This window comes from Etheostoma spectabile, chromosome 15, assembly GCF_008692095.1.
Source record: "Etheostoma spectabile isolate EspeVRDwgs_2016 chromosome 15, UIUC_Espe_1.0, whole genome shotgun sequence".
Classification (NCBI taxonomy): Eukaryota; Metazoa; Chordata; class Actinopteri; order Perciformes; family Percidae; genus Etheostoma; species Etheostoma spectabile.
Genome location: NC_045747.1, coordinates 24,672,301 through 24,816,479, shown reverse-complemented (window position 1 = coordinate 24,816,479; position 144,179 = coordinate 24,672,301). Strand labels below are relative to the sequence as shown.

At 41.3% G+C, this 144,179-nt stretch overlaps 5 protein-coding genes, 1 long non-coding RNA gene and 2 other non-coding genes across 9 annotated transcripts; 2 read left to right on the top strand and 6 right to left on the bottom strand.

The window, feature by feature from the left end:
• The first annotated feature begins 57,461 nt into the window (after positions 1–57,461).
• s1pr5a (sphingosine-1-phosphate receptor 5a) lies at positions 57,462–81,278 on the top strand. Of its 2 annotated transcripts, XM_032536571.1 has the most exons (3): positions 57,462–57,692; positions 58,669–60,152; positions 81,254–81,278. In XM_032536571.1, exon 2 carries the CDS (start codon positions 58,932–58,934, stop codon positions 60,135–60,137), a length of 1,206 nt encoding a protein of 401 aa, XP_032392462.1. In that variant the 5' UTR covers positions 57,462–57,692; positions 58,669–58,931; the 3' UTR covers positions 60,138–60,152; positions 81,254–81,278. The 2 variants fall into 2 exon arrangements, with proteins under 2 accessions (XP_032392462.1, XP_032392461.1); XM_032536570.1 differs by lacking the exon at positions 81,254–81,278 and having other exon boundaries at positions 58,669–60,743.
• Positions 68,536–84,583, bottom strand: LOC116702419 (uncharacterized). Its single transcript, XR_004335163.1, has 3 exons — positions 84,298–84,583; positions 82,515–82,519; positions 68,536–68,547 (listed from the first exon to the last, which is right to left on the bottom strand). It is a non-coding gene; the product is annotated as an uncharacterized LOC116702419 (long non-coding RNA).
• On the bottom strand, positions 69,745–77,807 carry spc24 (SPC24 component of NDC80 kinetochore complex). Its single transcript, XM_032536585.1, has 6 exons — positions 77,710–77,807; positions 75,424–75,606; positions 74,101–74,245; positions 73,147–73,251; positions 71,884–71,960; positions 69,745–71,782 (listed from the first exon to the last, which is right to left on the bottom strand). Exons 2-6 carry the CDS (start codon positions 75,587–75,589, stop codon positions 71,676–71,678), a joined length of 600 nt encoding a protein of 199 aa, XP_032392476.1. The 5' UTR covers positions 75,590–75,606; positions 77,710–77,807; the 3' UTR covers positions 69,745–71,675.
• Positions 84,537–86,540, top strand: LOC116702401 (low-density lipoprotein receptor). The gene is made up of 4 exons (XM_032536588.1): positions 84,537–84,772; positions 84,876–84,998; positions 85,141–85,260; positions 86,515–86,540. Exons 1-4 carry the CDS (start codon positions 84,745–84,747, stop codon positions 86,523–86,525), a joined length of 282 nt encoding a protein of 93 aa, XP_032392479.1. The 5' UTR covers positions 84,537–84,744; the 3' UTR covers positions 86,526–86,540.
• Positions 86,541–88,601: 2,061 nt separating this feature from the next.
• On the bottom strand, positions 88,602–105,834 carry kri1 (KRI1 homolog). The gene is made up of 18 exons (XM_032536546.1): positions 105,571–105,834; positions 103,014–103,090; positions 101,725–101,827; positions 100,857–100,956; positions 100,631–100,685; positions 100,492–100,541; positions 99,799–99,919; positions 99,636–99,713; positions 97,932–98,038; positions 97,602–97,830; positions 96,369–96,539; positions 94,466–94,541; positions 93,476–93,585; positions 93,187–93,349; positions 91,634–91,764; positions 90,609–90,673; positions 90,411–90,506; positions 88,602–89,390 (listed from the first exon to the last, which is right to left on the bottom strand). Exons 1-18 carry the CDS (start codon positions 105,653–105,655, stop codon positions 88,874–88,876), a joined length of 2,334 nt encoding a protein of 777 aa, XP_032392437.1. The 5' UTR covers positions 105,656–105,834; the 3' UTR covers positions 88,602–88,873.
• Positions 90,794–90,894, bottom strand: LOC116703809 (Z30 small nucleolar RNA). The gene has a single exon (XR_004335512.1). It is a non-coding gene; the product is annotated as a Z30 small nucleolar RNA (small nucleolar RNA).
• LOC116703810 (Z30 small nucleolar RNA) lies at positions 92,543–92,643 on the bottom strand. Its single transcript, XR_004335513.1, has one exon. It is a non-coding gene; the product is annotated as a Z30 small nucleolar RNA (small nucleolar RNA).
• Positions 105,835–115,456: 9,622 nt separating the features above from the next.
• ldlra (low density lipoprotein receptor a) lies at positions 115,457–132,010 on the bottom strand. Its single transcript, XM_032536423.1, has 18 exons — positions 131,917–132,010; positions 130,572–130,697; positions 130,313–130,435; positions 128,990–129,370; positions 128,224–128,346; positions 127,998–128,120; positions 127,736–127,855; positions 126,348–126,473; positions 125,075–125,246; positions 124,757–124,984; positions 120,538–120,656; positions 120,296–120,435; positions 119,572–119,713; positions 118,419–118,556; positions 117,875–118,264; positions 116,864–116,944; positions 116,586–116,749; positions 115,457–115,853 (listed from the first exon to the last, which is right to left on the bottom strand). The coding sequence occupies exons 1-18, from the start codon at positions 132,008–132,010 to the stop codon at positions 115,797–115,799; spliced, it is 2,847 nt and encodes a 948-aa protein (XP_032392314.1). The 3' UTR covers positions 115,457–115,796.
• Positions 132,011–144,179: the final 12,169 nt, after the last annotated feature.

The window sequence follows — 144,179 nt, the reverse complement described above, 5'->3', positions numbered from 1 at the left end:
TAGTTGCGCACACACACACGCCACCACCACACACACACACACCAACACACACACACACACACGCACACACACCACACACACAGACAGACACACAGACACACACACACAGAACGGTGCGCGCGCACGCACACGCACACACACACACACACACACCACCAGACACACACACACACACACACACCACACACACAGAGAGAGACAGCACACAGACACAACATAAAGACAGGTGCCCGCGTGCACACACACACACAACACACACACACACAGAGAGACAGACACACAGGACACACACATACAGACAGGTGCCCGCGTGCACACACACACACACACACACAGACAGACAGACAGACACAGACAGACACACACACACACACACACAGACAGGTGCGCGCACACACACACCACACACACACACAACACACACACACAGACTGACAGACAGACAGATACACACACAGGCACACACAGGTGCCCCCCCCCCCCCACAAAACAACACACACAGGTGCACACACCACACCACACACACACACACACACCACAGACTGACAGACTACAGATACACCCCACAGGCACACACAGGTCCCGCCCCCCCCCCCCCACACACACACACAACAGGTGCACACACACACACACACACACAAAACACACACACACACACACCCCACACACACACATTCCCTGATACGGAGGTGTAACATTTGTCAGAGCTGTTGCTGTGACATGAAAAACCTCACGGTAAATTATTCCTGACGTCTGAAGCAAGTGGTTCGGTCACATGCTTGACCCCCCAACCCCCCAAACACCCCCAACCCCCCCGCTCTCTGCGAGTAGAAAGGGCCCACGCAGCAACTGGTCCCAGGACACCCCGGGGCCGCGACCCTGGGTGCTCTCCGGTGTGTATTTAGAGATCAGACTGCTACATTGAGAGCCTGAAGTTCTCCTGACGTGGGCCCCTCCACAGTCCACCTCCACCCTCCTGACAGAGGGACACACATGGGGACGTAAAGAAGCACGAGCGTTACATTTTATAAAATAAAGACACATTTTATTTTGAAATATCTAATAGGGTGGCTGGATTATGGGGGAAAAAAAGTCATAATCACTATTACTTTGGTCCATTCTGAAATCCTAATTATTTAACACAATTACTCGTTGAGTTTTGGAGAGATTGTTGTTATGGAACTAATCCCTCTGAGGTCTGTGGTCTATTTTTAGATATCTTCTTAAATTCTCCTTTTTCGGGTATTCACATAAAACCTGATCCCCGTGTGCTTCATATCAAAATGTTCCGAACAAACTCAGCTTTCTTTTTCAGGCCCAAAGCAATGTATAAAGAGATAATTTGGCCCTAAAGTGGAAAAAATTCTCAAATCTCTTGTGAAAACAAACCTACACTCAGCTTTTTTACTGCTTGTAATAAATTAAAGCATTGGGTTCACAAAGGTAGCGTAATACATGACTCAAACAGTAAATAAATGTCTAAAATGAAATTTTGTAGTATTGCTTGTTGAGTAGGAGTGTTGTCAAACATCGCTTGGACTCGCTGGTGCCTTTTTTTGTCCTCAGAGGGTTAAAAAACTTAAACTTTAAAAAATTTAACAAATCATAGGTGGAAAAAACAGCTTGAATTGTCAAATTTCCCTTAACACTTTTCCCGTTTTAACGTTTTTTCTCTCAGAACCCGACAAAATGTGAGTGTACTTGCTAAATGTAATGTGCAAAGTAATAGTGTTTCTCGATTGTGATCGTTAGGAGTCAAATAGACTTTAAAGTTGATTTGAAGATTGAAGTTGAAAGATTGTTGATTTGAAGAAGGCCTGAGGGCCAATACGTTGTCCGAATAAATAGAGAAATCCATATGTAGTGTTGCAGGAATTTTCAGGGACACAACCACCCAGTGTCAGAGGGGCATGCAGCAACAATTTTCTTCTTGTCATTGTACATGCTACCTCATATTTTCCAGTTTTCAGCTCAGTAACCTCGGTTTTGCATATTCTAAGCTAGCCATAAACCCCCATTTGGCTTCCACAGTCCCAGTGTTAGTTAGCTAGTCTGTTAACATGAATATTTGCAAGCCTCCTGACAGACGTCACACTTTATCACCTACCTGTTGCCTTTCACCATCAACTTATTTAACCCTCATGTTGTCCTTGGGTCATATTGACCCGTTTTCCTATATCAATGTTCTTACTAATTTCCCAAAATTCCACACAACGCTTTTTGCCAAGTACAAATCTCTACTTTGGGGCGTCTTATTCAATTTTATAGCATTTGAAAAACAATTTGAAGTGGTTTTGAAATAGTATTGAGTAAAAGTTGACATATTCCAGTCTGCGATTATCATCAACATCCATTCCTTTAATTTTAGTCTAAATAATTCCTAATTTCTGCTTTTCTAACTCAAACATTAGGTACAATTTTCTATAAATGAGGTTTATTGACCATAAATTCCAAAAATAACTGTAAAACTAAACTTACATAGTGTTACATAGTTACATAGTGTTGAAAATGCCAAAAAAAGTGACAAACATTGAAAAAAAGCGTCAAAAGTGTGACAAAAACATTAAAAATAATTTAATAAATCAATAAAAGGCCTCAACAAAAGTGTTGATTTTCAATTTTGACGGGAAGACAACACGAGGGTTAACTGCTGTCCCATCCCTGGACATGCCATCTCCATCTCCTTTTCCCTCTTTCTTTTTCTATTTCCAGCCCCCGACAGCATTTTTGCTTCATCCATCTTTTTCCATAGATGACAACTCACTACAGCCCCCCCCACGCCCGCTCCCTTTTTTATGTCAAAATTCAATGATGGATATGAGATAGGGCGCCTGCTCCAGCCTGTTAGTCCTCTAAAAGGTTATATAACACTGAGGAAATGCAGAAGTTATTTAGAAACAGACAACAGCAGCAACATACAGGAAATACCCAAATGATTATGTTTAATATAATTTTTTTTTTTTTTTTTTACCATATAATATAGCGCACACCCACTTTTTGCACCAATGGGTATCTTTTGCCATCTAGTGGTTCTTCTTTTTCTCTTAAAACAGCAATTTTGTTTAATTTAAAAATGTTAAATACATTATTAAAATGTTACCATGTGGCCTTTGCAATATACAAGCTGTTCTTTAACGTCTGCAACTGTTTTGTGCTCTTCTTTTATCGGTTAAGGCATCGTTTAGGCAATAGCAGCGTTTAAAATGATCGATTTTGCACCGGCATTGACAACAACAACAAAAAACAGTATCCAACCCTAATAATATGAAAAATAATGGAGTCTTTAAGCTATGTTTTATGTGGACCAATTTACTCTATATTATGTTCATCAAAACCAACCCCCACTATCTCTCTCTCTCTCACACACACACACACACACACACACACACACACACACACACACACACACACACACACACACACACACACACACCAGGAGTGATTCCCACTGGACAAGTTCAACGCTGACAGATGCATTCCTCTGCTGGCATGCCATCAGGAAACCCACCTGGTTTCTCCGTTTCCACGTTCTGGAGGCCTGTTGTTCCAAACATGGCTGCCGTCCCGTGACCTTTCTGACACCCTCGGGTGGCAGCGGCACAGCCTGGGAACACACATGTGGGACGGGGATGATTTTACACACAGAATAGTTTCATATGGTTGAAATTGTGCACACTCTTCTGGTTTCCACAACTAAAACAAATGTCTGGAAGGATGTATTTTTGTTGGACTGGGACTGTTGGCTCTGGAAATGCGTAGGCAGGATGATAGATGATGGTGGGTTCCAGTTTTTCATTCTGCTCTCTGGTGAATTCATGAAAACCCATACGTAGCCTATATGCTACACAGTCTGTTCCATAGTAGAAGACACACACTGCATGGACAATGTAAGATGGAACTCATGCAGACACGTTGAGCCGGATCTTGTTGAAAGACTGATGTAAGTGTACAGTGTTCACACCGATGGGAAGCAGATTTCCTCACTCTGGTTGAAAAGCGAATGATTTAATTAAAGTTACTTTGGTTTATAATAATAATAATACTACATGTATTTACTTTTGGTTTCCGGAGCGGAGGTTACGCCAGGAGCTTTGTGGTGTAAACATTCACACACAAAGCTAAACTGTATATATGGAAGATATATAGCGATTGACTGTACATTGACCCATGTCCCCTTTTTGTTACTGTTTACGCCTGTTTTGTCGTTTTATGTAATGATGTGTGAATAAACTAAACTAAGAATCCATTTGCAACACTGTTGTTTATGTATCTTTGGCCCACCATGTCTACTTATGATTGTTCAACTACAATTGGACGATTACTTGGCAGATAATATGCTAGTTTATATCAACAACAATTCATTTTTTGGATTGTTGAGGTGCGGTCGATGTCCCTCTTTTCACCCGAATGTCCAATACCTTCTCTCTCCCCTTTCATGTCTTCAGCTGTCCTGTCAATAAAGGCCTATAAATGCCCAAAAAAGAAATGCCAATAAACCAGAGCATGTTTTCCTCCCATCCCGGAAAGCTGATGCAACGTTTACCGAGACTAGTAATGTGCTGACATGACAGTGTCATTGTTTTTTTTAATCTGTTTGAGCATGTGATTTCTGGGACATTTCTGACAGAGGGTAAGCCATGCCCTGCAAATAGCACGTGAACTTTCACCACAGGTGCTCGGAGCAGTGTGTTTGCCAACAAATCCCTTGACGTGTGTGTTACCAGTTGCCGTTTGTCACAGCACTGACGATCAGTGATGATGCGTATCCAAGCGGCCTCGCTCACAGCAGCTTCCCTTTCTCTTTCCTGGAGATAAGTGCCCTAACATGGGATATCCAGGTCACCTGCCCACTCTGCCCCCAGCACAAACCTGAAAGTAAGCATGTATCTGGATCACGTAGCCACACATGAACATGCACAGTTGGCAAATGTTATGAGAAGTAGAAGATGGTATTAGTAGCAGTAGGCACACTTGGCCTTATAAACTTGAAACCAGTAGGCGTTTTCTGACACTGACACATCTTAATGTTTTTATCGAAACAAAGGCAGACAGGTTGTGACTACTCCTACATGTCGCACAATACATAACATAATGTAGAATCGGCTGAGGGAAACAGCCCGGGGGACAGCGTGGTCTAGCTTAGATGACGCCTTTCAAGTGTGTGTGTGTGTGTGTGTTTTTGTGTGTGGTTTGTGTGTGTTGTGGTGTGTTTGTGGTTGTTTTGGGGGTGTGTGTGGGGGAAAAATGTGACTTACAAATTTTGTGACCAAAGATAGCCGTTATTAAGAACGCAAATCCTAAAGGCCCCAGTGTCCAAATTATTGTTCCTGTCCACTCCAGACCAAAAACGGAAATGAAAGAGAAGAACCTTATCTTTTTTTGTCTTTGCCTTCCAACCTTAAAACCTTTAAAAACCCATTTTAAAGAAAAAAATTTGTATTGTTTCTGGCCTGCTGACTTTTCATACAAAAGCTCAGAAAATTTTGGGGAGAGCTCGGGGGCACGAAATGAGGACAAGTCAATTAAGTGGGAAAATGGAAGTGTCCTATTCAAAAGGAAAGAAACACAAAAAAATGTGCTTCTTTACAAAACTAGGGGGTTTGAAATTTTCTCTTCCAACGATACAAATAAATTTACCTGTCTTCGCTCTTTTTTATTTTCACGGTCAGTTTCCCCGTGGGGGAATACTACACTTTCCCAAAATGTAAAAATTCCAAGCTTAAAAACCCCGTTTCCCCTTTTGTAATTGCTTTTTTTCAAAACTTTTTTCATGGCTGTTTAATTTTATGAAGTGAAGAAATGCATAAACCCCACAGGCAAAAAAAAAACCGGGTTTCACTCATTTTGATTGGATTGATGCACCCGTTTCATCAACAACAGTTCACTTTGATGCATAACATCTTTTTCACAAAGCTATTTATTGGGACGCAGTTATCACATTCAACAGGAGCGCAACATTATTGATGATTTAAAGCGTAGCCACAAGGGCACAAAAATGATTACCTTAAAACAAGAGGCGATTCTAGGACCAGAGCTTTATGGGTGCCTGGCACCCTTTTAACGGTATTATTTTTAAAGATTATTCCTTTGGGGCATTTTCCCCCTTTATTGGATAGTGACAGTGGATGGACCGGAAAGGTGGGAGAGAGATGGGGGGTGACACGCAGCAAAGCCCCGCAGGTCGGACTCAAACCCCGGGCCGCTGCAAAGGCCTCAGCCCCCATAGGGTGCAGGCTCCCACTGGGTGAGCTAGAGGTCACCCCACATTATTATTTTTTAAACGTTATTCTACTGTGTTTACTGTGCATTTTAACATCATTTTGGACCATAATGGTAGGGGAAACACTGAATTATGTATCTAGAAAGACACGCCAACATTTCTAAGAAAGATTACATAAATGCTAAATCATAGGGCCGCTAATACAAAGGTGAGGTGGTATTACAAATGAAATATTCCCCATGGAAATGCAGACATTTCCAAAATACAATTATAAATACATTTTGAAAATGAGAGATTTATGTGGATTTGACTAGCTTGCTGACAAGCACTTTTTTAGGAAAATATAACAGACTTTTTTTTTTAGCAATTATGCTTTAGGGTTATTTTATTATTGTTATTATATTATATTTAGCTTTTTTAAACTTTTACACCTTTATTTTGACAGGACAGCTGAAGACATGAAAGGGAAGAGAGAGGGGGGATCACATGCAGCAAAGGGCCGCAGGTCGGAGTCCAACCCAGGTTAGGGTTAGGAGTAACCCTCTATACATGGGCACCCGCTCCACCAGTTGAGCTGCCCGGGCGCCCAGAAGCTTTTCATTGGGACGTGTGAAGGTATTTTATTGTGTTTGTGTGTTGTGCGTGCTCGCCAGGCTTACGTGTGCATGTGTCTGGTTTGTCTTTTAATCCTTTTAGAGAAGGGGATTGTGTATCGCCTCGTATACCTCCTTTCAGCCAGTGCCATGGCGCACATGTTCACAGCACAATGAAGACATTGAGAGGAGCGATCCCCCCCCCCCCCCACCCTTGGGAACCATAAATCTTCCCCCGTGGTTCAGAGGAGAATTCCTCTAGACAGTTTGGACTTCACTCTGGTTTCATCTGATCATGATGGGCTTGAAAAAAATGGCACCCAAACTACAAACGGAAGTTATTTCACCACTGACCTAATGATGAGGTCTTTGAGCCTTGAGGAAAAAAATAAAAAAAATGTTCACGTTAACAGTCAGAGCAACTGTTGACAGTAAAGATGTCAGACGGGACCTGGGCTGAAATAAATCATCTTAAAAGGAGCTGATGATGCACACAATGTGTGAAGCTGTCCAGCCTGTTCATGTGGTCACGGATTCTAATGGATTGTACCAAGCGTCTCCCAGCTGTGAACGGGGGGGGGGGGGGGGGGAGTCACAAATCAATCCAAGCTATGCTGTTCATATACCTCTACTCTTTTTCTATCTTTCAATGTCTTTTGTAATATGACGTTGCAGGCTAGCAAAGGGCAGAACAGCTGAGTTACAACAGATTACACCGAAACAAAAACAAAAACACCGACACAGCAGATTAAATACAAATACATGGATAAAAACAAAAAGAAATACAAAATCTAAAAACCAAACTTGATGGAAATAGATTGTTGGAGTGTGCCTTCATGATACTCAGTTACGCAGTTGCACAAATAGTAGAAATATAAATATGGAAATATAAGGAGTGTGGATATGCATGGTATTTACATAGTTAAAGGAATATTATGATACAGTATTTACATAATCAACATAATTTAGGAGTTGCAATGGTGAACAGTAATAATAATAATAATAATAATAATTATTATTATTATTATTATTATTATAATTATAGTAGCAGTTGAGTGTTGCACACATTTCAGGCCAGTGTTATTGCACAAAACAGATAATATTGTCCAGTTTTAACCGGAGGAGTTATAAAGTTTGAGAAATGCACCACAGAGCGCCACAGGAAGTCATTCCTGCCTGTGGCGCTCTGTGGTGCATTTTGGGAGAATGAGTCCATCACTTATTGACAGTTATTGACCAGGAATTCCAAAATGTAGTGTAAAACTAGTGGTAGCAAGGTGGTGGTATTGAAGAAAAAAACCAAAAAAAATGAAAAAGGGACAAAAATGCCAAATCTTTTGTCCGTTTTTGACCCGGGAGGACAACACGAGGGTTTAGAACACACATTTGTACTAATGATTCAGAAAAACAGCGTCAAATCAACTTTTTTTTTCTGAATAAACAAGAACCACTTTCTCTACCATGCTTCTACGGTTCGGTCTTACAGTGTAAGTGGTTTTAGCAACTTTCTAAAAAACAACTCTGTTTCATCTGTCCTAAAGATACACTCTTCTAAACATACCAAGCACATGAAGCAGCCACACACACACACACACACACACACACACACACACCACACACACACTTAACCAAAGAAAACCAGAGCTTTTCTCCTCCTGCCCCCCTCTGTGCTTGGCAGCAAAGCCTCAATCACACGATACCAAAATCCTTCACATGCTGCAGCGGCTACATGGGATCTGCATCTTTTCAACTGAATTCTTTCTTTTGTGCAACTCAAGCTTTGAGGAAAGCCAGCAAGTCTTTTTTCCTGTCTTTTTAAGCCCCTGACTTGTTGAGAAGAGTCATGTGAAATAAAAAAAGACTACTAGTTCAAATAAACCCAAAGTGTTTGAAGTCTTGAGTGGCTATATATCAGTTTGTCAATGCAAAATATTTTCTCTGACCACAGTTCAGTGACATGTGAGTGATGTTTCAATCCCAGCGGTCTATTTAAAGGGCCGCGCTCTGTACAGAAGGATGAAGTGGTACAAAGTAGACCAGTTGAGGTTTGCAGGAATGTGTGTGTGTGTGTGTGTGTGTGTGTGTGTGTGTGTGTGTGTGTGTGTGTGTGTGTGTTGTTTGTGTGTGCACATGGACACCACTTAAGACTAGTCCAACAAAGTGGCATCTTTGCATCAAATATTTGGCGCTAGAGGCGCTTTTGGGAGCAGGGCTCAGCAGTTGCTATTGGGTAGTCTTGCATTGCCAGACCCTCCTCCACAGCGCCGCGGATGAGGGTCTGGCTAGTCCACACAGCATTCTGGGATGGGAGAAAAACATGCTCTGGTTTATTGCCACTTATTTAAAGCAGTGATTCCCAAAGTGGGGGTCGGGACCCACAGGGGGGTCGCGAGCCAGTGAGGGGGGTCGCGAGTTGATTTCCCAGAAAATAAAAAAAAATTTAAAAATTATTGAAATAGCATGTTAGCCATGATTTTAACACAAGATAAAAACTAGTGGCTAAATTTAAAATAAAACCAAGCAACTAAATAAAAAGGGAACAGCTGTTTTGATTTTCTTTCTTTCCGAGTAGCGGTCCCCCAACATTACACTCAACTGCCGGGATTCCAAAAGTACTGGAACCGCAAGATTCTAAACTCTATAATCTGTCATGATAAACCACCTAATTGCAATTTTAATGCAGGTATTGTGTTAGGATATCTTTAGAAAAACGAAATAACACCAAATGTACATTTAACGTGTTTAATTATACACTTGAGTTTCCCAGGTGCTTCAATAACTCATATCATGCGTAGTAGTAAAACGTAATTATTCCATTCACATCTGAAAAATATGGTATGTAAACATGTAAATAACACCTAAAAGTATTTTCTTTGAACATTTATAACCTAACCTAACCTGTCACTGCCTCCGTGTTGGTGTCTGCTGTGGTGCGCATTGCTCCTCGGACCGCGCCCCCCCGCTGCTCGGACCGCGCCCCGCTCCCTTTCCTCCTCTAAACTCGTGTCTCAGCTCCTCTGCCAGTTGTTGCCTGAACTTCCTCCAGACAATGTCCCTGCTGGTGCCCTCCTTGGAGAGGATGTGTGTGATTCCAGGCAGTTTGAGGATGTATAAAGTTGTATAAACACGTAGGCAGCCACCGGCCATCTAGCTCCGTGTACCGCTCCTTCCACAGAGCGAGCGCCCGGCGCTGCCTTCTGGTCCAGAACGGAGTCCATCCACGCCGTACTCATGGTGGTAGCAGCGTTACCAACCCGGGCTTTACCTTCGCCCCATTGCTGATGCCCACAGTTGTTACTCCAGACCGATTAAAACCAACACCACGAAATGCCGAATACTGTAAGGCCGAAATAGGTAAAAGGGATTTTATTTTTTTTTGGCCTAGTGTGTAATGTATATAAAAACTATTTTAAATTAAAATATAGAGCTTTTTAACTTGCTGTGCTCCAAACATATTACACATCCACCTCATTAGGTGAGATTAAGTTCAAATTAAAGTAATGAGTAAATTACTGTAGAATAATGTCATGGCTGTTGTGTTATTTTGTGTCGTCAATATGCTCATGTTTGGATACGCCTGTAGTGCGTGCGCGATTGCGCGCAATGTTTATAGTGGGGGGGGGGGGGGGGGTCGCGAGTCACTTGCACCGTTACTTTGGGGGTCGCGGGCTGAAAGTTTTGGGAACCCCTGATTTAAAGCAATCACAATTGTTTTGGGCGGGGCTAAGCGCCGGACGGAGCCACGATGCCGCTGCATAATAGTCTCGGGAAGGAAGTTGTTTTGGTGGAACACGTGTACGTTCAAAAGTAGTTTTAGTCGTACAACAGAAAACTCTGATTGGACAGATAGTCTAGCTAGCGGTCTGGATTTACCCTGCAGAGATCTGAGGACGGGTATGGCTGCAGCCTGGAGCGTCCCATGACATCCGCCCCGTCTCATGCCGAGGTGTGTCCAACGGTAAACTCAGATATAAATAATAAATCCATTTTAAGTGTTTTATTCATCAACATGATAGTCTGCATTTATCTTGTAGACTTTTTGTTGAAAGTATTTTAATCATTTGTATGATTGCCGTTACTGTGTAGTTAAAAAAAAACACCAAATATTAAAAGTATTTTACACATCAGCATGATAGTTGACGCAGGTTTATTTTATTCCAGACGACAGTCTGCATTTATCTTGTCAACACAACCATAACATTCAGAAATGAGCAAACTATATGTATGGCAAAACTGATGCTTTAACAGTTTTTAACGTTTTTCAATTGATTGCAACAAACGTGGTCACGAATTGACCCGTGACAACATCTGGAAAATTATTTGCGATTTCGTATTTTTGACCCTCTGAATTTACCGTTGGACACACCTCGGCATGAGACGAGACGGCATGAGACGGGACGGATGACATGAGACGCTCCAGGCTGCAGCCTTATACTCTTGGAGATCTGAGGAAAACATGTATTAATTAATAATTGAAGAAAGGTAACGAACATCCGCCTATAATGAAAGCGGCACCGGCGGCACCTGAACAATCCCGGAAGTGGAACGTCGTGGATTTAGGAGGTATGTAATCTGTAACTATTCTTTACGGTACAATCATATGTTTCCAGGGTGTACTGTACATGCTGCTGTGTTTCATCGAGTGCGCGTGTGCGTATATACTTTCCCGTCCATATGTGAGTGAGGTGACAGTGATTAGAGGGTGGCGCTGCAGTGTTCCCCTCGGGGCCGCAGCACCCTGTTATTTTCCCCTCGTCAGCCCGTGCTTTCAATAGGAGAGGGTGGGTCCGTGACCTCCCCTCCCAGCTCAAAAACCCGGGGAGGGGGGAAGGGGACCCGTTTCACCAGCCCTCCTTGGCAGAAATCCAATTTTTTGGGAAAATTTTGAAAGGGAAATTAAAGGCTGGGGCCCCAGGGGAGTCCTTCCCCCCTCACAGACAGGAGACCTGATTGGGGTAGAGATCTGGGGCCAGGGAGGTCCTCTAACCCCCAAAAAAAGGGCGCCCTTCCACGGGGCCCAACCGTCTCCCACTATTGGAGTTGCTACACTTTAAAAATTTGGGGTGAAAAATTTTTTTATTTTTTTTAGAATTTACAGTAAAACCCTGTATATGTCTTTTTCCGTAGAATGGGGTAAAAATTACATTACAAAAATTTTCAACCCTGACATGGGAAAAGTGTAATGGGAAAATTTTTAAAAATAGGGTATTCCTTTACAGGGGTAAAAGTAAATTTTAAAAATACCGTGAGAAACTGAAATGAAAAGGGTTAACGTAAATGATCCCCGTTTCCCAAAAAAAGGAAAAAATGGTTTTTTTTTGTGTAGTAAAACAACCAAACACTGTTAAAACTTGAATTGTTAAAATTAAAATTAATTTTTTTCCCACAAGTAAAACAAGTTTTAATGGGAAAAATTCCCCAATCAAATTTGGGTTTAATTTTTTGGGTATTTTCAGTGAATTTTAATTTTAAAAAAAAATCCCAAAAAAGGGGAAATCCGGGTGTCTTTACTGTAAAAAAAATCCCAGGAAAATTCCCAATTTTCTGCCCGTAAATTTCCCGTAAAAATTAAAATTTTTTGTTTGGGGGGGGTTTTTTAAGGGGGCCCTTTCAACAAAATCCCGGGCCGAGTGGGGTTTGTTTCTGAAAAAAATCAAAACGTTTTTGTAAACCCTAATTTTAAGGCCCCGGGAGTGGGGGGAAATCACGCGAAACCAAAAATTTTCCCCCCCACCCAAAGGGGTTGCCCCCCTCCAGATCAAAAAATGGAGCCACCAGGGGTTTTCTTATGGAGCCTTCGACGAAATTTCCCAAAATTTCCCTTTTCAACCCCTTTTTGAAGAAGCAACCAATGGAGTTTTAAAAGGGGAAACTTCCCCTCAATTTCCAAACTAAATCTGGAAAAAAAGACTGCTTAAATGTTTAGGGTGGTGTCAGACTTGAGTTTTTTCCGGGGTCTTTTGTGTGGGGGTTAAACCCCCCCACAACCCCGTGACCCCCCTTGCGCCCCCCCCCCCCCAAGGGGTTAAGGCAAACTCTTAGGGAAAATTTTTAAAGGGGTTTGGGCTCATTTTTCCCCTTTTTCTTTTTTTTCCCCGGTGCCCGCAGAAAGTTTAAAGGGGTTTAAAACATGCTTTTCTTTAATGGACCAAGGCCACCCTAACGCCCTTTATTAAAAAGTCTTTTCCCCAAAAAAACTTTTGTTGGCTTTATTAAAAAACATGCGCTCCCAAGGAAACCCCATTTAAAAACCAAAGGGTTTTTGGGGCTTTTATGTGGGCGATGGGAAATTCCTTCTCTCATTTAACCCGAGGGAAAAACCCCCACAAAACTGGGGGGGAAAAAAACACAAAATCCACCCAGACAAGGGGCCCGAAAGACCTGGGGTTTGGACCAAAAAGGGCCCTTTTGCTAGGGGGGCCCAAAAATACCCCAAACCCCCGGGTTCAGAATTTGGTTTTTTAAGTTACCAAAATTTTGGAACCCGCCCAAGAAAACCCGAAGGTTGGGGGCAGCCTTTGCTCTTTTTTAATCAAAAAGGTAGAAGACTTTTTTAAAAAAAATTTGCCCAAAATTTCCCCATATAGTTCCCCCCCTGGGGTCGTTTTTGAAAAGGGAAGAAAATTTTTTAGGGTGGCAAAGGGTTTTTTTTTCAAAAAGCAGCTGAGAGGTTTTTGTTTCCCCTAACAACAGCTACTGGAACCCGTATCCCGGTTTAGGGGCGAAAAATTTAAAAAGTGGGAACCGGGGGGGGGCTAAAGTTAGATTAAAAAAAAAACGGGGGGGAGGGGTAGAAAAGAAAAAAAGCAGAGAGAGAAAAAGAGATGTAACCTTAGATAAAAAAAAAGGGGGGGGTGGGGCGAAAACTTAAAAAGAAAAAAACCCGAAAAAGAAGAGGAAAAGGGGGGCAACGGGTTGAAAACAAAGTGGTGGAGGGGGGAGCGGGTTGAGAAAAAACAAAAGAAGGAAAACCGGGGGGAGAAAAAGTTCCCGAGAAGAGAGCCGGGCAAAAAGAAAAAAGAGAAAAAGGTAATGTTTGAAAACAAAGGGGTTTGGGGCGAGCTGAGAAAAGAACAGAGGAAGGGGAGAGAGTGGGGATGGGGGGAGGGGGAGAGGACCCCGAGAGAAAAAGAAGTGTAATGTTAGAAAAAAAACAAAGCCCGGGGGATGGAGGAAGAGAGGAAAGAACAAAATTGAGAGAGGGAAAAAAGAGAGGAGCTGTTTCACAGGGCCAATAACTCGCTGTGATTTCCCAAATCCAAATTTTTTCCCCTTTTTTTGTTATGGAAACGACATGTCCCGGGTTCTCGGCTTTTCATTGGTTTTGGCGGGCATAAAAAAGTGCTTTCCCCTTTGGGGGGCCCTTTTTTTTTTCAGAGAAGTTTTTTTAAAAAATTTTTTTAAAAAATCAAAAAGGGCGCTAAAGTTTTAAGGAAAAAAAAAGTTTGGGGGTGGGGCCCCAAAGGGCTTTGAGAAAAGGCCCGGGTTTTCTCGGGAAAGGGTTGTAAAGTACAAAAAGACGCTGGCAGCTTAAAAAAGGTGAACCGGGGCCCCCTTTCCCCCTTTCCCCTGGTTTCTTTTTTCCCCTTGTATTTAATTACCCGTCTTTTTCTTTTTTTTCTGTTTTTTTTTATTCCCGTTTGGGTGGAGGGTTTTTAAAATGCCCCTTCTGGGGGTTTTTTGGAAATCCCTGTGAAATGCCTCGCTGCTGAAATGTGCTAAACAAGAAAAGCTGCCTTGCCTCTCTAAAGAAAAAGAGGCCAAGTGGCGACTCAAGCAATATGTCTTTTGAAACTCTCTTTGGCACCATCTCTTCCTCTTGCTTCCACTTCTTTGTGCTATCTTTTCTTCTCTTCCTGTGGCTCTCTCCCCCCGCTGTCTCTCCCTCCCTGTTTCCCAGCATTCAGAGACCCTGAAAGGAAAGCACGGCCGTAAAACAAAGAGCCCAGAGCCCCGTTCAGCCGGGGCTCCATGTGAACTCAGGCAACCGTCTGATGGAAGGAGAAGGGGAAAGAAAACGATAATGAAATCGCTGTTGGGATGAACACAGTGGACTACGTTGTGCTGGAACTTTAGGCGTTTGGGTTCGTTAAGCTCGTGTCAAACTCAAGGATCTGGTCCTCAAATACATTTAGGTTCATTAAACATTTTGGCACGCCTAGTTTTTGTCACTTTTTCTGAAGTTTTTGTTACTTTTTACAGCTCTTTGACGCTTTTTCCCCCCAATGTTTTTGTCGCTTTTTCTTTGATGGCTAAGTTACTTTTGGGGGGCTTTATGTGGACCAAGCTGTAAGTGAGAAGACTACATGAGACATGTGATAGAATAAAAGATGTTTGACTTTTTGATGAAATAAAAGCATGTCAATAAACTTTACATGTCTGGCACTTGATGGGATTCTTATTTTTCAGTGTGGCCCTTAGTGAAGTTGAGTTTGACACCCATGCTTCATGTTGTCCTTGGGTCAAATTTGACCCATTTCCATTTTTTCCATCCCAAGAAATGGGCCTTTGAAATAAGCTGAAAATGTCAACATTAGAAATATCAAGTAACTTTAAAAAAAAAAAACGTCAAAAAAAGCACCCACAGCATTGAAAAAGTGACAAAAATGTCACAAGATGCAATGTCTTTTTTTCATGGTTGACGGGAAGACAACACAAGGGTTAAGAAAGTTGTCCAGTCTTGTATTGGACAGCAGAGAGACTGTGCTCAATGACTGGCAAACAACTCTGTGGTCCCGCTGTCTGCACTTGGTGGTCTGATGCTCCCGGCACAACAAAAGCTTCCGACAACCAAAGTCTTACTGGATCTTGGTAGGCGATTTAGAAACTGGAGAAACTGTAGAGTCAGGACCGGCCGTGGACCATGACGGCGTCAGGCAGATCAAAACGCTGCATGTGGCATTGGGGAGGGTTAGGGATCATGTATTTAAAAAAGAGACATAATCCTCGAAATAGTTGATCAGTTTGTAAAAGAAGAAGACATACAGGATACTGTCATGTAAACAGCTTTTTGATGGTTGTAATATGGGTAAAAACTCAAAGAAGCGACTAAAAGCTAGAAAAACAAAAAATTATCAGAAAGAAATGACCAAAAACATCGGAAAACAATGATGAAAAAAATGACGACAATCGATAATGTTTTTTGAAAAAAGCATCGAAAATGTCCAAAAAAAGCAACAAAACCATTGCAACAACCCCCCATTGATTATGGGGGGGGGGGGGGATTGTAACCCCCCTATGTCAGGACATGTCAGGACATGTCTTCAGGTCACCATTTTGGTTTTATGGCCTACAATTGTCAAAGTTTGCTCTCATCAACCTCATTTCTAGCAGAAGAAAGCTGTTTTGGTGAAAAAGCTCAAATAAGCAGTTCCCTGACTGCTCAACAGAACTGGAAAACACTGTAGGAAACACTAAATTACTAAAATACTCTCCAAGCTCAACACCAAAAACGTTTTACTCTCCTCCCACTTGCCGCCTACTTAGCTCTCTGTGAACGACACTGAACAAGCTGACGGGGGGAAATGGGAGGATGAGACATAACCTAATTATCTTCTTTTGATAAGATGACTTTGATCATTTTAAAGAGCTAGCCCATGCAAATACGCACACATGCATGCAAACACACAGCAGGTGCCCACAAAGAGAAACTAACAACTGTAGGAAGAAAAAAAAAAAGGAAAGTGTATGAACAAGATTAGGGCGTCAGTCTCGCCACCTTCAGACACAGACCACAAAGATAAAATGGCTTCTGACTATGAGAATTGTGGCTGAAAGTCGATATGATATATGTGACTGGAGCTGAAAGTGTAATCTGGGTCAAACCTCAACTCGTGCTGCTCGTGCCCCATGCTGTCTGCAAACTAGCTCGAAATACAAGCGAGCTTCAAGCCAGTGTACACTTTTATTGTGTGTCATCATCAAGTTTATTTCCACAGCACAATTCACACACAAGGCAACGCAAAGTGCTTTACGGACGCATTGAAACACTTTGTTACAATAGAGACAAAGCACAATCAAAACGAGATAACGAATAGCCTTACTGCTCTTAAATAGATCAAAAATGGGTTTTGTAATGTATAAGAAGTAGAAATTACTGCTATTTCATTTAGTCAACCGATCACCCATGCCTTGCGTCATGTGGATGCGCAGACAGTGTTGTTATTAATTAGAATTCCTCATAAGGGCAACAGAAACTACGCACTGTAGCTTTAAATTTAGCCATCAAAGCAACACTAGAGAACTTTTCCCGCTTCGATCCCAATACAGGTTGGAAGCGGAGTTGTCTAAGTTATGTCGTTATATGTCTCAGTCGAACTACCCGCAAACCTGCACATGTGCAGTTATAACCAATAGAGGGCCGCAAAGCGAAGGCAGAAGTGCCGTTCCCCCTGTTACAAGTTGACTACTGAAAGGAAACATTATTTAAAGTTACAAAAAGTTCTCCAGTGTTGCTTTACGAGTACATTTGAGGACAAGAATGAACATTTAAGACTTAAAATGATGTCTCATATTCATGAGAAACCTGGTTTTCAGCCCTGATTTTAAGGAGCTAACAGTTAGCAGAGCTCAGGTCTTCAGGGAGTTTGTTCCACAGGTGAGGGGCAAAATAACTAAATGTTGCTTTACTGTGTTTGGTCCCAGTTCTGGGAAAGTATTTGAGTATTTCTACTCAGTTTTAGGAGGCAGATCTGGGTGCTTGTAGTTGTCCCAGCTCACTGCAGTCCTTCCTGTCTCCTCTTTATCAGTTAGCAGTTATCAATTAGCTCTGGACCTTGGAACCATGAGTTGTCTTTCTGTCATACCATATAGTTGTTTTTATTGCCTTTTTTGTGTTGTGTTTGTGTTTTTTTCAACGTACTGATCACTATTTTCAACATTTGTTTAACTTTTTCTGACATTGTGTAATGTTTTTCCAATGTTTTTGTCCCCTCTTTAATGTTTTCTGGCCGTTTTTTTGATGTTTTAGGTGCTTTTTCTGAATGTTTTTACTTTTTCTTCTAGTTTTTTTTGACTTTTTTTCATTGTTTGTTGCTTTTCAGCATCACATATTTTCTGAGGTTTTTGCTAACAAAGCTTCCAACATCATGCTGCAATTAACCCCCCCCCCCCTCAGATATCAGCTCCTAATGCAGTTTGTTAGGTTGACTTGGAGACATTTATGGGGAGCTTTTAAGGAGGAAATAAGGGGCTTGCTAACATCCTAGCAGAGGTGATGGGAATCCAAACACAGAGTGTTACATCACTGCAGACTAATGTTCTGTTTCTTGTTCTCAGTGTGCCCGATGTCTCATTGTTTGCCTACAGGCCTCAGGCTTTGACTGAGCATTAATCAAACTACAGTTTATTGTATATCCTGTCATGTTATACGACTTGTGAATAACGATGACATAGGACAGAAGAAGTGATAGTGAAGAGGCCTAGGCCCTGTTCCTGAGGAGAAACATGACTTGTTTGCAGTAGACTGACTTATCTTATCAGGAATCACATGTTCTGTTTAGTATCTCCAGTGAGAAATGCAGAAAACAGGTTTACAGTATATTGGGACAACCCTAAATACCTGCATGCTCAAACATGCCAGCTGCAATGTGATCATACAGTAATATACAACCACAGAGATTCCCAATCAGGGGTATTTGTGCCCCAGGGGGTAACTTCTGCCTTTGCCAGGGCTAGATTGTTGAGTAACTCAGCTGTTTGAAAAAAATTACAAATGACGTCACATACTGAGTCAGTTCTTACACCTTCACACAACATGTTGTGACTGAGTGTGCAAGAACCAGTATGCAAATAAGCAGAGAAGTTTGATTTTCTGTACTGACGTACAGATGACTCGCTTCAGCTGGTTGAAAATCAGCTGCACCCTCGTTAGCATGTGGCTAAGCACTGGGCCATTGCAACCATGAACAACGGCTGGCTTAAGTGTGATTCATGCTTCTGTATATACGTGGAGATAACGACCCTATGTCGTAAGCTATGTTTCCATCCACACGTTTTTATCCAAATTAAGTGACATTGAATGAAAAATGCCTTTTGGAAACAGTAAAATTCGATGGAATTTCATGAATATTGGCTCAAAGGAAATACGTCCGATCTTATCGGCTTTTATCTTGAACGATATACGGCTTATGCGATAAACGCTGATGGAAACGTCATTTGCTGAATAAATAATGAATTGGAATTTAAGTTTTAAATCCTTTTATGGTTAATTGCCGCCCAGTATTTCCGCTGTTTGCACACACAGCGGGTGTCAACGAAGACAGATGGAAGTGGACGGACGAGAAGACGAGAGACTTTTTGATTATTTAATTTATCAGAACTCGTGAAGGAAATGTCCGACCAAGGTTAGGACAAGACGTGGGACGTCCTCATGAGTATGTGGAAGGCGCTCACACAGCGAGACATGTCTCAAAAAAAGAGTCTCACAGCGGTGCCGGGGGGACAATAAAAGGCAAGTTGCTTCTGCATCGTCATAGCGATGCGATAGCGTTTTAGCGTTTTTGTTTTCTTATTATAGCTCGATATGTCGCTATCAGCTGACTCATAAGCTCTATTACAACTTGTGTAATATTGATCATGTGTTGGTAGACGGCGTGATCTATTTTGTCTAGGTAACGTCTCATTTCCCATGACTCAGTTCCTGGTTCTTCTTCTCCAGAAACAACATGAAATCAAGGAGCAGGTTAACTTTTCCTGCTCCATTTCTCAAAGCACAGGGGAGACACTTTGTTCTTCTCGCTATGTCTAGCTAATCGTTGTCACTCTCTCACTCGCTCTACCACACACACACCTGTTATACACCAACGCACATAAACTTCAGGCCTCTTACGGAGGGTATGGAGCCTCGGCAGGACCGTGAATCCCGCTTGAGTTGCGCCATCCTTCCCATTCCCAGCCTTTTGTCAAAAATAATCACGACTGGTTTCAACAAAACGAATGCTGACCTTACACCAAACAACTTTTCAAACGATTCCACTGTCGCACACAAATTTCCAATATCTGAATGAAATCATGAGAGTCTTGCTAGAGTCGTTTTATGTAAGGCGGTCATAAAACTCAGTCCCAGCTTTCTGAAGTTGGTCTTTATGATCAAAAAGTAAAAAAATGTGAACTGCAGTATATCCAATATACAGAACACAAGTTTACACAGTACAATAAATACAGCTTGAAAGAGCAACAGCCAATGGGGAAACTCTAACTCAACTGACCAATGGGTATCTCACCTGGTTAAGTGTGCATGTACAGAGGCTACGTCCTTGCTGCGGGTTCAATTTCCGACATGCGGACCATTGCTGTATGCCAGTCCCTTCTCTCTCTAACTTTCGTGTCTTCAGCTGTTCTCTGTAATAAAAGTCCCGAAAAATAACCTTGATGTAATTTCACTATACTCAGGGATAGACGTTCAGTGAGGGATGATGATATCTTTTTGGCAGCAGAATGCACAAGTGGTCAATAATGAGACGTCAATAAGAGCAGTGATGAGGGATTCCTCAGGGCTCAGACTCCAGAGGTGAACAAGGACACACGTTTCAAGGAGAAGGAGCAGCCAGAGACACTGACGGGGCAACAGAAAGACAGACAGACTGACTTGGTGAAAGTAAACAGTTAGTGAAAGACAGAAAAGAGTCTCTTGTTCCATCTCCATGGTGCTGAAGACAGTTTTTTCCCCCCATGCAGACCTGGCTGTGTGCCTGTCCAAACACCCCCGTCCATGTCTTCTAGTGACCCCGCAGCCCTTCCGTTAACTCCGCAGACGTCACACAAGGCCACAGCTGCTTCCCAGATCTGAGGAATATGAGTGTGCAGAGGCTAAGACGGGCTGAGAAGGGATTTTTTTTAGATACCTAGGAGGATCTTCAAGTCCAGTTTTCACAGGCTGAGAAATGAGTTTTTAGTTTAATGAGTGCAGAGTTTCTGCCCTGTGACCCTCGTGGTGCTTTTCTTCTCAGAGCGAGGAGGAGAACATGAGGGTTGGATCGAGTTTATATCTACAGCTTTCCTCTGGGACAATGTGAGGATATGAGTGTTCGATGACAAGTTGTGATAAGGGATAACTGTGTGTGTGTCTGTGTGTGTGTGTGTGTGTGTGTCTGTGTGTGTGGGGCTGAAGGGTGGGGGAGGTACAAGGGCAGCCAAGCTTTTCTTTTTTCACTCCTACTTTCTGAAGACTGTTGCAGACTTTCCGTTTCATTTAAGTTGTGAAAGCGTGGAGCAGATCGCTTTCTTCAGCCATAACTATTCATCGCTCAGCTGAGAATGGTATGCACGAGAAAGGGAAAAATAGACGATTGTGTTACTGTTTTAGTCCGTGTCGCTCACTCAACGAAGAAAACGTTTGACACAACCGTCACAATTTTTTCCTTTATCTACTGTGAACATGCTGGTGTGACAGTCCTCGCCTTCACACCCCTGAACACTTTGCAATTCTCTCGCAAACAGTTAAACAGAAACAGAACAAAAAGATGACACACACACACACAGCTGGCGTCTGTGTCTGATACATCCAGGCCTAAGTACATGTTGATATCAAAACAGTCAAAGTGAAAGTACAAGTCCCCCTGACATGCTGGAATTAATCTCTCTTTGTAGAGGACAGCTATGAAAACCATGAAAATGCACAAATACTTAAACCTGACATCTGCATGATGTGGAGACTAAATACAATGAAACCGTGAGTTGAGGGTTTTCTGACATGTCTAAGGTCTGACTCCTCTGTTTGTTGCCCCCCTGGACCTTTTTTTTTTGCCATGTTGCAATGTTTTATGTTTGGTGAGTAGAGTCTAACCATAGCCTGGTCTTGCATTGTCAGATCTATCTCCACAGTGCTGTGGAGGAAGGTCTGGCTACACCACAGATGCATTCTGGGTTAGGAGGGAAGAAAAAAAAAATGCTCCGGGTTGTTTTGCATTTCTTTAAACCAATCAAAATTGTCTTGGGGCGGCGCTAAGCTCCCGGACGCAGCGACGGGGACTCTGCAAAATAGTCGGGTCATATTTGGCCCGTTTCGAAAGATACACATGGGTTTCTTGCAACCAAATTTCCCCCCAAAAAAATTGATGCATGGATGTTCTTTGCAGGTGAAATTACTAATTAGTTTCATTGAACTTTTGGTGTTTTATCCAATTTCTTTTTTTTTCTTCTTTTTTTCTTTTGAACCCGAAGGACACGTTTATGGACGACGAGAAGACAACACAAGGGTTAAATTAAGTTATCTGGGGCGCCCGGGATAGGACAGTTGGTAGAGTGGGCACCCACACACACACATATACATACCTATATATATATATATATATGTTTACTCCCCAATGTAACATGCCCTGGTTCAACTCTGACCAGCGGTCTTTTTGCTACATGTCATTCCACCTCTCTCTACCCATTCATGTCCTGTCAAAAAAAGGCCAAAAATGGCACAAAAAAGATGTAAATTGACTGTCATCAGACAATTAGAGACAGAACTTTCATCGGGGGGCAGTGTCTTGCCCAAGGACACTTCAACACTGAGGCTGCAGAGCCAGGGAACCACCAACCGTCCAACTGGCAGGCTATCGCTATACCACTGAGCCACAGCTGCCCCATCTGCTCTCACCAGTGTACTGTATCTCTGTGTGTACTTCGTCCACAGCAATCCCACCAACCGGTCCCAAAACATCCCAGTTAGAGAGGAAACGCCGTAATCATATTCCTTGTAAATCTTTACATTCATTCCCCGACAGAACCAAGCAGGTCTGCCTCGTTGCACCGTCCAAATCTTCTTCAAAACTTGACATTTTCAGCTTGCTAGCTCGAAGGTGGTTGTTGCTTCCAGAAACGAGACAGTTTGAGAGAGGAAGGTGAGGCTTCATCGTGGAAATGTACTTCGGTTGATCCAGACGAGTGCTAATGAAATGTATATGCTCAATAAACAAATTAAAGTAATAGGACAAATTCAAATGTTTCTCCTGATGATGGTGCTCGAGGAAACGTAAGGGGATCACCAGAGGCATTAGGATTCATCCTCTGGGGATCATGAATATAGCACGCACCAAATTTCAAGCAACAGTTGTTGAGATATTTCAGTCTGGACCAAACTGTTGGTCCCGATTGACGTCATGGAGACCGGTTGTCTAGTGGACTCGCAGAAACTGTCATCAGGAGCAGCTCGGGCTGGGTAATTGTCGGCCACGTTGACCTTTAGGGGCCGAGACAATGAGCAGCAACAGAAATAATAAAGACCACACAGCTGAAAGGTGAAGGAATGAACCGTTCCTCCTTTCCTCATATTATAAATACTGTCTTCTCTCTGCGAGATGACGAGGACAGAGCCTGTCCAACTGTCCCAGAAGTGATCGCCGTCATACGGATGACCATGACAAACAAAGCCAGTTTCCCACTCGCACTCATCTGGAGTTTCCACGTAAATAAGCTGGTATCCTGACTGTTTATGGGTGTTTTTAAGGACTCCGCCGGCTCCTGGTTGACCTCAGGCCACAGTTTACACTCACTGTGGCTTCCACGTTTACCCAAAACATGGTGAATCAAATCACAGAAGGATTCTCATGATTTTTGAAGTTGTGTGCTGTAAATATCCTTCATTAAACATTGCAAAGCAACAAGAAAAATACACATGAATTCATGTAGGGGAGGGGGAATCACCAGACGCCTCCAGATACAATATCATCACGATACTTATGCCACAAGACAATGTTATTGCGATTTTCAACATATTGCAATATTCTGCAATATATTGCAATTTATAACCTTTTTTTCCAACTTCAAATTTTTACCAATTTCAAATGACGTCCCCAAAAGGAAACTTTGTCAACATCTGTTTCTCTGTTTGTTCATAACGCTTCAGTTTTATTGCTGCAAAATGGGACAAACTGACCAACATATACAGTACATAATAAAAGATCCATACTGGGCGTCTGTGTATCGATACAGTATTGCCACTAGAAATATCTATGCTGTATCAATTTTTTCCCCACCCCTAATTTCATGTAAGCTACAAACTGTATTTGAATTCATGGAAAATGACTGTAGATTTGCGAGAAAGGTATTATCCAGGATTGTTTTGGACCGCAGCTGCTGCGATATTACCGTTTCTACACCTCTTTAAAGCGTGCCATCGGAGGAAATGAACAGAGGGCTCATCAGTGGCCGGTGAAGCAATGTGTTTCCTGAACTGCATTCAGTAATGAGCAAACACACATCCTTCAGTTGGTATTTTATCTGCTCCCAGAGCTCACATCAAGGCCACTGACTGTCCTCCGAAAACAATGGGTTTGGGAATCCCGCTCTGTGCTCCACAAGAAACCAGGCAGTCATTTAGATAGCTGTATCTCTCTGTCTAGACACACACAAGGCATGTCGGCGCTATCACCCGGTGAAACAATGCAGTGTTAATTGCTATTCGAGTGGCTCAGGGCAAGGCAACAAACACTGAGCAGAGATGGGAATTTAAACATTGTTTGAGAGGGAATCAGAGGTTAAACCGCTGATTGCTGCTGTTTGCTCGCAACTCAGATCTGAAACCAGTTGTCTTTGTACAAGGTTAAACATTGATGTCTCCTAATGAAAAGAACAGGATGTTCGGGCCGGGGGGAGGGGGGCATAGGAAATCTGCTTAGAAATATTGCAAATATTGGAACAACACAATGTAATTCTGCACCAGCAGGGAGGGTCAATCATATTACAAAGGGGTTTGGGTTAAGCCCCGCCCCTGCATAGGACAGACACAGAGAGAGAGAGAGAGAGAGAGAGAGAGAAACAGAAAGAAGCAAACTATTCTGGCTCATGTCAAGAGGGGATTTTTTTTTTGGGGGGGGGGGGGAATATCAGCACTAAAAAATCTACCAGGTCAAGAGACACCCACGACATTCCAGCCCCTCGCAGACAGAACCAAAGTAGTAAATAATGACTTCCTGTGAAAATGCAGTGTTGCCACTTCCTTTTATTTTCCTTCTCAACTTTCATCTTGGTTTTTTAAGAATCCCACTGGACGGCGTTCCAAAATCCCAAGCCGAGCGTTTTGCTCATAATTACTCGAAGGAGAAGTTGAAGTAGAGGCGGAGGGAGTGTGGGTGGCAGAAGTTAAAACTGGGCCCTCTCTGTGGGTAAAAGGGGCTATTTTTGAGTGGTGTTGTGCAGGGTGGGAGATCCTAAGGTCTGCTGCTTCACTGTAATCTCTTGCAGAGTGAGAACCCGTACAGTATGTGTTTACCCCCCCCCCCCCCCCCCCCATTAGGCTGCTGCTGCTGACACAAGCCAGTCGACAGAACAGAAAAGTGGAACTGATAATAATGTATACTTTATTAATCCTGCAAGGGGAAGTTACAATTTACACTGTTATTACACACAGGCCTCAATTACACACACATGCTCAGTACCTATACATGCACTAAATGGAGAGATGTCAAAGTGTGTGTGTGTGTGTGGGGGGGGGGCTGCCCAAGGAAAGGCGCCCCAAGTCTCCTGTTCCCCACCCAACCCCCTACTGACTGAGCTACTGCCACCCGCCATTGTTCTTCTGGTAAGAGTTTACATTGCTGTCTTAAATTTGACGTTCTTATAACATAAAGTAAAACGTCTAATGTAATAGAATGAATTGCATGCTTAAATAGGAAGTAAATGATTTTTACAAATAAATTCACAATAAAGCCAAAAGCGTGAGATTCTGCAAAGTTGCAAGAGTAAACTGGTGTAAACCAAAGCTTACATGCCACAATAACATCTGCATAGAGAAGCAGGCGGTGACAGCCCCTTTAACAACGTCACAGGACCTAGTAGCCATACTCTTCATTTGGTTTGGTGCACGCATAGTCATTCTTTTACCCGGAAAAGTGGTGCTGCTTTTGTGCCCAAGCTGAGGCGTCAAGCTTTCCATTTTGTTTTATTGTTCCTTCGTCTTCTAATTTCCGGAAATGCACAACTTTTGTTGGTAAATGCCTTAAAAGTTGATACGGTTGTCTGTCACAACGCTTTTTTTTTGCGTGTACATCACAAGGATAAAAATGTAATGGATTCCATCTAGATCTGGGAGATAGCAAGGAGCTGATACAGACTTTAATTGCGGTAAAAATGTATTTGAAGCCCTTTAGTCGGAGTGACTCATGTCAGGATAACCTTTGAGTTGCAAAGTTGCCTTCGGTGTCTGAATCTTATTTAACCAGGTAGGCCGTTGAGAACAGGTTCTCATTTGCAACAGCGACCTGGCCAAGAAAGCATACAGTATGCGTGCAAATGAGTCAAAGACAATAATATACCAACAATTAATTCCATTTGCTTGTTTGCAACAGTAGAAGGAGTTCCAGTTGTCATGTTACTCTGACACTAGTCTAGTAATCTCGCCGCCCAAGGCGATTGGGATTGGTTTAAAGAAATTACAATGTAAGGGGCACTTATTACAATGTGGAGTAAAGTGCTGCCTTTCTAAGGAACTTTTCAAAAGAGGAGAGAAAAATAGAAAAAATACCAAAATAGTTTACTTATAACATATAGCCGGCATTTATTACACATCAATTATCCAACACAACAGTACTATCTTGTTTTTTTCCGTATTGTCCTGTTAGTTGTGAAAATCAGTCTTTGTTTCAAACTTCTTCCATAAAATTTGAGAAAAGAACAGAAAATAAAAATGACCTCAGAGCTCTGATAAAATAACCCCAAAATAATAAATCCAAGTCCATCTACCCGGGTAGTATGTTTTTTTATGCAAGGCAAGGAGAGGCAAGGCAGCTTTATCTGTAGAGCTCATTTCAGTAACAGGGCAATTCAAAGTGCTTTACACAAAATCAGTTAAACAGATAAAACACAAGTACAAACAGTTAAAAATCATAAGCATTAAAAACCGGTAAAACACATGAATAGACAGTTAAAAACAAATTAGAAACATTAGGACACATAAAACACAAGAATAAAAGTTACAGTGCAGCATAAGAAATTTAAAGAAATGAGCATTCATTTAAAGAAAGGCCGCATCAAAAAGAAAGGTCTTCAGCCTTGATTTAAAAGAACTGAGAGTAGCAGCGGATCTGCAGGTTTCTGGGAGTTTATTCCAGATATGAGGAGCATAGAAACTGAAAGCTGCTTCACCCTGTTTAGTTCTGACTCCGGGGACAGAAAGTAGACCACACATGTAGTGTGGTGAGATCTGCTCCTCTGCCTCACGTGTCCAAAGGGGAAGTTGTCCAATGGGACTCACTCGCTAACCATGCAACAAAAAAAAAAAACAATATTTTATTACTCTCTCAATTACTCAATCTTACCAGATCTGGGAATACAAGTCTTATTCATGAACCATAGTAGCTGAAATTCTTATTTTAAATCTTTGCATTCACTACGTATGACAATCCAGCACTAGCTTACCACATAGTAACTTAGCTGATCTCTCAACATGGAATAGCATTTCAAATCCCTAAACTCATGTTCAACACCGATTGTTTTTTTTTTAATGCAATACACATAATACATTTTCACACAATGCATTAAACAGAATTAATAGCAGAATAGAAAAATTAGAGAACTTTACGTATTTAACTCAGTAAACACATCTATCACGCTATGTCTGCTAGTAACACAAATGTCGAACACGTGTAAAACACTCACCGGAGAAAAGGAATACAAGTGAACTACTAAAACCGTGAAATTGTTGTAAAAAAACTGTGATTCAGGTAGCAGAGCGTAGCGTCGTCTACGTCCTCCGACAAGACACTGAACCCTGAATCGGTGGATGAAATCACGTTAATGTTTATCTCATCGGAAGCTGCTGTGGATGAATTGAAATGTAATGTCGGCCTAATGTAAACGATACAATCAGATCAGCCATTGATCATCCACGTGCTATATATAGTCTTGGAGTATACCGCCAGATTTCCTGCACTGATGTAACTTGTTGTCCGGATGTGGACAGCCCTTCAAAATAGCACAACAACGACCGAAAACAGTGAAGTCATGGGGAGGGAAAAAAAAAAAACCAGACACACCCAGCTCAGAGTGAAGGAGCAGAGGGAGGGCAGAGTGATGCTGGACACACGTCTCTTCCTCCAGGAGACAGGCATGCACTCGAAGAACGAAAGCAGACACGGAGGCCTAGACCTTGTGACAAGAAGCAGAGTTTTCTATTTTTTTTTAAAGCTTTTTTCAATTTTATACTTATCCTTTGTTACAAAAATAAAGCAAAATTTGGGAGCGAGAGAGAGAAAGAGATGAAAAAGGTTCGAGCACTGTGCATGTCTAGCCGTCTCTATTAAATGTCACCGTACGCTATGGAAAAGGTTGCCACATCCGCCATTTTCTGTTACACTGCTTGGACTGAAAGGTCATGACCTATCCTTGGGGAGGAAAAAGAAAGAAGAAAAGAGCGTTTGTGTTGGTGTTCATTGTACAGTGTGTGGGAGCGGGCAGAGTTCTGTCATCGTGTTTCTGCCTGTTATGACTGATGTTTGGTGATTTTTACATGTTAAAGATGAATTACAGACGTGAAAAAGAAAATCTGTCTACCGCTCACTAATCCCCGCGTCTCGTTCTTGAGAAGTCGCCAGACAACCTGGGGTTAACTGCTTAACTGTTGACTTTTTCCAGTCAATAAACAGTCCGGTATGTAATGTCCATGGATCATCGCTCTGTCGTGAACGGGTTCGTATGACACCGTACAAAAACCTATGCACAACAATGCGTATGATATCTATGAAATTACAGCGATTGGATTGTACTTTTAAACTCCGGTGGATTAATAGGACTATGGTTACCTGGTCCTCAGATCTCTGCAGGGTAAATCCAGACAGCTAGCTGGACTATCTGTCCAATCTGAGTTTTCTGTTGCACTACTAAAACTACTTTATAACGTACACATGTTCCACCAAAACAAGTATTTTGCAGCAACGTCGTTGCTCCGTCCGGCGCTTAGCCCCACCTAAGAGGATCGTGATTGGTTTAAAGAAATACCAATAAACCAGAGCATGTTTTTCTCCCATCCCAGAATGCTGTGTGGACTAGCCAGACCTTCCTCCGCAGCGCTGTGGAGGAAGGTCGGGCAACACGAGACTAAAAGCCACTTAACTGCCTAACTAACTATGTTAGCTTCTTGCTATATTCTGCTGTTTGCCCTCATCCCCACCAAAAAAGTAGTTTTTTTTTTGTTTTGTTTTTCTCTCTCTCTCTCTGCACATTTAGTCTGCCTAAGTAACTAGCCATGTTAGCTTCTTGCTATATATTCTGTTATTAACCCTTGTAGTGTCTTCACTGTTGGGACCCTCTCGTATCAAATTGACCCGTGACTTATTTGGGGTTTTTACTTCATAATCTATTAACAAATATTGTCTTTATCTCCATTTCCAACAGCTGAGATAACATCTATGTTTAGGGAATGCATCAGTCTCTACTAGCACACTATTAAACATGGAAGTGGGGTTGGTTTTTTGTCATAAGGTTATAATTCATGTTAAAAATCCACTATGGAAAAAAACAAAAGTTTCATATCCAGAATAATGTTATGAGTCAGGAATACATGTTTATCACAGGAAATAAGGAAAGGCCGTTGATTTTCAGGTAGAAAACCATTTTTCTTCTTGTGAAAATTTGAAACGGGTCAATTTGACCCAAATACCATGCAAGGGTTAAAAGAAATCACATTCAATTGAAAATCCAAATTTCGGTTAGTTCTCATTTGTGTCTTAGTATGACAACTATCTTCCCGTCTAACTTCCATCCATCTGCAGTATATGGACTACCCTTGTTCAGTGATTTTATGACAATTTATGTATGTTTGAAGTCAAAATAGCTCAATAAGAACATGCAGTGCAGTGCGTTCACTGTTGTCAGGAAATTAGTTTTCATGGGAAAAATCTCAAACATGATGGGCATACAGGAAATACATCAAATGGGAGAAATAACAGGAAACTTTGACTAAAGCTGAGTGTTTGGTGACCCTCACACACATACATTCTGCTCATACAACCTGCTGATATCGGCTTATCTAAGAAATACAGAAGCCCTGAGGGAAAGATGGTTCTCACAGCTCGTAGTCATTTCGCTTTACCCGCATGCAAACTCATGACAACTCACCGTTTAAAAAAACAAAAGGGTATATTTAGTAAAACTTTAACAGTATTCACCAGTATCTCAGACATGTAAAGAACATCTTATCTGGAAACACGTCTTGTGTTTCTTTCTCTCATGGTCTATATGGCTGTAAAATGCGTTCACACATTTTCACGAGGCCGAGCGAGGAACACAAGTGCCGGCTAAAGTGTGATGTATGTGTGTTTTGTGGTGTGAAAACACCTGCTCCACCCAGAAAAACATCAAAACACTCTGTCGAGTTGAATTTATTATTATTGAGCCAGTGGCTACAACTTGCAGACTCTTATCCGCTTCTATCAGTTCTTACATGCAGGACACACACACACATGCACTACTTAAAGCTTTATTGCAAAACCTTTTGGTATTAATGTACGGCCGTTACATTCAAGCCGTTGCCAAATGAGTAGCTACAAAGATAATTGAGACTCTCAGCTCCACTAAACTCTCTCTGGATTTCTCAGTATGACTGATCAGAAGATCCACGGGGACATTTCTTGCGCAGAAACTGGTGTGAAGATAATGACCTCTTCTCAAGAGTCCATCTTGTTTTTTTTTTGTTTTTTTTTTTTAAATCCTTCGTGTCCTCCTTGGCTACTAGCAACTACGTGGAGGGGTGGGGGTGGTGGGCGATGACGGAAGGCTTGTATCATGTGTAAGCGCAGACAGTGTTGTTGTCATTACGTAGAATACCTCATGGGGGCGTCACAAACTACTCGCTACAGCTTTAAAGGGTTTTGGAAAAGACAGAGAATGCAATCTATTGCAACGTAATTTATTTCCTAATTTTTGTTTCCAGACATGTTATTAGCTTTAAAGTAGTCTTGTCTTGTCTATATCTGTCAGGCTACATCCCTCACCTTCCGCTTTCGCTTCTCAAAATCCCTTCGCTACTGAAAAACAACATCAAACTTTGAGCTAGCAGGCGACACGCTGAATATGTCAAGTTTTTGAAGAAAATTTGGATCGTGCCACAAGGCCGGCCTGCTCGGTTCTTTTGGGGAACGACTGTAAAGATTTACAAAGAATATGTTCACAGCATTTACTCTCTAACTGGGACGTTTTGGGACCGGTTGGTGGGCTAATTTAAACAGCTCCCGTTACTGTATTGTGTGAACAGTTAACTTCATTTAAAATTATATGTGGTGTTTTCTTTTACGGCAAATGTCCCTCCAAAACATGTTCCTTCCTGAGACTATTACTATTATGACCTTATACCTAATTTCAAATTAAATTAATTAGTCTGAGTTCAAAACAAGCAGAAATTATACAATATTTGGACTGATAGTCAAGATCAGAGGGTGTTGAGTGGATCCCAGACATGTCAAAGTTTAGTTTTGAAACTATTTTTAACATTTTTTTAAATGGATAAAACACCCAAAGTTCAATGAAACTAATTATTAATTTCACCTGCAAAGAACATCCATGCATCAATGTTATTTGTGGGCAATTTGGTTGAAAGATTCCCATGTATATCTTTTGAAACGGGCCAAATATGACCCGAGGACAACACAAGGGTTAATATCTTATGTGACCTTTCCTTTTACAGGGTGCAAATGTTCCAAAACATGTTCCTTCCTGAGACTATTCTGCAGAGCCGCCGTCGCTGCGTCCGGGAGCTTAGCCCCGCCCAAGGCGACTGTGATTGGTTTAAAGAAATGCAAAAACAACCCAGGGTGTTTTTTCTCCCCCCCTCCAGAATGCATCTGTGATGTAGCCAGACCTTACTCCACAACGCTGTGGAGACATGTCTGCAATCCGAGACACTATAGCTTTAAAGCTTCGGAGCTAATTCATAGAATAAAGCCTGACTCATTTGCTGAGAGAACTCTGCCGGCCTGCATCACTGTTTTAGCGAAACTACTTTCTACTGGTTCTTTTTTTTTTTTTGCTCTGCGGCCCACCAAGTGAAAGCATAGTTTAGTGCTACACAACGTGTACCTTGACCAGGATTCCCACAGGGGCCACATGCTGACAGTGATCAGTGGTTAAAAAGGAAACCAGAGCTTTACTTAAGTAAGAAGGTCTGCACACGGCTGCTGCACAGTTTAAATATTCCACCCTTCATCCAAATACTCTCCCTTTTCATTGGCACGAAGAGGAATTGGAAGTCTGAAAAACAAAACAAATCCTCTCTTTGTTTTGTGTCAGAGGCCTGGTTCACATCGTTCTCTGCCTTTTCATTTCACAGGCGTGCCCTGCCATTGGACATCTCAGCTCCACATTTGTCACAGGGCTTTTGTCTTTGCTCACCGCTCCGGCAGTGACACAGGTTTGTGACTCAGTGGCAATTAACGGGGTCTGTCTGGGACAACAAAGTATGTGCATGCAAGCAAGTCTGCATGTGTGTGTGTGTGTGTGTGTGTGTGTGTGTGTGTGTGTGTGTGTGTGTGTGTGTGGTGTGTGTGTGTGTGTGTGTGTGTGTGTGTTTGGTCATTAAAATTCCCAGTGAGTCAGAAGCATTCTGAAGGTCTTCCTCCCCTCTCTTTGAGAGCCTTGCCTCAATGGATTTTAAATGTGTGAAATTATGTAACACAAAAAAAAGAGGCACTTTTTCTTCTGCTAAAATTTGGCAAACCTGTGGTGTGTAGGTGTGTGTTTTTTGTGTGTTTCCTTCCATTTACAGAAATACACAGAAAAGCAATGTGTGAAACCTCAAACAACAGAACCGGGCCACCCTCACCCTCACCCTCACCCTCACCCTCACCGCCGCAGTTGCCTGAGGAAACAGTTGTCACAGCTTGCAAACCTCCCGAAATGTTTTACAGGTCTGAGAGCAGAGGCTTCGCTGCTTCCTCACAACACTCCCTCGCCAGACGAGTTCATGGCTTTTCTCTGTCATCACATGAGGGCCCTGGGTACCCAGTCCCCCTTTCCCCCCCCCCCCAGTCCGACCAACTCGATCATATCACACAAAAATCCATCTTGTCAGGTTTCTATTGAATGTGTTTTTGGACAACAGGCATCAAAACAACTAGTTATAGGTTTGTGGAATAGATTGTGGTTTGGATTAAGATAGATAGATAGATAGTAGATAGATAGATAGATAGATAGATAGATAGATAGATAGATAGATAGATAGATAGATAGATAGATAGATAGATAGAGATCCAATAAAATGGGAAATGATTGTGTTACAGCAACAAAATCAGTCACACAGCACAGAATATAAATACAAATTAAATACTAGGATTCAATATACATACATATAACATACATTAAATAGTAAAAGGATAAAATACAAAAACACATTTTTGAATATATACAACTTAGGAATCCAAAAATGTGCACCTGCTTAAATAGTATGATACATATGTAAATAAACCTACTGTGCAGGGACATGATCACCAGCAGTGGTGCAGTCTATTGTTTTTGTAGTGAGTATACTGGGATTTTCCCCTCCCAGCATCATACTCGCATGTCCCAGAGCGACACCTCATACACTAAGAAGTGAGACGTTTCCATACAGTACAAACTGTACACGGACAACTGGCGTTTCAGTATTGATGGCGTTTATTTAAAGCCGTGGGAAAAACAACACTTCAAGTTGAACAGATGAGAGAGATTTAACTTTTTTTGAGAAACGCAGCTTTTTTCAGCAATTTGGCTATTTGAACGCGGCCTTGGGTCTGTTTATGTTTCATATCTCGTTACTTTAAGACTTTTTTGACTCACGTAGTTGTAAGGAAGGAAAGGCCGCGCAAAGAATGACCGCCAACAACTTGTGGTTGCTTAGTAACGTCACAAAGTGCTTACAGTAAAACAAATAAAAACAACAAATACTAAGCCATGTTGCTAGTTAAAGGCTCATAATTAATAATTTCATAATTTATACTGTTTATTGATCCCCAGTGGGGAAATTACAATTTACACTCTGTTTTTTTGTTAGTAATCACTACACACAGGCCTGAAATACACACACACACGCTCAGGACCTGTTCATGCACAAATGGAGAGATGTCAGAGTGGGGGGCTGCCAGTGTTGGACCAGTGCCCTGAGCGGTTGGGGGGGGGGGGTTCGGTACCTTGCTCATGATTACCTTGCGGTGCCCAGGAGGTGAAGTAGCATCTCTCCAGCTACAAATCCACACTCTGTACTTTGGTCCGTACGGGGACTTGAACCAGCGACCCTCCAGTTAAAGTTTCCACAGAATCCAAGGCTCTCAAGGCTAAAGGGAGCGAGTTCCAGATCCTTGGAGCCACCACAGAAACGGCTCAATCACCTCTGGTTTTAAAACTTGTTCTGGGGACAGTTAGAAGATCTTGGGCTGAAGACGTCAGAGAGGGACCAGAAGTGTGTGCATGCAATAGATCCTGGATGTAAGAGGGAGCAAGGTAAGCCCCAAAGATCCAAATGCCAGTGCTTCACAACACAGACGGGGTGAATTCATGAATGAAAGTGAGTACAATCACACTTTTGTAAGTGGGTATATGGAAATCCTTGACTTTTCCCAGTGGGTATACGGCGTATACCTGCATATCACGTAGACTTCACCACTGATCACCAGATCCCGCGAGAATTGTATTTGGATCCAAACTTGTAGTTTTCTTACAACTTGTAACACTGTAATTTCCCATATTTTTGGGATCAATAAATATCTATCTATCTATCTATCTATCTATCTATCTATCTATCTATCTATCTATCTAAACTTAAGCTTTAAACAAGCAGAACTGAATACATTCACAACAGAGAAGCAGAGAAAGATCCCGTTAAACACTCTCATACCTACAGTATCATCAGTCACTGCGTCACACTGATTTACAGATTTAATGACTCCTTAGACAAGCCGCAGTGCAAGACATTAATCACCAGGCTGCTCATTTCCTACCACAGATACCGAGTCCTATGACAGGTTAACATATATTCATATAAAGTTAGTGGTTTGAATATTTATAGAGATGGATGTAGAGGATGAGCTCACTGGGGAACAACGTGTGTGTGGGACACAGTCTTGGGAGACTGATGACCGATGACCTGTCTACTTCGAAGACAACATTTGGGCCTCAACATTTGGGGCCGAGTTCTCTCCGAGAGACGCTCCATGTGCCGTCCAGGCGCTTTCTGTTCTCGACCACAATATTTAAATTTTAACAACACACATGAGTGAGATGGCCGGAGGCAGGATCATCTCATTAAAACGGCGGTTATCCAAACAGAGCCGGCTCCCATCCCCCCCCCCCATCCTTCCTGCTCTGCTCAATCATCTCCCTCGTAATCTTCCCAACGAAACCTCCAACTCCAACGCAGCAGTGATCTGTTTATAGCAATTAAGCGAGTGAGGCATCGGCCTAAAACTGGCGAGAGAGTCATGCATAAACATGTGTCTCACGGCGAGGATAGTGGGAAAGGGATTTGGGGGTGGGGGGTGGGGGGGATAATTGGCTTGAATTGATACAAGACAAGAACACTTGAGGCATTTCCAAAGATCAGACTAAAGAATGTGGACTCTCACAAGGATAATCGTGACATTAGTAACAGCAACCATGTGTTCAAATAGATTACATTCTCCAGAAGTGACACAGCTCGTCATAATAAACAATACGAGGATGAGACTAATCAGAGGGAGAATATCAACAAAACAATGTAAGGCAATCTGGGTGCTCGGAGCAGTGATTCTTCCCTGTGAAAGTGTCCAGATGAGGTGGTTTGTTTGGAGAGTTTCGGCTCTCTGGGAACCGAGAGCGGAGGCCGAGGTGCGTAGCTGCAAGCGTTCTCATGCAGGGCTACGGTTACTCAGCCTCGAGGGTAAAAAAAAGTCTGGAAAGAATATACTCCTTGTCTCCTGGTGAGGTTTTACAGTGGAATTCCTCACATAACTTCACAGCCAACAGTAACAGCCAGAACTCATGACCGCAGGGTGCTGGGGTCCCCAGGTCGCCATGTGCTGGGTCCTGTCACCGTTATGTACCGCCCAGAGTAAAAAAAAAACATGCTGTCATTCATAGCAACTGGAGTCCCACAACTGTTTCATACCTACTGCTGGGAGTGACACATCATCAGAGAGTGACAGGCCAGCCGTCAGATGACAAGAGCTGCGTTTGAAGCCGTTCACTCCCTCACTATTCCCCACTGTATATAGGGTTTAGTAACCCCCATGTTGTCAAATTGACCCGTTTCCCTATATCAATGTTCTTTTTAATTCCCCAAAATAACATGATTGATTCCAAACAACGCTCTTTGGCAAGTACACATCTCTACTTTCATTAATTTTGGGGCGTCTTATTCAATTTTATAGCATTTGTAAACAAATGGAAGTGTTTTGAAATAGTATTGAGTAAAAGTTGACATATTCCAGTCTGTGATTATCATCAACATCCATTCCTTTAATTTTAGTCTCAATAATTCTAAGCCTTCTGTGGAAGATCCCTAGAACAGAACCGAAGAAATCCAGTTGAAAACCTACATGCTTAAATATTCCACCTATCAACTAAAACCTCCCAATGTTTGTTTGCCGCAAAACTCAGTGTGTGAATGTCGTTAACTGTTGCAAAAGTTAAGGAAGCAGTTCATGTTCAAGTTCATAAGTTCCAACCTGAATCAAAAACCTTTGATTATTGATATACTTCTAGTGCGATCATGCTCGACAGTTGTTCTTTTTGCTCAACGAAAGGACAATGAGTTAGTCCGTCTCTTCAATACTTTACAATCCCTTACCCTGTCTGCCCGAGTCGGTTCATTTCTACTACTCTTCAGAAATGGTTCACAAATGGTTTCATTTTTATGAAAAGCCTCAGTATTTCCCTCTAACATCAGGGCGCTGTAGCTTGTCGCTTTCTGCAGATGCACGCCTGTTGCTACACCTAAATCACCCACGAGTGTGACGCGAGCGTGGAGCCCGCGGACAAGTTCAATAACTCAGCTTTCACATGGTGACACATGCTGTGTTTTGGTATGTGTATACAATATGTGCAATCGTGTGAGCATTCACACTTTATGATTGTGTGTGTGTGTGTGTGTGTGTGTGTGTGTGTGTGTGTGTGTGTGTGTGTGTGTGTGACGCTGAGCTGGTTTTAATAGGTTCCAGAGGTTGGCCATGTGTCAGCCAATAAAAACACGAGAACCTTCAAAACGTTGAGCAATTCCCTTCCTGTAGCAATGGGTTTATCAGCGCTACGAGCACCAAAGACAAATGACCTGTTCTGCTGGTTATGTGCACCAGGTTATTGTATTGCCTTCACACACATTACTTGCTCTAGGCACAGGAAATGACATATGACGGCGAGAGTCTATGTAAGAAAACACACAAAATGGTCTAAAACCCTAAGAGAGATGTAAAGTTAAGTGTATGTATATAGCACTTATCACAGACACAGTCAAAAAGAGATCCACAGGCCAAATAAATTGATAAATGAAATCCCATTGATTCCCACTAAAAATCACAATAAACCCCAAAAAAGTCTCAAAGGCGGTGAACATAAACATTCATAGTGTCACGGCACCACAAGATGACAAGAAGACCTACCTTTGTGGTAGCGGGGGCCGTTCCGGTCTTCTCTTTAGACCAGCTTGGTATCCGTTCTGGTGTCAGACAGCGTCCACACTCAAAGACTTAACATTAACACAACTTGGTGGGGAAAATGTCACAACAAATCAGAAACCCAATCCTCTTCCACTGACTCTCCCTGAGTCCGTAGGTCAGTCTCTCACGGCGACATGTGACTCTCCAATCTGCTTCACTTTTCACTTTGTAACTCTAAAAAGATGCCTCATTAAAAAGATGCGTCTTTAGCTGCTTTTTATAAAAAATATTAGCAGAGACCGCCACTCTCAAATCCTGAGGCAAAGCATTCCACAATCTGGTGCCATCTTTTGTACGGGGGATGGCCAATTCAATTCAATTTTTATTTATAGTATCAATTCATAACCAGAGTTATCTCGAGACCCTTTACAGATAGAGTAGATCTAGACCACACTCCACAATTTACAAGGACCCAACAGGTCTAGTAGTTTCCTCCAGAGCAAGCAACAGGGCCACAGTGGCGAGGAAAAACTCCCTTTTAAGCTGAAACCTGGGACAGACCCAGACCCAGATCCAGACCCAGACCCAGACTCTTGGTAGGCGGTGTCTGACGAGCGGTTGGGGTTAGAATGAAGAGTGGCAATAACAGTCACAATCAATAGTAGTTTGTAGTAATTCTTTGTAGTAGTTCATGGTTTAGCAGGGCACTTTGTGGCATTACAAGGCCCAGCAGGACATAGCAGGACGTAGCAGGACATAGCAGGATGTAGCAGGACACAGGACGTAGCAGGACGTGGCAGGATGTAACAGGACGTAGCAGGACGTAGCAGGATGTAACAGGACACAGGACGTAGCAGGACGTAGCAGGATGTAACAGGACACAGGACGTAGCAGGACGTAGCAGGATGTAACAGGACACAGGACGTAGCAGGACGTAGCAGGATGTAACAGGACACAGGACGTAGCAGGATGTAACAGGACATAGCAGGACATAGCAGGACGTAGCACGACGTAGCACGACGTAGCAGGACGTAGCAGGATGTAACAGGGCATCGCAAAACGTGTAGCGGGACCATGGCAACAGCTGCAAACATGATTTTGGAGCCTCCCTGATCCCAGGAAATCCAATAATGCCCAATTTATGTTTCTTTGTTAAATCTACGCCGTAGATACGAGCGTAGGTACGTGTAGATACAGACCCTGTGTGTCGTAGCCTGGTGTGAATGCAGCTTCGCGACGCAGACCACAACAACTGATTGGTAAGCTCGACCATGGCTTGGTAGTGTCACGTTTCCCTCCTACTCCTTTCCTGGTTTTCCTTCTCCATAAACAACATGAAATCGAAGAGAGGGTAAACTTGTCGAGCTACCGCTCTCCTGAAAAGCACAGGGGAGACATTTTGTTTTTGTTTCTCCTTCACCACCGCCAGGTTCGGTACTTACTCCGTAGCTAATCCCTGTCACTCTCTCTACAAAACATTGCACACACACACACACACACACACACGTTGTCCTCGGGTCAAATTGACCCGTTTCAAAGTGTTCTTTATCAGAAATATGGATTTCTTTCAACCAAATTGCCCAAAAATAACATGGATGATTCTATACAACATTACTTTCATTGAATTTTTGGGGTGTTTTATTTAGTCTTATAGCATTTGAATTATTATGTTTGATGGTTTCAAAAAAGTATCCGGACTAAACTCTGACATCTACCCATCTGAGATCCACTCAACGTCATCTGATCTTAACTACTAGTCAAAATAATTCATAAAAACGCATGTATAATTTGATATAAATGAGGTTTGTTGACCATGATTTCCAAGAATAAGTGTAAAATCTTTTATTAAACCAGCTCAGTTTTTAAAAAAACTGGAAAAAGTGACAAATAAATCAGAAAAAGCTACAAAAACCTCGGAAAAGCCCCCAAAAAAACAGTCATTTTCAATTTTGACCTGGAAGGACAAGTTCACTTACATAGGCCCTGCGTAGATCCTACGTGCAACTAGAATCAATCAGAATGATCCATGAACTCAAAGATCTGGTGAAAACATGAGGAGAAATAACCCCAACTGCAACCCCGTAATTAAAAAAGCATAATTATCTTTTCCTTATTAGAGTGATTGGACTAGTTAAACACACTTCCCAGGCTTCAAAGTGACGCTTGGAAGGACATTTTAAATCCATCCAAGAGAGAGAGAGCCTGCCACTAGGCCAGCTTTGCCTCTCTTTCTCCTCTTTTATGGCAGAAACACATGAAACCAGAGAGGGACTAACAATACTTTTGGTTTCAGTTAAGTACAGGATGAGTGAAACGTACCCAGCCGGGCCTCTGTGATGGTCTGGCTGAGCCAAACAGCCTGTTGGTTTCCCCCCCCGCCTGGGCCCACACCACACTCACAGAGCACGCTCATAATGAAGGGTTTCTGCTCAGCTTTTTTTGGAACCGCTACGTAACAATGTACACATTATATTTCCTTCACAAAATGTGACTGGAGTACAAGCAGAGAGACTTTATGGTGTCTGCAATGAATTGGTGCCATTTTTTTTTTTTTTGCTCGTTTTGTTACGCAACGTCGTCTCGGGAGGTCTTTTTGGTGTTTGGCAGGTCAAAATGTGCTTCATTACACCAAAAGGATTTCCATGTAGCAGTGCAAATGTTGTTTATCTGTCTGCTCTGTAATCAAAGACATGTGCAAAGAGGCTCATAACACTCCCATCATATATGATAAATCGCTTTCATTCAGCAAACAATCCCAAAGAAACAAATATAATGTAAAGCAATTACCAAGAATACTGAAGTGGTCAAATGCAACTTGCATTATCTGTGTTTTTCTGTGTTTATCGGAGTATCTAAGTAACTCCAAAATGCGGCACAAAGGCCCACGGGAACAGATTTCACCATCAGTGTCAGGACAATAGAGCCAAATAATAAGTATCACTGTGTAAGATAAACTTTTTCATACTTTTCATGCCACGCCTGTCCAACTTGGTGTTCATGCACAGCACATAAAACAGTTTACAATGATAATAAATGACAGATTTACATTAGGCTCCTTGATTTCAGACAATGTTAGACGAAAGCAGGCTTCTTATTTTAAACCAACGATCATCTATTTACTTGCTGAAACTATAACCAGCACTGTTGAATTTGATCACCTGCATCTAGCATGCTTATTAACCACCGCCTTCATTTACTTAAATGTGACAGGCAATTTATCTTTGGTGTTTCAATTCATTATAATTCAAGCAGTCTTAGAGAAAACTAGACTTCTTCACCTCTTTTTGACTCGGTTTTCAGGGTTTAGATAATCTAGCTGCTGACAGGAGACTTTGGCCAATCACAGATTATTACAGAGAGAGAGAGCGTTCCTATTGGCTGTGCATGCAATGCTGCACAAGAGGGGAGAGGGAGAGTTGCAGGAAGAGTAACTAACACATTTTGTATATTTTCATTATTATTGAAATGTAACAAACTTTTTCTAATGTAAAGCTTTTTTTAAAAGTTCAGTCAATGCTAGAATGGATGGTCCAGACGGACAGGCTCTACTCTGCCTCTGATTGGCTTACTCTGATCTTCTTACCCTAACCGTTAACCAATAAACACGTTAAACCTAACGTGCCGATCAACCAATCAGCCGCGAGTCATGCCTTCTCCCTTCCCTCCGAACTGTCCATTCTAGCATCAGTCCTTAGACAATCGCCACTGGGGAGCCACCGGTTACGCATATTTTCAATTTTTCTTTTATATTTAATCTTCAAAAACAACATCTTGAAGGAAGTTATTGTGTCCTACAATGGACTACACAAGGCAAAATGGGTTGTTTTAAGTGGTGACAAGCCAAACAGGATTAGGAAAAAGAACAACGATTATATGTAATCTACCCAACATGGCAGGGCCTTTTAATCTTATCAGCCTATGTGCATTATCCAGCATTTGTCATAAAAAGCCTTCCTCATAGTCTGGTCTGTGAAATATATACAACTTTATTTTCATTGGAGGTGAAATGCTTAAACAATCATTGTATTCAATAGGAGTGTGTGTGTGTGTGTGTGTGTGTGTGTGTGTGTGTGTGTGTGTGTGTGTGTGTGTGTGTGTGTGTGTGTGTGTGTGTGTCGATTGGCCGGTGTATGCTGAAAGGTACAGCTATTGAACTGAGACAATGGAGTGATGTAAGGGGGTATTTTTAGCCGCCATGCTAAGTACACTAAAATCACTATTACCTCATTTGCTATGGCAGTGATAGACTCAATTCATAATCCTTCTGTCTGGCTGATATCTGCGACATTTCCTGAATACATATTAGATTGGCTATTGTATTACTAATCTGCCCCTACCTGTTTGCCGCCTGGCTTCCTTTAAATACAGCCATAGACTAACACCCTGGTGGAAGTCATTTATGACTTTGTCCTGGGAAAAGCTGCAGATAAAGTCCAACAAATGTGGTTTTGGTGTTTTAATACAATACTTCCCAGCCAGGGGTACTTGTACTTTAGCCGGGGGGTACGTGGAAAGATTGTGGAGAAGCTCAACTAATTTGAAGAATAAATAAATAAATAATGGTTTAATCAAAAGAACATATCAGCTGTGACAGTCCTTGTTACAGTCACGTAAGAGTGTATGAAAACTAGTTAGCAAGCAAGTACAGAAGTTTACACAGGGAGTTAGCTAAAATTAATGAATACATTGCAAGAATAGCTAAAAAGCTAAAAGTTTTGATTAAACGATAGATATAGTTAGCTAAAACAGTTCAAATGATTTGCTAAAAGTAATGAATATATGGTTGAAATAGTTAGCTTAAAGTAACGGATAAACAGTTGAAATAGATAGCTAAAAGCAACAGATAAACAGTTGAAATAGTTAGCTAAAAGTAACGGATAAACAGTTGAAATAGTTAGCTAAAAGTAACGGATAAACAGTTGAAATAGTTAGCTAAAAACTGGATAAACAGTTGAAATAGTTAGCTAAAAGTAAAGGGTAAACAGTTGAAATAGTTAGCTAAAACTAAGATAAACAGTTAAAATAGTTAGCTAAAAGCAATGGAAAAATTGTTGAAATAATTAGTTAAAAGTAACGGATAAACAACAGTTGAAATAGTTAGCTAAAAACTGGATAAACGAGCGAAATAGTTAGCTAAAAGCAACGGCTAAACAGTTGAAATAGTTAAGTTAGCTAAAAACTGGATAAACGTTGAAACTACAGTTTTATGCTACGAATGTTGACCAAACCTAAGGAAATATTGTCAGTCCAACGATCACGAAATACATTACATTTGGAATATGTCCTGTATATTCCAAATGTAATGTATTTGATGAATGTATACATTGGGAATTGATAAAGGGGCCATGCTACGTGAGTTCATCTGACAGGGCAGTGGCGGCACCTCGGACCAAACAGGTTGGGAACCACAGTTTTTTTGTTTTTTTAAAACAACACAAGACATACAGGGCATCTTCAACATCGCACATCCCATGTTTAATCATCTCTGACTTGCATAATGAGGTACCTGAAACCCAGATAAAGACCAAGGATCAGTCACAGAAAGACATGGGGAACTTCGCCCAACATCATCATAACAGAAAATAAGCTGTTAATGATTTCATTCCCCCTTTGACAAATGTGTAAGTGAGGAGAGTTCCTCCGAGAATCTGAGCCTTGACCGAAAGAGCTGGTGGGTTGTTGGCGTTTCGGTAATTGAAGAAGTTTGAATAAATCTCACAGAGGCCGGTTAATAATTCTCGTGACTCACTCCCCATTACACATCCCGCCCACGCCCCCACCCTCCTCTCCCCCGTTCCCTTCCCCGATGTGGGAATGCTCTTTTGCTCTTTCTTCCATTCTGTCCTCCAAGATGAACTCATCCCCAAACCGCTGCTGTATGAACAAAACAAGCTTTTCATAAAACTGCCCATTCACATCTCACCCCCCTAACAGTCAATGTGGAAAAAGTATTAAAGCTGGCCTGTCAGTGACCACTGCATGGCAGCCAGCGGATTGTAAATGACATGTCTGTGTGGAGGATTTTGTCACTGTGGAAACATCTCAATGTCTTAGGAACAAGGAAAAGATTGACCATAATGCATTTTTGACATGCAGTTTTGGTTTTGGTGACCAACACGGATGACATCATGATGCTGTTATCTTTTAAAACATGAAAATCACCACAAATGGAGTTTTTAACTCTCACAGAGGAAGCCTATTAGGAAAGAATGCCTCTTTATCGAGGTTGACCTGGTGCTTTTTTTCCGGGGTTTATCAGCGAACGTAGGACGGGGAGAGGATCAGGGGTGGAAGGTGAAATGTTAAAACGTAGGAATGTGGATACAGTGAGAACAAAACGTCTAAAAAACTCAACCAAACGCAGAGCTGAACAAAGCCTCCGTGGTTTGTAGAAGAAAAGAGGACCGTAGCTCTCATCACTGACGCATTGCTTTAAAGTTAGTTTTTTAAGCGTATACAGTATATTCAAAGATATGCATGACAAAACACAAAAGCATGAATATACCTAGAATTTAAAGTAATAGCTTGACATTTAAAACAAATGCTTATTTGCTTCCTGTGGGGGAGTTAGATGAGAAGATTAATACCATTCCAATGTCTGTATGCTAAATAGGAAGCTGCAGCCAGGATATAATTAGCTTAGCTTAGCATAAAGACTGGAAACAGGAGGAAACAGCTAGCCCAAAATAAATTATATTATGTTTCTTGTCAAAATAAGAAGGTCAGTACCGGTGTCACTGCCTAATGTGAGGAGAGCACAGATTTGAGTTGCACGTGTGTCACTTTGCAACAAGCGGCTGGAAAGGATTTCCATCTTCTGTTATTGTTTGTAATGAGAAAAGTTCATTATTTCATGGATTTTAACAAATTTTAGTATGACAGTTATGTCGTAAACCGTTTAAATCTGAGCATGTGCGACTCACATCTGCCCTCGACCAGAGCCGGTCCGACTCAACCCTCATTGCGCAAGACGCATTATGTCGTAAACCGTGCCTGCGGGACACAAATCTGCACTCTCCTCACATTGGGCTTAGCTTAGCTTAGCATAAAGAATGGAAATGGAGGAAAAGAGGCCCCTGTTCAAGTAATTAAATCCACAACAAATGTAACTTTTAACAAATAAGTTGGCCCGGCGCGGTTACTTTCTGGAGTTTAATCGACATGGTGCGCTCACTTTGTGGCATCGACACTATGCTGACGGTTCATTTGTAGACATTCAAAGACACAGAAATGACATTAATACAACCTGGTGGGGAAGTATCACGACAAATCAGAAATGTATCCTCCTTCACTGACTCACCATCTGGGTCTTTCCATCAGCCTCTCCGAAAAACAGCCTTGGCCCCGCTCCCTCGGCTTCACGTTCGTTTGTCATGATGCAACGCAAGCCCCTCCATCCCTAGCCGGGCCAATAGAAGCCAAAAGGTGGCTGTTGCCGTGATACAAACAAGATAAAACACGTTAATTAGTGAGTTTTAAAGGTGCTAGTAGGTAGAGCCAGGCTAGCCGTTTCCTGACTTCATGCTAAAGCTAAGCGGCTGCTGGCTGTAGCTTCAGTAGTATCACTTTTCTCATCTTACTCTTGGCAAGAAAGCAGATGAGCAAATTTCCCAAAAATATTAAACTATTCCTTTAACGGCAAGATGGCATTGATCTAGTCCGAAAAACTCCCGAGGGCCTCACAAAGAGTCACCACAAACAAAAAATAGAAGAGAACAATGTGTCGTGCCAGTGAATGTGACTAAAGCAATTAAGTTCAAACTGGCAGGGAAGAACCAGTGGCTTCATGACTAATGAGCGCTCGGTGCCAACGAGGCTAACTGAGCTATCTTCCTTTCATCACACAAACACAATGATGATTTCCTCTCTTTGCAGGCCAACAGAGCTTGGTGGTCAGCCTGAAAACGGCTCTGCAGAACTCAAGGGATTCATTTTCAGCGATGTCATTGCAGATTCTAATCTATAATTTATAATGTATACTGTTTATTGATCCCCAATGAGGAAATCACAATTTACATTGTTTTGTTAGCAATCACTGCACACAGGCCTGAAATACACACACACACACACACACACACTATTCATGCACAAATGGAGAGATGTCAGAGTGAGTGGGCTGCCAGTGCTGGACCAGCGCCATGATCGGTTGGGGGGGTACAATGCCTTGCTCAAGAGCATCTCTCCAGCTACCAATCCGCACTCCGGCCCGTACGGGGACTTGAACCTGCAACCTTCCGGTTCCCAAACCAACAACTATGTAATAAACACAGCAGCAAAGTAAAGCTGAGACAAAGTCATGAATACGCAGAAAAGGATCATACAGTCAGAAAAACATCATTTATCCAACAACTATGTAATAAACACAGCTGCAACAAAGTCATGAGTACGCAGAAAATTACTAAACAGCCATTTATCTGCGAGCTGAGGCCGGAGTCTGAGCTCAGACAAAGAAACTGCCCCAGCTCGAGAGTGACAACTGGTGAGAGGCTTACGTGGGAAATGAGGATGTTTATGTTTGAATACAGACACAACATACGTTCACATATACTCAGTTTAAGTCTAATCAAAATGGCTACAAATAGCAGCCTCTTCCTGTGTTTTTAGTACCAAAAAAAAAACTCCACTGACTTTAGAAACTTCGACCAACAAAGCCTTTCCCGTCCGCTTCCTGACTCGCCTGTGAATACTAGTTTACTAGAGGAGTAACCTAGTATTTGAAGTAATGCAGTAACGCAGGAAGTGTGCATTTAGTTTCCATGCTTATTGTTTTTCCACAACGATGCTAGTGAGTAAATCTACTCAAATGACCACCATAACAGCGGAGGGTGAACAATGGCTACCTATACCTTTAAATCAGAACAGAAGGCATCAATACATTGTTGGGGGGGGGCGGGGGGCTGTTTCCCTAAACATTTAGGAGGTCACAGAAAAATGTATTATTGGCAAAGGGAGGGTCAAGTCTATTTTAACTAAAGACCCAAAATTCCTACGGTAACCCCCTTTCTGGCTTTGTGTTAGGGACTGTTCGTTTTTTATTTAGATAGATAGATTGATCAATATCTATCTATCTATCTATCTATCTATCTATCTATCTATCCATCTATTCCATCATCTATCCATCTATCTATCTATCTATCTATACTTCATCTATCCATATCTCATCTATATATCTATCCATCCATCCATCCATCCATCCATCCATCCATCCATCCATCCAAATAAAAACGAACAGTCCCTAAGGAGCAGATTTAAAATAAATAATAATCTGGATAATAATTGAGTGCATACTAGTGTCCAAAAGCTCTCTGTAAAGGCTGTCTTATTTATTCTTGTGATTTATCTGGTTTTATTTTTTAACTGTTGCTGAAATGTGCTATACAAATAAAGCTGCCCCGACACGAACAAACAAACGTTGTGTTTTCCTTGTGAAGACATGTGACCTGGATCAGAGCAGGACACTGTCAGACGGTCTGTTACATAAAGCAAACTGTATGCAAGTGTCTTGTTGTTGTTGTTTTTTAGATTTACATGTGTTTGCATGATAGAATAAAAACAATGAAATGAGAAGCCAAAGACATGGTGGAGCAAGCAGGGCTGTGGGGTGTAAGGTTTCAATCTGATGGGAATTCGGATTCTTTGATTGTCGGATAAGAGAAGAAAGGGACGACAAACATGCAGACGGAGCAGCTGGAGACTGGAGACCACAGCGGGGAGAGTCCGGTACAGAGAGCGCAACCCGGTCTAACGGCAGTTCATGAAATAGAAACGCAATTTAATTTACTGACGCGTTTTGCCCGTTTTGTCCATCACGCTCAGCATGTTTTTTTTAACTAATTTATTTCAATTGGAAGCATCTTTTGTGTCCACACCATTTTTTATTCTTTTAGTTGGGCTGCAGCAGAGAAGCTGTATCGCTTTGCTTTTATTGGTATTTTTTTTATTTTTTTTAATCTTTTCAGCTAGACTTGTAGGCTGTTATATTGTTAGATGGTTTAATTTATGATAAAACTACATGTGTTTTGTGTGCAAAAATCTTAATTTGTAAAGTAACTCGTAACTTAAGCTGTCAGAGGAATGTAGTGGAGTAAAAAGTCCAATACTTCTCTCTGAGATGTAGCGGAGTAGAAGTAGAAAGCGGCATGAAAAGAAAAGAATCAAATAAAGTACAAGTACCTCAAGGTCCAGTGTGTAACGTGTGTAGTATGACCTCATAAGGGGCAAGATTCCAGATTGGCCCATCTGAGCAGGATACCCAGGGCTCGGTTCACATATATTACCTTTTCTAGTCACTGGGGGACCATAGGCTGGCTGGGGTGGGGGGGGGGGACTCATATTAATGTTAAAAAAAAAACTCATAAAGGGAAGTTTTCATGCCATGGGACCTTTAAGGCAAAACCCCGGAGCATCATAACTCATTTCACAAACTGTATGTGAAGACGTTTCAGGAGACTTACACAGAGACATTTTAAGGAACACTCAATTGAGGAGACTATTAAACAGGCAGTGCAGTTCAACCATGATGTGTTATTGTGCAATGGCTTCCAAAATCTCTGGAGTTCCTGTCTTCCTGGAGGAGCATTTAAACTCATGCTAAGGTGTTAGGTTTAACTGAAATTTTCAAGGTAAACAAAGATATTGCAGGCCCCTAAGACACAGAAGTTAAAGCCTAGTTAGGCCTATCTCTCTCTTCCTCTCTGGGAAGTATCCAACAGTGTGGCAGGCCCACCGTCCTCCAAAAGGAGACAGTCCTGAGACAAAACAAGTCCTTATCATCCAGCTGCCTAGATTCCCTGATACTGTAGAGATGAACATAATTATACATGAACAGGTTGCTAAAGATTGGCCCTGACCCCGTGACCTATGAATGGCCTCATGTTGTCTAAACTTCCCCTTTAGTCTTCTTATACCACAACATGGTGTTTCTGTAAATCACACACACACACACAAACACACACACACACACACACACACACACACACACACACACAAAGCTAACAACCGACTGGGTTGGAAAGCGGGCCGGACATCGGGGAAACGTGAAAGCAATGGAAAATGTTGGAAAATCCAACATTAACTTATATTCTACCCATTTCCCCTTATTAGGAGCTCAGAGTGAGGTGGCTGCCCGGAGACACAGCTGCACATGAAGCAGTGTGGCAGCAGAGCAACAAAAGGCGAGCTATTTCTAGGATTCCCATAAATCTCTGGCAGCCACAACAGTACTGAACACTACATTAGAGTCGCTGTGTTTTCCTCTTTTTTTAAAAGGGGCTCTGGTACAGCATTTATCCTAATCCCTGTCGATCCCCCTCTCTCACACCAATGCCCTTTACCCACCTAGGTTTGAGCGTATTTGCGGTTTCTTTAAACGCGGGTAAACCTGCTAAAAACAGACTCCTTTCCCATCATCAGTAGAGGAGTATGCCTATTTGTTTTTGTTTTTTCTTGTTGTCACTCTCCAATGTAAGTTGAGTGCAGATTTGAGTCGTGCATGCGTCACTTTGCAACAAGTAGTATATAAGATGCTAATATGTGATCTGTAATGTAAACACAGTAAAAATGAACCTACTTAACCAAGTTGGTTCACTGCTGGCTACAAGTTAGCATCAAACACAACAAAGGCTGTCAGTTGAATGGTGTTTTGAGCTAACGTTAGCAATCAATCAACCATAGATAGCTAAACCATTTTTTTGAAATGACTGCTAGCTTAGCTACAAGTTAGCATCAAACACAACAAAGGCTGTCTGTTGAATGGTGTTTTGAGCTAACGTTAGCAGTCAAACAATTAAAGCTAAACTTTTTTGAAATGATTCATGCACTGCACACCAAAACCAACAGATTCAGGAACTGTTTCTACCCACAAGCCATCTCTCTGATGAACAGCTGACTTCTGACCCACAGGGTCAGGTTCAGTTCTGGTCCATAACCCAGTAACACCGACTCTACAGCACTGGTTCACTGGTTCCACTTATTATTCCACTTATTTAGTATTACTAATCTTTCTCATTCTCACTTATTATTTACTATTTACTCATCATTCCCATTCTCACATCTCACTTATTTTTTATTTATTCATCATTCTCATTTCCTATTTCAGAACTGTCCATAATGTTCATACTGTTCATATTGTAATATAATATAATAACATAATACTATTTATCCCAGTATCCTTTGCACTATGCTCCACATTTAAATAATTTTTATTGAACTCTTCATTGCACTCATGCCTCTATATTGTTTCTGTTTAGAGTATGTATATATTGTGTATATAATAGTGTGTACATATTGTTTTGGCTGTTTTGTGTGTGTGAGCACAGTGTGAGCAACGATGCTCCAAAGAAAGCTGATTCTGATTCTGATTGTATCCTTTCCCACTGCAGACAAAAGCAAGATATTATGGGGTATTTTAGAGTGTGTATGTACTGTGTGTATGTGCTATTTGTTTCTGTATTTCTTGTATTTCATGTGCAGTACTTGGGAATAAATATATTTCTGATATGGGTTTTTTGGCCAATTGGAGAGGGGTATAAGACAAACAAAATTCATGATTCCTAGAGTCAAGACATCAAACAACACTTTCCAAATGAGAAATGACCACAACCCCTATGTGACTGCTAATTTACGGTCAACACCTCATCCCAAATGTTTCTCTCCAAGCCTTCCCCAGTGTTAAAGGGGTCTACTCTGCAGAGCGGCCTGCGTATCTGGAGTATCTGACTCAAAGCACACGCTGACGCTATATTCAAAGTCCACAAAAAAAAGCATTGACATCTGACTAAAAAAGGTGTATCTTCTTTCTACTGTCCTTGTGAAATAACATTAAAAAAAGAGAGGCCGTGTGTTCCAGACTGAAAGCGAGAGGTGAGAATCTCATTTTGAGGTGTGACTTTGCATCATATGGGCCTACAGTAACACCTCAGAGCAGAGAAATGCGACAGATACCAAAGACGTGTTTTCAATGTGTGAACTGCCCCCAAAACAGGCTTCTTATGATTGTATGTAAATCATTTTGTTTCTCTAATGTAGCAACATGGGGAGATGGGGTGCGTGATCTGTGACTCCACTGTCCCGAAATGAAAGGAAATGTTAGGATTATTTACTCCAAAAGCTCATCAATCAAACAGTGACTAACAGCAGTCAGACAAGTCAAGGAGACAACACAGGCTGCAGTAATGCCAGACATGCTTCCTTTCTGCAAGCGCATTAACGTCACAGGAAAATTCACCCAGAGCCAGGAGTGTTGGACAGAACATACAGACTACAGAACGCCTCCACCCTCTCTCCCCCCCACCCCAGGTTTTGAGAGGACTGGGTGGGTCCCGACTGGCCGCTCTGTTTGAAAAAGTTGAGTTGTGGCCTGAGGGAAAGAAGTAGTGATGGAGCAGATCCCCACTGTGGGAAGAAAAGAAAAGACAGAGCAGAGAGTTCCTGCTGTCAGGTCTTTGTGTGTTAACTAATCAGAGGCAGCACGCTGAGAGCTTGTCACTTAGTGTCACTGCAGGGGGGGGGGTAACTGCCACTTGGCTAACAGGGCTCGCAAAAAAAAGCAGCTTCAGGCCTGGTTATCACTTGGGTGGGCCTCAGGCAACAAGATGAGTCAGGGAGCAGCGCTCGACCACGCACCAGGCCGACATTTAAAGGGGACGAACCAGGGCAGGTGTGGTCAGAGGAGCTGTTGGAGCTAAAATAAGAACAATTCTGTTCAAGAAAATTGCTTTTTCAAAACAAAGGTTAAGACCACCAGGGGAGAACAGCCCCTAAAGGGTAATGTGGACCCTATTTTTGCATGCCTTGGTTTCTAAGTGATTTATGAGGACAAAAAGCTTTGAATTTGGTCCAGTATTGAGCAATAATGCTGTAACCGGCAGTCACAAACAGGGCTGCAATGTAAACCTATAGGACAAATGCACACAGTCAGTTTCCGTCCACTAAAAGTTTGGGCTTTGTCTCTGACAAGCTCAGATTATTATTCTAAGTGTCTGACAATGTTATGGAAAGGATCCCTACAGAGATAGACTTTTCTGTTAAAGGGTAAGATCCTTTTTGTTTAACATGAAACAACCCCAATATCTCCATCGTCAAACCCACCAGGCTCCATGTAAATAAACAGCACTTTTAGCGTGTACAGAGCCTGCATATTTCCACATGTAAATGGGTGAATTGAGGGTTTACTTCAACAAAACCAGAGCGGTGATTGTTGGAACAGTGCAAAGACAAACTGAGACTTTGAATGAAGTGTGTTTTTTACGTTGAAAAAAGTACTCAAATGGAGCCTGGTGGGTTTGGCAATGGTGATTTTGGGAATGTTTCTGGTTAAACAACAAGGATCTTACTCTTTAACAGAAAGGTCTATCTCTGTAGGGATCCTTTCCATAATGTTGTCAGACACCTAGAATAATAATTGGAACTTGTCAGAGGCGAAAAACTGAACTTTTACTGGATGGAAATTGAAATTGCCTAATTGCCCAATACCTTTTATTATATATAATGTAGGTTGTTTCTTGCTCAATACTGGACCAATTTCAAAAGACTGTTGTTCTCATCAGTCACTCAAAAATTGGCTCCGGGTTGAAAAAAAAACAAACAAGTTACCCGTTTCCTATCCCTAAGTCTCCATTTCCTGCTGTGAACAAACCTTAAGTGGATATGAGTAAGTGGTTAATTATGTGCATGCGTGTTGCACGTCACTCTGTAGTAACAGCTCACCCTGTGTGTGTCGATTCCTACCAGTGACTTCATCTGTGTTTTTTCTCAAGGATATCCCTCCCCTTTCGAGGCACAATGAGGCCGCTTCCTGTTTAGAGAAAGGCCCAGTCCAGCCCTGACCTTCCGTAGTTCCCCCCCTCCCCCCCCTCGTTCTGCCAGTAGCGCCGCAATGTCACATCAGTGGACATGTGCATACACTCGGTTGGAAACATGTCATAACAAATCACAAAAACACATTCAGATCCTCCATCAAAACATTAGCCCTACACCTACAATAGTGTCACATATAATCCTCGGTTAGTTACTGGCTTTATCGTTTCAATTGCTTTTAACATGCTTGTTCTACAGAGCTGCTCATGAGTATAGGAACACATGCTTAAGATGATCTTTTGGAAATTGATCTTATTGCCTCATTTAAAAAAAATGAGGAGAAATCCAACCTTTAAGGGCACCCATTTTCTTTGTAAATGAATAATGTATCATAAATAAATAAATGTTATTCCTTGTACAGAAGGCATGAGTATACACACCCCTATGTTAAACCCCACCCCCCATGTTAAATTCCCCCCCCCCCCCCCCCTCTCCCACATCATCACATACCTTTCACCAAACCCAGAGATTGGCATGGGGAACTTTCCATAAAATCATCTCTCAATGCAAATCAAACCAGCTGTTAGGCTAACTGAAATAACACCATGCCAAGCTTTAGGTATGAGGAAGTGTATGTGATGATGGGGGGGGGGGGCAATTCCAAAGGCCAAGGGAACTTTATCAGGACGCATAGTAACCTGATCCATGAAATAACCTAAAAAAATAGGCCTTTAATAATAAACATCTGCCTGCCTCTATGGGAATTTAACATAGGGGGGTGTATACTTATGCCCCTGTATTTTAACATAGGGGGGTGTATACTTATGCCCCCTGTATTTTAACATAGGGGGGTGTATACTTATGCCCCCTGTATTTTAACATAGGGGGGTGTATACTTATGCCCCTGTATTTTAACATAGGGGGGTGTATACTTGTGCCCCTGTATTTTAACATAGGAGGGTGTATACTTGTGCCCCTGTATTTTAACATAGGGGGGTGTATACTTATGCCCCTGTATTTTAACATAGGGGGGTGTATACTTATGCCCCCTGTATTTTAACATAGGGGGGTGTATACTTATGCCCCTGTATTTTAACATAGGGGGGTGTATACTTATGCCCCCTGTATTTTAACATAGGGAGTGTATACTTATGCCCCTGTATTTTAACATAGGGGGGTGTATACATATGCCCCTTTATTTTAACATAGGGGGGTGTATACTTATGCCCCTTTATTTTAACATAGGGGGGTGTATACTTGTGCCCCCTGTATTTTAACATAGGGGGGTGTATACTTATGCCCCCTGTATTTTAACATAGGGGGTGTATACTTATGCCCCCTGTATTTTAACATAGGGGGGTGTATACTTATGCCCCCTGTATTTTAACATAGGGGGTGTATACTTATGCCCCCTGTATTTTAACATAGGGGGGTGTATACTTATGCCCCTGTATTTTAAGGAAGAACATCTATTTATACATTATTCATTCACAAAGAAAATTGGTGCCCTTAAAAGGTTGGATTTTCCTAATTTCTTTCAATTAAAAGCAATAAGATCAATTTCCAAAAGATGATTTTTGTATTCCTCTTTTTAATCAACTTGCGCATGGGTTCCTATACTCATGAGCAGCACAGTATGTGTTGGTTTTATTGCATCATCTGTTATAAATAAAATGTATTATTATTTTTTAATTTTTCTATTTTTTTTTAAAGAAAAGCAGCAAATCCTTACAGTTGAAAGAAGCTACAGCCTAAAAGTTTGGCACTTTTGTTTCACAAATGACTGAAATTATTAAGGAAATTGTTAATTGTTAACAAAAACATGTATATTAACGTATCAATTAATCTTTTTTTTTTTGTTGGTAAATGTTCATGAAAAGTGGTTATTTCAAGCTTTGCGGTTAAGGAAAAAGAGGATTTGGTGATAAGACTTTGCTGTGATGTGGATCTCCCCAGCTGTGTTTGCTGATGAGATATAAAGGGAGATTAAAAAGATTAGGAATCTTAATTTGTTTAGCACGTATCACGACACAAATACAAAGCAGTTCAACTCTGCAATCCTGAGCTCTAAGAAGTGAAAGCAAGTGGGTTGTGACTTCACTTCTCAGCACGTACAGTATGTGCAGAACTCTGACCACTAACATAGAAACTAATAGTGGTTCAGGACAAGGGAGTAGGGTTAGTTTCAACTTTGGGTTTATGGGGGGTGGGGGTGTTGGATCCTCTCCCAAATCCTTTTGGGCGCCAAACACTTCATTTTCTGTGTCTGACATTATTGGAAAATACATATTTACTGGTATGAAGTAGGGCTGGAACCGCTGGATGTGAATATCCAAATATTCAGATAATCTTTGGTTGGGTAGGTGTTTGATTTTCAATTTTGGGGATTTTAATATTCGTTGTATCTGTGAACAATTAGGGGTGGGAATCACCAGACGCCTCCTGATGCGAAACCATCACCATACTTATGCCACAATGCGATATTATTGCGATTTTAAACACATTGCAATATTCTGCAATATTCTGCAATTTCTAACCCTTTTTCCAACTTCTAATTTTTCCCAATTTCAAATGACGTCCCCAAAAGGAAACTTATCGACATCTGTTTTATCTAAAAAGAAACATTTCACTGTTGGCTCATCTTCAATGTTATTGCTGCCAAATGGGACAAACTGACCAACACATATATAATATATAATAAGATATTGATACTTGGCGTCTGTGTATCGATGCAGTATTACCACTGAAAATATCGCGATAACATGCTGTATCGATTTTTTTCCTCCACCACTAATAATAATGACAAATAAAGATATTCTACTCTCTTGTTGTTTGTTGAAACGCATTACTAAGAAACAACTTTAAGAAGGATATGTTTACACATGGTTTGAGCCCCCTAAACGTTAATTTTTACCTCTTTAGGCGAGTGGGTTGTCTTTTATATTTTATGTTTTTAGGAGGAATAACCTACCTCCTCTATATATTGGGGAATATCAGCCCTGAAATCTTCGCCTATGATCCAGTATTAAACGTGAAATCTTGAAGTCTCCAATGCACATGAGAATGAACTTTCCAATGAGGTAGGAGACATCTTGAGTCCAGCCGTTAAACTGAAAAACATTTGAATGTTTGACAAGGTAATTGACCTTTTTTTATTGTTTTTGCACATAGGATCATTGAAAGCAGTACTTTATGTCTTCCAAAATGTCTGGAGGGGAAAAAGGATCTCTAAAGGACCCGTCTGCCAAAAAAAAAGTGATTTATAGATGTGTGTGAGCTAAAAGATAATTACAGATGACGGTTATTTGAGTAAGTTATTTTCTGAAATCTGGGGTTTCACATCCAGCTGCACCTGCCTCACAAATTACTATTTTTCCACTTCATAGATTAGCTTGTGGGTTGTTTTAGTTTAGAGTTTGCTTCTTCTAAGTGCCGGGATGTTTCTTTTTTGTGAACTGTGGGAAAGAGAGAGAGAGAGAAAGAGAGAGAGAGAGAGAGACTGACAAACCTGAAGAGCGACTTTAAACTGTTATGAACCATAATTACACTTCTAAAGAATATCAAATACCAGAAGGACAAGGTGAGCTACATGACAACGTGGCTGTACCCATTGTTGTTAAGTAACAAAGTACAAATACTTTGTTACTTAAGTAGAATTATCACGCTTTATCTGTACTTTCCTTTTTTATATTTCTGGAAACAATTACTTTTACGCCACTACATCTCCTCTAAGCATCTGGATTACTCGTAATGAAATGAGAAATGTTTCCTTGTATAATGAATAAATAAAAATTGTCTTTGTTGATGTCGACTTCAAATTTGGGTTTGATATTGAAACCCAGAATATTAGGCTTTGCTATAAGGAAGCCACAATAAAGTTTATGATCAAACTTCTTTTTTTTTTTTACTTTTACCTCTAATAGTACATTGAATAACAGAAAATTAGTTTTGATACTTAAGTTCAGTATCAAAACTCATTTTATATATATATATATATATATATATATATATATATATATATATATATATATATATATATATATATTATGGTTTCTCTATTACACAGTGTCTATATGGCCAACAAAACATATTGTTATAGATATAATGTACATTTTTTAAGCCTTTTATATTTAGTTGATTTGATATTGTTTATTAAAGTTTTAAATCCCAAGTTTGCTTGTTCATTCATCCCTGTTCATGCACAATGTAAAGTAATAATAAAACTGGTACCAGGTTTGTTAAAGTTTTTTAAAGGTTAGGGGAATGTAAAAAAGAACGTTAGGGTAACGCTCCCTAAAGGTTGCAAAGTTGGGGGAACGTTGGGGGAACATTCCCTAAAGGTTAAAACGTTGGGGGAAAGTTAGGGTAACGCTCCCTAAAGGTTGCAACGTTGGGGGAACGTTCCCCAAAGGTTGCAACGTTGGGGGAAAGTTAGGGTAACGCTTCCCAAAGGTTGCAACGTTGGGGGAACGTTAGGGTAACGCTTCCCAAAGGTTGCAACGTTGGGGGAAAGTTAGGGTAACGCTTCCCAAAGGTTGCAACGTTGGGGGAACGTTAGGGTAACGCTTCCCAAAGGTTGCAACGTTGGGGGAAAGTTAGGGTAACGCTTCCCAAAGGTTGCAACGTTGGGGGAAAGTTAGGGTAACGCTTCCCAAAGGTTGCAACGTTGGGGGAACGTTAGGGTAACGCTTCCCAAAGGTTGCAACGTTGGGGGAAAGTTAGGGTAACGCTTCCCAAAGGTTGCAACGTTGGGGGAAAGTTAGGGTAACGCTTCCCAAAGGTTGCAACGTTGGGGGAACGTTAGGGTAACGCTCCCTAAAGGATGCTTGGTAAACATCAGATACTTTTACTCAAGTGTTATTCTAAAAGGTGACTGTAACTTCTACCAAAGACATTTTCTGGTACGATACTTTTACCACAGACTGTGTACATAGGGGTAATTTACAGGGGGATGGAGCCAGTGCACCCCCCCCCAAAAAAAAAACTATTATAATTTATTTTACATAAATAAAGTAATTTGCACCATAAATTGAGTGCAGAAAATTGTTTTGATTCCCCCCCCATAACCCTAAATTACGCCCTTGACGGTTTGTTAACTTTCACACTTTTACACTTTTACACCAGTACTTCATCCAGGACCGGCTGTACCTGAGGGCCAACCGTGGGACAAGGTGACACAATCTCACTTTCTTCCTTGTTGCAATGACAAACAGAAACACATAATCTATCATCGCGCTCTAATCTCTCCTGGGGGCAAACCAGAGAGAGAGAGAGAGAGAGAGAGAGAGAGAGAGAGAGAGAGAGAGAGAAGACTCAAGGGATCACGAGAAGGAAGGAAGGAGGGAGGGAGGGAGGAAGGAAAAGCGTCGAAGGGCAAACACATCTTGGGCCAGCCCACTGTGACTGTGCCTCTGAGCGCATGTTGAGTCCTGCCCTGCGCCTTTCCCACAGCACACTCGCATGTCGCTGCGGTGCACGCACCCACCGAGCCCTGTCTCTCTCTCCGGCCGCGGGATCACTTCTCCTGCGACTACAGTCTCTCTGGATATTTACACGTTTTCACAGGTGCGTGGAAAAGTCTTTTAAAAGTGACCTTTTTCTTTTTCTTTTTTAACCTAATTGATCCGATTGGATGCGTGCAGATGGGGCGTCAAACGCGCCTGTGCTGCCCCGTAACGGACGTTTGGCTGACCAGTCTGCACTTTGTCTTATGACGTAATCTTAAATGTGTATTGTGTTGTTTTTTTCAATATGTTTCATATTTTCTGGTGTGTCTTTTCATGCCACTGTAAAACACTTCAGTGCCAAGCGTTTCAGAAATATATTTGTTTACATTTATGGTGACTTTGCTGCAATCAAGTGGTCATTTGGAACAGTGGGATCTGTAATAAGGACAGTTTGCAAGTTATACTGTAGTCTATATGATTGCAAATGAAAAGTGGAAATATATGTAAAGACATTTGTAATTAATGAGCGAGTGTAGGAGTACTGTAAGAGTTACATTTGGATACTTGATGATATAGAAACTGTTTATATACATATATATATATATATATATATATATATGTATATAGCCTATATACATAAAAAAGTGGGTTTATGACGATTGATGATAAATATATTATCTTGATGTATATATATATATATATATATATATATATATATATATATATATATATATATATAAGTGGGTTTACATTTTACTTGTCAGGAAAACAGTGTCACTAAGGATTAAGAAAAATGTTCAATTACAACGTTAGACTTTGAAATGTTGCTTTTGGGTCGTTTTCCGTCACGTCAGTCACTGATAGCTTCCCCCCCCCCCCCCCCCCTCATTAATCATGCAGATATGATCCCCATTAGATGGAATTATCTCTGTGTATTCTTGACATCTGGAGTTTCTAAATGAATTACACACAATTACAATAACAATCTATTTCCTATCGTTATTTCTGTTGGTTTTTTTTGGCATCAACACTAACTTTCTTCTCCGTGTGTGTGTGTGTGTGTGTGTGTGTGTGTGTGTGTGTTTTAAATGCAGGCTGGCTCTCGTCACCACCTAGTGCGCAGCCAGGGCATTGACACGATGTGATTTATTTTGGAGGAAAATTCAACCACAGGAAATCTTATTTGATAGCATCAAGAGGAAAACTCTAAGCTGACCGCTTCATTCTTTTCAATACCAAGAGGAAGAATGCACAACCGGAGGATTATATGACACCTTCCCTGTGGATCTAAAACTTCACAACCAAAAAGAGAAAAGAAAGAACAATCCACCTGTGGAAGTACATTAAAAACAAACAAATGGCCACAGAGTCTTTCCATGCTCCCCATGCTGCCGTAGCTCCATCCCCGTTCCCCATGTCGCCCCCCACGGGAAACCTGCTTCGGATGTTTCAGGAGTACCAGAGCAATGCGGTCATCATCGAGCATTACAACTTCACGGGCAAACTGCAGAAAAACAAGTACAAAGAAGGACTCACCCCGGAGTCCATTGCCTTCCTGCTCGTCTGCCTGCTCATCGTCGTGGAGAACGCCGTGGTGCTCGTGGCCATCTGGAAGAACAAGAAGTTCCACATGCCCATGTACTACCTCCTGGGCAACTTGACTCTCTCAGACCTGCTCGCGGGCTTCACCTACATGGTGAACATCATCACGTCCGGTGCCAAGACGTTGAAGCTGACGCCGGTGCTGTGGTTCCTGCGGGAGGGCGGCGTCTTCATCATGCTGGCGGCCTCCGTCATCAGTCTGCTGGCCATCGCCATAGAGCGCCACGTCACCATGGTGAGGATGAAGCCGTACCAGGGGGACAAGCAGGGCCGGATGTTCGCTCTGATCGGAGCCAGCTGGGTGCTGTCCGTGTTCCTCGGCGTCCTGCCCGTCCTCGGCTGGAACTGCATGGGCCGGCTGGACCAGTGCTCCACGGTGCTCCCGCTCTACGCCAAGAGCTACATCCTCTTCTGCATCACCGTCTTCAGCGCCATCCTCATGTCCATCGTGGTGCTCTACGTGCGCATCTTCCGCATCGTCAAGTCCAACACGCACCGCCTGGCGTCGGTCCCCCAGCGCAAGGGCCTCTACCGCAAGTCCCAGAAGTACATGGCCCTGCTGAAGACCGTCACGATCGTCCTGGGCGTCTTCATCATGTGTTGGCTGCCGCTCTTCATCCTCCTGTTGCTGGACTTCTTCAGCCCGGCCAAAAGCTGCGGGGTTCTCTTTAAAGCGGACTACTTCCTGGGCATCGCTATGCTCAACTCCCTCCTCAACCCCATCATCTACACGCTGACCAGCAAGGACATGAGGAAGGCCATCCTCCGGTTGCTGTGCCGACACTGTCTCTTGACGAAAGACGGACAAGTGAAGAAGTTCGGGATGCCCTTCCTGGACTGCAGCACCAGTAGAGCCGACGCAGCCTCGCACAAACTGGAGGGAGTGGAGACGACGGTGTCCTCCGGGAACTTTACACCCTCTACGATCAAAGCCGTGTACCCCAGGATGTCTAAGACATGACACAGCGGCTCACTGGGTAACAGAGAGAGAGAGCATCGGGACTCAGGCTGACTCTCCCATCCGTGCTGTGCTCCGGGCGATGTACGACAGGAGTTTTGTGTTGCACTCTGCCAGGGTTCGGTATTAAAGAACAGAATAGCCTGCATGTATGTGACTGAAGCAGGGCTGTCCTAAAGGAAGTCTTAGTCAACTAACACTCACAGGGTTTTGTCGACTAATCGATTAGTTGATTTAATCGACAGATCAGAGAATCATGCTAAAACATCTCTGTGAATGCTGTGTTTACCAGAGATGTGCTCATGAGTTTCTTTGAAATAGAACAGTCAGCAGGGGAGAAAAGCCTTAAAAATAAATGACTTATCGACCGAAGTCAACTAAGATTAAAATGACCGATTAGTCGACTAATCCCCTAAGAGGGGGCAGCCCTAGAGAAGATAGAAGTCCAAATTGAGAGACAGACAGACATTAACTTTTTTACGTTTTATAGTAGTTTAAATCATGAAAATCTGATGTCAGTTAGAGCTGCAACGATGAATCGATTAGTTGTCAACTATTAAATCAACCGCCAACTATTTGGATAGTCGATTAATCGGTTGGAATCATTTTTCAAGGGGAAAAAGTTCAACTTCTCCGATTCCAGCAGGTTAACATTTCTAGTTTCTTCTCTCCGCTGTGACAGCAAACTGAATGTCTTTGAGTTGTGGACAAAACAAGACATTCGAGAACGTCATCATGGGCTTTTTGGGATTCACTGATGGGCTTTCTGACATTTTATAGAACAAACAATTAATCGATTAATTGAGAAAATAATCGACACAGTAACCGACAATGAAAATGATTATTAGTTGCAGCCCTAATGTCGATGCTTTTATTGTAGCTGGCAGTTACATCTATCTTTTAGACAGTGAGAGCAAAGCCAGTATTTGTCCGATTTTCTTTATGGAAAAAACAAGTCGTTTCATTTCATCAGTTTGTTTTCCACATGAAATAAAAAGTCAAAGGCTGTGTGCAGACGTTTAACATAAATACTGCCAGTTACGCAGCACATCTGAGGTTTCTCCTTATCTCCTCTCCCGGTGTAGGACATAATGATATGTTGTTACAAACACACAGCATCCACACCCAAAATCTGCAGCCAAACCCATTTAATTTCTGCCATGTGAGTTTTGGTCAGTAGTGCTGGGTAGAGGTCCCCCATCGGGCCAAGATCAGAAGCTCGGTGGCCTGGAGACGCACCCAGCACGTCATGGGGGGGGGGGGGGGGGGGGTGAGCTGAGCTGAGCGGTTTGCAGCTTTGGAGGTCCCTTTAACATATGAAGCGACACATGATGGATGACTGAAAGCAATAAAAGCCGACAGTGGAGGTCTGCTGACGCCTTTTTCCTGGTTTAACAGAGTAGAATATCGCAGCGATATGCTACAGCTTGTGGACAAAATGTATTTTTTTTTTCTCTCGGATGAAGTTCACTGTGAAATGACACAGATCTCTCGTGAAAGAGCGCATATATGTTCTGGTTCCACGCAGACAGCAGACAACAGAGTGTGTGTGGGCTTCAGAGCGCCGGGGGAATTTCATTGTGGTTAAAGTGACATTAAAAATGGCTCCTGTGCATACTCTAATATTGTACATAAATGTAAAATGTAGTATAAATTTGTAAATAGCTATAGTCTTTTTCTGAGCTCATCAGAGCGGCGGCAGAGCATTTTGTATTGTAAAAACATATTTTTAAGTTATGACGTCACCTTTTACATGTGCACTGAATAAAACGTGTGAATGAAGTTGACTCCGAGGTGTGTGTTGGATTCTTAAGAGTCGCCTCATTCTAGTTTCCTTTTCGAAGGTTAGTGTCTGAAGGTCTCTCGCTGATCCACAACCGACTCGGTTCTGACTGCGAGACAACACCTGACACCTGAAACCTTACGATAAACTACAGAAGAAATCCACTAATGAACGCCATTTAAATAGACAGACTCTGAACTACACGGACTCTGAAAATGTAACTTTTATCTCAAATATTCAGACAAAGAAGTATTTCTTTTTTTAAATTCCATATTGATTTTATCTCATGAAGTCTTAGTAATTAGTTGCTGACACGAGACTAAATGTTCTGCAAATACAGACACTATTATTACTATTATTATTATTATTATTATATATAGCCTACTGCATGTCATAGTGTGAACCCCAGCACCTTTGTGAGATGATTATAACTTTAATGTCCCTTTTTTTTATTTGTGAAGTGACCTTGGGATGTAATGAAAGGCGTTTTAAATAAAATGTATTGTTATTATTACTACTATAAGCTATTGGGAGATTTGTTTTGGGTTTCAGATTTTACTTAAAGTAACTTTTCATTCCCCTCTGTCCCAAACAAACACACGCATTCAGGTTAAATAATAGGATGTCTACAATGTAAATAAACACTGAGTGAACAGAACAATAGAAACAAATGTCCCTGCAATAAATTATATTCTTGTGAAGATTAAAAAGTCAAGAGTTTTACCTAAAAGTTTAAGTGGCAGGTGCAGCGCCCCGAGCAAAACGACTGTCTAAGCAATGTGAACATCAAGCATTAAATTTAAAAAACAAATATATAAAAAATAAATAAGAAATAAGAAAGGGTGGCAGTAGCTCAGTCCGTAGGGAGTTTGGGTTTGGAGGGTCGCTGGTTCAAGTCCCCGTACGGACCAAAGTACGGAGTGTGGAGAGATGCCAGTTCACCTCCTGGGCCTGGTGCCAAGGTGCTCGTGAGCAAGGCACCGAACCCTCCCTCAACCGCTCAGGGCAGCCCACCCACTCTGACACCTCTCCATGAGTGCATGTGTAGGACCTGAGCATGTGTGTGTAGTTCAGGCCTGTGTGTAGTGTGTAATAACAACAGAGTGTCAATTGTAATTTCCCCATAGGGGATCAACAGAGTATAAATTTAATTAAACTGATTCAATGACTTCTCTCGGACCCCATGTGGATTTCTTCAGCAAGTTTTGACTTTAGCTTTAACTTTTTAAGAGTTATTTATTTATTTATGCATTATCTGTTCTACCTGTTCCAACATTAAAAACACAGATTCAGTAACAATGGTCCAAAATGATGTACATTGACATGTTTGTTTAATTGAAAACCATCACATTTTCTTGAGGTACGACCCCTAAACCGCCCCCCCGGCCAATTACATGCACCCATGTCTTCCACAAACCGCTCGAAAGCACTGAAAGTTAAATATTTGTTGGAACAGAGGTCCCAATCCCACACCATGGTAACTTCTGAGGTCGACACACGTAAATGAAACACCACAAACAACTAATCGATTAACCGGGGACAGATTCATCCACAATGGGAACGATCTGGGGTTGCAGCCCTATTCTATAATAAACCACATCACCAGTTGGTTTATGTTTAGCACAGGACTGCAATTAACGATTATTTTCAATTTACCTGTCGACTGTTTTTCTTGATTATTCGATCAGTTGATTGGTCTCTAAAATGTCAGAAAATTGTAAAAAATGTGGATCAGTGATTCCCAAAAAGCCCAAGATTATGTCCTCAAGTGTCTTGTTTTGTCCACAACTCAAAGATATTCAGTTCACTGTCACAGAGGAAAGAAGAAACTAGAACAATATTCACATTTAACAAGCTAGAATCAGAGATTTTTTTTTCCTTTTCATAAAAATGACCTAAACCGATTAATCGGCTGTGAAAATAGTTGCAAATTCATTTAATAGCTGACAACTAATTGATTCATCTTTGTCGCTTTACTTTAGCGTTAAAAATAAACTAGTTGGCAAGTTTCAAGTTAAGCACATAACATCACATTATAGCAAATCTAGCAAAACCCCAAGTGATAGGCCTAGTTCTGTGCTACTTGACTTTGGGGGAATATGAAAAATATGACACAAAGCTGACTCAAACATGAAAAGGAAAAATGAAGACAGATGGGGGGGGGGATCAGTCTTGCCTGAACACAACCCCGCCTCTCTGCCAACCACTTGTTAACCACGGATGAGGCTGTAGAAACGAGCTGCTCTGAGCTACACGGTGCTCTGTTTACCGTAAGGAAACCACATATTGGTGCATGATTCTTCAGAGTTAATGTATCTGCGGAGCGAGCCTTCCTAACAAGCATATGCAATGCTGCCCACTCGTAACCACTCGCCACGCAGCAGTGGTACACAACAAGACGTCAAGCGTTAAGCCTTTTTCAAAGAAGGGGGGAGGGACTTTCAGTTCTCAGAGGAGAAGGCTTATGGGTAAATGACATTGAAACACATAAGCAACACAATCAGAAACACAAAGCGCAGTATCATTGAGTATGTAAATGTGCTGTATTTATAAAGCGCTTTTCAAGTCTTAACAACTACTCAAAGCACTTTTACACAGTAAAGGAACCATTCACACACTGTGGCCGAGGCTGCCGTACAAGGTGCCCCCTGCTCATCAGACACACACACACACACACACACACACACACACTCCGATGGTGCTGCAGTGGGGGCAACTCTGGGTTCAGTGTCTTGCCCAAGGACACTTTGACGTGGGACTGCAGGGCCAGGAATTGAACCACCGACCTTTCAATTGGCAGACAACTGCTCTACCACTGAGCCACAGCTACCATTACATGCATACCAGTTTTCCACTATTTTTTTTAATTTTTATTAAAGACTATTTTTTGGGTTTTTCTAACTTTACTTTTTTGCCACAGGTCGGATTCGAACCCTAGATCTCTGCCTCGAGGTATAAACCCCGAAGTCACCTGTGCACCTGCTCTACTGCTGAGCCAACCTGGCCACCCATGTTCCCAAATATCGCATTTTCCAATTAAGACGAGTGATATTCCGGTATTATTCTGGTTTCAGAGGGATTCTTGGACATGTATACAGTGCATTCAGAGTATTCCTCTCCATCAGGGTGTTTCCCAGTTTATGGCCTATTGCCTGTTATACACGGCTTCTGGTCAGCTCTGTGCGTTGCCATGGTTGCTGTTAAACCAACCAGGCCTACAGTTTGCAGGGCTGCAGACCCGATCAGGAGAAACACAGCTACTTTTAAACATTAGCAAAGACTTGGATATCAACAGGTTTTTGGATATACACACACAACGCTACAGCAACCTTTTCAAGAAGCTGGTTGAAGGAATGAAAGAGGGAGGCTGTGCTCGCCACCGCTGGAAAACTTTGAAAATAAATCCTATTTCGCACGGCTACATGTAAATGGGAATATTAGAGGAATATTCACTTTCATTAGCTGTGTATACAGATTAGCTGAAATAGCGTCTTTTTTTAGATTAAGGCCAATAACCAGAATACTGTGTGCATGTAACGTAGTCACTGGATAGCAGTTCAGATTCCAGCATCTTGTTGCTATGTTCGGCCACGTTGCTAACTCACTGCTATCATGCCTGATTTTGGCACATTAGACATAATCTGTGTATTTGTTACATTAACATGTCCAGGATTGGGCATCGAGAACCTACTGGAAATCCTTTAAAAAATTAGGATGCCAATGGATTTTTATTGATTTTTTTGGAATCTTTTGGGGAAAATTTGGTTTCAAATCTGATCATTGGTTCTAAATTTAACACGTGCATGTTCTGTTGTCCATATCGGCCGCCATGCTTCCAGGCACTTGTTGTGTTGAAGCCGTGGAGCGCAGTCAGCGGCCTGCTAGTGTGGCTTTATTTGAAAGTTGAAGAAGCCCGCCAAGACTGCAAAACACCGTTGAATCAAATTTTCTGCCTATATGTGTAAATAAGCATGTGAGCAATCTGACAGAGCTGCTTATTTTACATGAAAGGTTGGGAACCATCGGCCTAAATAACAGGTAATCCACATCCAGGCTTCTTCTGAAGCTGCTAACTACATCTCACTGTAATAGACTTAGTACAATTGTGAAAGAAAACCAAATACGTAACTAAAACTATTTTTAAAAGCTGCATAAAAGGCATCAGTCTCTCTGCAAAACCATTGTAGACAACAAACAAAACATGAAATAGTTGTGAAGCGACATCTAGTGGCCAACCATGAAAGGTTCAGATTTGTATTCTCATTTTAACCCGTCAAAATTGAAAATCAACACTTTTGTTGACGCTTTTTATCAATGTTTTTAACTTTGTCCTTTTTTTCAACACCTTTTTTTTTTTTTTTAAGTTTGTCACTTTTTTGTCGTTCAACACTACGTAACACTAACTTATTAACTTTAGCTTTACGGGTTATTTTTGGAATTTATGACCAATAAACCTCATTTATAGGAAATTATACCTAATGTTTGAGTTAGAAAAGCAGAAATTAGGAATTATTGAGACTAAAATTAAAGGAATGGATGTTGATGATAATCACAGACTGGAATATGTCAACACTATTTTACTCAACACTATTTCAAAAACACTTCAATTTGTTTATCAAATGCTGTAAAATTGAATAAGACGCCCCAAAATTAATGAAAGTAGAGATTTGTACTTGGCAAAGAGCGTTTTGTGGAATCAATCATGTTATTTTGGGGAATTAAAAAGAACATTGATATAGGGAAACGGGGTAATTTGACCCAAGGACAACATGAGGGATAATAGATTATGAAGTGACATTTTATTTCAGAATTGTTTTTAAAACCCCAAATAAGTCCCGGGTCAGTTTGACCGGGGGTGAAGACCACACCAGGGTTAAGGTGAAAATGAAAAATCATCTCCAGTTCAATCAAAAAAGGAAAAGAAGTGAATCATAGACGTGTGTTTGTATTGAACCCGTTTAAAAAGACACATGCACAGATAAGAGATTCATTTTAGAAATGAATTTATTTTTTTATATTTGAAACGTGGCAGAAACCAGATCACCTGGAGTCCACCAACACTATGTTAAAATGAACCTGCAAGTTCTTGAAACGTGGCAGAAACCAGATCACCTGGAGTCCACCAACGCTATGTTAAAATGAACCTGCAAGTTCTTGAAACGTGGCAGAAACCAGATCACCTGGAGTCCACCAACACTATGTTAAAATGAACCTGCAAGTTCTTGAAACGTGGCAGAAACCAGATCACCTGGAGTCCACCAACGCTATGATAACCGGATCACCCGGTTACTGGGGGGGGGGGGGGGGGGGGTTTGGAATGAAGTGGGGGAGAGACAGGTTGATGGAGTTAACCCTCTCTCACTCGTTCTGCTGCTCCTCCGTCACTCTCACTCTCTCCTTTCTTTTTTCTGTATTTTAAATCCCCCCTTCTCCCCTTCTCCTGCTCCTTCCTCTCTTTCTTGACTCGTTTCTCCATCTCCTCTTTTTCCCTCTTCTGTCTTTCAGTTCTTCCTTCTCTTGCTTCTTGTTTTCCTCCTTCTGTTTTTTTCGCTCGCTTCTCCCTCTTTCCTCCCCTTTTTTCAGCCTGTCTTCTGCTCCCTTTTTGGGCCCTTTTTCCCCTCCTTTTTCTCATGCGGGCCTTCTCCTTATCAGTCTTCAGCCAGGTCCTGCAGGCTGACCAATGGGCCTGAAAATCAGCGTTGAGCTGTTAGGAGGTTGATGGTGTTCTCATTTGTTTTTTCTTTGGTCCTGCTCTCCACCATCCTTTCTTGCTAGCGTCTGAAAGCCCTGGAGGCTGTGGCTCTGCATCTGAAGAGCTGAGACCTTTTCTTTTAAGAGCTGGATCTCTGGTCCATCAGTTCCCTTTGGTGGTCCACTCTTTTTTCTTCTCTCCTTCTCCATCTCATACTGCTTCTCCAGCTTCCTTTGCGAGAGCTCTTGGGCCAGTTCTTTTTCCCCGAGCGGTGAGTTAGTTTGTAACTCAGCCTCTCTCTGGATCTCAGCCGTTGCTTGTCCATATGCTCGGGTTCGTTCTCCAGTCTTTTTTTCCAAAGCCATCTTTCTTCGATTTTCTCGATCAGAGCGTTTTTTCTTTGGACGACTTGGCTCAGTCGATCCCTTTTCCTCAGCCAGGGATTGGGAAACTTTGCGTCCTTGGCCTTCTTTCCTCACTGGTTCTCTCCCGCCTTTTTTCCAGAGCCCCGGGGACCCGTTGGGAGTGAACTTTGGCAGAAAAGTGGTCGTTTCTTCTCCGCCTTTAAACTTTCCTGAGCGAGAGGATCTCTTTGTTTTTCTCCTGCTCCTCTTTCCAGAGGGCCTTCGGTCGCTGGAGGTGAAATTGGCAGAAAATGAGGCTTCTTCTCCTTCTTTAAGCTTTCCTTAAGAAGGAGGATCTCGTCGTTTTTCTCCTTCTCCTGTTTCTGGGGTCGCGACCTGCTTGAGGGGGGGACATTTGGCCGAAGTGAGTGTTTTTCTCCTTCTTTAAGCTTTCCTTAAGAAGGAGGATCTCGTCGTTTTTCTCCTTCTCCTGTTTCTGGAGGTCGGCGACCTGCTTGAGGTGACATTCGGCAGAAAGTGAGTTGTTTTTCTCCTTCTTTAAGCTTCCTAAGAAGGAGGATTTTCGTCGTTTTTCTCCTGCTCCATAATCTTGCAGTCCTTTTGGACCCTTTTTCCCGATGGTTCTCCTCGCGGTAGCAACGTCCGTATTCTCTGTTTCTGTTCTTCCAGAAAGTGTTTTGGGAAACCAGCTGGTTCTCTGGTCTTTAATCCCCCGGTCCTTGGTCAGTCCTGGAGCCGTGTGCTGGAGTCGAGCAGACGACTGTTCCGGCGTTGTTCCATGTTTGTTGATACTTTCTTGTGAAGACGAAGAGATGTGTCTTGAAAGGGGTTCGACTGTTGACTGGCTGTAAGCACCCAGGGTTTATTTATAGAAAAAAATTTAAAGTGTTTCTGTGATGGGCACGGTACATGGAAATTTTCCCGAAAGGTGTCCCTTTTGATGTCCCTAATGCCCGTGTGATAATGAACAAAACATGTTCCCAAACAATTCAATTCCCGGGGCTTTTTTTGGCATGGGGCGTTTCCATAACAACCCTGCCAAAAACATCAGGGAAAAAAACCCAAAAAACTTTTTTATGTAAGAAAATTAACACGAAAATTAGGAAACCATTTTCTAAAACTATTTGTAAGGGGTTTTTAAGCAATATAAAACAAAAGGATAATTTTTAATAAAATGAAAGGGCATTTAAATTTTCCCCCTTTGCCAGAAAAATGTCAGATTTTAAAACTGGGATCTTTGTGTGGTGTGGGGTGTTTTTTGTTGGTGAAAAACACTTGGTGATGTTAGGCGATCACATGACTTTTTTCCCAACTGAAAAAAAAGGCCAAAAAAGAATTTTATAGCAACATGTATAGCCCAATTTTTTTCCAAAAATTTGTTTATTTAGGGTCTTTAAAACCCGTAACCCAAGAAATGGATATTTCCTTTTTATTAAAAATTTTTTTTTAAACACAACATTTATTGCATTTGCAAATTTTTTTTAAAAGAAACAATAAATACAGTCCCACAGGGTTTTTTAAGTGAAAATTCCCTTGCCAATTTTTAAAGGGGGGTTTTGTTTTTAATTTTGTCTTCAACATTGGTGATTGTTTTAAAAAAAATAAAATAAATTTATTTTATCCGCGCTGTGAGGGACATCACAACCACAGTACTAGACTATGCTCCCAGTGTTTAACTCACTAGGATTTACATTTGGTTTTGGAGACTTACAGATAAAAAAAGGTTTTTTTAAAGTGCAGCCAGAAGAACTGTGACTCGCGGCTCAGGTCGGCTTTTAGAAACATCGTCTTTATTGAGAACATAAAGCAAAGAAACATCCATCTCAGCAAGCTCACCATAAATCAGCTTTTTACAAAACATTTACATCTAACAACGCCTCGCTCTAGAACTACACAACTCAAGTACAAAAAGGAAAACTCCACAGTACATTGGAGATAGATACGTGATCAAACTAGCAGAGCAACCTTTGCTGGTTTGAATGCTGCATCTGCAGGATTTACTCTGGTAGGTAGGTTTGTGTCTGAATATTAAACCTTCCTTCGGGTATTAGGCTCTACATCTTTCCATTATTATGGGTAATTTAAAAAGAACATTGATATAGGAAAACATGAGGGATAACAAGATCATTAATTTAAACAATTTGTTTCACCTCAGTAACATCGCCAAAAGTTTGACTTTCGGAAAAGACGCTGAAACACTCGCTTTTATTACAAGTTGTACAACAAGACTATTGCAAATTCCATTTTTACTGGATTACCTAAAAAGTATTTGGGGAAACTACAGGTAGCGGACACTGGGTCACAACACCCCCGCTGCACTGGCCACTATGGGTGGGAGCCACAACAGCTCTCACGATATAACAATACGTATGTCACAATACAACATTATTACCATTTTAAACAGATTGTAATATTCTGTTATATACTGCAATTTATTATCCTTTTTCCACCTTCAAATTTTTCCTCAATTTCAAATGATGTCCCCCAAAAGGAATCTAAAAAGATAAAGTTCTGTTTGTTCTCACTTCTGTTTTATTGCTGATAAATGGGATTGTCAAGCAGACAAACACATATATAATAGATCGATACTGTGTGCAGTATATTGCTCAGAAAATATTGCAAAACTATACCGGCTACCTGTATTTTTTTACAATTTATTCTTTTACTTGTTTATTAAGCTTTAAAAACTTAGTCGCTCCCGTACATCAGTTTTGTTTGTCCCATAAATTGTCAGAAAATGCAGATCAATGTTTCCAAAAAGCCAGAGATGGGTTTTTTTTTAATGATTATTTTGGGGGATTTGTTAAATGGCCTTTAATTGATAGGACATGTTGAAGACAGGGAAGGGGAGAGAGGAGGGACGACATACAGCAAAGGGTCGCGGGCCGGATTTGAACCCAGGACGCTGTAGGGGTGGGTGGAAAAAAAAATAAAAAAAATCAATTCTTAGATGCATCCCAATTCTCTCTACGCGTTTATTTAAAAGTTACCATCTCCAGACATGTACTAATCAGAAAACAGCGTGACTGAAAGAAGACGGGATAATGGACAACAACTTAAGAGGCATAAGTGCAGGAAAAAAGAAAGAAAAATGGCCAAAAAGGAAACTACTTGAATGCAATGGACGTTCATTAATATCAAAAAGTTATGCACTAAAGCTTTAATTGCTTTGGGCCAAAAGGTGCAAGATAACTAGAGTTGAGTTGATGAATCCATGTTGCTTAAATACAATTAGAGAACAACTAAACCAACTGGGTTTGAAATATTTAATGATGAACCGTATGAATTGGATGAACAGAGGAAAACAAACAAGAGTTTAGGCAAGAGTGCAGGAAAATACAAAACAAAAATGGCCAAAAGGAAAAAACTATTTAAAAAATACGGCTTGAATGTAATGGACGTTTATTCATATCAAAAAGTTACGCACTAAAGCTATAATTCCTAACATTTTAAGGTTAAAAACTTTGTATTTTTTACTGTTCATCTTGTTTTTCCTTTTCATCTGTGAAGCCCTTTGGGCCACAAGGGGCAAGATAACTAGAGTTGAGTTGATGAATCCATGTTGCTCAAATACAATCAGAGAACAACTAAACCACCTGGGTTTGAAATATTTAATGATGAACCGTATGAATCGGATGAACAGACAAACAAACATATTTACAGACATGTAAAGTCATTTCCGCAGCCCCGCCCTCCTTCAGCTACCACTCAGTGCTGACAAAGCCCCACAGCTGGTCGCTTACGTCCCGCCGAGATCGCACAGACGTGTCGATGTCGATGGGCGTCGCCAGGTCGGCACCGTAGTGGACTGCAAGAGCAGAAAACAGTCTGACCCCCTGAAGCCACGCTACCCGACACACAAGGTGTAGCCGGGAAATAACAGAAACCGGAAAAATAAATAAAACGTACCTCCTTTTAAGATGTTGGGCGGCGTGTCGTACTCCCACTTGATCTTGGTTATCAGTTGGTACAGCTGAGCCACATATCTGTTGAGGGAAGATTAAATAAATAATAATAAATCAGAAATACTGGACGTCAAACTACTTACAACTCCCGAGTCTGGATCAACGGATTCAATACAATTTCCAATTGAATTTTATTCATGGTACCAATTCATAACAAGAGTTTTTTTTTTATTATACTTTATTAATCCCACAAGGGGAAACTACACTTTTCACTCTGTTGTTATTACACACAGGCATGAATTACACACACATGCACTAATGGAGAGATGTCAGAGTAAGGGGGCTGTGGTCCGTACGGGGACTTGAACCAGTAACCCTCCTGTTCCCAACCCAACTCCCTATGGACTGAGCTACTACCACCCCATCTCAAGACACTTTACAGATAGAGTAGGTCTAGACCATGCTCCAGAATTTACAAGGACCCAACAGGTCTAGTAGACAGCCGTATTTAATCTAATCTGGATCTCCATTTCCAGGATAGCTGCTTGACCTCCAGCGTGCAGCCGCTCTCAAAATCTACAACAACAACAACAAGTAACCTTGAGCTGGAAAGCTACACAATGAAAATGTCAAGTTTTGAAGACAATGTGGATCCTCCAACAAGGCAGGTTACTCTCTCTGAGAGCTAATGAGGTTTAGCCACGTCTCCATCTAATTTAAATGGCTCACGTTACTGTATCGTGTGAACAGTAATTAAACAAGTTAATACTGTACGATGCAAATGTTCCATCAGAACAAATGTATTCCTGAGACTATTTTGCCGAGTTACCGTCGGTGCGTGCACAGCTCAGTGCCGCCCAAGACGATTGTGATTGGTTTAAAGAAAAGCAAAACAACCCTGAGAGTTTGTTCTCCTATCTCAGAATACTATTGTAAAATTAAGACTTTCTAAAAAAAGAAAAGAAAAAAAAGGAATGAAAATAAACAAAACACTGAAAACTCAAATTAAACTTAAACTAAACTTAATAACCATGACATAGGTATTAGATTACATTGCACTACTACTATACAGTGTTCATGTTGTATACTGTAATATTCACCCCTTGTATATATCTATGTCTTCTGCACACTAAAATGTGCATTTTCAACAAAGTTATAGGCAGTGATGCTGAGGGAAACATTTTTTTTTAATGAATTTCTTGACAGGTGATATTAATTTTGTACGTGGTGACTAAGGTAACAGCTGTGAGATAAATCTGAGACTCACACTGCTGAGGGGATGACCTCGGTCGTGTCCTCGTCCACTTCGTTCTGAAGCTCCTCGAGCTCGTGTTCGTTTGCTCTCAGACTCTCCAACTCGCGCTGCACAAATCTGGGGGAGGGTTAAGGATGCTAACAAGTAACATGGACAATAAGATTATGCACAATAAGATTTCTCTCTTTTTTTTTTTTTTTAAAGAAAAAGTCAATTATTTTGGTCAATATTTAAAAACCAGGATAACTCATTGACTTTTGGAACAATGTTGCATTTAATAAACTTAAACGGTTAGACAAAACAACAGTGAAAACACATTGTTTTGAGAATTTCCCTTAACTAGTGCAGCGCCGTTTGGAACAGGCCGATTGCTTGGCCTGTTGTATTACTGCTTGTAGAATTCATCAAAACCAAATTGTACCCAAAAATTACTTACAGAAAGACCCCAAACCACTTCATATGCAACTTCCACTTCCCTGTACACCCCACTAATAACTTACCTGACAGAGAACGCTGCACATTCAGAATGTAATTACAAAATATCACAATGAAAATGTGGAGTAACCAGACATCATGGCAGTGCGCTACCCAGCTGGCCAGTTATGAGAGCTAATGAGTCCATATCTGCGTTAATCACCCACCAGAACCAGACTGTGTGTGTGTGTGTGGGGGGGGGGGGAGAGGAAAGGGGGGGAGAGAGAGAGAGAGAGAGAGAGAGAGAGAGATCTTGTCCATGATTCTGTTATCACTGAAACTATTGGACTCTACATTAATGCTGCCATCAGTCTGGGTCGGGCCCTTGTTCAGAAAAAGACCCTTGCCACCCGAGCATAACAACTTTTCTGTGGCGAACCCCGTGTAATGTGCAAAATAATCATTTTCTCAATGCATTTTTTTTTTTTGCCAGTCAAAAATTTGATGACAAACTTCCTTTTCATGGCAAAATCAAGACGTATAAAATGATACTGTAGCTCCGAGTCGGTCATTTGGCTCTGGGCCGTGCACTGCCTCAGCTGCTCCTCCAGGCTCTCCAGCTCCACCTCCCTTTGCTTCTTCTCCTCCTCCATGTTCAGCAGCTTCTGGCCCGCGCTCTCCTCCAGCTGAGACACATCTGGGAAAGAAGGGGGGGGGGGCAACAGAGAGATAACACAAACAACGTGATCTGGCTCACTATGGCTGATATTGACACTATCCAAGACCACATAAGCTTATAATTATATGGAAATTCTTTATTAGGAATAGCCCCTTGAGATGTGAGATCTCGTTTTCGAGGGGGTCGAAATAATTCACAATCATAGCATCGCGATGCGGACCTGGACCAGATGCGAACCTGGACCAGATGCGGACCTGGATGCAATGACAGACCAGGGACGGTTGATGAAAACCATGCGTAGGTCTCTCGCAATATGCAATAAATCAATTAATCACATGATAAATAAAAATGAGCTTGATCATCTTAAAATGGACATTTTCGCAGCCAGATTTTTTAGAATTTATTTTGATTGTGTTTGGTTTGTATTCCTGTGCATTTTTTATGCAACAGTGACTGAGACTCCATTTTATTTATTGTTTTTTGATTGTTTTCTTAATTTATCGTGGATATTTAAAATGTCTTCCAGTTCCAGTGATAAATATGCTTTAGAAATAGGTTTATGATCTCTGAAAAAGGTGTAGCTGCATTATTATTATTATTATTATATTAGATGAAAATGGTCTCAGAACGACAATATTATCGTTTAGTGCAATAATGCGACCGGTCTAACCATGTTTAGCAATGTATACTACAATAAAAACAAAACAAACAAACAAACAAGTAAACACAAGAAAAACAGGCAAACGACAGCCAATGAGCCGAAGGTAGACTGAAAGTAAAGAAAAGTCGCGTGAAATAAAAAGGTATTGTAAAGTGCGGTCGCCATAGTGCAAGAAACAGTATTGCAGTGTAAGTAAGTGAAGTTAAAATGAAATTAAATATGCAATTAAAGTAATAAAGCAAAAGTAGTATATTTACCTATGACCATAAATAATATTGAAAAAGTAAGTACTTGTAATGGAAAAATATAAATACAGATAATAAAGATATACAGAAAGTGTGTGGAGTAGATGAGAAAAAAAAAAAAAGATTGACAGAGATACTACCCAGGACCACAGTAGCTTATTTATATATGCTGTAGATGAGAGATACTGTCCATTTCTTATTTATTTGGCAGCAATTATGCTCCTAAATGTAGAAAACACTGACAGCTAAAAATAAAACCCAAGTCATTAAATGTCTGATTGCTTACTTACCTTTTAAAATCTGTGTCACAATCTTTTTTGTTTCGGCGTGTTTGTCAAAGAAAGCGTGATGTTCATCCTTCACTTGTCTCAGTTTCTCCAGCTGGCTGTTGTTGATGTAGGCCACCAGCGCCTCTCCCGTCTCCTCCAAGTCCTGGAACTTGTTACCTTCAGCCATCGTGGTGACACTGACCGCTAGAAGAAAATACAAAAGAGAAAAGGTTGGTTTATGCAGGGTGCACTGAGCGAGAGACCATCAAGGCGTGTTAGGATTAGGGCTGCGAGATATGAGAAAAATTAGTGTAAATGTGTGTGAGTGTTTATCCCCAGAGTGTAAATGTGTGTGAGTGTTTATCCACAGAGTGTAAATGTGTGTGAGTGTTTATCCCAGAGTGTAAATGTGTGTGAGTGTTTATCCCCAGAGTGTAAATGTGTGTGAGTGTTTATCCCCAGAGTGTAAATGTGTGTGAGTGTTTATCCCCAGAGTGTAAATGTGTGTGAGTGTTTATCCCCAGAGTGTAAATGTGTGTGAGTGTTTATCCCAGAGTGTAAATGTGTGTGAGTGTTTATCCACAGAGTGTAAATGTGTGTGAGTGTTTATCCCCAGAGTGTAAATGTGTGTGAGTGTTTATCCCCAGAGTGTAAATGTGTGTGAGTGTTTATCCCCAGAGTGTAAATGTGTGTGAGTGTTTATCACCAGAGTGTAAATGTGTGTGAGTGTTTATCCACAGTGTGTGATTATGTGTGTGAGTGTTTATCCACAGAGTGTAAATGTGTGTGAGTGTTTATCCCCAGAGTGTAAATGTGTGTGAGTGTTTATCCACAGTGTGTGATTATGTGTGAATTGTGACTGGTTTTGAGTAGTCATTCAGACTAGAAAAGCACTACATAAGATCAGTCCATTTATAATCCAGAGTATCCTGATCCATATAATAACTAGCCTTTAAAATTAAATGGCTGCCTGCCTCTATGGGAATTTAACATAAGGGTGTGTGTACTTATCCCCTCTGTATTTTAAGGAAAAACATGCATTAATTTACGATACATTATTCATTCATAAAGAAAATTGGTTCCCCTAATAGGTTGGATTTTTCTTTTTAATTAAGGCATTAAGATCAATTCCCAAAACAATGAATGACAGCTACATTTTAAAGTGAATTTTTCTACAAATCAAAAAAACCTGTCTTTCACAATGTGTGTATTGGGCCAGTAAATATTGAAATCACGATAAACGTCTCTGAACCAGAGCCGGATTCAGAAAATACTGTCAGTCAGCCATAAAAACCCACTGGTACATGAACAAAGCTTCAGACTGTAGACAGGAGGATTAAATCTGGAAAGCATGGCGGCTGAATACTGAAGTGGAGATTTCTGGCTCAGTCTGAGAACAAAATATTTTGAAGACAGTGCAGGTCATATGGGGTAAACCTTTTTAACTAACAGATATCACCATGACACTTCTCCAGATTATAACAGACAGTTTCATTGTATTAGAAGTTTCCTAAAATCTTATGTTTGAATGAGAAAATAAGGCATTTTCTAATGCTAACTTTTGGTGAATTTATAGGCACAAATATATAGACACAAATATACAATGTGAGTAAATAAAAACCTACATATGCGTTTATGTCAACACTGACACTTATGACTGATTATTTATGGTTAATGTCTTTTTATTGACAAATGTTGTTATTGTTATTATTATTATTACTGTTATTTTTGTTATCTTTATACTGTCTTTTTTTTCTTGTTAAAACGGATGCTGTAAATTTCAATTTCATTGCGGGAGTCATCCCAAAAGGATAAATAAAAAGAGAAGTCTAAGTTTGTATGTTTCCACTAATCTGAAAGAAGACGAAACAGCAAAAGCAAGAAGCAAAACACCCAAAAATTGTCTTTTCTTAAGGAGGAAAAACCTAAAATACGTCACGTTACGCGAGAGGAAGATTACCATACGTGCACTTTAGAGACTAACTTCAGGATATTTAACGTTATATAATAATAATAATGATACTTTAACTGTAATGCCGACCCATTTTGCTTAACTTGTAAGGTAGAAGTCAAAGCAACACGGTCAGGTAGTAAACACTTAGCTGTAGCTAGCACTTAGCTGTAGCTAGCTACCGTTGTTTGTTTACAATAGCGCAGTGTAAACGTTAGCTAACTAAACTGTGATAAAATGACACTGACAAACAATACAACTCACACACAACCGTGTCGACTCTATAACTAACATGTAAAGAGGTTTGGGGGGGAAAAAGCTACTTTTTTTGGTAAAAATTGAAGCAGTAAACATACCGTACAGCGCTTTCCCGGGATTCAAATCCACACGGAGCTGTCAGAGAAGCGCGCCTTTTCTGCTTCCGCTTTGGTCATTGGCTGATCTCGAGCAGCCTCTCGCGAGCATAGCGCCCCCTGCTGGACGGGAGTAGCATGTCGCAAGAATTGTATTTGTGTTTTCTGAGTTTGTAGAGTAAAAAGGAAAAACTCAACAAGCCCCTTCTTTCTCATGATTTGTTCCATGTTCCTTTTGTTTTTCATCCTCATTTAGTTAATCCAATTTTGTTTTACAGTCTTGTGTGGTACATTTCCGGATTTGACGTTCATATTTAGTGGGGTAAAATGCACACTACACTTCTATGGAGCTAGAACAGTGACAAGTAACCTGTGGCAGAACGCGTTCTCTATATTTTCCCAGTTTTATGTCAGTGAACACGTTCTGCCTCTTAGTGAGTGTGTGATTTGCCTAGAAACCTGTCAGTCAGCAGCTATACTTGTGATTGGAGGAGAGTCATGGGGGCGGGACGTTAAGGTTCCCAGTGTTAGCGGCAGGTAGAGGGAGCGGTATCGACAGATACCGATACGGACAGATACCGATACGAACAGATACCGATACGGATTGTGCTGGACGGATCGTGTAGCCGCTACACGATCCGTCCAGCCAGCCAATCTCTAGGTATGAGGAAGGGTATGTGATGATGTGTGCGTTTGGGGGGGGGGGGTTAATTCAAAAGGCTAAGGGAACTTTATTGGATGCAAAGTATCCTGGTGGATCCATGAAATAACTGGCCTTTAAAACAGTAGCCTAACCTTTGTTCAAGGTTGTTGTTATGACATGTTCTTTATCGACTCCTCTTTACATTGTAAACTTATCTTATGGACGCAGCAAAGTTCGAGACTTTGAACCTGAAATAACATGTTTTATGAGAGGAGACCGACCTCAATTCAGGAAAAAGTGAAATGAAGATAAAAACGGATGCACTTTATGGTCTGTTGTTAGATTTTATTAGAAAGTTGTATGTATTGTCTGTATTGTGCGTGTGGTCTGTCTGTCTGTCTGTCTGTGTGTGTTTTTGTGTATGTGTGTGTGTATGTGTGTGTCTTCCTGAGTGTGAGTCTGTGTGTGTGTGTGTGTGTGTGTATGTGTGTTTTTCTGTGTGTATTTCTGTGTGTATTTCTGTGTTTTTCTGTGTGTGAGTGTGTGTGTGTGTATATTTGTGTGCATGTCTCTCTCTGTCTGTGTGAGTGTGTGTGTGTGTGTGTGTGTGTGTGTGTGTGTGTGGTGTGTGTGTGTGTGTGTGTGTGTGTGTGTGTGCGTAAATTGTATAGATGTAAAGAATAGATTTAAATGGATGAAATGAATGACGTGAAGGAAAAGTCACATTCCTTGCATTTTTGTGGAAGTGACACCGTAAGTAGAAGAAGTGAACGCTGTAACATGATGGACGACTGCTTGTGTTCACCGGGTTGTTTGGTATTATTTAAATATTAAACGGCAGAGGACACATCGGGGGAAAACTTTTGGACGACAAAAAGGTGAAGAAAAGGCGATGAAAAGGCGACGAAAAGACAAAAAAAAGGCAACACAAAAAGGACGAAAAGGCAATAAAAAGGCAACAAAAAGATGATGAAAAGGCAACGAAAAGGCGACAAAAAGATGGCAAAAAGGCAACAAAAAGGCGACAAACGGAGAGGTTGAAATGTCCATTTATGAAAACAGCCGGCCAGAGTCAGAATTTTTCAATTTCATTCTTAAAATCTCTGATTTGACCGTGACCTTAAACTACTTACTAAGAAACAATCATCCGAGTCTCCCTGATCACTGCCACGCCCCTGTTACGCATGCGTTGTTTGAGTGATCCAAGTAATGCGCGTGCGCGCGTCTCTCCTGCCTCTCCTGAAAGGGTTAAAATCAGACAAGATCCATGTGCACGGGGCTCCGCCTCCCAATTGTTGGGGCTGTTTTGCCTCAGGGATCACACCCCCCTCCCGGCCCCAGAACAGTGTCCCGAGCATCCCTCCTCAGCATCTCTGATATAGCAGCCCGAGCGTTTGGTGTCACAGCAACTTTCAACACCCCCCCCCCCCCCATCAGAGAGTAACAGGCTGCAGGGTGAAGGCAACTTCCAGCTGAGACGAAGAAGAAAGACATGGCATGCGGGTCTGTTGTTTCTCCTCTTCTCCCTCGTTCAGACGGGTAAGTCCAAATTCTTCATTTTCAACTTCAGAAATTGTGTGAAGTCTGTAGCGTCCACGGGGACTTTGACTCGCAGAAACTTGAGTGAAGATAATGATCTCTTGTGAAGAGTTTATCATGTTTAATCCTTCGTGTCCTCCTTGGCTACTAGCAACTGTGTGAAGGAGGGGAGGGTGTGTGCGATCACGTAACTTTTGTATCATGTGGATGCGCTGACAGGTTGTTGTCTTACCTTTAAATTTCCTCATGGGGGCGACGAAAACTACACAAAATAGCTGTAAAAGGACTAATGTTATTGCAATATTACATTTTAAAAAGATCGGTTCAGATTTTTGAAAAAAAAACATCGATCACCCAAAAGGTTGGTTTTAATTGGAGTGTAATTATTTTAACCCAGCGCTACAGGGCTGTATGACTGGAAGCCGTCGCCTCCGATGCAAACAGCAGACACATTCCTGGAGTTTCACCCGCCGACCTGTTCCCAGACGCTGTTCTGGAAAAGGTGTGTGGTGGAACATGTTGGAACGGGTTTGTTGTTGCCTGTGCACATTTCCTCATCAGTCACAGTCACACAGGGCTGGGGACCGCCAATTTACACAGGTCCCGGGCGATTACTCTCCAATCAATATCATTAGGTTCGTGAAATATCAATTAAAAAACCATCTTGCTCGCATGTAAAAGAGATTCTCGGGGACCAATGCTGGAAAACTGTACAAGCAAAAAGAACCCTCAAATCAGGTAAAAGTAGGAATTGGCTAATCCTGTTTTTTCAAGGCCGATTATTATTATTATATTTTTAGTAATCACCAGTTTTATTTATATAGCACTTTTCATCCATAATGAGAGGGTTTATGTTATGTTTCATGACCCTCTCAAGAACAAATTTTGCAAAACGGCCACAAACATGTTATTCCTGCAGCAGGTTTGTACTGGATCAATACTGCGGGCCACGTCTGGGACAGGCTGTCTTTTCGGGGACGACCCTCCTGACCCGTTGAGTAAATAACCAACATACTTGGACCCAGGTACTGTTTTTTCAAGGCTGATACCTTATTTTCATAGTTAATGAAACCGATGAGCGATGTTTGAAACGGGTATGCATTTACTGTGAAAATGAAAATCTTCAAAGGTCCCATAATGTAAAAAGTAAGATTTCCATGTCTTGTTTGATTATAAAGAAGGTCGAGGTGCTGTATAAATACTCTTAAGTATTACGATGCTCAATCCACAGAGAGATGTACCCATGTTCAGAAACTTTGCATTTGATCAAGCCGTCAGGACTTTTGTACGTTTGTGATGTCACAACTAGACTATAAATATGTGGAAAGTGCTGCTACGATGCTGTTACAGTCATTCTCCGGCTGAAATGACGCAGAGAGCGCAGATGCAAAAGACCCGGAAACACTGACCAATCAGGGTAACCGGACAATTTTAGGATGGGGGCTTAAAGAGACAGGCGCTAAAACGGAGCGTGTTAGATGCAGGAATAATCAGACAGACAGCATAAAATAAAAATGTATTTCTTGAACATCTAGTAGAAAACCAAAATACAAGTATGAACCTGAAAATGAGCAAGACATGGGACCTTTAAGTCAAAATTAAGATTTTGGAATGCTTCAAACTCCAACACAAAACTTTGTTTGAATGCTTTAAGCAGTTATTTAATAAATGAGAAACTTTGAACATAATATCCAGTGACAGGGAGTCAGATAGTGTTGGGCGGGGGGGGCAGTCAGACAAAGTGGTGAGTGAAATCGGAGCAGAGGGACAGACACAGAGCTGTAGCCGAGCACGAGTAGCGCACTTTTTAATAATAAACTTTATCGGTTATCAGGCAAAAAAAAAGCTGAATCAGATTATCTGCAAACTGCCAAAAAAACGGCCCGATAATCGGCCAGGGATGATAACAGCTCGAGCCCTAAAATGTACGATTGATTGATAACAGTCAGTAGTAGATTTTAGGGGAATCACCAGAGGCCCCACAATAAGATATCGTCACAATTCATATGTCACGATACAATATTGCAATTTTAAACATACTGCGACATTCTGCAATATATTGCAGTTCATTACATTTTTCAAGCAAAATCGTACCGTGAACTTAATATTGTGAATGGTATCGAATTGGGAGTGCAGTGTAGCGTTACATCCCAAGAAGCAGCCCTATGTTAAACATTAGCATATTATCATTTTCATTATGAGCATTTTTCCATGCTAGCATTAGCAGCTAGCTCAAAGCACTGCTGTGCCTTTGAGCTTCCACGAGCGGCTAGCATGTTGTGCAGAATTCTGACTTCACTTCTGTTCATCTGCAGCCCTGTTGGTGTTAATGAGGAGTCGTTCTGTATTGGCCCCTGATAGATGACAAGTAAAGCAATGACACTTTTCGTTGAACTGTGTGTTTATATCTGTCTGTTACAGATGCTTTGACAACATGTGGAAGCAGCCAGTTCCAGTGTGGGAACGGGAACTACATCCCAGAGGGTTTGGTGTGTGACGGCAAAGAGGACTGCATCGACGGCACCGATGAACTCCCCGGTACCTGCAGGATCTCGCTAAGTGCGTATCTCACTCAACATGAGAACAGACGCGATATGGCGATGCATTCACACCTGTCCCTACCCACAATCCCTCAGTGTGATGATTTTATAGTCTCAATTATAGTTTTTCTGTGTATTTCACTTGTATTTCTCTTAGCACCGAAGCAGTGCAGAGGCACAGAGTTCCGCTGCGGGAGCGGCCAGTGCGTCTCGTCCTCCTTCGTGTGTGACAGCAAGGTCGACTGCAAAGACGGCAGCGACGAGGCCTCGTGCCCGGTCGTCAGCTGCAGCCTCGGGTCCTTCCAGTGCAACAGCACCGCCTGCGTCCCCCTCATTTGGAAGTGCGACGGCGATGCCGACTGCCCCGACGGCTCCGACGAGTGGCCCCAGAACTGCGGTACCAAGGAGTTCCATTATGATTACAAAATCCTTCTTTTCCCCTTGATGACACACTAGTCACGTTTTCATCAACGTATTTTTATGCACATTTTGAAGTACTGGAATAGAAAATGATGATGGAAACGACAAAAGTCGGAAAAACGTCTTCAAATTCGCTAAAACGTTTTTACACTTGCTTGAGGTGGTTTTTGCCTTTTTCAAAAAGAGTTGATGCGCAAAATGGGAGATGGAAACAGCTTTGCTGAATAAGTTGTGACGTAGCAAACTTGTAAATCATCGGATGGGGCAAGGATCGGGAAATGGGTCCCAACCAGTGTGCCGCACACTTGTGGCACAACATGCGTAGTGGAGATGCGGTGTGCCATAACCTGTGCCTCAGCCACGTCGGGTAAATTGATAAATTGGTTCAACAGCTTGAAAGGGAGGGCCCTGCACACCGCGTATACACAACGGTGAACGGTTGTCTCGCTGACACCAAATGTCTCTGCCACAGCAGCGCATTCTGCACAGAGGGCCAACGTGTACAACGCTGCCTCTCTCACTTTAACCAAAGAGCTTAGCTTCTAAACTCTTTGGTTTAGAAAGCCGGTTTGCAATCTACAACCATGCGTAACACGAAACAACGCTTTGCTTAGACTAGTTTATTCACTCTAAATCAGCTTCTAATTCACATTTTCTCTTTTTGTCTTTTTTTTGTGACATGTTGAAAGTTCTCTTAAAATTTGCTTGACAATCAGATGGAAACACAACAACTGGTGCAGAGGACTCAAACGTAAGACTCGACACTGGGGCTGCACAATATGAGGAAAATACGCAATCTGCGATTACATCTTTGAATATTGTGATAAGGATATGACTTGCAATAGATGAACATTACTGAATTGAACATTGAATTGAACACAAGAGGCACAACTAAAAAAGAATGACAGTTTCGGAGTCTCTTACGGTGAGTTTATTGGCCAGTTGATAACGCGGTGACGATTAAATAAAGACATGTTGTGCAGCCCTTCTTGAAACAAAAAACAGGTAAAGTAAAAAAAGAGTTTTGAGTTTTACTCAACAAGCTAGGATGTGGTCAAAAAATACAGAAGCAAGATCAAGCAGGGGCAAAAGCAGCTTTTGTGCTATATAGCACAAAAGCTATATAGCACAAAAGGTTGGGCCCTGTAGAGAGGCATTTTCTACTGGGGTTAGGGTTAGGTTACCTTCCCCCCCCCGTCTGAGACCCCTGAGATCAAGTACCAAGAGAAGTTTCACTTAGAGATAATCGCTGGTTAGACACGGAGGAGCTAAGACTGGCACAGAGATCAGGGAACACAACCCTAGGGATACACTAGGGTCGTGGCTAGAAGGGCTACAGCTACAAATGGAAATTACGCAAAATTACACAAAATCTACTACAATGTAATATTTTGTTTTAATATTTTTACCCAGGAAACACGGATTTGTTCCTCGAGAGTATTTTGATACAAACCACAATCTTTTTTTCCTAAACTTAACAAGTCGTTTTGGTGCTTAAACTTCAACAGTCGTCGCCGTAGCTGTAGCCCATCTAGCCTTAACCGTACACTTACTTAGCCTACCTGAGAAGGACAATGAGGGACAGATGAAACTAATCAGGGCGGGGTAGGCAACCACACAGGTGGGAAACACAAGGACAGGAGTAAAGTATCTGAAATGAGACAGAGTGAGTACACAAAACAAAACAGGAAGTAATGACGGAAAAATAGAATAGACAGGTTAGTGACACTTAATTACATACTGTCAGTAGTTTCATCGTGTCTTGTTCTCACGTTTCTACCCGTCTCTACCGTCCCTCTAGCATTTCCCACCTGCCGTCCTGACGAGTTTGAGTGCGGCGATGGCACGTGCATCAACGGTACCCGCCGGTGCGACCATCAGCACGACTGCAGGGACATGAGTGATGAGGCTGGCTGCGTCAACGGTACCAATCTCTTCCTCTACAGTTTTCTATCGTGGTTGCTGGCAGTTCAATGCAGAAATCTCTAGTATGTGTCTGAAGCTGAATCTTTTGTTTTTTTTATCAGCCACCCAATGCGAGGGCCCGACCAGGTTTAAGTGCCGCAGCGGGGAGTGTATCAGCATGGAGAAGGTGTGTGACAAGCACCGGGACTGCAGGGATTGGTCAGATGAGCCTCTTAGGGAATGTGGTGAGCACCGCGGCTTCTCATGCATAACTGTCTCGTTAATCACTACCTGTGTGTGGATGAGGGTGTCTGCAGCTTTAAATTGATAGTGACTGCACATCCTCAGAAAAGAAAGATGGTTAACTATTTCCTGCTCCCATTGCAGGCTTCAATGAGTGCCTGTACAAAAACGGAGGCTGCTCGCATATTTGCAATGACCTGAAGATTGGCTTCGAGTGCCTGTGTCGTCCTGGATTTCAACTGGTGGACACGAAGCGCTGTGAAGGTAACACCCTGCCACACACACTTAAAACTGCTTTTCTATGTTCTCTAAGCTCTGTCTCCACAGTGCTGGGGAGTAAGGTCTGGCTGCACCACAAAGGCATTCTGGGATAGGAAAAAAATGCCATTTCTTTAAACCAGGGTTTCTCAAAGTCTGGACCAAGGTCCGCAATTGGACCGAACGACAAGTCAATCCGGGTCCAGCCCGTACCTTGCTTTACAAATGCAAAACCTTTCATAAATTGTAACGTTTTCTATTTTTAGATAATTTTTTTATTGACCAATAAATTGTAAGTGACGTTGAATATACAGTAGTGGGATAACAAACTGTAGTTGCCACCCCCCCACCCTAAAATATGAATAGTTTTGGACATATTTTTACATCTGGAGAGTTATTAAAGAGAAAGTATGCAACTGAAAAAAGGTTGTGATTTCCAGGTAGTGGTATTGGTACCAAAGTTGACCACTGAGTACTCAACTTGACGGTATAGTGTTTTTGTTATTACCAATCGTTTCGGACCTCTGACTTAGATATTTTTTACATGCAGACCTTTCAGTGATGCGTTTGAGGACCCCTGCTTTAAACCAATCACGGGCGACGCTGAGCTCGGGTTGCAGCGGCGGCGGCTCTGCTAAACAGTCTCCCGGCAAAAGATGCGCCACATAAAAATGAAATGAAGTTAACTGTTGACACACTACAGCACCGTGAGCTATTTGAATTAGCTGATACATGGTTACACCTCATACCGTGTGGATTTCCTCCACAGTAGTCCCACCAGTCGGTCCCAAAACGCCCCAGATAGAGAGGAAACGCCGTGAACATATTCTTTTGTAAATATTTACAATCACTTCCTGAAAGAACCGAGCAGGACCTGTTGTTGGAGATCCAAATCTTCTTCAAAACATGACATGTTCAGCGTGTAGCGTACTAGCTCAACGGTTGGTTCCCATAGCGAAGGACACGGCGACACACAGAGGGCGGAAGGTAAAGAACAAAGCCAGACATCAGATGCTGGATTTCAGGCTTTATATCCTGGAAATGTTCTTCTGTTGATCCAGACTAATGTTCTCTCTCAGATTTAACAGATAATGTTGCAATCTGTTTACTCTGACGCAACCGTTTCCATGTCCCTGTCGGCGCCCCCATATCCAGATCCAGAGGGGTCACGTAAATCTGGCAGACCCAGTGACTCAGCATGTGTTTTCTTTTCCCTGTCATGAGAGTTTCATTTCATTTTTCTTCATTTCTGTGACTCAGATATCGATTAGTGTGCCAACCCGGACACCTGCAGCCAGATCTGCATCAACCTGATCGGCAGTTTGAGGAGGGTTACCAGGTCGACCCGGCAACCAAAGCCTGCAAGGTTTGTCTTCTTTCCCCGAATGTCTGCTGCATCAATATGTAACAGTCTCCACACTTTGTGTCACAAAATAGAAACTGTATTTATTTATTTCAAGCGTGTCAAATTCCACATAAAAAACACAACAGCAGTTTGTTGTAACCCTATCCAACAAAATATAAAAAAGGTTGGAAAAAAAAAAAGAACATAAGTCATAATTTCCTTCATTTACATGCACAAAAACGAGTAGGACATGTAAAAAGGGGAGATATATATTATATATATATATATATATATATATAATATATATATATATATATATATATATACTCGCCTTTTTGTTTCTGCTCTTAAAAAAAAAGACACTTCCTGAATGTAGCGGAGTCTGAACACAGCAGACAAAAGGCAAAAACTCGATCAGTAGGCATTAATCTATTATGGTCTGTCCCTGCATGGATGCGATGATTAATTCCCCCCACCTATAACCTGTGTGTGGTGTGGTCCTCTGCATTACTCTTCTCGATAATAACACAAGTCCATCTTTGTTTCCAGGAGCGTTCGGCCAGTGGCAGCGAGGAGGACTGAAGGAACCCCTCCTGATTGGACCAACGGCCCACTGAGCCCCTGGACTGGACTTTATATATTTTACTTAGATACAGCAGGGAGACAGTTGGCGGACAAGGCCTAGTTTTACCTAGATTATGGAGCTAGAACAGTGACAGTAACCTGTGGTATTGAAAATACAATTTGGCACTGAAACCAGAAATATTAGCACTGAAAAATGTTTTGCTGAAATATAAAACAAACATCACAAAGGAATCTCACAATTCTATATTATTTCACTTTTACATTTGTTTGCATCATGATAGGTTTTTCAATGTCAACGAACATTTTTTCTTGATGTCGATGTCTTTCGAGTGACATTTTTTTTTCTTTACACTGTCAAGATTTTTACAATGTCACTGTTTTGGCGTAAGGGGGTGGGGTAATTTACATAGGCAACTGGCGAGAGACCGCACCTCCACAGGAATCCTCACAGATGTTAAAATCACATATCTGCAATGTTGTCAAGTTCACCTGGAACACTGCGGTCCGATTCCAATTTAATGAGATGTTATCAGACCCATTCATCAGCTTGAACAAGTCTCCAGTTGTTTTAGTTACGACAGAGTAGCTCTCAAAACGCTCGACATGCAATCTGTTGCTGATTTTATTAAACAGACGGTAGATGATCCATAATCTTTAACATGTGTTTTGTACAGAATAAATTCAAATCTATATAAAGTTTACATAAAGCGTCACGTTTATTCTGAACCAACAGCTTTTAAACCAGCTGAGAGGCCGGCGTTTCCCATCATGCTCTTGGTCCGCCTGGGTCTTGCAGTCGGTGAAAATGCCCCGCCTTGATCTCGTGAGGTCATCGGTGCCCACGTGCATGACAGAGCAAATCGGGATCTAGTCGGACACCAGTTTAACCAGCATGCAACGGGCGCCGATCGCCAACCTGGCTCATCTCAAACGACCCTAACGTCTGCCGTGAAAAAGGTCGATAACCTGCACAGGTGTAGTTTGAAAGCCGATTGGTTAATTAGGTGTTTCGATGGCAAAAATTCACATGGGGGCTAATCTTTTTGACCCCTCTATTTCTCACTACATTTGATATAAAGCATGCCAAAAACAAATGTATTTTCTATTCCAAAAAGGTACTAAATGGCACAGGTGCATGTTTGATTATATCAAGTTTCATCAGTGCTGCAAACATTGGGTACAATTTTAGGAAATGGTTTTATAATTCCTGGGGGGGGGGGGGGGAAATTAATCATTTCACCTCAACTTTGAGCATAAACTGTTCTAGTTTATTGCTTTTATCCACCTGGTTGGAACAGTTTGTGGTTCACGCTGCTTGACTTGGCTGTGAAAAGACGCAAGACAGCCAGCATGTGTGCAGGAGTTAAATTTCAAACTAATCTTAATTGTTATTCTCCATAAAGACTGTCAGACAGTGTCACATACAACTGCATGTTTATTACATCGTTTTGTGAAATCTAGACACAATGAATGTTAGCAAGAGAAATCAGTTAATGTCAAACCCATAACCCAACCATATACTCATACTAAGTATAAACAATTTGGTAAAAATTATTTTTAGCCACTAAATTCTTTGCAGTTCTCAAATTTTAAGGCATAAAGTAAATAATTTTCATAAAGCATTTAATTGTTAGACCATTAATATCAATGGACTGTACGATACGGTCTAGTTGTCTCCGAGGTGGCGGCTCACTTCTTGTTCTTCTGCTTCTCTTTCTTCTCCTGCTCTTTCCGCTTGTGTCGGCCGAGCTGTCTGAAGAACAGTCTCTTGGGGTTCAGCCCGTAGGCCTTCAGTCTCTGTCTGCTGAACTCGCGGCCGCCTATTCTCACGCCGCCGGCCCCCGATACGAGGCGTCCGCCCGAGGGCTTGTGCTGCTTCTTGGACCACTTCGGCCTCTCAGTCCTTTTCCCCACCTCGTCAGATTTACCGGCCGTTGCCACGGCAGCAACCCCCGTCTGGGGCTCCTCTTCCCGTTTCATCTTCTTTTTCTTGGGTATCAGAATCTCCTCCTCCTCCGCTCCTTCCTCTGCCTCGTCCCCTGCTTCCCGGAGAGCTTGGACTACCGTCTCTTCCGCAGAGTCTAGGATCGAGGCGGCGGCGTCACCGTCCTCAGCCGTCGCTCCGTCTCGCTTCTCCGCGTCCTTCAGGTGATCTCGCCGCTTCTTCCCCAGCTTGGTCTTAGCCTCCGCCAGCTCCTTATCATCCCTATAGATTCAATTCAGACACATGTTACAAATTACTCCCGTGATGGATTTATAGCCGGGCAAAGTCCCTCCCCTTCCAATGGACCACCAACGAGACCTTGTTTTCCTTAATTAGTAAGGTAGTGCATCACTTTTTGATCCCATTTGAACGGAGCTATGAATTACACATGATGTTCGTCAACTTAAAAGATAATCTTGCAGGTTATGGAGGACTTTGTCATGGCACCACTTAGTTTTGTGTGAAACCGCTCCATGAACTATATCTGGTCGCACACAATATGTGTCACCTATATATTTGCTCAGTTTGCGCGCTAGCTTAGCTATCTAACACCACATGTAACATTATCAAGGCCTGTCACGATAATATGTTTTGCTGGATGATAAATTGTCCCAGAGATTACTGCAATAAATATTGTCATTCTGAGACCACTGATCTAATCTAGTGATAATACCATGATAATAAAGGCACACCTTTTCAAAAGCTAAAACCATTTGTAGAGAATATTTCACACTAGAAGACATTTTAAATATATATCTGCCACATGGTGAGTATCTTTACCAAAATAGCTCTGTTTTCAGCCTTAATTTTGCTCAAGGTGCAGCTACTGTCTTTGGCCGGCCATACACACACACACACACATTTTATCAGCCGGTAAGTGAAAGAACGAACCAGAGCCGCTGCTCGTGTGAGTAACTTTACATCCCGGCACCAAACGGACATCGTAGCTTCAACGAGACGCCAACTTTTGCAACTTTGGGCTGAGTAGTCTAATGATGCATTTTCACAGTCTTGTACTTTACAACAAACCGACTTCCTTGACTTACAAAAGGTAATGTTCTTTTAAATCGACAAGCGTAATTCATGGCTCAATACAAACAGGACCAAAAAAATGGTACGTACATTTACTAATATACGTGTTTTTTCCCCCAAAATCAAGTCCCGTGGTGGTGCGCTGGAAGAGGAGGGACTTGGCCTCCATTAGCCCTGGTGCAGATGATTAGTACGTTATGTTTTACTCACTCAGAATACACAGAGCTCAGGATTTCCTTTTTCTTCTTCTCATTCTGAGCCTTGATGACATAGTTCTTCAAGTCACTCATCTCTTCCTTGTCAGACCTGAGAGAACAAGAGGAAAAATAAAATAAAAAAAATGACCCGAGTGTAGAGAGAGGACCCGAGACAACAGAAGAGGCGGGACACTTAAACATGAGCCGGTACCTGAACATGCACGTCTTCTTCAGAGAGCACCACCGGTTCAGCTCCGTGTCATTAGCCTTTAAAATCTGCGGGAAGAGTCTTTAATTAGTTCAAGATCCACAGCTCATGTCTTTCTGCAACAAACTGTTTTTGTGTCACCGGGGCAGGTTGAGAGTGTGTCTGCCTCACGCTTGCTGCCGTGTGGTCTGCTCAGAGAGAAGATTAAAACTGAGATCATTCCCTGGTCAGAGCTCTCCCCGGAGGGAAAGCAATACCAGATCAGTCACCTCACGACTCATCACTGCAGCGTCACTGCCCACCAACACCAGGCAGCAAACGTATTCTCATTTGTGTTTTAATCCATATTATAACCAGGGCTGGGTATTGAATTCATATCTTTTTAGGCACCGACCGAACAGCCTCTACAGTATCGAGTATTGAGAAATGCCTCGTCATTCAAAACCCAATTTCAATCCCTTAGGAGTGAATCTCATCAGCCAATCAGCATGCGTCAACCAAGATCTGACATTTGTGATTGGCTGTCTAACGTTCGACGTCGCAGAGACATGCGGAAAAACTATGTTAAAGACGGAGCTCACATGGATGCTGAATGTTACAATTAAAAAGACCTGTTCCGTAATGTTGTAATTTTTTTTAATGTATAAAATTGGTATCGAAAAAAAATTATCGTTGAAGAACTTGTATCGAAATCACGTTATGGATATTTAATATTTTTTACAATGCCAAGCCTTAATCCCAACTGACCATTCTCTAGACCCCGCCCCTGAAAAACTATCATCCAATCATAGCTTAGCAGCTGAAAACAGCCCCAGAAAGTCTGTCAGAGAGTGGTCCACATGTAATGGAGAGACAATACTCTGGATTTAAAGAGTCTGGTCCCGGATGCTATCGGAGTTTCACCCTCAGAGACGAGGTCTTTGCTTACATGATCCCGTGTAAAAACTGCTCTTAATAAAAACCACGGCTCGAGGATTCATTGCTCTGGAGGCTCAGGTGTCTGAAGTTGGAAGCAGTGCGGTTCTCACCTCCTCCGTGCTCAGGCCGAAGTCGTTGGCCAGGACCGGCCGGTAGCGGAAGCGGCACGGCAGGTCGTCGATGATGTCCTCGTAGTCCAGCTTGTAGTACTCGTCCAGGTACTGCTCAAAGCTTTTCTCCTCTGAAAAGACAAACAGGTACTGTATGTGGGGAGAGCCAGGGTAGTTCTGTGTCAACGACTCCTTCACTTCCAAGGTTTATCTGAGATTTGGACCTTTATATGATACTGACACAAGACAAGTTACAGACAATACTCTATAACTAACAATCTCTGTGAAAGAGTAGGCTACCTTTTAACCTTTGTTCTTCCGTCAAAATTGAAAATCACTTTTTAATCAATGTTTTTAACTCTTACACTTGTCCTTATTGCAACACTTCTGACGCCTTTTTAATCTGAGTTATTAACTTTAGTTTTACAGTTATTTTTGGAATTTATGGTCAAACCTCATTCATAGGAAATTATACCTAATGTCTAAGTTAGAAAAGCAGAAATTAGGAATTATTGAGACTAAAATTAAAGGAATGGATGTTGATGATAATCACAGACTGGAATATGTCAACTTTTACTCAATACTATTTCAAAAACACTTCAGACACATTTTTATCAAATATAAAATTGAATAAGACGCCCCAACATTAATGACAGTAGAGATTTGTACTTGCCAAAGAGCGTTGTGTGGAATCAATCATGTTCTTTTGGGTAGTTATAAAGAACACTGATATAGGAAAACGAGTCAATTTGACCCGAGGACAAGATGAGGGTTAAAGTGAAGCGGTAAACATTTCGTTCTCCTTTGTCTCTGGGAGCTACCTAGATGTAAACTCGTAACCCATGGGTCACACCGGGGCAGATTAAAAGTGTTTCTGCTTTAAATCCTTCGCATATGCTGCCGTGTGGTCTGCTCAGAGAGAAGATTAAAACTGAGATCATTCCCTGGTCAGAGCTCTCCCCGGAGGGAAAGCAATACCAGATCAGTCACCTCACGGCTCATCACTGCAGCGTCACTGCCCACCAACACCAGGCAGCATCGGGAAATGGTTGAGTAAGCTTTTATTAAAAAAAAAAAAAATCTGTGGATCCCAGATGCACCCTACGTCCCTCTACACTAGACAGCTACAGTGCATAAAAAAGCATCAATACGTAAACAATAACCAAAAATTATTTTGAAAAAAAAAAAAAAAAGTCTTAGATATTGAAATCGGTAAAAGATAAAAAGTGCAACAACAAGAAGTTCTGGATTGGCTAGTCCAGATCCTTTAGGGATTGCACCAGAAAAATCTGCTGGATTTCATTCATTTAGGCCGGATGTCCTCCCTCTCCGTGTTGGCGCTCTAACCTGCGGCTGATTCCTGAAGACTATCGTGAGCTAGTCCTCAGACCCCTGCAGGGTAAATCCAGACAGCTAGCTAGACTGTGCGCGACTAAATAAAGACTTGAACACTGTCTGAATGTGGTATTGGACCCCAGGATGACCAGCTCGTCATTAAAGACATCAGCTAACGGGGATCCTCAAAATAAACTAAAAACTTGACTGACACTTACGTGGATCAAACACGGGTTTGTTTTTGGTGATGACTTCTGCAAAGTGGGACTTTTTCTTCTTTTTGCCCGATTGTGGCAAATCCTCTTTCTTCATCTTCTTCCGCTCCTTTTTTTTCTTCTTCTTGGGGGCAGTGTGCTGGTTCGGGTCGTAGTCCGCATCCATCTATTTCAACACAACGACCTTTGGTAAGTTCATCTTTTAACAGAACAAAAAGATGTTGCCCAGCTGATCTCAGCTGACAACTTCCCAGAATGAATGGCTGCTTTCAGTGAAATCACGTCTACTCACAATGAAGTTCTCATCCTCACAGTGGGGCCCGGGGGCGTCATACTCCTGCTCCTCTTCACCGCCCTCCTCCTCTCGTTCCTCTCCAGTCCATGTGTCCCAGTTCCAGTGCTCTGTTGCACACACACGGCCCCGTATGATATATTAATGCAATGACCTGAACATTTTCCACTAGGAAATAAAGCACAAATGATTATGGTTCTCACACAAGTATCAACATCCTATGATTCTTCTCTGCATGAATCTCTCCTGATTCCTTTTAAAACTTTAAGAAACTGAATCTTGAGTGAATTAAGGTGATGAAGTTGCACTCAGGGTTTACATCCATCAGCCAAATGGCAAGTCAATGTAAAACTTTACCAGCTACCCAATAGATCACTATCGGTTTTTGGTTGGCGAGTGAAGCAAATCTACCAGCCAGTTGCATATTTTACCAGCGTTTGGCTGGTGCCAGTAATAGGTTGACCGATTAAATCGGCAGATTTTTGACTATATTTTTACATAATCTGCCTATTTCTTTAATTTATTTTTTATTCAGAGCAGAAGACTTAAGATTGTGTTCATGTGTTACATTTTCTTTAGACCTAAAACAAAGAAATGTTACTGTGCTGCTCAGTACACTAAACTTTATTGTTGAAAATTTTATTTGACAGTTTATTTTCTTCCTGCTCATTTTGTTTATTCAATTTATTTCTTATACAATATTTCTACATTATACATTTTTATGTAAATATAAAAGTGCAGATTGGTGAAGTGTTCAATAAATGTTTGTTGAGAAATTTTGTAGTAATTCTTAGTGTTACATTTATTATTTCAAGTAGCGGTTTAAAAGCAAGCTCATAGCAGCCCTCATTTATTATTTCTAAAGACTGACCAGAGAAAAACCATATCGGTCGGCCTCTAGCGCCACTGCTGAACCCTGACTGCATTCACAGAACACACGCAGGTTTCAACACTGCTGCGTCAGCTAGGAGAGAGAAAACCCAGGCTTACCTTCAAGCTCGTCCTCATCATCAAACTGAGGCTTCCCCTCCTCTTCTTCTCCGTAGTATTCGCTCCCAAAGAACTTCTGCAAACAGGAAGGAACACGCATGAAGCAAATGTCACGTACGAGGAAAAATGGTAGTAGGAGTGTGCTTCCATGGTGGAAGACAGTAGTGGTAATGTCTTCATGTTGGCTGGTTAAAAAGCTCTGAATTGAGAAGGGCTTGGCTGAGTTCCCTGAGCACAAGTCTAATCAGCCCGACTCAAAACACCTGCTTGTTAAGCAGCAGACGCCCAGGGGGTGGTGCTAACACTAACGATGGCTCTGTGGTGGTGTCCACAGTGAGGGAGCATGCTCTAAACCAGGCAGTGGGGAAGTCTGTGTGATACACGGGTCTACACTGTATACCCGCTGGGGCTCCGTTTGCACGTGGCCGGCTATTTTCATAAACGGACATTTCATCCTCTCGGTTTTCAAAAAATAACATCCTGCACAGCTGTCGGTTTTCAGTAAAGTGTTTATTTACACATTATTGTTAACCGCTCGTCAGATCTCTGCAAGGTAAATCCAGACAGCTCTCCAGACTATAGGGCCTACCTGTGGTGTCGTTACAAGCAAGGCAGGAAAACTTATAGTGGCTTATAATGACAGCATGAGGCTGCTGAGAGCTCCAAGAAGACCACAGTGCAAGCCATACGTCTGTCAGCGTTGGGGTACCTACCTGCTCTGCTGTTTTACGTAACCTGATGTATAGATTTATGTGTGGGTATCGATCAAAAGACATATACGTTTTGCTACCTGTACGCGCTGCAGATTCTCCTCCAATTGGACACTGACAACGTCTGTATTTAGCACTGACATGTGGAAGGCTTGTATTCGTGAGTTTCTAATTGTTGGATCCCTGGTCGCAAGCTCTGTCAGGAGTTCTCTCGCATGACTTGTTGGAGCGCACTGAGCAGACTGTTCTGAATAATGATTAAATCAATGCACCTTGGGGTTGGAAAGTGAGACAGTTACGTCAGTGACTCCCGATGCTTGCATCGTTACGTCATAGTGTCATCTGGAGGAGTACAACCGGTGGGCGGGGGGAGATGGGTCCAGTAAACTCACTCCAAAAAAAAAAAACTGCTAAAAAGGATTTCAGCAATCATTAACCTCATCATTTGCAACCGAGTTTCCCTGCTGTGACAGGCCAAAATGTCTTCTGTGAAAGCAGCCTATAGAGCTCAACAGTTTCAAAAATTGCTCATATAAAGAGTTTGAAGTCTGGAACCAGGCCAACCAGCTACGAGATGAATAGCGGGCATAAAACATTTGATTCGGCGCAAAAACACATTATGAAAACAGCAACAAAAAAAAGGGGCAAAGGTACAGGACGGTGTACAGAAACTATCAGAGACCTCAGGGCAGAAGCTCGCCCTAGCTGTTCACGGTTTCGTGGGTACAGTAAATACTTCTATGGTAACAGCGAGTTGGACCAATCAGAGACGTCGCTGTTACGCTTATGATTGTGGATTGTGTGGTTTTTCTCCATAAGATTGTGGATAAAACATGTTTTTCTTAAAAAAAAAAAAGGTTGATTTAGACCTCTATAGGAGCAGAATCTTTCGTTTCACAACCATGTGTAGCTCGTGGTCCGTCTACCTCGGATGGTTTAGCTCTTTGATTTGTTTTTTCAGTGAATAGCAGCAGCATGATAGTCTTTAAATTAAGGAAGAGTCTCCAAGTCTAAAAACAAAGGCTTTCAGTTTCATTGGATTGCAGCATTTGTCAGTCTGACAGTGCTTTTTATCAATTCAGCATCCGCTTTCCTTCCGTGTTTTCGTGTGCTGGTGGTGCTGTGTGTGTGTGTGTGTGTGCGTGTGTGCGTGTGTGTGTGTGCGTGTGTGTGTGTTGTGTGCGTGCGCCCACCTGCATGAGCTGATCGTGTTGCTGTGGATCGAAGTCTCCCTCCAGGTCCGTCTGACTGAAGGCGAGCTGCTCGTTGCCGCTCAGCTCCTGGAGCTTCTTCAGCTTCTCCATGATCTCGTTGCGCTTCAGGTTCTTCAGCTGCTTCAGCTGCTCGCGCTTCTGCTCTTTCTCCTGGGATGAGGAAAAGCAGAGAGATAGGTGGGTTTATAGTGGCTAATAAACAAAGCAGGGCAATGTGTCAATAATATATCACATCCCCATCGATATATATGAGGCTAAATATGGTTGAACATTTTGGATATTCCAATATCGTGATGTGACAAGTGGTGTCTTTTTTCTGTTTTTTAAGGCTGCATTACATTAAAGTGATGAATTCTTATGAACTTACCGGACTGTTCTATTATCTGGCTTTACCCTCTTAGTCACTGTATCCACATTATTGGTGATTATACAGCATTTAAAAAAAGATTATTGTGTAATATTTGACACATTATTGGTCAAAAATATGGTGTATTAATTTTTTCGCCATATGACCCGCTCATAAGTAATTAGGGATAAAAAAAATTTAAAAGTCATGGTACAGTAGAGCCCGGCCGATAAAGGATCGATGGCGATTTAAAAATCTGACATTCCGATACATCGACCGATATACATTTTAAAAACAAATCCAGAAACACGTAACAAAACAAACAGATATCCCTAACGTTAGTTATTTATGAGTACAGTACATACACATACTTACCTGGACACTTAAACTGCGCTTAACTAGTAATTTATGTTAAATTATTGTTATCTTTATACCGTCTTCTTTCTTTCTACACTGTATTTTGTTGAAACTGCTGCTGGAAATTTCAATGTCCTCCAAGGATTAATAAAGAGAAGTCTAAGTCTCTAACTTAAAGGGTTAAACACGGGTGTTGCCAGCAGAGCGCCCTCTGGTGGACAAACTCTGCAACACAAACACTCATAACATGGTTGAAGGGTTTTTATATTATTTTATAAATATTTAATTATCTGCCATTATAAATGCAGATACTGATAGTTTGGAAAATGGCCAATGTCGGCCGATAATATGAGTCTGGCTCTATGGTACAGTATTCAGAAAATAGCCATAGTATGATAATGGATATTATGAATTTCATAGTGAGAAGTAGAGGAAGCAAAGGTTAATACTGAAGTGGACAAAAGCTTGGTTTGATTTCTCCCCCCCCCCCCCCCGAACAGGATACACACCTTATCCTTCCTTTCTTTCACTTCCTCCCTTTTGCGTTTCCTGCGGTCGTCTTTGGAGCGCACGGAGGTGGCGATGCTGCGGGGGTACGTCTTCACCTGCTGCGCGTCGGGCTCTTCAAATCGGAAGTTGTAGCTTCTCTCGAAGTCCGCCTGCCGCTCCAAGAAAGTCTCCCCTTCCTCTTCCGAATCGTCCACGTCGTCCTGGACCACCTCTTCGTAGGTCGGGATCCTTAAAGCGACGGGAGAGTTTGCGTTACGAAGGCCTTGTTTCCTTCTCTTCAGAGCGAGCTCAGAAAACCCAAACCGATATCCACACAGGCAGCAACCTACCGCTCATCATCCCCGTCGTCGAGGTAACCCTTGTTGAGGACGTAGTCTCTCAGGAAACGCTCCCTCTCGTCCAGCTCTGGGTCATTCCAGTAGTCCCTTAAGTGCTTCTGTCTCAACAGAAAACAGTCTCATTACTAAGCGGGGGGGGGGGGGGGGGGGGGGGGGGGGGGGTGGATCACCGAACGCCTCCCGATACGATATTATCATCGGTACTTATGCCACGTACAATATTAGAGATTTGTTCTGCAATATATTGCAATTTATAACCTTCTTCTATAAACTTCTAATTTTTCCCATTTCAAATATGTCCCCAAAGGAAACGTTGTCAACATCTGTTTTATCTAAAAGGAAACATTTCTCTGTTCGATCATATCACTTCAATGTTATTGCTGCAAAATGGGACAAACTGACCAACACATATGTAACATATAATTATAATAATTGATACTTAGCATCTGTGTATCGATACAGTATTGCCACTGAAAATATCGCGATACTATGCTGCATCAATTTTTTTTTTTTTTTTTTTTTCCACCCCGACAAAATCAATTTCCCATCAAGCTTTCCTAAGCCCAGTTCAGACCAAAGATCAGGATTTGCCTTCATAAGAGAAATCTTTGACGCCCCCCCCCAAAGAGGTTTTAGCCAGCACCAAAGGACAAACCAGAGGCTTGGAAAATGAAGGAAATGATTATTGACAAAAATAGCTGAAAAAGCAGAGCATAAACTTAGCATAAATAGTCGCAGCGCTTAGGTGTACAGTTTAATGTAGCTGCATTTTCCTGTCCAGAGTCTGGCTGTGTTGAACCCTCCCGGGGATTTTAATAGTTGTTTCTAAATATCACGTTCTTAAGCGGTTCTGTTGATTGGGGTTTATGGGGGAATAAATCAACATTTTTGCTTACCGAATTTTCAGACATAACAGGCAAATGCATATAGATTTCTGTAAAATAAGGTACCAATAAGGTGCTTTTACAGAAGCCCCCCCCCCCCCTCCCAAAGGCAGATTCTAAATCAGGAAAAACCCTGAATATTCAAAGTGAGGTAAAACCTGCAACACGCCACTCTGCAGCGTCCTGAAACCTGCCGGTTTACACCAATGCAACGAGACGGTGTAGCATCTCCAAAACCACAACTCTCTGTATATCCAATCTAACTTGCAATTTTTTTTTTTAAATAGCTGGATATCATTTGTAGCGTCTTAAAATATGAATGAGGGTAGTGATAGAGAGATACTTGCCACAGCTACAATTCTAGTAGAGATGGAACGGCGAAAACATTTTATTTCTCAGATTCGATGCATTGTTCCAACGCAGCTTAGCATCGCTCCCTCTCTTCAGTCATTCTCTAGCTCGCTCGACCACATCCCGCACTTGTGGGCCCAAAACTCGGCCATTTCGACAAGTTTGCAACATAGAAATAAAATGGACCATCAGCAACGGGCCGATTCAGACCGCTGCAAGGTTTCCCCGCAACGCCCTAAACCGTTTTGTCTTGTCACAAATCTTTGGTCGGAACTCGTCTTTCCACCTAATATACAGTATATCAACACACACACCACACACACACACACACACACACCCACACACACCACACACACACACACACACACCCACACACACACACCACACACACACACACACACACCACACACACACCACACACACACACACACACACACAACACACACAGAGAGAGACTCACCATGTCCTTCACCTCCTCCGGGTCCTCGAGGTCCACCTGGCCCTTCAGCCAGTCCACGTAGTCTGCCTCTTCTTTATCCTGAAACAGCAACAGGAGCAGAGATCTGTAAAGCTCCGGTACGTCTCGATGTAACGATGGGATGTAACTGCTAACGGCTTCGGACCTTCTCATCCTGCGTCTTGATCCTCCTGATGAGCAGCTTGGATGGTCCTTCTCGCCCACTGCCCTCATCATCATCATCATCATCATCATCTTCGTCGCTGTCTTGGATGAACTTCCGGAAGCTGATGAGAGGTTTTGGTTTATGTAAATAGTTTGCGAGTTAAGCTTGATTTATGCTTCTGCGGAGGCTCCACACAGAGCTTCTTGCGTTAGCCTCCGGAAGTGGCCCGACGTTTTCACTTGTGCGTTGATCTCTTTAAGAGAATAGCAGGGCCAGCGTGTGCGTGTGTGTGTGTGTGTGTTAGGGGAGCGTGTGGTAGAGCGAGTGAGAGAGTGACTGTGATTAGCTTTGGAGCGAGTAGCGACTCTAGAGTCGTAGCGAGAGAAACAAAGTGTCTCCCCCATGCTTTCTGACCACGGTGGGAAATCTGTAGTAGGAGAAGTTAACCCTCTCCTAGAATTCATGTTGTCTATGGAGTAGAACCAGGAAATGGGGTGTGTTGGGGGGGGGGGGGGAGACCAAGCCACTACTTAGCAACATGGAGTTACATTTTAGGTGCATGTCAGGCTACAGCTTACGGTCCATGTCTCCACCGACCTACCTACGTACGTACGTCGCCACGACGTTGATTTAACGCAGAAGCATAAGTCGGTCTTTATGCCTCCAGACACTTTAAGATTGTTTGAGTCTTACCTCTGTTTCAGCTCCCGCTGCTCCTGAATGTAGCTGGGAGAGGCCGCTCTCTTTGAGAAAAGAAGAAAAGAGGATTAAAAAAACATCTTACCATCTCTAAATTCTTGAGGGAAGAAAGTTATTTGGTAACAGGGCCTACCTCTATCCTCTTGGCGGCCTCCTCGTCATCACTGTCGTCATCATCCTCATATTTGCTGTGAAGTAAAAACAAAAAGATGAGAGACGGGAGATGAACAATCGCAGGTTTTATGTGTTTATGTAAATAATAAAGGCAATAATGTTATCAAGGGCAGATTTGCAAAACATGTTGGCAAAATAAGAGTAGCTTGTATCATGTCACACTGTCAAAGAAGCCATCTGCTCACCCTTCCTTTTCCAGAATGACTTGGCGTTCGTAGTCTTTGAGGTACATGGGCTTCACGGCTTTCTTCGACGTTGACGGCTTCTCGGTACTGGTGGATGCATCTGAAAGATTTAGGTCTCGTTTATATGTTTAAAAAAAGAGATACATCCTAGAGATTGTGACAGCAACTATGAAATGAAGCGCCAACTATTTTAATAATCGATTAAGTGAATTTTTATGAATGAAAAAGTGTAAAATGTCTGATTACAGCCTGTTTAACCCTGACCCGGGACTTATTTGGGGTTTTAAAATCAATTCTGAAATAAAATTTTACTTCATAATCTAATAACAAATATTGTCTTTATCTCCATTTCCAACAGCTGAGATAACATCTATGTTTAGGGAATGCATCAGTCTCTACTAGCACACTATTAAACATGGAAGTGGGGTTAGTTTGTTGTCATAAGGTTATAATTCATGTTAAAAATCCACTATGGAAACAACATAAGTGTCATATCCAGAATAATGTTCTGAGTCAGGAATACATGTTTAATTAAGGAAAGGACGTTGATTCAAGTAGAAAAAATGTAACTTTTTTCTTCTTGTAAAACATTGAAATGGGTCAATTTGACCCAAATATGATACAAGTGAAGGGGGTTTCTTCATTTTCTCCTGACAGTAAACTGAACATATTTAAGTTGTGGACAAAACAAGACATTTGAGGACGTCTTGTCTTAGTTTTATATTATTTTTCAAACTAATCGATTAAATCGGGTAAATGATCAACAGATTAATCGATACTGAAAACAATCGAAATTGAATCAACAGTTAAACCAAAGTTGCTGCGTTAAATGACAAGTGTATCACGCTATGATGTACGCAGCGACCACCTTCTGAGTAGAACGTAGCGTCGGTCTCGTAGATCTTGGGGTCCTTCTTCTTCAGCAGAGACAAGGTTCTGTAAAAATCCCTCTCAGCCTCAGGGTCTAGTTCCTGGGAGGGTAAAAACAAGACGACGTTTTTAAAACCCAACGGCCCGTTGTTGAGTAACACGCAATTATCCATCTCACGGTTATAGACATAAACATTAGAAATGGCCCCGAGTCCACTTCCTGTTCAGTTTATGTGAACGATGCGTTGTTATTATTATGGTTAAAGTTAATATGAATCCCACATAACTTCTAGGAGTGGGAATCACCAGACGCCTCCCGATAAATTAGCATCACAATACTCACAATATTATTGCAATTTAGAACATATTGCAATATTCTGCAATATATTGCAATTTATTACCTTATTTCCAACTTGTAATTTTTCCCAATTTCAAATTATGTCCCCAAAAGGAAACTTTGTCAACATCTGTTTGATCTAAAAAGATACTTAATTCAATTGTATAGCTGCAAAATGGGATCGTCAAGCAGACAAACTGACCAACACACACACACACACACACACGTGTATATATACACACATACATATACACACACACACACACACACACACACACACGCGCGCACACACACACACACATTCATACATATACACACACACATACATATACAAACACACACACACATACACACACACACACACACACACACACACATATACAAACACACACACACACACACATATATATATATATATATATACACAAACACACACACACATATATATATACACAAACACACACACACACACACACATATATTCATACATATACACACACGTATACATACACACACATGCATACATAAACACACACACATACACACACTCATACATATACACACACACACGCATGCACATATACAAAAACACACACACACACACACACATATAATTAACACAAACACATATATATACACAAACACACACACACACACACACACACACACACACACACCCCACACACACACACATATATATATATATATATATATACACACAGAAACACACACACACATATGTATCGATACAGTATTGCCACTGAAAATATCGCGAAACTATGCTCAATCGATTTTTTAACTTCCAGGTAACTTCCAGGTAAGTCCCGCCCTACGAAGCCGCGCGATTGGTTCTGACAGGAAGTTAACAAGGGGCCGGGCTGTTGCCTAGCAATGACATTTGAAAGCTGTAATGATATAGTGTGGAAAAGGGAAAAAGCAGCGATGCTAACCACTTCACTGTCCCCAGAGCTGGACTCAGACGAGTCAGAGTCACTCTCATCTGCTCGGTCTCCGTACCGGTCCTTCACTGCACAACAACACACAACACGCACATATATGTTATACACACATGTAACACAACTTCAACGCTAGCGAATCAGAATCAGCTTTGTTTGCCAGGTATGAAGACACATACGAGGAATTTGTCTTTGGAGCATCGTTGCTCACAATGCGCTTACACATACAAAACAACCAAAACAAAAATATACACACACTAATATACACACACTAATATATACATACTAATATATACACACGGATATATACACACGGATATATACACACACTAATATATACACACGGATATATACACACTAATATATACATACTAATATATACAAACGGATATATACACACTAATATACATACTAAAGTTTACAACACTAATGTTAATGACTAATACACAGGATATATACACAGGATATATTACACTAATATTAACACACGGAAATCCAACTAGACACACTTATATGACATACGTATATATAACAAAGGATATAAACATCACTAAGTATACAACCTATTAATTCATACACAGGAGTTTTTATAACATACTATTAATATACATCCTAAAGTATACCACGGTTGATATAATACAATCATAATACTCTCACCACTAATATAGGCATACTCTAAAAATAACAAATTAGAGCGTATAGTAAATGAAGAGTTCAATAAACTGATTTAAGCATGGGAGCATAGTGCAAATGGTAGGGATTAATTAGGTAATGGTATTATAGACATAATGAACCAGATGTAATTGAAATACGCTTTAAATAATAAAAATAAGTGCAGCTATGAGAATGAGAGGATGAGTATACATATTAAATAGTTATATGTTAATATTAAATTAATAAATAATAAGGGGCATAAGGAATGAGAACTATGAATTTAGTAAAAATAAATAAAATGAGATGTGAGAATAAGATGGATGATGAGTACATAGTAAACTAATAAAAATAAGTGAGATATGAGAATGATGAATGATGAGTAAATAGTAAATAATAAATAATAAGTGAGATGTGAGAATGATGGAATGATGAGTAAATAGTGAATAATAAATAATAAGTGAGATGTGAGAATGATGAATGATGAGTAAATAATAAAGAATAATGAGTGTGAGAATGAATGATGAGAGTAAATAATAAATAATAAGGGAGATTTGAGAATGATGAAGATGAGTAAATAGTAAATAATAAATAATAAGTGAATGGAGAATGATGAATGATGAGTAAATAGTAATAATAAAGAGATATGAGAATGATGAAAAGATGAGTAAATAGTAAATAATAAATAATAAGTGAGATATGAGAATGATGAATGATGAGTAAATAGTAAATAATAAATAATAAGTGAAATAAGAGACATGAGAATGATGAGTAAATAGTAAATAATAAATAATAAGTGAGATGTGAGAATGATGAATGATGAGTAAATAGTAAATAAATAATAAGTGAGATATGAGAATGATGAATGATGAGTAAATAGTAAATAATAAAATAATAAGTGAATAAGAGAATGAGAATGATGAGTAATAATAAATAATAAATAATAAGTGAGAGTGAGAATGATGAATGATGAGTAAATAGTGAATAATAAATAATAAGTGAGATGTGAGAATGAGAATGATGAGTAAATAGTGAATAATAAATAATAAGTGAGATGTGAGAATGATGAATGATGAGTAAATAATAAATAATAAGTGAGATGTGAGAATGATGAATGATGAGTAAATAATAATAATAAGTGAGATGTGAGAATGATGAAGATGAGTAAATAGTGAATAATAAATAATAAGTGAGATATGAGAATGATGGGAATGATGAGTAAATAGTAAATAATAAATAATAAGTGAGATGTGAGAATGATGAAGGATGAGTAAATAGTAAATAATAAATAATAAGTGAGATGTGAGAATGATGAATGATGAGTAAATAATAAATAATAAGTGAGATGTGAGAATGATGAATGATGAGTAATAATAAATAATAAGTGAGATGTGAGAATGATGAATGATGAGTAAATAGTGAATAATAAATAATAAGTGAGATGTGAGAATGATGAATGATGAGTAAATAGTAAATAATAAATAATAAGTGAGATGTGAGAATGATGAATGATGAGTAAATAGTAAATAATAAATAATAAGTGAGATGTGAGAATGATGAATGATGAGTAAATAGTAAATAATAAATAATAAGTGAGATGTGAGAATGATGAATGATGAATGATACTAAATAAATGGAATAATAGTGGAACCAGTACCAGGTGCTGGTTAGAGACCGTGTTACTGGGTCATGGACCAGAACTGAACCTGACACTGTGGGTCAGAAGTCAGCTGTTCATCAGAGAGATGGCTCGTGGGTAGAAACTAACAGTTACTATGTTACCATGTTACTATGTTGCTATGTTGCTATGTTTCTATGTTAGCGTTACTCTTTCCCACGTTGTGTTGTTAGCTTGTTAGTGTAGCTAGCTAGCTAGCTAAGTTAGCAGGGACACACTTACGTCTCTGCAGCTCTTCTTTCTGTCGGTATTTCTCGTATTTCTGCGCGAAGCCAGGGTTGATTTTCAACTCCGATTTGCCCGACATGCTTTAAAAGAAAGAGATTATAGATACAGTTAAAACTACACGTTATTATTAGTAAAGGGAAGTCATTCCAACTACAGCATGCGCGTGTGGAAAGCTGAACCACGTGGTTTCCGGTGCACAGTGTCTTTAACGTTTTTCGTTTTAGTCACGGACTACAAAGCCACGTTGCTGCAGTCCGCCACCTACCGTAATGGAGGCGAATAAGCGTTTCCTAGGATGGCGAGGGCATGTCCCGCCCTTCTCTGCCTTACTCTGCGTCTGATTGGCTTGCCTTGGCATTCTTACTCTAACGCTAACCAATCGAACTCCTCATGACTAAACCTAACCAATCCAACCAAAGAAGGCAACGAGTATTAGCCAATCAGACTCAGATAAGGGCGGGTCATGCCTTTTCCGTCAGAAAAGACGCAAATCTGCATTAACAAATTATAGTCTGGATATTAAACTTGTATCATACTTGTTTTTCACCTGTCTTTAATTTGGTGCTGCCTTAGCCTGTAAAAGCGTGGTTAGCCCTTTTTTAAATACACTCATGTTCACCTGTTTCCGTGCAGTTTTTTCCATAGACAGTTAAAGAAATGCTCACGTTTACCTGGTGCTGTCCGTTTCATCATGTATAAAGTAGCATTGAGTGTAGTGGGCCTACAGTTTCCTCCAGGGGGCGCACTAATGCCAATTTTACCTGATCACATTTCCTCACCACTTTATCTTTTTTAAATATTGTTATTTTCACTGTGACAGACAAAAGCAAATCTCTATTGATGTGTTTTTCTTATTTTACTGGGGGGGGGGGGGGGTATTTATTCACCAACACAGGTACAAAAGGTTAAGAAGTTTAAAGTAACCCAGAACACAGAACAACACAAGAAAAATATATTATAAAGATTTCAGACATGTAGGCTATTAAACATATTCAAAACATCGAAGAGTTACAGATTTGTCAAATTAGAACCTAATAACTATTTTAAAATATCGATAAAAAAAATAATTAAATGGTCTTTGTTGAACTGTGAAGCCTTTTGTATAGTTGAATGAATCTGGAAACTTGTCATGAACCCGGTGGCAGAGTGCCACGTTGCCCTGACGGTCCCCGGGCCCCACTTTGAGAAACGCTGACCTATATAGTATTATGTTATGAGTCAAGCGAGTCATTTAGTGCAATCACTGATCGCACAAGACGCCCGTTTCTTCCCCCTGTTTACTGGTGAGGATGGTTACCCAACGCAGGGGCAGGTGAGGGGGCGAGGCCGTGGGACAGAGGAGACGAAACTGTCCAACGTCATGTCTCATAGCAGCATTCTGGGATGAAAATCCTGAATAAACGTGACTGACATGGCTCAGATTTGACTCTTGTCAGTGTCAATATGCGCCCAAAACATCCAGAACGCCCCTCTGAAACAGAATAACCCAGGTTAACTCAAACATGATCATGTCAGCAGGTAAACACTAAACTTTGCCGTGATTTAAGCCCCAACCATTGATTATTAGATAACTCTTATGCATTGCATATGAGATAAGATAGGAAAAACGTTACTGTCGGTCACACGTGACAGAAAGTTTTTGACAGGGTAGACTCAAATAACATAAAAGACATGTAACAAATATAAGTTACATATGATACAAAGGCTACAGAAGATCAGTGGTGGACGCAGTACTCAGATCCTGTACTAATACCACACTGTACAACTAGAAGGAAAAGTGTTGCATTGAAAATGTTACTGTTAATGTTAATATATGCAAGTATTATCAAGAAGATAGATGGATGGATAGATAGATGGATAGATAGATAGATAGACAGATAGATAGATGATGATGATGTGATAGATAGATAGATAGATAGATAAGTAGATAGATAGATAGAAAGTAGATAGATAGATAGATAGATAGATAGATAGATAGATAATTAGATAGATAGACGATAGATAGATAGATAGATAGATAGATAGATAGATAGATAGAAGATAGATAGATAGATAGATAGATAGATAAGTAGATAGATAGACAGATGGATAGATAGATAGATAGATAGATAAGTTAGATAGATAGATGATAGATAGATAGATACGTTAGATAGATAGATGGATAGATAAAATAGATAGATGAGATAGATAGATAGATAGATAGATAGATAGATAGATGATGGATAAATAGATAGATAGATAGATAGAAAAGATAGATAGATAGATAGATTGATAGATTGATAGGATAGATAGTAGATAGATGGATAGATAGATGGATAGATAGATGGATAGATAGATAGATAGATGGATAGATAGATAGTTAGATAGATAGATAGATAGATAGATAGATAGATAGATAGATAGATAGATAGATACTTTATTCATCCCAAAGGACATTTTAGGCATCCAGTAGCAAGACAACCATAACACAACAAACACATATATACACACATTTGAGACATAAGTCTATTTTGATTTCCTATATAATAAAGCCAGTGGCCTACATTACCTCCCAAAATTAGAAATATTTTGTTGTCCATGCATGTTTTAGTGTTCCTTGGTCAAAATTTAAAACACTTTAACGTGATGTTTTTGACACTTTACAACGTTTTTGTTACTTTTTTTCCCAAATGATTTGAACGGGGTTTTTTTTTTAGACATTTGTAAATTTTACAACCATTAGCCATATCCATCATTACAGCTACAGGACCTCAGGAGAACCATCATATGAGCATGCACAGTGCAGGGCGACATGGGCGGGCGCAGTCCCGCGGGTTTCTATGGTTACGTGGTTGATCCCATTAATGTTGATCATCTGTCCGTCATCGTGTAAAGCCCACCCGGACCATTTGATTGGTCCAAACTGTTCAGCATAGTTGCTCCACAACGGATCAAGTCCAGACAGAACTTCCCCGAGGCTAAATTCAACAGGCATCCCAGGATATAAAAACACCCAAATTCAATGAAAACAGTGAACTAATCATGTATTTAACTTGTCAAGAGCATTGTATGGAACCATACATGTTAGTTTTTTTTGACAATTTGGTTGAGAAAAACAACACATTTCTTATGTCGAAACTTTAAAAATGGGTCAAATTTGACCCGAGGACACCAGGGAGGTTGAGAGGATTTCTGATGAGCTTATTGTAAGAGTGGGTGGACTCTGAGATGATAAACTATCAAATCTAAGAACTTCAACAACATCTTTCATCAAAACTTTGATAAACTATCACGAGTGGAACCATTGGTTGAGCTGCTGTAGGGTGAGTGGCGTGGGGTGGTCTCCCGCCAATAAAACAGCCTGAGCAAAGGTCAGAGGCTGTCTGACTGGTCGGGTTTGTTTATGCAGGATCGGCTGAGAAGTACCGTGTCGTATCGTCACACTCCTGGGAGATCACGTGTCTCCTACACATGTGCAACCTGCTCGGAAATGTCATCCTAACATGTTCGTGCGATTGTGCAAAATGGGTTATCCTTGCCGTTATTCTACACCAGAATGTAAACAAAGAAGAAACACCAAATGAGCTTTAATTGCATTACTGTTTGTTAATAAAGTTAGTTAGTCATATGCAATCAATACATCATTGAGAAAGAGCTGTCTTCAGTAAACTGGATATTAAGGCTTTCTTTCACACTGAAAAACATCCAGCAGTGAGTAGAAAACACTCCACGACTCCAGCCTATATATTATGTGGAAGTACCTGGGATGATCCTGCCAGTACATGACACATGTGGTTAAATTAATGATTAATGATGTCAAAGGATTCGGACGAAACCTTTCTTTGAAAAGCAGATACCTTCTGTCTGTGTAAACCACAACAAATTGACCCAAAGGAGCCCCAATAGCTATTTTTTAAGGTGTTTTTTTTAGGGATTTTCCTTTATTTATAACAGGTGAAGAGAGACAGTGAACAGGGGAGAGAGAGGGGGGGACAAAACGCAGCGAAGGGGCCCAGGTCGGACCTGAAACCGGGTCTGAGCCCACATGGGGCGCAGCTGGAGGCCGCCCCTCAATCACTGCTTTGACAGTGAAGTGTTGAAACTCAGGTTGGATCAGGAACGGTTTATACGCCACATTTTAGATTAGATTACATTAGATTACATTAGATTATACTTTATTTATCCCACAACGGGGACATTTTGCAATTACAGCAGCAGCATTTTCTTCAATAACAGCAAAAAACAAAAACACACAAACAAGTAAACACACCAGAACTACAGGCAAACAATAGACAATGATTATATGGTAGACTAAAAGTAAGCAAAATGGCGTCAAATAAAGGTATTTTAAAGTGCGGATGCCATGATACAAGAAACAATATTGCGGTGTAAGTGACGTTAAAATTAAATTGAATGTGTAATTAGAGTAATAAAGCAAGAGTAGGTAGCATAATATAAATTATATTAACCTGTGACCATAAATATATATATATATATATATATATATATATATATATATATATATATATATATAGCTTTATTAATAGTCATAAACAGTATTTTCCTCAGAGGGGGCGGCTCCCATCCATGGACTAGAGTGCAGTCAATCTGACAATTTGGGATTTCATTGGATCAGGGTACCTTTCGGAGTATCTTCCCAGGCCTTGTCACATGACCAATTAATGTTTCCATGACAACTATCCAAAGCTCTGATACCATGGAGCCAGCACTGTGATTGTTGGCCGACTGAGCCCATAGAGAATATGTCTTGTACTATTAGTTTAAAATGAAAACAAGTGAAATTAATAACGCATGTGCTGTTTTACTCAGCAGAATCACATTGTGCTGTTCTATCCTATCCAATCTTTTGTTTATTCATAAACAGATTTTCTGTGCTATGCCCCCTGGGCCCCCCTGACGGAGTATTGGTCCCCTGCCACCCCAATTAAAAAATCCTGGAATCCCTCCTAGTGCTTGTTTTCTTTCTTTCCTTGGGCAGGAACTGCGTGTGTGTTCACTCACGTGTCTCTTTTCCCTGACTCACGTTATCAGCTTTACGCCTTCACTCTTCCTCGGCCTTGAACTTTGCACGTGACGTGGCTATTGATGGCCTTGGTTTGACCGCAGATCGTCAGCATGGTCACAAAGCGGTTTGTTTCCCCTACGTTCTCTGTGTTGTCAGATAGCCGTAACGCCACCCCCAAAACATGGATTTCAATGAAAACAACAAAAGCATCGCATGAAATGAAATGAAGCTATGGCCACAGGATTGTCAAAGTAGTTTTAATTTGATCTGATCTTCATAGAGGGTTACTTAAAACTCATTGCATTTTTCAAAGTGAACAATAATAAATTTACCAACCAATAAATCTATATACTACATCTTCATCTGACAATCTCAAGTTGACAATGATGCAAACATATGTTAAAGCGTGAACATAAAACATAAAAATTACCAAATTAGAAAGGGTATTTATTAATGTATTCAATAATTCTCCCGAGTATCAACTTTGTAAAATACTTTTCAGCTCTCACATGTTGATGTATCTTGTCATTTGTTGTGCAAATAAATAGAAATAGAGAGAGACTTGTGTTGTTACTTTTCCTTTTTTGTGGCCTCACGTTGTGGGAGACTTTCTAGGAAATGTGTGGTTTCGCCATTCACTGTATCCTGACTTTCTAGGAAAAAGGTCTCGTTTCCGTAGAATAACAACCAAAAACACCCCTGGAGTCATGTCCACATACCAGAGCTGCTGTATGAAAACATTGGAGCATACTGCTGCACATTATTCAAAATGTTGCCACATAGCAACCCTTCATCCACCCACGATAACAACACAGAGAGGGAAAGTAAGGGGTTTCTAAAAGGGATGGATGAATGGTTGAAATAGTCAGCTAAAAGTAACAAAACTGTTGAAATAGTTAGCTAAAAGTAACAAAACTGTTGAAATAGTTAGCTAAAAGTAATGAAAACAGTTGAAATAGTTAGCTAAAAGTAACGGATAAATGGTTGAAATAGTTAGCTAAAAGTAGTGAAAACAGTTGAAATAGTTAGCTAAAAGTAATGAAAACAGTTGAAATAGTTAGCTAAAAGTAATGGATTAAATAGTTGAAATAGTTAGCTAAAAGTAACGGATAAATGGTTGAAATAGTTAGCTAAAAGTAATGAAAACAGTTGAAATAGTTAGCTAAAAGTAACGGATAAATGGTTGAAATAGTTAGCTAAAAGTAACAAAACTGTTGAAATAGTTAGCTAAAAGTAACAAAACTGTTGAAATAGTTAGCTAAAAGTAATGAAAACAGTTGAAATAGTTAGCTAAAAGTAACAGATAAATGGTTGAAATAGTTAGCTAAAAGTAGTGAAAACAGTTGAAATAGTTAGCTAAAAGTAACGGATAAATGGTTGAAATAGTTAGCTAAAAGTAACAAAACTGTTGAAATAGTTAGCTAAAAGTAATGAAAACAGTTGAAATAGCTAAAAGTAACAGATAAATGGTTGAAATAGCTAAAAGTAATGAAAACAGTTGAAATAGCTAAAAGTAACAGATAAATGGTTGAAATAGCTAAAAGTAATGAAAACAGTAGAGGAAACGGAGGGAACTTTTTACACAAGAGCATTTAGTTTGGTCTCTAAATGAACAAATGTGACTGTTACCAAGCTGCATTAAAGTAAGGGTTAACCCTCATGTTGTCCTCATGTTGTCCTCATGTTGTCCTATATCAATGTTCTTTTTAATTCCTCAAAATAACACGATTGATTCCACACAACGCTTTATGGCAAGTACACATCTCTACTTTCATTAATTTTGGGTCTTATTCAATTTAATAGCATTTGGAAAAACAAATGGAAGTGTTTTGAAATAGTATTGAGTAAAAGTTGACATATTCCAGTCTGTGATTATCATCAACATCCATTCCTTTAATTTTAGTCTAAATAATTCCTAATTTCTACTTTTCTAACTCAAACATTAGGTATAATTTCCTATAAATGAGGTTTATTGACCATAAATTCCAAAAATAACTGTAAAACTAAAGTTAATAAGTTAGTGTTACGTAGTGTTAAAAATGTCAAAAAAAGTGACAAACATTGAAGAAAAAGGACACAAATGTAAGAAAAAGATTGATAAAAAGCGTCAATAAAAGTGTTGATTTTCAATTTGACGGGAAAACAACACAAGTGTAAATCAAAAACTGACCCCAGACAGTGGTTATTCTATAATAAATAGAAGCATTTATTTATGTACAGCATGTGTTTAAAGTTCACAACAGTCTAAAACACAGACATTATTACCAAAAAAAACCAATGAAGCACAAATATTATACATTATAACATTATATTTACACGCTTTAACGGCACTGTTGGTCGGTGAATGTCAAATGGCATTGTGTACAGCATGTTTTCTTTTTTACGGTCAACCCACACATCCCAAAAACGTCTTTCTTAGGTATAACCTCGCCTGCACGTAGCACTGTAAACGGTAAGAGACATCGATTTTATAAATATCCACTGAGTTCAATAGCACCAACGTTAACATGTGAACATAAAGTCATTAAAAAAGGCACACATCAGTCAGCGATATAGATAAAGGAGCTCATACTGCAGTGGAGAAAGTGTCTGTAAAACCGTCATAGGTCACATGGCTGTCTTTAGTCAGGAATGCAGGGGCAAGTTGAAGTGCTGGTCCTGAGAGAGGATGTAAATATATACACGTGCCATGATGCAGATGATTCAACATGGCCCCATTGGTCACACGTGGGTGCACCAAGGCCTGAGGAATGCACCGGTCCTCCCGAGTGGGGCGTAGAGAGGGGAAATCACAAATCAAGAGAAGGAGTAGCTGGAAAAAGTGTTCGGGGGAAACTCTGAAACCAAAAAACTGCTGCTGAAAACCCCCCCGTGTTGTGACCACATGATGGTAGAGCTGCAAAGACAAACCAATTAGCAACTATTAAATTAATCACCAACTATTTTGATGCTGAATTAAATCGCTTTCGAGTGATTATTTTTGCATGAATGAGGAAAAATCCCAGCTTGTTAAATGTGAATATTGTCTAGTTTCTTTTCTCCCCTGGGACGGTAAAGTGAATATTTTTGAGTTGTGGACAAAACAAGACATTTGAGGACGTTGTCTTGGGCTTCAGGAAACACTGATCAACATTTTTCACAGTTTTCCTGACATTTCACAGACTACACAACTAATCGATTAATCGAGAAAATAATCGGCGCACACACACACGCACACATTATTGAGACTTATTGAAGTCAACTGGCACATGCTTATCGCAGCGTACTTTTTTTTTCATAATTTGATTGTCGGGTCTAGCTCGGAGGATTGTTTCCCAAATTGAGTTCATAACGCTAAAACAAAGAAAGAGGAGGGTGACGGACATCCCGCGGAAAGTAAGGGACATCTGGCAGCAGCTGAACAATCCCATAACTGAAATATCTTCGACATAGAATAGTTATGGGATAAAAGTCAGGTTTAGATTCGGGATTAGCAGCCTGAGCACACGTTGAGTCTTTGGAAACCCATGTGTGACGTCACGGATATTTTATACGGTCTATGATGGCTGCCTTGTATTTACCATACAGACATCAGAGTGGCCAAAATGGCAAATAAGGTTTTGATAATGTTCCGTGAACAAAAATAACTAACAGTGATATTTACACCTATGTGTGAACTCAACGTTACACATGTTGGACTCTCAACTTATTGCATGAAAACCAAGACTTTAAGTGGCTTAAAAGGGGCTGTACTCAACATTATTACAGCAGCAAACCAATATTTGCTCTGTACCGACATAGTGGAGTAATGGCGTCCTGAGTAGAAAATGAAGTCACACGCCCTCTGTGTGTGTTGTAACCCGAGTTTATCTGGTCTTTGTTTCCAGGTTTAGTTCTGCGAGTGCAGTTGTAGCTTAAACTAAGAGGTTTAAATTCATCACAAAAACATTTTTTGGGGACATGCAGAGTGGTGCGTGTCTTTTCAGTAATTTTCAATTGTGTTGTGATTAGTATGTAATTAAAAGGGGGGGAATGTAATGGGAAAACTACATTTAACCAATGATTTTTATATTAATTATTCATAATAAGATCTCCAATGCCTCTCAGAGTATGTGACTTCTGTATCTGTCATCTGTGTGTTTGTCCTTGATGGGAGACAGCTGGGTTCGTTTGACTCCACCCATCCTGAGGTTTGCTGAGCTGAAGAAAAGTGCTAGACGGTGTACATAGCAGTCCGGGTCGAGACCTAGCAGTTCCGTCGAGACATAGCAGGTCAGGTCACTAGCAGGTCCAGGCGAGACCAGAGCAGTCCGTCGAGACCTTAGCAGGTCCCAGGTCGAGACCAGAGCAGGTCCCAGGTCGAGACCTTAGCAGGTCCCAGGTCGAGACCAGAGCCTATCCAAGAGACGAGATGTCCTTTTTCAGCTAAGATAGAATGACCGGTCAAGACACTTGGACACCCGAGGGGCAGATTCAGAAATACGTAAGAGCTCCAACTGTCCGCCTGAGGTCCACTGATTGTTATGTTTCAGATTTAACTGTTTTGGAGACATTTTTAAGGATATTTTTTCCTCTTGGGGGGGGGGGGGGGGGCACTGGATATAAAGGAGTGTATTACTGACAGTATTTACCAGAACTGTGGCCACTTTGTAACTCTGTTCCTTGTGAAAGCTGTTCTCGTCATTTGATTGTTCTCTGGAGAAAACAATTAAACCCTTCCACCGAATACCTTAAACCTTTAATCCAGTTTGCAGCCTTTCTTTATTTTGTTTCAACAGGGTCTCTTCTGGCTCAAATTCCTCCCTCGCTGTACAGAAACTTCCACAACATCACACAAATGGGCGGGAATAAAAACCTCGGTGTTTTGCGTATTACGGAACGGACGTTTTTTTTCCGTCTGTATTTCGAGTACGGCCCCTTTAACAGTGACCTGTTCTCCAGTTTTATCACACAGTTAGGATAACGAGTAAAAAAGGTGAATTGAGGAATCCTTCATCTTCTGCTGACTTGATATGATTTGATGAGGAATGGATTGTAAACTTGTAAACTTGATGAGGAAAAAAAAACAAAAATGTGTTGGACCCTGTTTTTTTCCCCCACTGTCGAGCGTTTGTTCGTCTCTGAGGATATAGTGGTTCTGACACTGGCTTTGAATTCCTTATCTTTGTGCCGTGTGAGGTAAAAATACAAAAGGACGTCCAAGGTAGCTTATCACGGAGCCTCGACTTGATGTACTTCAGTTGTCTGCGAAGGCGGGATTGTCCGCCTCTTCATCCAAGCTCACAATCTGTCTCTGAAAAGGACAGAAAATTAAAAGGACGTCAGATTCTTTTAATCAGAATCAGAATCAAAAATACGTTTTTGATCCCCGAAGGGAAACTCTGTGTTGCAGTTCCACAAATAGTAGAAATATCAGAGTAGAAATATAAATAAAGAAATTTAAGGAGTGTGGATATGTACGGTATTTACATAGTTAAAGGAATGTTATGATACAGTATTTACATAATTAACACAATTAAGGAGTTGCAATGGTGAAAAGTAATAATAATAATAATAATTATAATAATAGTAGCAGCTAAATATTGCACAGATTTCAGGCCAGTGTTATTGCACAAAACAGATAAAATTGTCCAGTTTTAACCTTTAAGTGTGTGTGTGTGTTGGACACTTAGACGGAGGAGTTATAAAGTTTGATGAATGACTTCCTGTGGCGCTCTGTGGTGCATTTTGGGAGAATGAGTCTATCACTGAAAGTGCTCCTGTGAATGAGCAGCAAGCCGTGGAGTGGGTGCAAGACATTGTCCAAGATGGCATGTAGTTTGGACAGCGTCCTCTTCTCTGACACCACCAACAGAGAGTCCAGATCTGATCCGCAAGGCCAGGGACGTTGTGGGGGGTGGATCTGGACTCTCTGTTGGTGGTGTCAGAGATGAGACACCACCAACAGGGTAGCGTGCGTGCTGATTACAACAAACTATGAATTCAAACATTCTGAAGTGTAGACTGTGAATGAAACTAGACGTACTTTTGGGTAGGAGTACCCGTCGAGGCTGTAGCTCCTCCAGATGTGCACTTGGTCCTCAGTTGTCTTCTGATAGACGGGGTTGTCGAAGTGAATGGTGTTGGTGTTCTTCAGCCTGTAGTTCCTCCACAGCAGCACGGCACCAGCAGCCACCAGACAGACGATCGCTACGGGAGGCAGACACAGGGAGAGAGATCCGGAGAACGGGTTAAGCATGATGATTATAAATTACAAATTATATAGAAAAAGCTGGCTTTGCAGCGGTTGCCAAAGCAACTCACCCAGAGGTAATGCGATGTACAGAGCTATCGGGGCGTCGGAGGCAGGGTTGGGGACAGCTGCAGCTAATTCATGATGAAAATCTGAAGGAAGGATAATAATGTGTTATATATAATATAATGAGAATGTTTTTAATGACACATGAAGCTGACTTGCACTGTCCACATTGAGTACCTTTGCATGTATACTCATACTCTGCTTCTGACTGGCTAGTAGTCCTTACCTAGGTACTGTCAGGGCCCTCATACTCTGCTTCTGACTGGCTAGTAGTCCTTACCTAGGTACTGTCAGGGCCCTCATACTGTGCTTCTGACTGGCTAGTAGTCCTTACCTAGGTACTGTCAGGGCCCTCATACTCTGCTTCTGACTGGCTAGTAGTCCTTACCTAGGTACTGTCAGGGCCCTCATACTCTGCTTCTGACTGGCTAGTAGTCCTTATCTCGTTTCTACCGATGTTTGATACCCAACAAAGATTGAACAGAAGTGAGATGTCTCACTCTGTAGCTAAAACAAAGAGCTCAACACACAGGGTGAAAAGAGGAGCTGCAGCAATGTACAGTATGACTAAAATAAAGTGTTTTTTGCTAATTAAACCATGTAATCATAGTCTGGTACAACCTCTTAACACAATTATCAACCTGAAAATGAGCATATTCTGAGGTCTTTAATTTGATACGGATCATGAAAACGGCATATTCCATCTTGACATTCATCATAACGCCGACCATTTCAAGAAGGTGGAATGAAAGAGGGATGGCTGCATTTACACGGTAAGCAGGAATATTAGTGGAATATTTACTTTCATTAGCCATGTAAACAGCTTAGTCTGAATATTGTCTTTTTCGGAATAATGGCAAAAAACAGAATATTATGTGCATGTAAATGTTTTAAGTCAGAGCTGAGGACAATGCACTCATGCAAACTTGAAACATAAAGCTTAAAATGGTGAAAAGGAATTTAAACCATCTACACAATTTGATATTAACTATCTGAAAAAACATTATGGTACTTGCCTGGAGAGGTGACCGGAGTCTCTGTCGTGGTCTGGAGAATTTTAGGTTTCAAAGGCTGGGGTGACGCGGTCCTTGGCTCAGGTGTGGTGGTCCTTACAGGAGGCTCGATGGTGCTTGGCACCAGCTTGGCAGCAGGGCTGGTGATAATGACGGGCACTGTGGTGGTGCGGACCAGGGGCTTAGGCGTGGTGCGGACCAGGGGCTTAGGCGTGGTGCGGACCAGGGGCTTAGGCGTGGTGCGGACCAGGGTCTTAGGCGTGGTTTGGACCAGGGGCTTAGGCGTGGTTCGGACCAGGGGCTTAGGCGTGGTGCTAGCTGGCACTGGTGGCCGACGAGGGGGGTCGGTTGCTGGAACATGAGGCTGCACGGGAGCTGCAGGTGTTGGAACAGCTGGTGAAGAACAGCAAAAGGAGGAAAGTGACAGTCAGAAATACGAGGGTGTGAACTAGTCAATATTGTATTAATTTAGAAGACAAAAATTTGGATTTTGTCATTTTCTTCTCGATTTAATTCAAGAGAATCTGCTCTTTGATCATTTACATACCAGGTACACACGTCCTCATATCCCTGGCTAACATCATGTTATCGGGACAGACGCAGGTGTATTTGGGGGGATGTCTACCCACTTGAGGAGCTGCCAGGCACAAGAATGTACAGCCGGACACCTGGCACCAATCCCTCCCTGCAATGGAAAAACAGGAGGACTTTTTACTTTAGTTTAACTGCTTTATGTATTTTGAAGCCATTGTCAACAATATCATAAAGCAATAGTTTCTGGGAAATACGCTTAAGTTAGATGAGAGGATTATCCATGTCTGTGCACTATATATAAACTAATAAGTTTAGCTTAGCTTATCACAAAAACTGGAAAAGGGGTCAACAACAAGCCTGGCTCCTCTAAAGCTCACAAACTAGCTGGAAACAGAGAAACTAGTTAACCAGCTAAGCACCTGCTTTGGTTAGCTACTTATTTATGTTTAGACATGAGAGCGGTGTTCACCTTTTAAAAAACTCACAGCAACAATAAGCATACCGTGTTGCCAACTTGGCCACCTTCTTGCTGAATTAAGGGACTTTTCAGAACCTCTGAGCAACTTTATTTCTAAAAAGGTGGCTAGCTACAAATTTAACTACTTCAAACTACTAATTGTAACTGATTTCCATGAAGTAATCAATGTCCACAGCTCTTCTGCCGTCAGCACAGGATCTCTCTCCCTCTCCCCTTGCATTGTGTAGCATGTTATAAAATTATATTGATGTAGAGTACAGTGTCATCTTGCAACTTGTTTCACTTCTAGTTCTAATTTATAATAATTTATACTATTTATTGATCCCTCATGGGGACATTACAATCTACACACTACACACAGGCCTGAAATCCACGAATGCTCAGGACATATATATACATGGACTAATGGAGAGATTTGAGAGTGAGTGGGCTGTCCTGAGCGGGTGAGGGGGATTCGATACCTTGCTCAAGAGCCCCTTGGCACCAGGCCCAGGAGGTGAACTGGCATCTCTCCAGCTACCGGTCCACACTCTGTACTTACGACCCCCCAGTTCCCAACCCAACTCCCTACAGACTGAGCTACTGCCCCCTCCCTAGCTTGGAGAAGAGCTGTTAACACTGCAGTGCTCACATGCTCTGGTGTGTGAGCACCTTTTTGAACAGCAGGTGTCTGTGTTGTGTCTCTTACCAGCGGTTTGCTTGAGGTTATGGAAGAGAACGATGTCTTCTGGGGATGTCAGGTGCTCTGCCACTGGCGTGATGTCTTCACCCGTCAGCCGGTTTGCACTGAGGATGGCGTTGTTACTGACGTCTGTCCAGAACACTTTTTCCTAGAAGAACAAAAAAAATAAAGAAACGTGTGCATGTAAGAGACCGGGGCCAGAGTAACACTAGTGAGGAGTACTACTATTTATTCATGAAGTGAGGAGACATGTCTGGCACTTTTTCTTGAGTACATACATTGCGTGTAGGTATGTATGTATGCATCTGTGTCTATGATGTGTGAATAAGTGAAGCATAAGGATAAAAGTAGAGAAAGTGGGTAAGACCTGATAAGTTGTTTTTGAACTTCTTCCTGGGAATTTCTTGTTTGAATGACTTTAAATCATTTTGGAAGATTGTGCTGAGAAGTAAATGACCTTGTATATCTGTCATTTTAATTATATATATGTATGCATGAATGTATGTATATATATTTGTTATTTTAATGTTTTACATGTTAAAATAAACTACTAAAACTACTATGTACAGGAAAGATTTTTGTGTTATTGTTGTGTGCTTTGCGTTTTTTTTTTATCTTGTGCCCCTGACTGCCGATAAAGTTTCCCATCTGGGATAATGAAGTGACTGAACTGACCTGTTGTATTGACATATATTCGTAACAGTTCATCAGGTGGTTTCACAACATGTACCTCAAACACAGTGAGGCCCAGTGGGTGAGCCAGCCTGTGCTCATCAACGATGATGGTGCGTCGCCCCCCGCCCTGCACGTCGATACTGGAGAGGGTGTGCAGCTTAGAGTCCACCCAGTAGAGCCGCTGGTTCACCAGGTCTGGGTGGGAAGGAGACAGGTCAGACCACTGGCTTTCACATCAACAGATAAAAACAAACAAAAAAACTTGAAACCAGAGAGACGTGGCATGCTAGGGTTTACCGAGTGAGATTCCATTTGGCCACACAATGTTGTCAGTGACCAGAGCGGTGCGGTCTCCTCCGTTGAGACCTGCCTTCTCGATCTTAGCGGGATTCCCCCAGTCGGTCCAGTAAATGAAGCTGGGAGGACATAGATATGTCGTCAATAAAACACAGAAAACTAAAATACATCATTTAGAAAGGACACCAATGAAGACAGGAGTCTAAAAAGGCATCCCTGGGTACTTTTGCATACACAGTAATAATCTGAATTTGATTTGTAAATAGCACTTTCCATGAGGATATTCCGAATTAGAACTTTTTCTGAATTTAGCATTTTCTGATTAAGACGTGTGCGATGTGCCGGTATTATTCAGGTTTTAGAAACATTCTGTGGACATGTATACAGCCGATTCAGGATCTACATCTCAATCAGTTTTTGTGACAGAAACAAACCAGCTAACAGTTTGCAGGGCTGCGGTAGAGATGCAACACGAACATTATGAAAAAAATCTTGGATATCAATGGCGACCTTATAAAGAAGGTCCAGTCCAACAAGAACGCCACCGGTTGAAAACCTTTAAAAAAAATCCTATTTAACACAGCTGCATGTAATTGGGAATATTAGTGGAATAGATACCACTTTACGATAGCGCTACCTCATTGTTAAAGGTTTTAACAATGGTTTGTAATTAGTTTATTACTTAGCTTGTAAACCCTTCATAAATCATCAATAGGGTGTTATAACTCGTTAGATTTAAAAGGCTGACCTGCCTGGAAGGCACTAGGATTAAGCAATGGTTATGGTTAGGGTTTAGGTTAGGACCCTGGTGGCAGTGCTACTTGGAAGGAGACGTTGAGGACTAAAAACACCTTTGAGCCATGTAAACAGCTTAGTTGGAATATTGTCTTTTTTGTAATAACGGCCCAAACTGGTTATTATGTGCACATGAACGTAGTCTCTGGGGGAGGAGGAAATAGGGCAGAGAGGACAATACATGCATACATACATACATACATACATACATACATACAGTACATATACATACATGCATACATACATACATACATACATACATACACACATACAGTACATATACATACATGCATACATACATACATACACACACACATACAGTACATATACATACATACATACACACAGTATACATACATACATACAGTATACATACATACATACATACATACACACATACATACATACATACATACATACATACACACACACCTGGACTTACATTAATACCTGGTCACTTTATCACTTTAACACTGGACTCAACACTGACTCTTTGATAATAATTTATAGTCTTTTTTGTCATTATCTGACAAATGTTTTTATTGTTCTTCTTATTATTATTATTACTTATTTTATTTTATTGTCTTTTTTATCTATTTTTTTCTTGCAAAAACTGCTGCTGGAATTTTCAATTTCCTCACGGGAGTCCCAAAAGGATTAATAAAGAGAAGTCGAAGTCTAAGGCTGAATCCCATTCCTTCCCCTTACCCCTACCCCTTGGCCCTTCCCCTACCTTTTGCGCGTTCACGTTTGACGCGACCTCACTAGAAAACACACAGGCAGTGTGTGGCTGCTGCATCAACCAGAGAGACACATGAATGTAAGTACTTTCAGCTTTAAATAATTGATTAAAAAGTTACGACAGTCTTGTTTTGTGGTCTATGCAGTCCTGTACATGTGTACCCATGTTCCTAACTGAAACTTTTAAAAAATCGCTAGCTTGCAATGCTAACGCTAATCGCTAACGCTAATCGCTAACGCTAACGTTGAACAGTCCCACATATTTCTGCCTTGAATGGACTGTATAGATCGCATAGATTGTATAGCTAGATATATATTAACGGTCTATGATACATCGCTACGTGCTTAACATATACCGCCCTGTCTCACACAGGATGACACAGGAGGACACAGGAGGACACAGCAGCTGATCCAGGTTGGGGCTGCAAACGAGCAGACGTTTCCTAATTCATATGTTCATGTTGTACCCATTCATTATTGCATTGGTAGCCTACTATTATTGTAATAATATTTAATTAATTCCTGTTCATTGTTCATGCACTTGTTATATTGTTGTTGGTTTTGATATGGGACACTGATGATATGTGAGGGGGGGTTACTGGCCAAAAGGCTCCAGACTGGTCTGGAATATCAGAGCAGCTGTAGCTACAACAGTGTAGTGTGTGTGTAGTTTGTTTGTGGTCTTGTGTGTATTTTTTTAGTTTTACACATATGAGTGCCTTTTATTGTGTGCGACATGTTAGTTATGGTTCTAATAGTTGACAATGGTTCTGTAACATTATTTTATGTAACGTTTTTGCCTGTTATGTTCAATTTATCACCAATAAAGACAGATTTTTGTCAACAAATGTTTTGTGAACATCAATGACATTCAAAACGGTGATAACTGAAACAGATATACACACACCATGTATACAGGGTGTATATGTATGTATATGTACACATGATGCATGTGTATACACATTGTATTGCAAACAGACCTAAGTACTACACAGATAGTACTCTGCACTACCAAAGTGAACCTAAAATAACTATAAAATATATAACACTGTTGTCCAAACCCACACAATCAACAGACCTAGACGGCATCTTGGAGGTTTGTGATCAATACTGTATGGTGATGTCACCAAGTGGTGTCCCAATTCATAGGGGTATGTTTTCACCCCTTACCCCTACCCTTGGTTTCAAGGGCCAAGGGGTAGGGGTAAGGGCCAAGGGGTAGGGGTAAGGGAATGAATCCCATTCCTTCCCCTTACCCCTACCCCTTGGCCCTTCCCCTACCTTTTGCGCGTTCACGCGGCACCTAGTGCCGGTCCAATACGTATTACGAGCTAGGGGTAGGGCATGGATCAAGGGCTGTATACCCCTACGGATCTAGTGTGGACGCGACCTCACTAGAAAACACACAGGCAGTGTGTGGCTGCTGCGTCAACCAGAGAGACACATGAATGTAAGTACTTTCAGGTTTAAATAATTGATTAAAAAGTTACGACAGTCTTGTTTTGTGGGTCTATGCAGTCCTGTACATGTGTACCCATGTTCCTAACTGAAACTTTTTAAAAATCGCTAGCTTGCAATGCTAACGCTAATCGCTAACGCTAATCGCTAACGCTAACGTTGAACAGTCCCACATATTTTTGCCTTGAATGGACTGTATAGATCGCATAGATTGTATAGCTAGATATATATTAACGGTCTATGATACATCGCTACGTGCTTAACATATACCGCCCTGTCTCACACAGGATGACACAGGAGGACACAGGAGGACACAGCAGCTGATCCAGGTTGGGGCTGCAAACGAGCAGACTTTCCTAATTCATATGTTCATGTTGTACCCATTCATTATTGCATTGGTAGCCTACTATATTGTAATAATATTTAATTAATTCCTGTTCATTGTTCATGCACTTGTTATATTGTTGTTGGTTTTGATATGGGACACTGATGATATGTGAGGGGGGGTTACTGGCCAAAAGGCTCCAGACTGGTCTGGAATATCAGAGCAGCTGTAGCTACAACAGTGTAGTGTGTGTGTAGTTGTTTGTGGTCTTGTGTGTATTTTTTTAGTTTTACACATATGAGTGCCTTTTATTGTGTGCGACATGTTAGTTATGGTTCTAATAGTTGACAATGGTTCTGTAACATTATTTTATGTAACGTTTTTGCCTGTTATGTTCAATTTATCACCAATAAAGACAGATTTTTGTCAACAAAAAGTTTTTGTGAACATCAATGACATTCAAAACGGTGATAACTGAAACAGATATACACACACCATGTATACAGGGTGTATATGTATGTATATGTACACATGATGCATGTGTATACACATTTGTATTGCAAACAGACCTAAGTACTACACAGATAAGTACTCTGCACTACCAAAGTGAACCTAAAATAACTATAAAATATATAACACTGTTGTCCAAACCCACACAATCAACAGACCTAGACGGCATCTTGGAGGTTTGTGATCAATACTGTATGGTGATGTCACCAAGTGGTGTCCCAATTCATAGGGTATGTTTTCACCCCTTACCCCTACCCCTTGGTTTCAAGGGCCAAGGGGTAGGGGTAAGGGCCAAGGGGTAGGGGTAAGGGGAAGGAATGGGATTCAGCCTAAGTCTAGGTCTAAGTCGAAGTCTAGTCCCTGGGCTTTTCTTGGCATTGTGAGACGTACTTGCTGTGGGGGTCGACCACAATCCCGCGAGGTTTGGACAAGCCTTGGTGGAAGAGAGTCTTGCGGCGGCTGCCGTCAGCTGTCACCACGCTGACGCTGCTGCGGATGCTGTCCGTCCAGTACAGGTTACCGTGGATCCAGTCGAACGCGATGCCTTCAGGGGCATCGATGCCGCTGGAGATCAACACGCTGTGGTGAGCGGGGTCTTCGGCCGAGTCCATCTGAGCTCTGGATTGAAAAGTGAGGAGCCGGGCGTCAGGCGGGAAAAGGAAAGAACAAAAACACACTGCTTTTATTCTGATTTCGTTTGCATCTCACCTGTAGATCTTCTTCTGGGAGATGTCCGACCAGTAGATCTCTTTGGTGGCCACGTTCATGTCGAGAGCCACGACGTTCTTCAGACGGGGGATCACTCTGGTGTACTCACTTTTGTCCAAAGTCATTTTTCGGATTTCGTGACGGTTGGTGAAGAAAAGGTAGGCGATTGTACCTAAAAAAAAAATCAGAGCGGACAGGTGATTTTCTCAGTACTTTTGTGGGGATATTTAAAATCAAACGGAAATTTGATTTGTTTTTCTTCACACATCAGACAATTTGTCCCAAAATTACACTGATGGTTCCTTTCAACTCTCTTCATGAGTGAAACAAAGGATCAGATCTTGACGTTCATTGAATTTTGGGTGTTTTCTTCAATTTTATAGCATTATCCTGGCTAAACTTTGACATATCTGTGACAGTCCATTGCCTTCATTACTCTGATCTTAACTTTTAGTCAAATTATTCAAAAAAATGCTGCTTTTTTCTAACACAGAAATTAGATAATTTCATATGAATGAGGTTAATTGACCAGGAATTCAAAAAATAAGTGTAAAACTAGTGATAACAAGCTGGTTGTGAATAGTAGAGTAGTGCTGAATATTATAGTGGTAATGGAAAAAAAGCATAAAAAAACGTTAAAAAAAAAAAAAGCAAGCAAAACAAAAGGGACAAAAACGTGAAAATGTCCACACAGTGTTTGAAAAAAATGTAAATTTTGACCCCGGGGGGACAGGTAAAACAAGCATACACAACCCCCATTCAAAAAGCTACAAAGATTAATGTCAACTATTAAATTAATTGCCAACGTTTTGGTAAATAATGATTTAATTATGGTAGGATTACACACATTTACACGTCCTGCTTCTTTATACGCATGTAAAACGAAGAAAATTATGAATTATGTTATCTCTTTCTCTCTTTTTTCTCTCAAATATATAAATAAATATAAATATTTTGTTGGATAGGTTTTCAACAAACGGACGTTGTGTTTTTTACGTGGAATTTGACACGCTCAAAATAATGAAATAAATAAATACAAATGTCAATTAGTCTAAATTCTCAGATTCTAGCTTCAAATAAGCAAAGTTTCTATTTTGTGACACACAAAGAGTGGAGACTTCACATTTCAGTAGCAGCCTTGCACAGACTGATCCACACTAGGAACAGATGAGGGAGTTCAATTTATTATTAACAAAAGTTATTCATTATCTTTAAATTGTTACATATTATTGAAGCAGACACTCGGGAAAGAAGACAGAGAGCTGATATTTACCGATGGCCTTGCAGGCTTTGGTTGCCGGGTCGACCTGGTAACCCTCCTCACACTGGCACTTGTAACTGCCGATCAGGTTGATGCAGATCTGGCTGCAGGTGTCCGGGTTGGCACACTCATCGATATCTGAGTCACAGAAATGAAGAAAAATAAAATGAAACGCACGTGACAGGGAAAAGAAAACACATGCTGAGTCACTGGGTCTGCCAGATTTACGTGACCCCTCTGGATCTGGATATGGGGGCGCCGACAGGGACATGGAAACGGTTGCGTCAGAGTAAACAGATTGCAACATTATCTGTTAATCTGAGAGAGAACATTAGTCTGGATCAACAGAAGAACATTTCCAGGATATAAAGCCTGAAATCCAGCATCTGATGTCTGGCTTTGTTCTTTACCTTCCGCCCTCTGTGTGTCGCCGTGTCCTTCGCTATGGGAACCAACCGTTGAGCTAGTACGCTACACGCTGAACATGTCATGTTTTGAAGAAGATTTGGATCTTCAACAACAGGTCCTGCTCGGTTCTTTCAGGAAGTGATTGTACAGATTTACAAAAGAATATGTTCACAGCGTTTCCTCTCTATCTGGGGCGTTTTGGGACCGACTGGTGGGACTACTGTGGAGGAAATCCACACGGTAATGAGGTGTAACCATGTATCAGCTAATTCAAATAGCTCACGGTGTGGCAGCGTGACAACAGTTAACTTCATTTCATTTTTATGTGGCGCATCTTTTTCCGGGAGACTGTTTAGCAGAGCCGCCGCTGCTGCAACCCGAGCTTAACGTCGCCCAAGACGATAGTGATTGGTTTAAAGCAGGGGTCCCCAAACGCATCACTGAAAGGTCTGCATGTAAAAAAAAAAATCTAAGTCAGGAGTCCGAAACGATTGGTAATAAAAAAAAACACTATACCGTCAAGGAACCACTCAGTGGGAAACTTTGGTACCAATACCACTACCTTTGTAGCATACTTTCTCTCTAATAACAAATTTGTTTCAGATGTAAAAATAAGTCCAAAACTATTCATCTTTTTAGGGAGGGGGGGTTGCAACTACAGTCTGTTATACTACTACTGTATCTTCAACGTCACTTACAATTTACTGGTCATCTAAAAATAGAAAACATTACAAATTATGAAAGGTTTTGCATTTGTAAAGCAAGGTACGGGCTGGACCAGGATTGACTTGTCGTTCGGTCCAATTGCGGACCGTGGTCCAGACTTTGAGAAGCCCTGGTTTAAAGAATTGGCATTTTTCTCCTGTCCCAGAATGCCTTTGTGGTGCAGCCAGACCTTACTCCCCATCACTGTGGTGACAGAGCTGGCAATGCGAGACTTAGAGAACATAAAAAAGCGTTTTTATAAGTGTAACTGTGTGGCAGGGTGTTACCTTCACAGCGCTTCGTGTCCACCAGGTGAAATCCAGGACGACACAGGCACTCGAAGCCAATCTTCAGGTCATTGCAAATATGCGAGCAGCCTCCGTTTTTGTACAGGCACTCATTGAAGCCTGCAATGGGAGCAGGAAATGGTTAACCATCTTTCTTTTCTGAGGATGTGCAGTCACTATCAATTTAAAGCTGCAGACACCCTCATTCACACACAGGTAGTGATTAACGAGACAGTTATGCATGAGAAGCCGCGGTGCTCACCACATTCCCTAAGAGGCTCATCTGACCAATCCCTGCAGTCCCGGTGCTTGTCACACACCTTCTCCATGCTGATACACTCCCCGCTGCGGCACTTAAACCTGGTCGGGCCCTCGCATTGGGTGGCTGATAAAAAAAACAAAAGATTCAGCTTCAGACACATACTAGAGATTTCTGCATTGAACTGCCAGCAACCACGATAGAAAACTGTAGAGGAAGAGATTGGTACCGTTGACGCAGCCAGCCTCATCACTCATGTCCCTGCAGTCGTGCTGATGGTCGCACTGGCGGCTGCCGTGGATGCACGTGCCATCGCCGCACTCAAACTCGTCAGGACGGCAAGTGGGACGTGCTAGAGGGACGGTAGAGACGGGTAGAAACGTGTGAACAAGACACGATGAAACTACTGACAGTATGTAATTAATAGGGGTGGGAAAAATAATCGATACAGCATAGTTTCACGATATTTTCAGTGGAAATACTGTATCGATACACAGGCGCCAAGTATCGATCTTTTACTATACTTACCATATACCATATAATATATTACCATATACTACTATATAATCATTGTCTATTGTTTGCTTGTATTTCTTGTGCGTTTACTTGTTTGTGTGTTTTTGGTTTTTGCTGTTATTGAAGAAAATGTTTTGTTAACAAAATTTAGCAGCAATAAAATTGAACAAGACAAAAAGAGAAACCCATTTCCCGATCCTTGCCCCATTCGATGGATATCGGGACTTTAGTCCTGTGATTTACAAGTTTGCTACGTCACAACTTATTCAGCAAAGCTGTTTCCATCTCCCATTTTGCGCATCAACTCTTTTCGAAAAAATGCAAAAACCACCTAAAAAAAAACATCTTTGCGAATTTTGCCATTTCCATTATCATTTTCTAATCCGGTACTTTAAAAGGTGCATGTACATACGTTGGAAATGGAAACATGACTAGTGTCACCCAAGAGGAAAAGAAGGATTTTTAGTAATCATCCTCACCACACTCAGCTTCGTCTGATTGGTCCAGGCAGTCGGCTCCTCCGTCACATTTCCAGCTGCCGTGGATGCACTCTCCGTTGCCGCAGCGGAACTCCAGGGACGAGCACTGATGGGCGGGAGCGGAGTCGGGCGCCTTGGTACCGCAGTTCTGGGGCCACTCGTCGGAGCCGTCGGGGCAGTCGACATCGCCGTCGCAGCTCCACAGGCGGGGGACGCAGGCGGTGCTGTTGCACTGGAAGGACCCGGGGCTGCAGCTGGCGACGGGGCACGAGACCTCGTCGCTCCCGTCGTCGCAGTCGGCCTCGTCGTCACACACGAAGGAGGACGACACGCACTGGCCGTTCCCGCAGCGGAACTCGGTGCCTGTGCACTGCTTCGGCGCTAAGGGGGAAGACACATAACGGGGCGGTCAGAGGAATGAAAGACCTGGAACTAGACCTGGAACTAGACCTGGAACTAGACCTGGAGCTAGACCTGGAACTAGACCTGGAACTAGACCTGAAACTAGACCTGTAACCAGACCTGGAACTAGACCTGGAATTAAACCTGGAACTAGACATGTCACGATTCTTCATATCCACAATTCTATTTGACATTCAATTTATTAAATTTAAAGAAAAACATTTGTTAATGATTTCTGGGGTAATTTTGGCCTTTAATTGACAGGACAGCTGCAGACAGGAAAGGGGGGGGGGAGAGGGGGAAGACCTGCAGCAGAGGGCCGAAGGTTGGATTTGAATCCTGGGCCGCTGGGGTAAGGGCTGGGCCTTGGTACATGGGGGTGCACGCTCTACCAGGTGAGCAACAAGGGCGCAACTTAAATTTTTTTTTTTGACAGGGACAACAATGCCATAGTTAGATCCATTAGATGGTAGAAGGGAACTTAGCAACAACAATTTTGAGTTGAGTTTTCCCGTAGTGCAGTTGATTGCACCATTAGTTTACTGTGATGCACCTGAAGGCACCATGGAGTCCCATCGGAGCCAACATGCTTTTCCTTTGTTTGCTTATAAAACTCCCTCACGTGGAAGGCAAAATGTTGCCAGGCGGCTACACTGTGTCTGTTGTTTTAGTTTGTGGTGGTGGAGACAAAAAGCTGTACAAGGGGCAATCGCCAATCCGGCTTCTGATTTCAAAATCAAAATCAAGATCGAAAGCTCATTTTGATCGACTTCCGATTTAAAGTTGAAATCGTGACACCCCAGCAGGAGCACTTCATAGCAGGGAGAGGAGAGAAGGAAGATGTGGATTCTGAGAGCAATAAATCACATCTGATTGAGGAAACAGTAAGACAGATGTGTGTGTGTCGTGGACTCGGCTTACCACAGCTGTCTTCATCAGCTCCATTCTCACAGTCGGCTTTTCCATCGCAGCGCCAGGAGCTCGGTATACACTGGTTAAGGCGGTCCGTGCAGCTGAACTCTGTCGGCCTACAAGTTCTGGCCACTGGAAGGGAAAAATACGCAGAAAAACTATAACTGAGACTATAAAATCATCACACTGAGGGATTGTGGGTAGGGACAGGTGTGAATGCATCGCCATATCGCGTCTATTGTCATGTTGCGTGACGCGCCATACTCACTGCAGGTACCGGGGAGTTCATCGGTGCCGTCGCTGCAGTCATCTGAGCCGTCACACACCCATCTGGCCGTGATGCATTTCCCGTTCCCACACTGGAACTGGCTGCTACCACATGTTGTCAAAGCATCTGTAACAGACAGATATAAACACACAGTTCAACTAAAAGTGTCATTGCTTTACTTGTCATCTATCAGGGGCCAATACAGAACGACTCCTCATTAACACCAACAGGGCTGCAAATGAACCCTAAGTGAAGTCAGAATTCTGCAGAACATGCTAGCCGCTCGTGGAAGCTCAAAGGCACAGCAGTGCTTTGAGCTAGCTGCTAATGCTAGCATGGAAAAATGCTCAAAATGAAAATGATAATATGCTAATGTTTAACATAGGGCTGCTTCTAGGGATGTAACGCCACACTATACTCACGATCCGATTCAGGATCAAATTGTGAATTCTTCACGCAGTTGCTAGTAGCCAAGGAGGACACGGAGGATTAAAAAAAACATGATGGACTCTTCAGAAGAGATCACTAGCAATATCTAGTTTCACTCAAATCTTCTTAGCCATACTGACAAATCCAGAGAGAGCTGTGTGGAGCTGGGAGTCTTAATTAGCTTTGTAGCAACTCATTTAACGGACGTACATAAATATCAAAAGGTTACACACTAAAATATAAACTACCGGTCAAACGTTTGGGGTCACTTAGAAATCCCCATTGCACTCCGATGTAGACAGAACACCAGCTGGGATCCGTTGCTTTGTTTTTTTTAACCAGGGCAGCAGTTTTCAGATTACATTATGTGCTTCCATAATTGCAAAAAGGGTTCTCAAATGTCTTCTTAGTTATTTCTTTAAAATGCTGAACCCAACAAAAAACAAACAATGGTAATCTATTGAGTGGCTGGTAATAAATTGAACATTGACACAGCCATTTGGCTGGTGGACAATAAAGGTTCATTTTGAACCCTGTTCATAACACACAATAGAGAGATCATTACATTATAGATAGATAGATAGTGTCACAGCAGCTTCAAGACAGACATAACACCACACATTTACTCAAAAATATCCATACCAATGAGTTAAAATACAGAAATATAAATAAAGGAGAGTTATTTTTGCCCAGAATAGAGTCTGATAGCAGCTGGTATGAAGGATTTCCTATACCGCTCCGACTTGTTATGCTGTATTACACAGGCCGAAATGGACGCTCATCTGAAATGAGTTCATATGCTGAAGACACAGAGTCTCCGTCCCAACCCCCCCCTTTAATGGACCCGATGAAGCCAGTGAACCAGAAGGAGCGATTAGACTGTACGTCAGAGACACAGCATGTCAGGAGAAGGTACCAGAGGCCATCCCCCCCGGGGGCTCTAAACCCTGAATGGCCACATGTTTCTGATCAAAGGGAGGTGTTTCCCTCCAGCGGCTAGGCAGTAGCATTAATAACAGCAGTTAGCATTAATAACAGCAGTTAGCATTAATAACAGCAGTGAGCATTAATAACAGCACTTAGCATTAATAACAGCAGTTAGCATTAATAACAGCAGTTAGCATTAATAACAGCAGTGAGCATTAATAACAGCAGTGAGCATTAATAACAGCAGTGAGCATTAATAACAGCAGTGAGCATTATTAACAGCAGTGAGCATTAATAACAGCAGTGAGCATTAATAACAGCAGTTAGCATTAATAACAGCAGTTAGCATTAATAACAGCAGTTAGCATTAATAACAGCAGTGAGCATTAATAACAGCAGTGAGCATTAATAACAGCAGTGAGCATTAATAACAGCAGTTAGCATTAATAACAGCAGTGAGCATTAATAACAGCAGTGAGCATTAATAACAGCAGTGAGCATTAATAACAGCAGTGAGCATTAATAACAGCAGTTAGCATTAATAACAGCAGTTAGCAGGGCTGCCAACTTTTCCAAAAACCTTGGAGTGAGATTTTGGGGGGGCCGACCCATATTTTGCCGCGTACAAAGCAATTTCTTTTGGTCTTTATCCTTTAGGGTTTAAATTGGGATTTGGTTTATGTGGGTGGATGGAGGATTCCCTAGGGGGGTCTGGGGGTATGCCCCCCCAGGAAAAAAAGTTGAAAAATAAACCATTAAATGGCACTTTCTGGAGAGTTTTTTTGCTTACATGAGTCTTACATGATATGTGCAAAACGGTAGGGTTAGGAGCCTTTGTGTTGTTGTATCAACAGGTTTTAGGGCATTCAGCATTTACATTATTAACTTCTTATGATATAAGAACTGACCCACACAATGTGCCAAACATAATGAACCACATGAAGAGACAGTAGCATATGTCAGCAACAGCTGAGAAGATTTGGGTCTGTGGTGAACAGGTCCAAAGTTAAATTAATGTTGAGGGATCAACTAAGACCACTGAAATTCTAAAGAATGAGAACCACTGAGTTACATAAATTCTAATCCTTAACCTTTGTGCCAATGTTCAGAAATGTTTGGCCCTCATCCTCTGGCCCCACTTACTGTTTTACTTTTTTGTGAAAATAAAGACTATTTGTTCATTTTAAAAAACATCAAATTAATTATTTACAGTTACTTTAGAGATGCAGTGGTTAGAGAGCACAATAGTGGCCCAACGTTGCAGTATCGTAATATTTTATATATATATATATATATATATATATATATATATATATATTATAGTATTATAGGCTAGTATAGCTCAGGTGTGTTTCACCAGATTTCTGCTCATATTTACAACTTGTGCACATAACTCCTCCCATCTCTGTTGTCCGAGATGTGGAGAGTTGTAATATAGTATATAGTATAATATAGTCTGCTGTGCTGTCATTGCTCCGCTGATATGGTGGATCTCATTCAGACCGTCTGATAGACGCAGAGGCCCATTTGGGTCTCTGGTCTCTGACAGAGTTTAGAGGTGTCCGTACGCTGCTCTTTATCGGAGGTCTACGCATGGATGCAACGCGTCACTGCCCCCCAGAGCGAGTCCACTACAATGAACTGAAGTTGCTACACTACCAGCCGCGCTGCTCACCTCCATCTTTACAGAGAGAGTGGACACGAAGCGACGGACGGTCTGTGATAATCAGAGCTCATACCTGAAGCGCCGGACGGGTCTGTAATACTCAGAGCACATACCTGAAGCAGGGGAAATGCACCTGGGATGGCTCGTGAAAAAAAATGTTCTCATTTTGCGACAATTTGAAAATTCCACAGACAGGGAGCGCTCTTGAAGCCCCTCACAGTCTCTGAAAGCACAACTAGTCTATCACAAGTGGCTCAACAGGTAAAAACATAGATAAACTCATCTTTCATAAATTTGAGCGACCGGGTTGACACTTCAGCGTGAGAAATCGGGGGTGTGGCGTGTGCGCGTGTGAAACCAGTCAAATGCGTGTGTCTCACGGCCAATGCGTGAGAGTTGGCAGCCCTGAGTTAGCATTAATAACAGCAGTGAGCATTTATAACAGCAGTGAGCATTAATAACAGCAGTTAGCATTAATAACAGCAGTGAGCATTAATAACAGCAGTGAGCATTAATAACAGCAGTTAGCATTAATAACAGCAGTGAGCATTAATAACAGCAGTGAGCATTTAATAACAGCAGTGAGCATTAATAACAGCAGTTAGCATCAATAACAGCAGTTAGCATTAATAACAGCAGTGAGCATTAATAACAGCAGTGAGCATTAATAACAGCAGTGAGCATTAATAACAGCAGTTAGCATTAATAACAGCAGTTAGCATTAATAACAGCAGTTAGCATTAATAACAGCAGTGAGCATTAATAACAGCAGTGAGCATTAATAACAGCAGTGAGCATTAATAACAGCAGTTAGCATTAATAACAGCAGTGAGCATTAATAACAGCAGTGAGCATTAATAACAGCAGTGAGCATTAATAACAGCAGTGAGCATTAATAACAGCAGTGAGCATTAATAACAGCAGTTAGCATTAATAACAGCAGTTAGCATTAATAACAGCAGTGAGCATTAATAACAGCAGTGAGCATTAATAACAGCAGTGAGCATTAATAACAGCACTTAGCATTGATAAACAGCAGTGAGCATTAATAACAGCAGTTAGCATTAATAACAGCACTTAGCATTGATAAACAGCAGTGAGCATTAATAACAGCAGTGAGCATTAATAACAGCACTTAGCATTGATAAACAGCAGTGAGCATTAATAACAGCAGTGAGCATTAATAACAGCAGTTAGCATTTAATAACAGCAGTTAGCATTAATAACAGCAGTTAGCATTAATAACAGCAGTGAGCATTAATAACAGCAGTGAGCATTAATAACAGCACTTAGCATTAATAACAGCAGTGAGCATTAATAACAGCAGTGAGCATTAATAACAGCAGTTAGCATTTAATAACAGCAGTTAGCATTTAATAACAGCAGTTAGCATTAATAACAGCAGTAGCATTAATAACAGCAGTGAGCATTAATAACAGCAGTTAGCATTAATAACAGCACTTAGCATTGATAAACAGCCTGATACAGTGAGTGTAGAGCTGCAAAAATGAATCGATTAGCTGTCAACTACCACAATAAATTTAAATGTTTCGATAATTGATTAATCGGTTTGATTTATTATGGGGAAAAAAGACCAAAAGTTAGATCAACATGCAACTTATATTGCAGCCAATCAGCTTTCAGCAGTGTCATTATTGCGAGTCTCTTTCAGATTGCACCACGGACATAAAACAGATTTATTCTTCAGATATGAGGAAGTGCAAGTTTAGCAATATTGGCTCGAAAACCCATTTTAGACGATGTTTCAGGACTCTGACGTGATGTTTTTTTGTTTGATGTCGTGATATACTGGAGGTCTTCACTGGTCTTCATAGTGGTTTTAACCCTTGTGTCGTCTTCCTGTCGACCGTGCAACTTTTGGTTTTTCCGGGTTGAAATTGAAACCTTTTGGTCGTCTTTTTTCAAAACCTTTGTTGCTTTCCGTCCTGATGTTTTTGTCATTTTTTTTCTGAGCCTTTCGCCATTTTTGTGGGGGGTTTGCCCCCATGTTTTGAAGCTTTTTTGAACATTTGAGTCACTTTTTCAAAAGGTCTTTCATAAAAAGTCATCAAAACATCAACATTTAAAGAAAGCAGTTGGCTGATCATGGTGTGGAACAATCCGAGTTACTTTTCTGAAATTTTGGTTGAAAGACCCTTTTTCTGATAAAGATTTTTTTTCCCCCAAAATGGGTCAAATTTGACCCGAGGACAACACAAGGGTTAAAAAGGTTTACCAAAGTCTTAAATTTGACCTGGTAAAACCTGCAGAAGCCCTGATTGAATTGAGTTAATATACTCTGATTCTAGCTTGTTTAATGTGAATATCTTCTAGTGTCTTCTCTCCTCTGAGACATTAAACTGAATATCTTTTGAGTTGTGGACAATATGAGACATTTGAGGACGTCATATTGGGCTTTTTGGGGAACACTGATCCACTTTTTTCATCCTTTTCTGACATTTTATAAACCAAACAACTGATCCATTCATCGACAGACTGACAAACAAACAAACAAAGGTTGTCTTTTTAATTCTTATGAAGTATTAATGTGTAAGTACTTACATTTTCATAAGTCTGTGCCCTAAAAGACAAATCGTGAATTATGTATTGCCATGAATGGCTGACAACGTCAATCATCGGTCAGACATCTGCTGCCACCACGGCTGATGAGAGTCTGCTTTTTATCTTTTGCAGGTGGAGGGTCAAACATTTTTTTGCCACTGTTGTAGTATTTTATGACTCCAAATTGACGTAAACTGATGGGCAATTAAAGTAAGATGAACAAACCAAAGACCTTTTTTTTGACAAACCTATGGTGGCTTATAGGGGCAAACATTGGACTACGTTCTATTTTATACATGTATTCAACCTCCCAGTGTCTTCATGTTTTGGACTCTGTGTTTCATGGAGCCTTGAGATTCATCCTAAACTTAAAACCTCTCACTCATCACTGTTTGCTGCATTCTCGGGTCGGGCGGTTCTCCCTCTCCATTTGGCGTTGGATGCACTGGCATCTGTTTATTTCTAAGGCAGTATTAGGACGTCTTCCTCCTTATCTGAACACGTCCATCCTCCCGAGGTCTGCAGGGACATATCGCCCGCTCACAGGATCTGGTTTTACCGACAGTCCCTAAAGCCCCCACTGACTTTGGCGAAAAAGGCTTTTATTTTGTAGCATCATGTGCATGGAATCAGTTTCAAAATGAACTCCAGTTGAAGGAGTTGGTCTCATTTTATTCTTTTAAAGGCTTTTTAAAGGAGCTTGTAGAAAGGCAGTCTGTATGTCACTGTTTTTAAATTGATTAGGACCCAGTTTTATTTATGATGACGTTGTTTGAATGTGATGAGAGTGTCTCTGTATTTACCGGTAAGTGTCTCTGTATTAACCGGTAAGTGTCTCTGTGTCTCTGTATTTACCGGTAAGTGTCTCTGTATTAACCGGTAAGTGTCTCTGTGTCTCTGTATTTACCGGTAAGTGTCTCTGTGTCTCTGTATTTACCGGTAAGTGTCTCTGTGTCTCTGTATTTACCGGTAAGTGTCTCTGTGTCTCTGTTTTTACCGGTTAGTGTCTCTGTGTCTCTGTATTTACCTGGAAGTGTCTCTGTGTCTCTGTATTTACCTGGAAGTGTCTCTGTGTATATGTATTTACCTGGAAGTGTCTCTGTGTCTCTGTGTCTCTGTATTTACCTGGAAGTGTCTCTGTGTCTCTGTATTTACCGGTAAGTATCTCTGTGTCTCTGTTTTTACCGGTAAGTGTCTCTGTGTCTCTGTATTTACCTGGAAGTGTCTCTGTATTTACCTGGAAGTGTCTTTGTGTCTCTGTATTTACCTGGAAGTATCTCTGTATTTACCTGGAAGTGTCTCTGTGTCTCTGTATTTACCTGGAAGTGTCTCTGTGTCTCTGTATTTACCTGGAAGTGTCTCTGTGTCTCTGTATTTACCGGTAAGTGTCTCTGCGTCTCTTTGAAACTTTGCTGCGACCCCTTGCCAGGACACTCTTGGAAAAGAGATTTTTAATCTCAAGGAGTTTTTTTATCCTGGTTAAATGAAGGTTTGAATGAATGAATGAACTTAAACGATAATAGGTTTCATTAATTACTAATAATCGGTCTCAGCCTTGAAAAACAACTATCGGTCGATCCCTAATGTGTTTATGACTCGGTGTGAAAGGCTCTGCATTATTGCCCTTGCCATAAAAAAGGTTTTATGTTGACAAACCGGGTCTTATCTAAAGGATATCCTTGTAGGTACTACAAAAGAAAAAAGTACACAGTAGAAAACACTCGACTTGATTAACTGAGCGAGATTTCAAACCTTACCTTCCCCTGAATCATGGAACTTATCGACTTTACAGATCACTTCCCATTCCCTGAAACCGATGACACGTTACCCAAATCCAAGTTCATGTTGGTTATTTACTCAACGGGCTCAGGAGGGTCAGTCCCCCGAAAGACAGCCTGTCCCAGACGTGGCAGCAGTATTGATCCCAGTACAAACCTGCTGCAGGAATAACATGTTTGTGGCCCGTTTTGCATAATATTTGTCTTGAGAGGGTCATGAAACATAACATCGCCCTCTCATTATGTATGAAGAGGGCTATATAAATAAACTGGTTGATTACTAATAATAATAATAATAATCGGCCTTGAAAAAACAGTATCTGCTGATTCCTACTTTTACCTGATTTGAGGGTTTCTTCTTGCTTGTACAGTTTACAGCATTGAGTCCCAGAGAATCTCTTTTACATGCGAGCTAGATGTGTTTTGTAATTGATATTTCACGAACCTAATTGATATTGAATTGGAGATGTAATCGCCCGGGACCTTGTGTAAATTGGCGGTCCCCAGCCCTGTCTGCCTGTTACTGATGAGGAAATGTGCACAGGCAACAACAACCAGTTCCAACATGTTCCACCACACACCTTTTCCCAGAACCAGCGTCCTGGGAACAGGTCGGCGGGTGAAACTCCAGGAATGTGTCTGCTGTTTGCATCGGAGGACGACGGCTTCCAGTCACTACAGCCATGTAGCGCTGGGTTAAAATAATTACATCTCCAATTAAAACCAACCTTTGTTTGAGTGATCTGATGTTTATTTTTCAAAAATCCTGAACTCGATCTTTCCATACGTTAACCCTCATGTTGTCGTTTTCAAAGTTTTTTTACATCAGAAATATGGGGTGTTGAAATAAGCAGAGAAAATGTTGGAAACGTGACAAACAGTTGGGAAAAGTGCAAAACAATGTTGAAAAAGGGATGAAAAAGGGGCCAAAACATCTGGAACGCGCTAGAAAAACACTGAGTAGGGACAACGAAAGTAGGCCTTTTGTTTTTTCTGCTGTCAACGGGAAGGCAACACAACAAATATTTAAATTTAAAGTTAAATATTGCAATATGACTTTAGTCCTTTTAAAGCTATAGTGCGTAGTTCTTAGCAACGACGACAACACTGTCTGCGCATCCACATGATACAAGCCTTCCGTGATCATGCACCTCCACTCCTCCCTCACACAGTTGCTAGTAGCTAAGGAGGACACAGAGACATCAACCAAAGTGCCCATGAAGTGAAATGAAGGATAATTTCACTACTTTCATTACATTTTGGGTTTTATTCAATTACATAGCATTTAAAAAAGAGTAATTAAATGGATTAAAAACAGTATATCCCGACTATATCAACTTTGGAAAAACCAGTCGGGGACCAAATTAAAAACCTCTGATCTTTTTAAAATTTCTCCAAAAAAAATTCCCAATTTTAGGGTCTTTTGGGCTCCCAAAAATTAGAATAAATTTTAAAAAAGAGGTTTTTTTTGCCTGAATTTCAGAATGAGTGGAAAAGGTGTTTTAAAAAGGTGTGTTTTAGTGGGGGGAAACGTAAAAAAGGGGCAACTTTTTTTAAAAACATCAAAAACAATGCCCAAAACCTTGCACCCCTTTTTGGGTTTTCCCCGAAAACACTTGGGAAAAACATTTCTGCCCGCTCTTAAAATTTAAAAACCGCACCCCCCCTTTCTACCCCCCCTGACTTTTGCACAAAATTTCAAAGGGCTGTCAACTGTAGCCTAAATTTCAATTTTTTTAACCCCAAAAACCCGCCCGCTCTTATTTCCTCATTTTAAAATATCGTCTTTAAATTTTTACCTTTTTTTTTTTGGGGTTTTCTTGGGAAAGTTTTTTTTGTCTGTGGCCAAATTTTGGGAAAAATGTCCTTTTTGGCACCGTGGGATAGAGGGGAACAAAATTTTGATTTTTTTTGTATGTTTTTTCCCTGTGAAAAAAATTGCAAAAAAAGGGGGATTTGGGCGTTTTAAAAGGAAAAAAAGAAAGTGTTAAATTTTGGGGAAACAACCCTGGTTAAAACAAAATATTTGGGGTGGGGGGGGTTCCTTTTTAGGTAAACCCTTTTCCCCCCCGGGTTTTATTATTACTTTTAAAAAAAAAAAATTTGCTTTTGTTTTTACAATTTAAAGTATTCTCCAACAAACTATTTTTATATCCCCAATTTTAAAAAAAATTTCTAAAAAATCGCAATCAATTCGCAACATGGGGTTTCAAAGGGGAAACATGGGGGGGGGGGGGGGGGGGGGGGGGGGGCTAACTTTCAAAACAGGGGATTGCATAATAGGTGGAATAACCTAGAGAAATATCAACTGTTCTCATGATAGTGTTTCTACATTACAGCAGTATAAGGATCAAATAAAAAGATGAGAGGGTTTTGGGAGGCACAAAAATGCCAGGATTTATCTTGGGAGACTGTTGTAGGCAGAGTGGAGGAGAAATCATCTTTATAAAGAGGAGGAATTGACCTACATATGTTAAATAATGCCCCGCCCCCCCTCCCCCTATACCCCACACCACACCTTGCATCCGAGCCTCTAGAAACAGGAGGGGCCCAATTCACACCCACACGATAAACACCCACAAAAGAGTTACTTATAATCATTTCCAAATACTTTATTCTATTAAACAACATCAAGCTGACGCGCAGACTGTTTCTACCTTTGTTTGGCGCAGATGCCAAGTTAAAAACACCGCTAATTAGTGACATCATTGCGAAATTTGCACAAAAGCTGAAATGAAGAATTTTGGACTACTCGTCGAACGAGGGAAGAGGAGGAGAAACAACAAAGCCGCGTGACCACGGCCCGTGCCATGTCCCTTTCGGGTTCTTCGCTTAGCTGGAAGTTGCCTTTACCCTGCAGCCTTTACTTCTGATGGGGGGGGGGGGTGGGGTTAGAAAGTTGCGTGACACCAAACGCTCGAGCTGCTATATCAGAGATGCTGAGGAAGGATGCTCGGACCTGATCTGTGTTACAACATCAGACCCTTTCAAGTGGTCAGCGTGGGGGGCGGGGCCGGGCGGGGGGGGCGGGGTCTGGACTGGTGGTGTGATCCCTGAGCCAAACAGCCCCAACAATTGGGAGGCGGAGCCCCGTGCACATGGATCTTATCTGGAGTTTAACCCCTTCAGGAGAGGCAGGAGAGACGCTGCGCGCGCACGCATTATTTGGATCATTTGGAAAGTTTCATTCCCTGGAAGCTGATCACTCAAACAACGCATGCGTAACAGGGGCGTGGCAGTGATCAGGGAGACCCGGATGAGTGTTTCTAAAGTAGTTTAGGGTCATGGTTAAATCAGAGATTTCGAGAATGAAATTGAAATATTCTGACTCTGGCCGGCTGTTTTCATAAATGGACATTTCAACCTCTCCGTTTTGTTGCCCTTCTTGTTGCCTTTTCATCTCCTTTTTGTTGCCTTTTTGTCGCCTTTTCGTCATCTTTGTGTTACCTTTTTGTTGCCTTTTTGTTACCTTTTGTTGCCTTTTTGTTACCTTTTTGTTGCTTTTTTGTTGCTTTTTTGTCACCTTTTCGTCACCTTTTTGTCGCCTTTTCGTCATCTTTTTGTCGCCTTTTTGTCGCCTTTTCGTCATCTTTTTGTCATCTTTTTGTCGCCTTTTTTTCACCTTTTCGTTGCCTTTTTGTCGCCGTTTCGTCATCTTTTTTTTGCCGTTTCGTCATCTTTTCGTCGCCTTTTTGTCGCCTTTTCGTTGCCTTTTTGTCACCGTTTCATCATCTTTTTGTTGCCTTTTCATTGCCTTTTCGTTGCCTTTTCGTTGCCTTTTTTGTCGCCTTTTTGTCGAACTTTGGGCAAAATGTCTTAAGGAGGTTTTAACTTCAAAACTGTGACCCATTAAAACTAAATGTTGATCTAGGAGGAGACAACACGAGGGTTAAATCGTCAAAAGCATAAAAAAGTGTTTAATTTTTAAGACACATTCTCACTCCCATCTCGGAAAATGCGGACGCTCGGTCAGGCGCCTTTGTCGTTTGTTGTTGACGCTAAAAGTCTCCTTCCGCGTCTCATCGAAACGCGCTTGGTCGGGACTGTTGGCGGCCATTTTGACGCTGTCATGTTGAGGAAAAGGTCGTGGGTGGGCTTTCCGTCCCTGTGGGAATAACAAGAGTTGAAGAAGAAAGCTACTTTAGGAAACCCACTGGTCTCCTGGGTGAAAGTCCTGTGTTTGAAATTCTAATAATAGTAATAATAATAATAATAATAATAATAATGTATCCTTTATCAGTCCCACAAGGGGAAATTACAATGATAGTAGAAGGAGTTGTTTTGCGAGGGTTGTGATGTTTATCCACTGATTTTCAGCCGTCTCTGTCCCCGTGTAGGTCTCTGGGCCAGAGGGCATCTTGTGACGCGCCAAATGGATGTGAATGACCTGAAGTTTCACGAATTATAACCTTCTTATTATTATTCATGACATATGAGTCAACATTGGGTTCTTGAGGCACCTTTTCTCTTGTAATGCTATCAGTTATATCTGGACTAGTTTCCCCAAAAGCTTCTTTCTTAAAATCTTCTAACTTTATTCTAGAAATCCCCCCCCCCCCCCAAGCAAATAAGATGTCCCTAATCAACTGGTTTGAAGTCCAAAAGTTGTCCCCCGATGTGTCCTCTGACCGTCTATAGGATTGACAGCTGTCCTACTCAGGCAGACGTTCAATATTTAAATAATACCAAACAACCCGGTGAACACAAGCAGCCGTCCATGTTGCAGCGTTCTCTTCTTCTACTCACGGTGGCACTTCCACAAAAATACACGGAATGGGACTGTACCTTCACGTCAATCATTAAAATCTATCATTTAAATCTAAACAGTTTACACACACACACACACACACACCACACAGACTGAGGAAAACACACATACTTAGAAAAACACACATACAGACACACACTGAGGAAGACACACACACATACACAGAGATACACTTACACAAACACACACAGACACACACTGAGAAAACACACACATTCAACACACACATTCAGAAAAACACACACTGAGGAAGACACCCACACACACACACAGAGAGAGATACACTCATACAAACACACACACACACACACACACACACATACACACACAGACACAGAAAGATACACACACATACACAGACACACACACTCAGAAAGACACACACACACACACAGACAAACACTCAAAAAGACACACACACACACACACACACAAAAATACAGAGTAAAACTTTCTAATAAAGTAGTTCATAAAGTCATTAGTGCCCTTGTTTTTATCCGTTTTTATCCGTTTTTATCCGTTTCTATCAGTTTTTATCTGTTTTTATCTTCATTTCACTGTTTCCTGAATTGAGGTCGGTCTCCTCACATGAAACAACATGTTATTTCAGGTTCAAAGTCTCGAACTTTGCTGCGTCCATAAGATAAGTTTACAATGTAAAGAGGAGGAGATAAAGAACATGTGAAGAAAGAGATAAAAACTTCCATAACAACAACCTTGAACCAGCAGAGAGCGTCATGTGGTTCAGAAACAGCTGGAAATCAGAATATGATTAATAACCCGATGTTTCTTCTCAACGTCCTTCATGGAGGAGACACTGGGACGTCGAAGACTAAGAACTTCAGGGGGAAGCAGGACGTTTTCCACAGTGATACGTAAACACATCGACCCGTTGACTATCTCAGGCAATGTTATTCATTCAGATAACACGGAACCGCCCTCAATCCTCTGGATGGACCAAGTCTGTTTCATCATGTGTGTACCAGGGCTGTAGTCAAGACCGCCTTAGTCGAGTCCAAGACAAGTCCAAGACCAGGGCTAGTCGAGTCCAAGTCAAGACCGAGTCCAAAGAGGTTCGAGTCTAAGACAAGACCGAGTCCAAAGAGGTTCGAGTCTAAGACAAGACCGAGTCCAAAGAGGTTCGAGTCTAAGACAAGACCGAGTCCAAAGAGGTTATGAGTCTAAGACAAGACCAAGTCCAAAAAGGTTTGAGTCAGAGTCAAGACCGAGTCCAAAGAGGTTTTGAGTCTAAGACAAGACCGAGTCCAAAAAGGTTTTGAGTCTAAGACAAGACCGAGTCCAAAGAGGTTTGAGTCCGAGACAAGACTGAGTCCAGGACAGAAAAAAAGGTCTCATGCTTGACAGTATCAAGACAATCATTTTGGGTTTCACTTTCCCTCCAATATTATTATCAACATAATAAAGACACCTGGACTCGGTCCAGACCAGAAGCCATATTGGGCAAGACCAGCGGCCGA

Coding starts and splice junctions, on each gene's coding strand:
- s1pr5a (XM_032536571.1), top strand. CDS start 58,932: ATGGCCACAGAGTCTTTCCATGCTCCCCATGCTGCCGTAGCTCCATCC.
- spc24 (XM_032536585.1), bottom strand. CDS start 75,589: ATGGCTGAAGGTAACAAGTTCCAGGACTTGGAGGAGACGGGAGAGGCG. Junction 73,252..74,100: donor ATGACCGACTCGGAGCTACA/GTATCATTTTAT, acceptor ACCCTCCCCCAG/ATTTGTGCAGCGCGAGTTGG. Junction 71,961..73,146: donor GAGGTCATCCCCTCAGCAGT/GTGAGTCTCAGA, acceptor TTCCCTCAACAG/ATATGTGGCTCAGCTGTACC.
- LOC116702401 (XM_032536588.1), top strand. CDS start 84,745: ATGAGTGATGAGGCTGGCTGCGTCAACG. Junction 84,773..84,875: donor TGAGGCTGGCTGCGTCAACG/GTACCAATCTCT, acceptor TTTTTTTATCAG/CCACCCAATGCGAGGGCCCG. Junction 84,999..85,140: donor TGAGCCTCTTAGGGAATGTG/GTGAGCACCGCG, acceptor CTCCCATTGCAG/GCTTCAATGAGTGCCTGTAC.
- kri1 (XM_032536546.1), bottom strand. CDS start 105,655: ATGTCGGGCAAATCGGAGTTGAAAATCAACCCTGGCTTCGCGCAGAAA. Junction 100,957..101,724: donor CGCTACGTTCTACTCAGAAG/GTGGTCGCTGCG, acceptor TAAATCTTTCAG/ATGCATCCACCAGTACCGAG. Junction 100,686..100,856: donor GTCATTCTGGAAAAGGAAGG/GTGAGCAGATGG, acceptor TTTACTTCACAG/CAAATATGAGGATGATGACG.
- ldlra (XM_032536423.1), bottom strand. CDS start 132,010: ATGCTACTGCCTAGCCGCTGGAGGGAAACACCTCCCTTTGATCAGAAA. Junction 125,247..126,347: donor CAAAGCCTGCAAGGCCATCG/GTAAATATCAGC, acceptor TTTTTTTTTTAG/GTACAATCGCCTACCTTTTC. Junction 118,557..119,571: donor TAACCTCAAGCAAACCGCTG/GTAAGAGACACA, acceptor TTTCCATTGCAG/GGAGGGATTGGTGCCAGGTG.